This window comes from Fistularia commersonii, chromosome 26 (assembly GCF_037954325.1).
Source record: "Fistularia commersonii isolate RoL2024-O1a breed Wild chromosome 26, RoL_Fcom_v1.0, whole genome shotgun sequence".
Lineage (NCBI taxonomy): Eukaryota > Metazoa > Chordata > Actinopteri > Syngnathiformes > Fistulariidae > Fistularia > Fistularia commersonii.
The window spans coordinates 13,757,299-13,888,884 of NC_141309.1; the positions used below are offsets into that span (position 1 = coordinate 13,757,299).

General features: G+C 39.9%; 7 protein-coding genes and 1 non-coding gene across 12 annotated transcripts; 2 read left to right on the plus strand and 6 right to left on the minus strand.

The window, feature by feature from the left end:
- The first annotated feature begins 8,940 nt into the window (after window positions 1-8,940).
- ccdc92 (coiled-coil domain containing 92) lies at window positions 8,941-16,113 on the plus strand. Its single transcript, XM_086173775.1, has 4 exons — window positions 8,941-9,145; window positions 11,698-11,860; window positions 12,395-12,436; window positions 14,267-16,113. Exons 2-4 carry the CDS (start codon window positions 11,725-11,727, stop codon window positions 15,073-15,075), a joined length of 987 nt encoding a protein of 328 aa, XP_086029901.1. The 5' UTR covers window positions 8,941-9,145; window positions 11,698-11,724; the 3' UTR covers window positions 15,076-16,113.
- Window positions 16,114-18,616: 2,503 nt separating this feature from the next.
- On the minus strand, window positions 18,617-23,375 carry chmp7 (charged multivesicular body protein 7). 2 transcript variants are annotated; one of them, XM_086173773.1, is made up of 10 exons: window positions 22,841-23,375; window positions 22,600-22,771; window positions 22,173-22,358; window positions 21,953-22,086; window positions 21,289-21,337; window positions 21,091-21,210; window positions 20,905-21,003; window positions 19,660-19,717; window positions 19,368-19,586; window positions 18,617-19,288 (listed from the first exon to the last, which is right to left on the minus strand). In XM_086173773.1, exons 1-10 carry the CDS (start codon window positions 23,101-23,103, stop codon window positions 19,233-19,235), a joined length of 1,356 nt encoding a protein of 451 aa, XP_086029899.1. In that variant the 5' UTR covers window positions 23,104-23,375; the 3' UTR covers window positions 18,617-19,232. The 2 variants fall into 2 exon arrangements, with proteins under 2 accessions (XP_086029899.1, XP_086029900.1); XM_086173774.1 differs by having other exon boundaries at window positions 19,473-19,586; window positions 22,841-23,360.
- A 369-nt stretch (window positions 23,376-23,744) lies between these two features.
- Window positions 23,745-31,616, minus strand: lgi3 (leucine-rich repeat LGI family, member 3). Its single transcript, XM_086173638.1, has 9 exons — window positions 31,345-31,616; window positions 30,608-30,679; window positions 30,052-30,123; window positions 27,451-27,522; window positions 27,146-27,217; window positions 26,472-26,641; window positions 26,215-26,379; window positions 26,036-26,126; window positions 23,745-25,662 (listed from the first exon to the last, which is right to left on the minus strand). The coding sequence occupies exons 1-9, from the start codon at window positions 31,545-31,547 to the stop codon at window positions 24,933-24,935; spliced, it is 1,647 nt and encodes a 548-aa protein (XP_086029764.1). The 5' UTR covers window positions 31,548-31,616; the 3' UTR covers window positions 23,745-24,932.
- Window positions 31,617-45,195: 13,579 nt separating this feature from the next.
- On the minus strand, window positions 45,196-71,291 carry fgfr1a (fibroblast growth factor receptor 1a). Of its 3 annotated transcripts, none has more exons than XM_086173765.1 (18): window positions 70,669-71,291; window positions 66,912-67,091; window positions 60,392-60,634; window positions 60,144-60,233; window positions 59,333-59,505; window positions 57,074-57,197; window positions 54,831-55,021; window positions 53,563-53,707; window positions 50,456-50,646; window positions 50,000-50,145; window positions 49,741-49,862; window positions 49,273-49,383; window positions 48,529-48,719; window positions 47,967-48,089; window positions 47,809-47,879; window positions 47,581-47,718; window positions 46,699-46,804; window positions 45,196-46,613 (listed from the first exon to the last, which is right to left on the minus strand). In XM_086173765.1, the coding sequence occupies exons 2-18, from the start codon at window positions 66,997-66,999 to the stop codon at window positions 46,437-46,439; spliced, it is 2,430 nt and encodes an 809-aa protein (XP_086029891.1). In that variant the 5' UTR covers window positions 67,000-67,091; window positions 70,669-71,291; the 3' UTR covers window positions 45,196-46,436. The 3 variants fall into 3 exon arrangements, with proteins under 3 accessions (XP_086029891.1, XP_086029889.1, XP_086029890.1); XM_086173763.1 differs by having other exon boundaries at window positions 50,000-50,144; window positions 50,449-50,646; XM_086173764.1 differs by lacking the exon at window positions 53,563-53,707 and adding an exon at window positions 54,503-54,653.
- A 6,846-nt stretch (window positions 71,292-78,137) lies between these two features.
- On the minus strand, window positions 78,138-78,322 carry LOC147218690 (U2 spliceosomal RNA). Its single transcript, XR_015108842.1, has one exon. It is a non-coding gene; the product is annotated as a U2 spliceosomal RNA (small nuclear RNA).
- Window positions 78,323-87,018: 8,696 nt separating this feature from the next.
- ankrd39 (ankyrin repeat domain 39) lies at window positions 87,019-90,121 on the minus strand. 2 transcript variants are annotated; one of them, XM_086173789.1, is made up of 4 exons: window positions 89,777-90,121; window positions 88,772-88,875; window positions 88,489-88,672; window positions 87,019-87,722 (listed from the first exon to the last, which is right to left on the minus strand). In XM_086173789.1, the coding sequence occupies exons 1-4, from the start codon at window positions 89,868-89,870 to the stop codon at window positions 87,703-87,705; spliced, it is 402 nt and encodes a 133-aa protein (XP_086029915.1). In that variant the 5' UTR covers window positions 89,871-90,121; the 3' UTR covers window positions 87,019-87,702. The 2 variants fall into 2 exon arrangements, with proteins under 2 accessions (XP_086029915.1, XP_086029914.1); XM_086173788.1 differs by having other exon boundaries at window positions 88,469-88,672.
- A 322-nt stretch (window positions 90,122-90,443) lies between these two features.
- kctd9a (potassium channel tetramerization domain containing 9a) lies at window positions 90,444-99,430 on the plus strand. The gene is made up of 12 exons (XM_086174310.1): window positions 90,444-90,583; window positions 90,871-90,992; window positions 91,076-91,119; window positions 91,212-91,308; window positions 91,441-91,499; window positions 91,606-91,734; window positions 91,833-91,900; window positions 91,985-92,080; window positions 96,489-96,638; window positions 96,936-97,041; window positions 97,124-97,257; window positions 97,926-99,430. The coding sequence occupies exons 1-12, from the start codon at window positions 90,536-90,538 to the stop codon at window positions 98,040-98,042; spliced, it is 1,170 nt and encodes a 389-aa protein (XP_086030436.1). The 5' UTR covers window positions 90,444-90,535; the 3' UTR covers window positions 98,043-99,430.
- A 13,770-nt stretch (window positions 99,431-113,200) lies between these two features.
- On the minus strand, window positions 113,201-118,200 carry npy8br (neuropeptide Y receptor Y8b). Its single transcript, XM_086173770.1, has 2 exons — window positions 118,064-118,200; window positions 113,201-115,975 (listed from the first exon to the last, which is right to left on the minus strand). The coding sequence occupies exon 2, from the start codon at window positions 115,838-115,840 to the stop codon at window positions 114,737-114,739; it is 1,104 nt and encodes a 367-aa protein (XP_086029896.1). The 5' UTR covers window positions 115,841-115,975; window positions 118,064-118,200; the 3' UTR covers window positions 113,201-114,736.
- Window positions 118,201-131,586: the final 13,386 nt, after the last annotated feature.

Consider the following 131,586-nt stretch of genomic DNA (forward strand, 5'->3'; position numbering starts at 1 on the left):
ATCCCTGTTTTATTTGGGGTTCGGCACCAAAGGATGAGTAGCCCAGCTTGACTGAAGCAGGCTCAAGACCTTTGGAGATTGCACAGGCACTAAAATCCATATGTGAGCTAGATAAACAGTAGCCAGTGTTATTTACAGCTTTTAATCCTTTAGCATGTGTTGTGGGCTATCTGAACCTTTATCAGACTACAACGCAATGAAAAAATAAAACAGCCCCAAAAAAATATTTTTTCATGTTTTTTTCATTTTTGTTAATTATAGACTATAGAGCATCCACTGTTTGCAAATGATTGTTCACAATCACAACCTCTGGGGAAGAAACAAAACAAGATTCTTAATAAGTAATAGTACCAATACACATCTAGAATAAGTCTTGTAACATCAGTACATTGTAACTTCAGTATAAGCTAAAAAGAAAAAAAAAGTTGATAGATGAAAATTTTTACACACACACACACACACACACACACACACACACACACACACACAAAATCTTGTTAATACCAAAAAACAATTGTCACTGAAGTTAAAGTAGAGAGAGCAGAATGTCATGTGCAAAGATATTGTATCAGTGGACGAAGGAAATTGCAAAGACTTATATAAAGAAGACAATACATTTCTGATGCCATTTTCTGTACCTCTTTTAATTATTTGATGCCATTGTTCATCTATGAATTTTGCTGCTCAGGAAAGGCTGATGACATTTTCTACTGAGAGCCATGACTTTCAGCTGTCCCAGAGCAAATTACTGCCCAATCTGTTTTTGGATAGTTTTCTCTTTTGTTTTGACTTTTGGTAATACATTTGGGAGATTTGGGAAAATTCAAAAGAAACACCTGCAATGATATAAGGTTAAGAAAAGTAAAACACTATTTAGTTGGTGCAATTAAAATAATTTACTTTTCAAGTGTGACATTCTCTACTTTTGATGTTTGTAAGACCCCAGAAAACAAAAGATTGATAAACACTGATTAATCCTTTAACATTGCACTTCATTTAAAACTTTGTTTTTCTATCAGTCCTGTTGATTACTTTTAAATTTAACCAGTGTTTACAAAAGTTGTCTCGTAAATCTAGCTGAGTATCGGGAATTGAAATTAGAAATGTTGAAAGAAACAATCAGGTGAAGTTAAAGTACAAATTGTCCTGAAGTACTCGATTTAGTAACAGTAATCTATCGCTTGGACATTGTTAGTTTAGCACAATGCAACAAAAGGAGGAAAAGGGATATATTGTGGTTTGACAACCTCTTTCCTTGCAAGGAACTTACAACGTAAAACTTTACTTTTGCATTATTTGTTAAAGTTTAGGTTTCAATTTGTCTTTTTGCAATTTGAATGCTGCCTTTTTTAAGCAAAGTTATGGTAGGAAAACGTGGTCCTTGCTGTAGCTCTACAAGGGTATTACTGTGTTACCAATGATTGCGATATTATTTATGATTTATCATTTGGCAACACAAGAGAGAAAACAATTTCCCAAACTCTCAAAAATATCCAATAGTAGGTAGGGAATGGTCAATTGGACCTAAAAACCATGATCCCTGGCAGAGAGAAGTCCTGCAATCAAATGTGTTTTGACAATTTTATAGTGGCTAAGTTCTTTAAGACACCCACCATGGAATTTTTGATGTTTCTCCATCAGAGCCACAGATCTGCCAGCCATATCACACAAATCTCTCATACTAGTGCAGATTTTTCTTTGCAATGATGCAAGTAGCCACATGCATTTTTCTAGTTGACCAGCAAGGGATCTAAAGTCCTTTTTAATATCTGTCCAGGACCTTTACATGGACGCTAAATGGTTTATACTATATTATTTGGCAGTCGCAGCTGCGCCATGCATTGTACTTCACTGACATTCTCTGTAGTTTAACATCCAGTGTTCTTAGATCCCTTCTTTGTGTATTCCAACAGTGGTTGGCGTATGAATAAACGTGGGCATATGAAATAGACAAATCAGCAGAATACTCATTCTTATTGTGACTAGACAAGAATGAAAATATTTCAATTGAAAACAGGGGAAATCTAAAACTAGTCTCTTATTTCTCTGGAAAAATAGAGGATCTCTGAACTGTATCTAGCAGCGCTGATTATTGTGGTGCAAAGTAGAAGGCTAAGGTGGTTGAAATAAGAACCTGATGGATTTTAATGACTGCTCCGAATCCAGGGAAGCATATGGTTTACTTTTTCTCTCAGTTTTACCAAACTACAATAATGTGTACACCAAAAACAAAGAGTTTAAGGAAGCTGACTTCAAACACATATCGTTGCAGATCACAGAAACTCCACTTATCATAGTGTAAATTATTTTGCTTGGTTCAGAGTCATTATAATTATTCATTTCATTATATGTTTTTGTTTTAAGACATGTATTTATCTCTCCTAACCATGCAGTTATTTGATAATTCCCCCATACTTATTATTAACTATATTGTAAAAAGTTGATACATTACCTCCTGTAAAAAGTATTGAAAGGGATTTATTTGAATTTTCCAAAAATATATAACTTCATTCTAGATTTTAATCCTTTCTAGGCACTTCTGAAGCTCATCTGCAAGCCACAATGTTGGGCTCACCACTGTCCATTTCACTTATGTATTATCACAGCTTGTGTACCCCTGAATCAGGAGGGACTATATCTTTGCACACATTTTTCTAGCATCTTAAATCAATGTCTAATGAAAGTTTAGTGTCAGAGGTTGATTAACCACCTGAAATTAAAGTGTCACTTTAATTGGCAGTGTTCTCCTTGGACTGAAATTTGTAAAAAAAAAAACCTTTTCATAGAGAAACATGGTTTCCTCTTATGTACCCATATTACAAGAATACAGCCAGAGCCACTTTGCATTGGCGAAGGAATGATTCCATAGCTGCATTTTCCACAAGGGCCCAAAGAAACACGTTGGCTGTGATTCCCCTTCAGCGTTCACCTATGTTTTGTCAGCTTGTAAATATGTCATGAATTAATTGGAGTTAAAAATTATTTTAGAGAATTTGATTGCTGTTGAAATAACCTCTACTCTAAGCCCAATTTCACATATTCCTGTTTTCAAATGGTGACATTATAAAGTCTGTATGCTGATGATAATCATCCTGTTCCAAAAGTTGAACAGACAAATCCTTTCCATACCAGATAGTCACAGAGCAAATGAAATTACCCGTAATTTCCAGACAATTGACTGCACTCGAATATAAGCCGCACCGGGTAAAAATAAATAAATATATGTGTACATATATCGGCCGCACTCGTCTGTAAGCTGCAGGTGTCTAAGTTAAATAATAAGATATTCACACACAAAGATGTTACACGGAAACTTTTTTTTTTTAATGTCTAATGAAATACATTCCGGTTACATCCACGAATGCTGTACGGGAAATGTTTTTTTTTTTTCCTTTTTCGAACAGTGCCTGTAACACAGCTGATGACAAAAATTAATAGTAATTTAAGGAAATACACAAGGAAAAGTCCACCCATTGATTTTCTATACCCACTTTTTCCTGCTCCAGCTGATCGATATCTTCGTCTTAAAACCCTACTAAAACCATTTAAGTCATCTTCTTCAGCATCGTAATTCAGAAGCCTCAGAATTTCACGGTAATTTTAAGTGATCCGATGTGACGAGGCTAAATGTTTTGGCGGTATGAAGCTCTTTAGCCCCAAAATATCCATAAATTAGACAGATCACTGTTTAAGCAGCAATGTTCAAAGCGTGTGGAAAAAAAAGTTGCAGTTAATAATCCGGATATTATGATAAAAAAGTCTCCATTTCAAAGAGTGGGGATTCAAAAGTCTGCTATTGGTTCAACATTTTGTTTTGTGTGAAAGATAGACTTATTTATCTAGCTCTGTTCGCCAACGCACACACACACACACACACACAAACAAACACACACACACTGATGCCATGCAGGGATGGAAAAGTCCTGGAAAAATTAACCATTATTCAAGATGGCGATGATGATGATGATGATGATGATGATGATGATGATGATCTATATGTGCATATCTAATTTTTTTTTTACTGTCTATCATGTTTTAAAAAAACATCTTAAAATAGTTCTGAAGGTAAAAGTACAACAGGAAAGTCTGAAACACAATGACAAAATAAAAATCAAGATGAGTATAAAAATACACGCCAAGAACAATTACAGCAAAAAATTTGGAATATCTGTCCACATAAATCACACCCCCGGTGCAATTCTGACAGGGGACATTTCTGTTCAGAGTTTGCATGTTCTCCCCATGTCTGCATGGGTTTCCACTGGGTTCTCCGGTTTCTTCCCATAGTCCAAAAACATGCAGCAGGTTAATTGGAAAAAATTTGGAAAATTAGCCAGATGTGTGAATGAGAGAGTGAATGGTTGTCTCTCTCGACATGAGGCCTTGCAACATGGTGTAGCCCGCTTCTTGCCAAATGACAGCTTAGATGCTCAAGCATCCCCGCGATCCTGAGTAGGATAAAGCGGTAGATAAAAGATGGATGGATTGATGGATTGATGGATAAATTAAACCATATAATAAAAAACAAGAAATTAAATATCATGACACCAAGTAAAGTACAATGTTGAAAAGTAAAATATGACTAAAACAAAGTAATTACTATCTTTTACAAAACACAATGACAAAATACAGTATGTCAGCAAGAATTTATTACAATTCTTTCACTCATTATCTATACTGTTCATCTTGCACTTCACGTTGCAGGGAGACTTGAACCTATCTCTGTTGTCATTGGACAAGAGGTGGAGTACACCCTGTGAGTACAATCACTGAGCCACACATTTAGCAACATACGACCAGTCAGTCTCTCACTGAAATGTCTCAGACATTTTATGTCTCTCATTAACCAACTTTGGTTTTTTGGACTGTGGGAGGTAACCGGAGAACCCAGAGGAAAACCATGCAAACTTCACACAGAAAGGCCTGTCAGAGAAGAACAAGGGACCTTGTTGAAATCTTCTTGTCGAGAGGCTTCTTCAGTTCATCTGATGTGAAGAAGCCTCTTGGATGAGGGGTGAAGCATCTTCAAGTGAAGAAATTCAAGTCTCGTTGTCATGACAAGAAGATTTTGACAAGAATTCACAATCACAATGGATGACTGAGAACCTCCAAAGAAAACCAGGGACATTCTTGCCTTTGGGCATAAGTGCAAGCCACTGTGCCACGGTTAATAAGATTGCACATTGCCATGTTTTAGTTTTAGTTCTCATGTGATCCTATATATTGTGTTGTGTTTCACTGTTTCCCCTTGTGTTTTTGACCTTTGGGGCTGCCATATGTGTGGTAGTTTAAGATGACAAATTACAGAAAATAATTCACCATGGTTATAAAGCCTGGATGCTTTTATGTAATTAAATGTGGCACTGTAAAGTTGAAATAAGTTAATGCCATCACTATGTCAATGACTTACTCTGAAGTTTTTTTTTTGCATAAATGACACCCACTTAAACAGTCAAGTGATTCTGACTTTTTTTGGACAGGCAAGTACTGTACAAAAATGTCTTGGAAAATGACATTAGTTTTTCATTGGCATTTTACCTTGCCAACCTCAATATAATAACTGTAAAACTATTACAATCTGAGAAGTGTTGTTGTTGGCTCCTTGTCAGAGCAGAAGCAGTCAACCAGGTCAATTTGAGACCAGCTCCTATATGCTTAGATTTCATTTATAATTCCATGAATTTGACAAGAACCTGTAACAGCTTCTACCAATGTTGTTAATCCGAGAAACACAAAAAATGTTCAGCAGTTTTTGTCAAATACCTAGTTGTAAAAAGAAAAAGAGCAGTTCACTCTTAATACTTTTTCCAGTAGTATATCATCTGACGTCTTTTCGGCTCAGGTCCAACACCCTCACCACCTCACGGTTGACATGTCTGGATTTGCCAGTATTTAGATGAATGTATTTCTTTATCTTGGACATAATAAAGGGCATTTCTTTCTGCAGACACACTTGGCAGTCAATTGGACTTTTATGAGGATTGCCATCTTATCACAGAAACTCCACTGTTGATACTTGAGGTGGAAAACTGTTTCTCTACTTGGTGAATGTCATTACAGGACTGGATACACATCAAGTCAACCACACCAAAAGACAAAAGATTAACAAGAGGAGCTAACAGTGAACCCTGCTTGCCTTTTTTTGTTTTGGATTACCTCTTTTTTTAATGCTAACTATAATTTATGAAGATGAGTGTAGTCTGTAAGTAAAACAAACCAAAGGCTGAGGTCTCTGCTGAGGAATTATTTTCACCTCTGCTAAGTAGCGGAAAGGATCATTTACATTCCCCTCACCTGGTTGGCTGGTTCATTCCTGCAGCTGGGATGCATGCCAGAAACACTAAAAATAAAGAAAGGAGAAGAATTTAATCCCCATCACAAACATGCCAAAGCCAAGGAGAGATTAAAGACTTTTTTTCAAAAAACAACATTTCTGGACATAGACAATAATTCCATTTGTTCAGTAAGTTGTTTTCTTTTTCGATCGTGAGTCTTTTTCTGGGGTCCAGAAGGGAAATTAATTTTTTTGTTTATGGTTTGTCTCATTTTACCTAGTAACCATGACACATAGGAATTCCTCTTGCCAACATAATTAAAAGTAATATTTTGGAATACAACAAAATGGCTACTGTTTTCTGGGTTTTGACATCTCAGACGTTGAAAGTAAAGGTTTACAGTTCAACTGCAACTGCAAGTGTATTTGAATCAGCCAAACATCAATGAATGAAGAAGTGAACAGTAAGTAGCTAATATAAGGTCATAAACAAAGATAAATGAATATCTATGTTGTGTGTAGAATAATGTTTACAAATACTTAATTTACAGTGCAAGGACAAGATACCCTTACAAATTCACAAACATGCCAACGAGTGTATGTATATGTCTTGTAATGTGGGAATAAAAATGTTCTTTATTTGTAATGCTGCCTAGAAACAGAAGTATACAGGAACAGGAGGGTTTGGGGGAAAAGGAAAGAGAGAGAGAAAGAATTCTGAATTTCAGTTTTCTGATGTAGTGCTTCTAAACACCACTGAGTGACACCACTCCTCTCTACTACCAGTTCATTGTCTGTCAGCTGTTCCTCAAACAGCAGTAGTCTTGATATCCATTGTCACTGATTCCTTTCCCTTCCATAGCTTGATCGCTGGGAAATCCGAAAGCCAAATATGTTATTACATATTTGGGTTATTGCAGTGTTATATGCATTAACGCAGCCTCAGGGCAGCACGGGCCAAGCCCAGATAAATGCAGAGGGTTTCGTCAGAAAGGGATTTTGAATATCTGGACTCTGACAGGAAAAGATAGAGTTGTTCGACATGCTGCAGAGAAGGTAAGTGGATGTACTGTGTGTCCAGGAGACCAGGTGGAAATGTAGTAAGGCTAGAAGCTTAGGAGCAGGCTTTAAGTTCTACTGTCGTGGTACTGACAATGACAAGATGAGAAATGGAGTAGGAGTTATCTTGAAAAGAGGAGTTTGTTAAGAACGTTCTGAAGGTGAAAAGAATGTCAAATGGACATGTGAGTCTGAAACTGGAAATTTAAGGTGTGATGCTCAATGTTGCAAGTGGCTATGGCCCGCAGATGGGATGTGAGTTAGAGGAGAAAGAGAAGTTCTGGAATGGGTTGGATGAAGTGATGCAGAATATCCCCAGAGATGAGAGTGGTAATTGGTGCAGACTTCAATGGACATGTTGATGAAGGCAATAGAGGGGATGAAGAAGTGATGGGCAGATTTGTTATACAGGATCAGGGCGCAGAGGGACAGATGGTTGTCGATTTTGCAAAGAGGATGGGAATGGCAGTAGTGACCACTTCTTTCCAGAAAAGACAGGAACACAGGGTAACTTATAAGAGTGGAGGTCGGGGCATGCAGGTAGACTACATCTTGTATAGACAAGATAACCTGAAAGAGATCGGTGACTGCAAAGTAGTTGTAGAGAAAAGTATCAGGGGCACTATGTGATAGAAGACTATCGTCCAGAATGAAAGGAAAGGTGTACAAGACAGTGGTGAGACCAGCGATGCTGTATGGCCTAGAAACTGTTACAATGAGGAAGAGACAGGAAAAGGCAGACTAGATGTCGCAGAGATGAAGATGCCAAAGTTCTCTTTGGGAGTGACCAGGATGGATAGGATCATGAATGAGTCCATCAGAGGAACAGCAAATGTTAGATGTTGCGGAGAGAAGGTCAGAGAAGCCAGACTGAGATGGTTTGGTCATGTACAGAGGAGGGATAGTGAATATATTGGTAGATGTATAATGGAATTGGAGCTACCAGACAGGAGGTCTAGAGGAAGACCAAGGAGAAGATTTACGGACGTAGTGAGAGAGGATATGAAGGTAGTTGGTGTGAGAGCGGAGGATACAGAGAATAGGGTTAGATGGAGAAAGTTGATTCGCTGTGACAACCCCTGAAGGGAAAAGCCGAAAGTAGAAGAAGAAGAACCATAATGGTATCTCACTCTGTCATGACTTCAGACTTCACTCGGTCATACACACGCTACCAGTGGCCCTTGGTGTAAGCCTAAACACATTTAGTTTTTCTTGTTAACTGAGAATAGGGTTAGATGGAGAAGGTGATTCGCTGTGGCGACCCCTTAAGGGAAAAGCCAAAAGGAGGAGATTAATTTGGAGACAAATTTGCGTTAAATAGCGGACCCTATGCCTGTGATAGAATCTGATGTCACTAGATGGCGCAAATGCATCACTACTGACCAGGCAATTGACACTGTTGCTATGGTGATGACGCCGTTCACTGAAAACAAGAACAGGACCCCGTCAACGGCTCCTCGATTTTTTGTTTTTTCGTTTTGTTTTGTTTTCGATGAGATCGAGTTATTAGCTCGGTTTTGGTTGCAACTGGTGAATGAGTGAGAAGAAAACCTTTAAATGAATCGCATTTAGTGAGATGACTTACCCTGGTTTCCCATGATGCATCGCTTTATTTTGTCTGGTAGCTCAGGGAGATGAGAGGAATCTGACACAGCCGCCCTCCACTCACCAGAGCAAGTTACGTTTCTGACAGCATCGTCGACATGATCAGCAAGGCAGAACGCACTTAGGTCAGCCGGTGTGGCTCGTCTACCCAACTACAATTTACAGTCATTTTATTTATCTTCGACAGCTGGGTGTTTTAGCCTCAAGGTAAGCCCGCCGCGAGATAACGGGGCGTGATATCGTCGTTAGCAGCTCAGCTAGGTTAGCATAATTAAAGCTCTGACTAATTTCTCAGTCAGAGAGAGATTGATCCATTTACCTAAGCACATGATGGTATGCCACGGATTATGACCCCGTGATATACATAAATGTGGTTTTATTATCTGTTGTTAATGTCCCCACACAGGTTTATATCTGTGATATGTGTTTCTCGTTGTGTTTGTCGGTCCTTTCTGTCGGGAGCATCTTTAATCATTGAAAACTCGTTACATGCGCTCAGTGGTCCTAAAATCTTTAGAACCTTTGTTGATATCGAGAGGCGTTTGGCTAATTTAACGTTAGTGGGATATTCCAGAAACCCCCCACAATATATATATATAATCTGCCATCTCTCACAAATCTAGGTGTTTGCGTTTAGAAAGCATGTAGATGTCAACATTTCGTGGGATTGGGCGTGACGGTTGGCAGCAGCTTTTGTTGTATGTACAAAATACTGTGACGATGCCCAACAACAAGCCGGGATCCGCTGTAAACAAGCACTATGCAGTCAGACGCCGCAGGCCGCGGTTGAGCGTTAGCCGATGGGTTTGGGAATAAAGAAGGTCGAGCCACCGAAGGTAATTCTATCAGGAACGTCTGGTGGAGGCAGCGATCCCGATGTTGCTGTTATGAAGAGTAGCTTCGAGTTAACGTCAGTCAGATGTGGGTCCGGCTGCTGTCCGCAATGCAGGTGCTGAAACTGAAAGTGCGGTGGAACTCATCCAGTGTCTATGCCGTCAAATTAGCGTTCTGTCGTGCTGTAGCTTATTTCATTCGAGGAATTCATCGCCTCGCCAAGAGTGTCGGACGGTTTGATGCTGGTGATTGCTAACAAGTGTGATGAGATAGACGTGTAACCAGCAAAGTAAAGAGGAGGTCCATGCAGCTGATTTATGGACGTCAGTGTGCAAAGAAAACGCTTTGTTCCTGGAGGAGCTTTGAAGGCTTGGGTCTAATGGTGGCTGAGGGTGGAGGTTACAGACTAATATTTCCTGCTACTGTATGTCATTGATTGTTCATATTGACTTTACGGGTAAATGCTGCTGTTGGTTCAAGGGAATAATACAGGACATGGTTGTATTGAAAAGTGACATATGCGCATTTAATTTTTTTTTCATATTTAATTCAGTCCTCATGCGGTTCTGAGCAGACTTTGTTCTCAGCTGTTCCACAGTGACCCCCATGTTACTGCATCAGACAAGTTATGAAGTTGGCTGAAGTCATGCCTTTGTAAATGGAAAGCTCTTCTAGGAAAGGGCTGGGATAAGATATGCATGCACTGCAGGGTTTACTGGAAAGAGTCCGCATTACTCATCAATAATAGACTATCCAGATCTCCACAGCCTTTTTTACACACCAGTAGCAGTATTTGCAATTTATCAGAATTAGTTTCCATGTCCTTTATTTTTTAACCAAAGAAGGGGGGAGATCACACAGAAATCCATCAGTGATTTCCGGCTGGGAGTCTTTACAAGATGAAATATTAATGTTCGTAAGCTGATGATGTAAGAATGAGGGGGAGTGTTTGGGATATTTTATTGAAGCAGACTCATGGATGAAGGGAGAGGCTCCCTTTGCTCTCAGGGGTCTGTTACAGGGATCAATGTGCTCTCAACTCTTAGCATAGTTCAGATATCTAGCAGTGCATGAACATGCTGTGACTGAGTGACTGTGTGTCCCTAGACACAAGGACATCCAGTGAAGGGGGTTTGGGGGTCATTCTACTAGTAGTGTTGTTTTCACTCTCCTCAAGTTTTGTTCAGTTTTACTAGTAGCAGTCAGAGGTATGGAACATAGAAAGAGGCATGTCACTCATATCTGATATTTCCATTTTCTTTATTTATTAGTTACACAATGCTCATTTCTCAATTTTTAGACTTTTAGAATGTTATTAAAGGACAGAGTAAATTATTCTGTTTTCTTATCTAAAATCATCAGGAGGATTGTTTTCAATGCAAATCAATTACAATTTATGGTTATTGGATGTGTCTCTGTATGGTCTCTGGCATATCTCAGGCGTGGCTCACTCTCATCCTAAATCAATAAATACACATCAGTTATTGCTAGCTCAACAAAGTCTCCAAATAATAACAATTGTTTTCAGGAGAGCTGTCAGGGGTTAAGACCTCAACAGCACTTCAACAGACAACGAGGAGCTGGGAATCGAACCAGAAATGTTCGGTTCCAAGGACGATTGCTCTGCGTCCTGTGCTACGCTGCTCCCTTGAATTGAAATTCAGCATCTTTGCAGAAACGGTTTTAAAAAATATAAGCTTAACTGTCATTTCAGATAGATTGATTGCGATTACTTTGATGCATCCTCTTATAAGTTGCAATTTGCAGATGGATTAAAGTTGGCGCACATGCCAAAAACTGGTAAGGCGTAGCTGAAGGATAGTCTTGTGGCTTATTTGGCAAGCAAGTTTGTTTTGTTTTTTTTTGTTGTTTTTTTTTTTATAGTAATCTTCACCTTTTTTCTGTCACTTTCTGGTGATGTGAAGGCTGGTGTGTGGAAACCTTAATCAGCCATGGCATCAGCCAATGTCACATTGGAGAATCAGTTGCACAGTGCGCAGAAAAACCTGCTCTTCCTCCAGCAGGACCACGCCAACACACTAAAGGGGCTTCATGCAGAGATCCGCAGGTTACAACAGCAATGCACAGGTGAGCTCTCCACAAGCAGCTTATTTCTTATCATGCTGATCAAGTAAACTGGCGCATAAACAACATGATGAATTTTTTTCTTATCTGACAACTGCAGAAACAACTAAAAGTATTAATAATATTAATTTATTGATAGATGTATAATGGATCCGACCAAAACTCAATAGGAATAGGTTGCTTTCTGCCTTTTTAAAGTCAATCTTTAATGGGAATACATCCCACGGCCAGCGAGTTGATTCTGTTATGGAATGATGCAATAGCAGAACTTGTTCATATCATCCACCTCTTCAGTTATAAAGGGGGGACCTAATGATGGTTGAAAACAAATCCTATAGTTTTCTTTATACATAATGCTGCATACCTCTGGTGCACTGGTTTGTATAGCTACCACTGACGTCTTACTAGTCTATAAAAATAAATATCCATCTTGGGATGGGCTGAGTGTCTGCAAGCAAAAATTATAGTTGTGTGATGAGTGTGTTGCTCGATAACTGACCTGTTGTAATGTTAGTTACCCTCTCCCTTTTTTCACAGACCTGACCTATGAGCTCACTGTGAGAAGCTCTGATCCTTCAGGTGAGCTTCAATTATGCTGCACACACATCTGCATGCTTGACATGAAGTTGATACCATAATTCAGTGATAGATATTTTTTTTCCTCCTGTCATGTTTCTGAAAGACCAACATAACTATGAAGCAAATGGTAGGTAAATATACAGAATGCAACATTAATGTAGGTTGTTTCAGTATCATTGGACATTTCAAATACAGTTACATTGGATACGGTGTCTGTAACAAAATACAGTATGTCCTCAGCAAATTGAAGAACAGCTTAATTCATCATGGAAAAAGAATTCAGTCCATCATTGCATAAATTATGTTAAAATAATGTCAATGTGTATTTTTTTGTCCCTTGTTCAAAATATTATGATTATATTGTGGTGTTTATATCATAGCTCACAACTTCTAGCTGATTCTTATGCACCTTTAACAGTGATTTTCAAGGTGACTATTGGTGACTAGTTTTCTAATGGCCTCTCCTTTGATTTCGAAACTAGATGAGCCATTTTAAATCAGATCTTTTTGCCTGACAATACCTTTACCGGAAAACCCGTGTTTCTTAGTAATACTGTTCCACCCAGAATGCATTGCATTCTGGGACTGCATGTTGTTCATTATAGGTCCCTGTCCGCAATGCCACCTGCCCCTCCCCCGTGTTACCACAGCCATGACACTGCGTGACATGAGGCACTACACTGGCCCTTTCCAGCCTGATCTCCTGTGTCTGCTGGCAGGCGCCACTGTCCACTGCAGTCATGGGGACCCCTGACAGGCTGCCTGCAGCTCCTCAATAATCTAGTTACAGATTTATAATGACACCCAGCTCTAGACTCAGTGATCAATAAGCATGTTGTGCCTCACCAGGGTCATAGTGTGTTGTGTGCTTTCTAACATGGCTGACTTACACTGTGCAGTGTTAAGAGTCTCCAGCAATCGGCCTATCATGCTGGTGTGGAGAATTTGAGAGATTGGAGTGGTGGAAATGAGATTATCTGTCACAGCACTAATGCATAGCCTGCAACCTGCTTAGCACAGCAGGGCTGAGCTGCTCTCACCGAGGTGACAATTTACCAGGCAAAACATTGAAGTCTCGATCGTCATCCCTGTATGTTTATTTTACACTAAATGTGTTGTATGGAAATGTGAAGCTCACTTTCTTTTCAGAATAAATCATCATACTGCACATATGCACAAGGAGAGATGGCTGTATTATAGTCTGTGGAAAAAAGGGTGAGGCAAGACAGGGTGGGGCTGCAGTGATGAAGGTCGACAGAGAGCACTGTCCTCCATCTCTTCCTCAGATGAAATGTGAGACTGGGGCTCTCTGTCCACTGCAGTTGGTGTAAATGTGATCATCCTGTCTCTCTTTTCCCCCTGACCATTTGTATCTGCACTTAAACCACTGTGCACAAGGGCTTGGTTCTTGAAAAACATGTCAAATAGGCCCTTTTATCTTTTTTATTGATTTATTTATTTATTTTGTTAAATAATATATATGCTTTTTTTTTTTTACTTTTACGTTGTATATTGCTGGTTATAAGGTAATATGTTTGTTATATTCAAGCAGTTTATTGCTCATTATCGATTAACTAAAGGTGTTGATTGATACATAGCATTTTCCCCTGATTTCAAAAATGACATGATTTAAACAAGTAAATTTAGGGCAAAAATATGAAAGCAAATTCACTAAAAGTGAAAATGAATTAGTTAAAAGTAAATTTATTTATTACAAAAGACAGAACCATTTACCATTCAGTAATTGCTGTTTAGTCTCTGACAGCAATATTGTGTATCTGACTATGCAATGCTTTTGTACTAAATATCATTACTGTGTCGTGTCTACAGACAGCGGTGAGGCCCGATGCAGGGAGCTTCAGAGGAGGTGTGAGGAGTTGGAGGCTCAACTGAAAAAGAAAGAGGAGGAGAACACAGAGCTGCTCAGGGACCTGGAACAGAAGAATGCCATGATCTTTGTATTGGAAAATACCATAAAAGAGAGGGAGAAAAAGTACCTTGAGGAGCTGAAGATAAAGAGCCACAAACTAGCCGTTTTGTCCGGAGAACTGGAGCAGAGAGCGAGTACGATTGCCTACCTGACCTCACAGCTTCATGCCACCAAGAAAAAACTCTTGGCGGGCAGTTCATCTGAGGCCAGCCCTAATGTCAGCCCCGTCACCTCCTACAAGCCTTCACCACCGTCAGCAAAGGACAGGCAGCCTGAAACCCCACGGCGCCGCATGAAGAAGAGCCTGTCCCAGCCCCTTCACCCAGAGCTGACAGAGGTGTACCGCCTCAGCCCAGATGGTAGACGGCTTGTGCTGCAGGAGACTGTGGATGCTATGCCTGACCCAACACCCTTCCTGCAGGCTGGTAGAGAGTCTCCTGAGCTGCATGTAGTCAGAGAAAGGCCTCCTATTATCCCCTCTATAGCCTCTGAACGCTCACCAGTTCCTCCCCTGGGTACCACTGCCAGTCCTCGGCACAGCCCCGCTCGGGATCGCCAGCACAGGGCTCATGTAGGTGTGGCTCACCGCATCCCCCATGGCACCGTTCCACTTGCCCCACCTCAGGCAGAGCTGGAGACACTGGCTGTAGACCAGGTGAATGAAGAGAAAGTAGTCCGAAAGCGTTCTGGAGCCGACAGGACCGTGTAGAACTGCAAACCTGCACATAAATGCATAAATGCACACTCATATCTGCTGAATACATCAATATACACAACACTGCAAGAGCAGGAATCCACTGTGTACCCTGCTTTGTACGCAACACTGCAATGTAAAGAAGAAAAGAAAAGACAAATGATCATTTTGTTCGTGTTATTCCATAAAGATTGTTTTTTTTCTTAATGTACAGTTGAAACTATAAAGCATGCCAAATATTTCTAATGTACAACCTGATGAAATCTTGTACTATACATTATGCTTAGACTCTCGCATCATATTGTTCAATTTGGTGCATCAACAAATCCTCAGCCAAATGTCTGCATCAGTGCCTGCTCAGTTCAACCATACACAATCTGTGAAGTGCAGTCCTAGCTAAAAGTAAACTCACTGTCTGCTCTATCTCTTCAACAACCATTTGGGCATTACAACTTGATATATAACAAGATGTTTGCAGCTGCATAGGCTAGAACTCAGATGATTAAACTATTACTCCTTGGATGTCTTTCACCTTTTCGCAATATCAGCAAAGTAATGTTACTATCAGCTATGTAACAAAGGGCGTAGGAGTTGCAATTTATCCTTTTTTTTTCTCAAATGGCTCAAACAACACATTTATTTTTGAAAAGTAGGTTGAAACGATGGTAAATAGAGCTGTGTGTGTGTGCGTGCGTGCGTGCGTGCGTGCGTGCGTGCGTGCGTGCGTGCGTGCGTGCAAAGAAACTGTATAGGTGGACCAAGTGAGTAGTCAAGTTTTGGTTTAAACATTCCCAATGATGCTATTTGTGATACAAGGGAATTTTTTAAAAGCACTGCTGAAATAGGGTTTTGTGATATAATTAACTATACTTTATAAAGCCTGCACCTTTATAAGAAATTGTTTTTCATTTATTTATTTATTATTTATTAGAGGAGACAACAATGGCTGGAACACTGAAAGTAGATAGCGTACCACTGACCACTTTATACCCTGCTTTCACATGATCACTTGTCTATAGATCAACAAAATAAAGTAACACTCTTTTGTTTGGCTTCTTGCGTTCTATAATTTCAGACAGTTGAAAAATATATGGGGATGACAGGAATGTATGTTATCAAGGCATTTGGTCAACAATACATTTAAGAAGGACAAACATTCTTTATTTTAAATCACACTTGACTGCAGAGATGAACACTTGGCTCTTCTCAATAGGGGTTTCAATGATAAAACACATTGTTTCAAAACTTGCCCATTTGTTGGAATGAGTGCTGCCTGTAAAGGTCATGTCTCTGGTTCATAATATTCCTAAACACTGAATGTTTATTTGTCTGTGGAGGTTCTCAGTCATCCAGGTCATGGGGAGCTCTTGTTGAAATCATCATGTTGTGGCAACTGGACTTGAATTTCTTCACTTGAAGACATTTTCACCCCTCATCCAAGAGGCTTTGTTAGTTCTAACGATCTGTGGGGAGGTACCGAATATAACTGCCAGGGTTTTGGGCGGGTCTAGATTATTGTGGCTTGTCATGTTAATGTTAGAGTTGTTCGGTCTAAGGGAGTTGTTGTGCCAATGCTGGTGTCATTCGTTGGGAGAAAAGAGCAACTTTTGTGGGTTTACTTGGATTGGAATGTGAAAAGGTAATGCTAAACAAAGGGGTGAAACGTGTTGGATCACATGAACTGAGGCTCATGTGGAAGTTTCCAGTAGCTGGTTCTGGTGGTGAATCTTTCCTGATTGTTTGAAGGGTGCAGATGAGCCCGGTCTGTGTGTGCAAATCCATTTTGGTATTGATCCCAGTACAGCATTATAAGTTTAAGAAAGGCTGTGTCTGAGGCCCCCTCCAATGTTCAGAGATGGCTTTTTCAGTTTTGACGAAGATGGTTTCTTTGACTCCTTTCTCAAACCATCTGTCTTCACTGGCCAGAATATGGGCATTTGGTTCTTCAAAAGAATGGCCCTTGTCCTTCAGGTGTAGATGGACCGCGGAGTCTTGTCTTAAAGTGGTGTCTCTCCTGTGTTGCATCCGTTTGTTCAGAGGTTGTTCCATCTCTCCACTGTAGACGTTGACATAATCCTCAGTGCAAGTGACAGCACACACCATATTCTCTATCTTATACCTGAGTGTTTTGTCCTTGGAGTGCACCAGTTTTTGTCTCATGGTGTTGGGGGGTTTGAAATGTACCAGTATATCATGTTTTTTGAACACCCTTTCAGAGTTTCTCCGAAACAGAGCAACATCGTATGATAATGTTCTTGCATTTGTTGTTGTTTTCCTCCTGTTCTATGTTCCTATGTCTGGTGGTTTCTGGTTTGGCTTTCCTAATGTGTTGTACGTCGGTCTTGCTGCCTTCTGCAGTTGATAGGATGTTCTTAACCCCAGTTTGTACTCAAGGGGGTGGTATGAGTCAAAAAATAAATATTAGCCAGTGTGTTTTGGTTTCCTGTTAATCTTGATGTCCAGGCTTCTGTCCTGTTGGATGTAAATGCAACAGCCCAAGAAGGGGAGTTGATCACCAGTGATGTCCTCCCTTGTAAATTTGATGTGTGCATCGATTATGTTGAGGTGTGTGGTGAACGCTTCTACCTCATTCTTCTTGATCTTGACCCATATGTTGTCTACATACCTGAACCAGTGGCTTGGTGGTGTTCCCCTGAAGGACGCAAGAGCTTTGCTCTCAACCTCCTCCATATATAAGTTCGCCACTATGGGGGATGCGGGCGAACCCATGGCGTATCCATGTTTTTGAGTTGTGTCATGTAATAGATTATACAAAATGGTTATTTATCCCAGGGTAAACAAATACAATCAATCAAAACCACATGCTAAGTCGGTGCATGGAACAGCCGCCGTTGGCGGGCCCCAGTAAGTCAGTAGACAGGAGGTGTTTTTGCTGGATTAAGTGCTGATCATAAAAAATGAAAAGCGATGACGCGAGCAATTGAGGGTTTAAAACATTTTCTTCAAATTTCATCTATTTGGACAAAAAAAGTTCTGTTTTGATGCTTAGTCACACTTTGGTAATTGAGAGACAAAGAAATCAATAGCAGTGGATAATTTAGTGCCTGCAAATCCATTTCTACCCACAAAATGCAAAATATTAGAAAAATGGAGCACTATTTAAGAATCTGACTTTTAAAAGTAACATTAGGGTACCTCTGTTGAACAATGAGTGTCACTTTCAGTAAACTGAAACTGTTAGAAACTGCTTCTTATGGGGTACTTTTGGATGTGTTAAATATATTTACTTGAGCTAAAATTAATGACTTTTATTAATCCTGTGTTTGGTATATTTAAAGCCACATATTAAACAATCCTTTCGGAAATATCACCATCATTGACATTGGAAGTAAGAAGTCCATTTTACATTCTAAGATCAATGTGTGGTGAGTTTTAGAGGAGCAAACACCCAAACCTGAGTTTCCAAAGTTCTCTTCCGATCTTTCCATTTTGTCCTTTTTTTTCTATAAATACATGAGAAAGTAAAAATATATAGAAAGGTATGCAATACCATTATTCTTCAGTTCTCCCAAAGACAAATAAATACCACAACAAAAATGATTAAAATAAAATTTATTCTGCAAAATATTTGGTTGAATCCATTTAAAGTGAACTGCTTTTCCTCACAGGCATGTTTTCATGAGACAAGGCATACTCATGTTTGTAATAAAACATTTGGCAAACTAAAGTCGGTTCCATATAAGACGGCTAGTGAACACATCCCACAGGACTGCCAACCATGGACATTTACATACACCCATTAATTGGACAAACAGATGATCATGTTACCCTTGTCAAAAGAATGATCACATAAAAAGCATTCCAAGTGGTGGCATACCAAAGAGAATATTCTAGACACACAAACTTCTCATCTTTGATGTGAAAACTTCAGACCAGAAGGAGTAGATCTGAAAGCTTAAAGTCAAAAAGTAATTTATGGAAAAGGCAACTTCACAAATCCTTTTTGGCATGCATCCACTCCAAAGGCATTCTTTACTTTTATAACATACTTAAAGTGTCTTTTTTTCATCCTGATGTTTATTGTTACAACACCTGCAATTACTGGTTTGTATTGACTTCTAAAACATTTAATTCTAGCTAAGAGAAAGCTTGGCAAAACACTTTATGTCAACGCGGCAGCATTTCAGACTTGCTGTGCTTTTTCTGTGTCTTCACTGTGCAGGCGCTAATCTCTTGGCTGGAGAAGTCATTTCCTTGGGTTGAACACCTGAACGACAAAGTAAAGCTGTTACAGTGGGACGAACAAACAAGTCATTACTTTCAGACAGGGCAGAAATCAAGCAAACCTGAGTCTCTGAGAGTTAATTCATTCAGTTCCTTCTCCAGCTCATCAGTGCTAACACTGAGCTGGCCTTGTGGCACAGCAGGCATGGAATCAAGCCAGTCATTACCTGGGAGACTTGGCTCCCAGGTGGGCCGAAGAGGGTTAACTGGAGTTTCAGGTTTTGGTTCGGATTCATCCAGTAATGATTTGAGTTCTTCCTCCAACTCGTCCATGTCTTCATCTATAAAACAATGACAGAGTTTAGTCGTTAGGTTTAAACACATGATGTGTGAACGATTGTTCCAATGGCATACCTGGACCAGTCACTCCACCAGATATAGTTTGGTTCACCTCGTCCTGAGCATCACACAGCTGATACAACAAATGAGGAGAAAAAAAATATTTAGACGGCAGCTGCAAAGTCATGATGTATACCTCAAAGACAAACCAACATCTTTGGAAACTTCTATTTTTTGCAATAATGTCAAAGGAAAGATGTGAAGAGAAGAGCCCGTCTCTTTTCCGTCTGTGCATTAGTTAGCATTACACCCTTATTCATTAAATAAACATTCCCGCATTCCAAAATACTATTATATACATGCTGTGGCTTCTACACTTACCACATTATACAGTAATGCTGTTGAATTACGATGAACTAAGATGCTGTAACTTTATAAACAAAATCATCTGGACTCATTCCTATAATATCTGCCAGAAATCACATAACACCTTCGCGAGGAAAGGGGTTCTTTGTCATAAAAAAAAAAAAATGAGCCAAATTGGGAATTTAATGACAATAAATGAATGAAAATGCTGCTGAAGCAAGAACGCCATGACACCAATTTTGAATAAATTATGTGATTCCTAGTTTTTAACATCAAGCAGGTTGGAATGGGTGGAGAAAAGTGTCAGGGGTACTATGCGATAGAAGACTATCAACCAGAATGAAAGGAAACGTGTACAAGATAGTGGTGAGACCAGTGATGCTGTATGATCTGGAAAAAGTTACAATGACGAAAAGACACGAGGCAGAGCTTGAGGACAGTGATGAAGATCCTAAGGTTCTCTTTGGGAGTGACCAGGATGGATAGGATCAGGAATGAGTCTATTAGAGGAACAGCACATGTCAGATGTTTTGGAGGGAAGGTCAGGGAAGCCAGACTGCGATGGTTAGGTAATGTACAGAGAAGGGATCGTGAATATATTGGTAGACGGATGCTGGAATAGGTGCTGCCAGGCAGGAGATCTCGAGGAAGACCAAAGAAAAAATAATGGGCGGAGTGAGAGAGGATATGAAGGTAGTTGGTGTGAGAGAAGTAGATACAGAGAATACGAATAGATGGAGAAGGTTGATTCGCTGTGGCGACCCCTGAGGGGAAAAGCCGAAAGGAGAAGAGCACACAATGAGAAGCAAACAACATTTACATTTTTGAGTTTGTTTTCTGAAAAACATACTACTTTTTGGGCCTTAACATCGTAGTTTGTTGCTTTTTCAGGGCAGCTACCTCGACATGCTCCATCAAAATACACAAAATTACAAATTTTACGTAAATGATGACCTCTTGGATTTGGTCAACGAGACTTTCGGCTCGTTCCACAGTCACATCCTTGAGGGAGAGTCTTAGGGCAGCAACCCCAGCCTGATACGCCTGCATTACCTACAGGACACACACGTATAGTCAAGACAATCTGTAATACAGATAAATACTTTTACTGCTGCGGCGAGACAGAGGATCTAATCCCACCATTTTTTCAGTCTGCGACAAGGCTATTCTGTCCAGGATTCCTCTGATGGATTCCAGCTGGGTGAACAAGTTGTCTGCTCTCTTTTCTACCCTCTTCCGCCCTCTCAAACACCTTAGAGCCTAATGAGAAAATCCACGGATAAGAGTTCTGTGGTTATGCTCATTGAAAATGTGGTCAGTTAAAGCATCAGCGATCACCTGAGATTTCTTCCCTTCACGAAGTAGTGCCTTCACTTCCTCTCTGCACCTGACAATTGAATAATCAAAGCAACTTCATCAACAGCAGAGCATAACATTTTGAACATTGAAATATGGCAATATGGGAAAAAATAACTCGTGAAATATTCATCAGCATATTTCTCCCTGTTGATCTATGTTATATCTGTCTTGGAATAGAAAATTCAATCTGAGGACACAGACCAAATGGAATGAACCCCTAATTATTTCTTAATCTTTTTCTCCTGCTTTTGAACATAAGAAAGTGAACTAACTGTGAGAAACACAGATACAAGCAAATGATCAAAAATATCTGTTTACTCAATCAACGAGGGACTAAAACCTGATAACAAAAGCCAACGTTGATATGACACAGTTTATATCTGACAAAAATTTGTGTAACACCATTTTGATGCTGAAAAAAAATGATTTGATATCACAATTGGATGACTTTAGATATACTTGCATATGGTATCAAGCCCTAAAGTATCAGTAAAGAATTAACCAGGCTGATGCTTTAAGCTTAAATGGATGCAACCACTGGACTACCTGTTTCACATTAAAAAGATTCTGACAATTTTCAGAACCCAAACTGATGACACATCTGCCTGTGTTTGACATTGAGTTCTGAGTAGAAATGATGTACTTGTCAGCCTCAAGGCCCAGTTTTTCCACCCGCTCGCCCAGCAGTTTCTCACTGCGCTGCAACTGGTAAATGCCGATGTCCACGTCGCTGATGGGAGAGACACGATCCTGTCCAGGCTGACAAAATTTGACAATCTGTGAGGGAAAACATGATGACCGTGAGACAAATTGTAAAGAAATTACTCGAAGGACTACAGATAAGAGACTGGCTTCTCTTTAACCTTCTCGCCTTCGTGCAAAGAGACCATGACTTGTTTGTCTCTCTGCAGCTGCAGCAGAGCCAGGCAAAGGGTGCTCTCATCGGCACACACTTTGGGGGAGAGGGCACACAGCTCCGGAAATGACAGGACAGAGCGGCTAGCAAATTCACTGTTCCGGTAGGCGCTCAGTAGCTCTGCTGCTTTCTCCTGAAATAAATAAAAGAAGCTCTGATTCAATCAAAAACAACTCAGCACCCGAGCCAGATGTGACAGCACCGTTAGTGCAAACAATATGTTTAAACTATATTTCTTTTGTTCAGTTCCATCTTACATTAAGTTGGCTGTAACACTCAAACAGGATCGAAAGAATCGAAATATATGAAAGATGATGCCCAGAGAAATGTCTTAAAAGTGGGAACTTCTGAGTATCATTTTGTCATTGACAAACCTTTACTAGTTCAATTACGACAAAAGACTCCTCCAGAGGGACACGGCTGCTTCCCAGGAGGGTGGAGAAGGTCCACTTCAGGGGCTTCACCAACAGCAGGCCGACACCCCATGACAGCCACCCGCAGTCCACATTGGCAGCAAACTCCGACTCCCTCTGGATCTTCCCACATCTGACAAGGAAACACAAGGTCGAGTAAGCCAGGCGGGGTCAGTACCGGGGCCGGGGCACGTTCTGTTACCTGGCCATAGACTGAAGAACCGTCGCCAGGCCCAGGGGAGTTTTTTCTTTCCTAAGGAAAATCCTGTTAAGATCCTGCAGGTTGACACACACTGTGCCGCGCTCCCTGCTGCTGCGTGCTATCAGAGCCGTCCAGAAGTCCATCTTACTGTCCCAGTCCGTCGTGTTGACATCTCGGTTCTCTTTAAAGTCAGAGAACATAAAATCCATCCGCTCATCGTCTTCCCACTCGGATGGCAGAGTCATTGTAGACCACTTTAACATTTGTTTACAATACAGCTTCACTGTAAACCTGTTCAGCGGCGTGTTGCCCCTAGAAGTTAGCTCCCGCAAGCTAACGGTAGCTCAGACGTTCATGGCGAACTGGCGACATCAAATACCGATTGTCTCCTCAACTGGATTCAACAGCGACGACTCTATGTCGTTTACGTTTAAGAACGACACTTGTTACACACGACTGGGGTTTAAAATGGAAACAACGGTAGCTGCCATGTCAGCTGACTGGAGCCGCTTCAGCTTCCAGGGTATTCATTGACGTTGGCTAACAGCTACTGGAGATTCTATTATCAACAAGGACATGACATCTTACGATGCGGAGCTAACCGTCCAAGCGCCAGAAACCTAAGCGCCACCCGCGCAGACACGCTGAAGAATAAAGCAAGCGCCACCGCTACTCAACTTTCAAAACTCCCTTATTGCGTTGATTGTACGCATATATTTCCACTTGTGTGTTTTTTTTTATGCGCATTAAAAAACTCAGATAACAACATATTTCTGGTATTACATAAAGTAGAATGTTCGCCTGGACATGTTTAAACACACACAGCAAAAACTAAATATAGATAGTAAATGCAGAGGGAGGATTAGACTATAACATTTGCCAATAACTCAGACAACAAATGACCCCTTAGTCCCCAAGCGGTTTATTTGTCGTCATTTTAAAATGCTGCTTTAGTGCTTTGCTGTTTGCAACAGTAAAAATACTGTGAAGCATGGAAACAATCTTAAATGTGGATGTGTATACCAAAAATGAGAGAGTATACTTGTGAATCTCATATTTTCATTCTTCTTTAAGACACCTAAATAGCTCCAATTCCATGTAGTTTTGTTGAAAATGTATCCCCAAACATGCATAGCAGTATTTCATATAGACATGATTAGAATATCTGATCTGGGATGTTAATTCTAACGCCATTCCGAATTGTTTGTTTTGCTCTTGATCATGCTAAGTGCAGCACACATTACTTAGTGTAATTTGAAATTATCCATGATGAACATGCATGTGATCTAAATATTATTAATGGCTAACAAATGTGTCATATGCTTATCAGAAGCAGTTGGTTATGACTTTAATTTATGAATGGAGTCAGTCATTAGAGGATACTTCATAAAACACATTAACAAACATTTACGAGACATCTTGCTTGCAAAATCAGGCACAATAGAATACCCTCAGTTGAAAAAAAAATCTTTTGATAGGATGAGATGAGATGAGATGAGATGAGATGAGATGAGATGAGATGAGATGAGATGAGATGAGATGAGAGAGCCACTTCTCACCTCTGTGTGCATTATGAAGGTAGAACTCCAGCCCTTCTGGTTAGTGCACCAAAATGCTTACCTTCATCTGAAATGTATTCTAAAACATGCACATGCCCACACATTCAACCTGTCAAGGCATAATATTGTAAATACTGAAAAAAAACAAATACACAGCCAGCACTATTTTTCCAGGACTGATGCGATAGAGACAGAATTCCCATTTTGCAAAAGTCCCCATGATTATATCAAAACCTTTCCTGAGCCATATTTTACACGCAAAGCCTTAGCCGACTGAAATATTGCATTTGAAATATTGCAGATTTTTGTATTTTAATAACTTGACAGGGGTTGAATAAATACATTGCGGGACACTCACTGTGCTGAGTTAACTGGTTAGAGGAGAATTTTGAAGTTACTACCACAGAGAAGAGAAGGACCCCTCTCTTCTCAATTTACGTGAAGGTAGATCACTAAAAGGCCGATATCTTGAACAGTTGGCATATTGCATGTAATTGGCACTTGTCACCTCCTGCCCTCTCCCTCTCCCATGTCTATGAGGCGCTGAGATCAACTAGCAAATGCTGATAGGCCAGGGTGCTGCCCTTAAAGCTGGCAACCATCAGAAAGTCCTTTTGGTCGACAGAGACCATGCTGAAAGCCCTTGGTGCTCTCATGTTGAGCTCTTGGAAGGGCTGGAAACGCTGAGTGAGATCATCCCACAAGTAAACTCTGGAGAAAGAGAAATCACTTCCAAGAATAAGATACTGGCGAAGACCCACTGTGAAAAAATATACTGCCATTGTACCGCGGGAGGGAAGTGTCTGGATCTCTACAAAACGTTGCCCTTCCCAACGGAGAATCTTGGAGTCACCTATGAACCGTGTGAGGCAAAGGTAAAGAACTTTCCTCACCCAAAAGTGCTTAACCATCTGCACATCTGCCAGTTCTGTGATTTGTTCATAGAACACAAATTGCTTCTGGCTTCGGTCCCACTGGTAAACCACTGGAGACTGTGAGGCACTGGAGAGAATGAGGTGAGGCTTTCCCCCAACATCGAGGAACTCAACATGGGTGTCACGATGCCATGGGTGGAGGGACTGGTGGAAGTAAAAACCATTGCTGTTCCACCGATAGATGCTGGTTGAGCCGGCCTTGGAACTGTCTGCTACCACAAAGTACCAGTCTCCATCCAGCTGGAAGGTCGCTACAAAGTTGGGCTTCCTCACCCGGGTCGTGTCAATGTCTTGGATCTTTATAAAGCGCAGTGGATCCTCTTCCCACCTGGGATTACAAAAATGTGGGAAAATTTCAAGAGTAAGTGAAATAAGCAGAGAGCACAGTTCAATTTGCATGTTGAATTGTTTGACAATAAACCCCAGAACCAAGATGAGACACTCAAGAGTAAAAATCTCACAAATGTACATATCCAAAAAGAGCATTTGTGCAATTACTTTTGCTTCACACAAAGGGATACAACACAGGAAGGAATTAGCTCGTGATGTGTGTATTAATCCCAGACTTTTTTCTTTTGGGTAGAGCAAGACAAGCAGTTTGGCCCTTTTTCCAGGTCATTATGCTATGCCAAGACAGTTACCTATTGACATCAGCTATATATGATCCATTTTAATATGACATATAGTTATTCAAGTCTTACTTGTAGATATGGGATCCACCAAAAAGCTGAGCCACAACCATGTACAGTGTATTGTTTATCACCACAGGTTTACAGTAAACAGCGGAACGAGCTGCAAGGACACACACCAGCCCAAAGGTCATTTTTCCCCACTGAAGTAAGGTTGTATAGTTTATGTGCCCTTCAAGGCAGTAACTTACAGGTAATATTGTGAAATTTCCTGAAGGTCATCTCTACGTGATCCCAGACGTACAACATGCAGTAACCCGAATCTGGCTGAGCGAAGGCCACAAACTGATCTTCACTGAACTCATAAGACTCCACTGACACTGAGTGGAAAGGGAAGGTTTCATAAACAGCAAAATCTGCAGTGAAAAATACAGAATGACAGTGTTTAGAAACCCAGACATACAGTGATTGTTTGCTGGATGGTGAAAAAAGAGGGAAAAGGTGGAACCTGCAGTTATACAATTGAAGTCTCGCGTTACAAGATCATGGATTCTGCGTCCCTGGAATTCAAATGGACTGGCACAGTAGATGGCGGGCACCGATGTGTTTGTTGTTCCTATCCAGTCAACCAGCCATTTGATTTTACAGTCACAGCGGAGTGAGTTCCCTCTTAGGTCTCTGACCAGGCAGGGAGAAGACAAATATAACTTAAAAACATTAAATCCAGCTGACTCAATGTGGTATTCAGTAGAATTGATCAGAGTCTCAAGCAATCCTCAGGTTATGTTCTTTCAAGTCAGACTACCTAATATTTACATGTTAACGTTTAGATTTGATGGAGCAACAGCAGGACATGAACTAACATCCACGTGACCCTGTAATCTGGATTTTAGTGCAGGCACAGACTTTTAGGGGAAAAATTGAAAGGAAGGACTCCTTTCTTCCTGCTACTGGTCAGTGTACCATCAAAATGATTCAGAAGCAGTGATTTTAAGGATAAAATAGTGAGGAAGGGAGAGAACATTTAGATACAACAGGATGGTTTGAATTAGAAAGAAACACTATTCAAGTCAGTCCCCTGAGCCCACTCAGAATCAAGCAAACAAGGATTCTGTTCCACACTGCAGGATCAAATGCTGCACAATGTCAAGATGTGTGTCATTCGGCTGCAGGGAAACTCACAAATCAGTGAGGATGTCGAGGTGTTTGAAGAGACCTATTGGCAGCTGCTGTAGATTGTTGTTTGAGAGAGACCTGAAAAAGGGCAAAACTGTCATCCAAGTCTAAAACATACACCTTTGATTTCCAAGTCTAGACTGATCATCAAACTCAAAGGTGGGAAAAATATCACAAATACCACAAATGCCTAACTCTATGATAAGTTACTGATTCAAAGTGACCACTTTAAACCAGGATTATATTTTTATTATTCACTTACACATTCACAAGATGAGTCTCCATTGATATTACTTCAACAAAATACTCACAGATGAGTCAAGGATTTGAGTCCTCGGAAGGTATTTTTTGACAGAGCCTGAATATCGTTGTTCTCAATAAACCTGTAAAAGAGTGAATAACTCAAACAACTTCTAATATTACAGAATCTATATTTGATACAATAAAAGCCTGACAAAAATTGCACGGATGAGAGCCTTCAGAGACACTAATCCCTCGACACACACACATACACACACAACGCCCCCTCTCTTTTCCAAATTTTCAAGTAATATTTTTTCAAGAAAATGTCTTCCATTTGTCAGATTATTTGAATTCTTGCCTAAAATGTCGATGAAATTATATAAGTTTAGGTTAGCCAGAACAGAGGATGTCAGATCAATCTTTTGATTATTCAAATTGTTCATTAGCAGCAAAGAAAAGTATCGATAATAATGATATTGTTTGTCTCAGCATAATTTGACCCTGTTCTTATTTGTATTGAAGACATGCACCCTGTGCAGAATCATTAGATTTGTATTGTAAACATATGACTTGATTAGCATTCATTGCCAGGTCCTAACCACAGCTACAGACAAGAGAAAAGTTTCGAGCCATCAGCTGAAAACTTTCTAAAGCCCATTAATTCACAAACTGGCAGATTCAGTTTTATCAGCTTCAAGTAGTCTACCTCTCTGTCATAACATGATATATGTTCCTTTTCAGTTTTGGCAAACATTGGCAAAGTACATTTGACAGCCCTGAAGTTTCATACTGTGACTTTAAGTGTCTGTAATATAATCAGATTTGATCAATTAATAAAACCATCACTGAAAAAAACAAGACTGCAAATGGCCAATTCTTTTAAAGCAAGATGGTTTTGGATTTTGAATACAAAATCATAATTAAAAAACTTGTCTACACCCAGGCATGAGGTAATGTCTATTTGAAATGCTGCCTTTTTCTGCAAAGTGAGTTCCTTTTTTTTTTTTTTAGAGATTGCCTGAAAATCAGCTTAACATGCATACAGGTCTTTCTCAAAAATATAGCATATTGTGATAAAGTTCATTATTTTCCATAATGTAATAATAAAAATTTAACTTTCATATATTTTAGATTCCTTACACGCAACTGAAATAGTTCAAGCCTTTTATTGTTTTAATATTGATGATTTTGGCAAAAAAGCAAAGAAAAAACAAAAATCCCTATCTCAAAAAATTAGCATATGCCATCCAACCAATAAAAAAAAAGTGTTTGTAATACAAAAAAAGTCAACATTCAAATAATTATGTTCAGTTATGCGCTCAATACTTGGTCTTGAATCCTTCTGCAGAAATGACTGCTTCAATGCGGCGCGGCATGGAGGCAATCTGCTGGTGGCACTGCTGAGGTGTTATGGAGGCCCAGGATGCTTCGATAGCGGCCTTAAGCTCTTCCACAGTATTGGGTCTGGTGTCTCTCAACTTCCTCTTCCCGATATCCCACAGATTCACGATGGGGTTCAGGTCAGGAGAGTTGGCAAGCCAGTTGAGCACAGGAATACCATGGTCAGTAAACCATTTACCAGAGGTTTTGGCACTGTGAGCAGGTGCCAGGTCGTGCAAAATTTGCTTTCATCTGAAAAAAGTATTTAGGACCACTGAGCAACAGTCCAGTGCTGCTTCTCTGTAGCCCAGGTCAGGCGCTTCTGCCGGTGTTCCTGATTCAAAAGTAGCTTGACCTGGGGAGTGCGGCACCTGTAGCCCATTTCCTGCACACACCTGTGCACAGTGGCTCTGGATTTTTCAAAACCAGATTCGGTCCATTGCTTCCGCAGCTCCCCCAAGGTCTGAAATCAGCCCTCCTCCACAATCTTCCACAGGGTCCGGTCACCTCTCCTAGTTGTGCAGCGTTTTCTGCTACCCTTTTTCCTTCCCACAGACGTCCCACTGAGGCGCCTTGATACAGCACTCTGGGAACAGCTTATTCGATCAGAGATTTCTTTCTGAGTCTTACCCTCTTGCTTGAGGGTGTCAATGATGGCCCTCTGGACAGCAGTCAGGTTGGCAGTCTTACCCATGATTGCGGTTTTGAGTAATGAACCAGATGGAATTTTTAAAAGCCTCAGGAATCTTTTGCAGGTGTTTAGAGTTAATTCGTTGATTCAGATGATTAGGTTAATCGCTCGTTTGGAGTACTTTATCATGATATGCTAATTTTTTGAGATAGGAATTTGGGGTTTTCACGAGCTGTATGCCAAAATCATCAGTATTAAAACAATAAAAGGCCTGAAATATTTAAGTTGGTGTGCAATGAATCTAAAATATATGAAAGTTTAATTTTTACCATTACATTATGGAAAATAATTAACTTTAGCACAATATGCTAATTTTTTGAATGGGACCTGAATGTATATGTGTGTATATATGTTTGTATATACTCAATCAATGAAGAAATACTGAAATGACACATCATTTTGAAATTCTACCCTACTTTTACTTGTAGAGATTCATCAATTGGAATGTATGCTGCTATATACACCAATAACTTACATCAGTTAATATTAACTTGTATAACAGCGGTCTCCTTGACACAAAAAGGCTTTGTCAGAAAAAACAGCCCATAATAATTTTTAGTTTAGCTATAATCCATGTCGAGGTACAAAGTTCACTTACAGGTACTGCAGATGAGATAGACCGGCAAAGGCATCATCGGAAACCATGGTGAATGTGTTGGAGTTCAAGAGCCTGCCAAGAGACAAAAGACACAGTTTAGTATACCGTGACAATAATGGAAATCATCTGAAGAATTATTTCTGTCAAAAAAAAATCAGCAAGTGTCAGTCAAAACATGAAAACAGCATAAGCATATATATATTTTTAATGCAGTATGTATGAATAGATATATGTGGCCCTGCATTCTAAAGTCCAGCCCACACTAGTGATTTCATCTGAGAGGAAAAATAGCCCTTTGTGTTGCCAAGCAGAGATGAAGGGGGACAGTCTTTGACGATGACACTGATACAGAGACACTTGTATTACTGCTATGTCACCACTGTTTTCAATAACCATTCATTTCTAGTGGCTGAACTCCTTTCATTGTCACAGTAACACAAACAATGTCTGCATGTGCTGTCATACAAAGCTGTTAAAAACAGTGTTGTGACTTGACAGGACAAACAGTATATTGGACAGATCCCGTGATTTACGATGTTTTAAAATGAGCACTCACAGGAACTGCAGTAGGTGAAGGTGTGAGAAGGCTCCCTCAGGGATCGTAGTAAAGGCCGCGTTCACCATCGTCCTGTCCAAACAAACACGCACATCTGTTAAAATCACGTCAAAAAGCTTGAAAGTTGAAAAGCTTGTGATTTTTTTGTTTTGTGGCAGAAAGTGTTTAGTTAAAATAATATTTATCTATCAACGTATTTTGGTTCCTTCATTCATTGAGTATAAAGGAGGGTGAATAGTTTAGGAAATGGGACACAGAACTTCCTTCTATTTTCACTATTTCCTTGCTGTAAAATTAGGGCACCTCCGCTTGAAGTCCATGGTTCTCCATAAAGGATTCACCTGTACACTTTTTTACATGAAGTAAAAATCAGTACGCTCCTCCAGACTGAATCTCTCAGAGGAGAAACGGGTCTTTAGGTGAGATAGGAAACCTATTGTTAGGATTCCTCCCTGAGCTCTAAATTTGATTGCCATGTCCCTCTGCTAGGTTCAGCATATGGCTAAGGGATATTATAATCATACCACTCTTCGCCATATGTCTCTACTGATGCATGAAGAAAGCAGAAGTTGAAAAAAAATACCTGCATGCCTCTATTTACATTATATGGGCTAAAACACAAAAAGGGATTTCAGTCATTATTATGTAATAAGAGGCGAGATCAGTCATCTGCAACAGCCTGTATCCTGCTTGTCACGGGTGCTTGCCGTGCAGACAAAAATGGAAGTTAGACTCACAGAGAAATGATTCCAGGTGGGAAGCTTTTGGGTATTGCCTTGGTATCCACGCAGAAAGCACTGTCTTTGGTGCAGGAGCAGGTCGCAGGGCAACGGGTAGTCTTCGGGGCTCTCCTTGCATGTGATTCTCTTGGCAGGCAGAAAGACAGACACACAACCAGCATGCAGATCAGAATCGGCCATCTGTATCTGAGCCGCATCATCCTAGGACAGGGAGATGCCTGAAGTTTCAGTCAGTGAGGAAGGGATGCTCTCTGACTACCGCTGCAGCAGTTTGATAATGCTGAGTGCAGAGTTGAGACCGAGGGTTGGGGGGCTGGGGGATGGGGGGGGGGGGGGGGGGGGTATATCGTGTGTGTGTGTGTGTGTGTGTGTGTGTGTGTGTGTGTGTGTGTGTTTGTTTTGCAGCTTCACTGGATCTCTGCTATCTGTGGCCATATCTTGAAGACAGCTCACTGCAGGAATGGTGATCTTTCTCGCACAAAGACCAGGACAAAGCATCACACACACTGAATTATTTACCATCATAAACACACAGAACACCTTACAGCTCTCATAAGTGCTGATGGAAGATAAGTCTAACCGAGTGAATACTGGTAGATGTTGTTAGATTGCGAAGATTCAAACCTATTAAATCAGTTTGTCGATGACAATGTGTAATTTAAATTAAGTTTTAATTTGAAACAATTGTCTTGACCACACAATCACCGGCTTTTAATTTTCTAGTATAACTGATTGATATGTTTTTATGTCAAACAGTAAAATACAGAACAGTCAAAACCAGAAGATATCATGTTTGATATGTCAAAAGAAAGAAGATACTGTAGATTAACTATCTATTATGCACATTGATTAGGGTTCACCTCTAATGTAACAGAAACAGAAAAAAGAAAACACATGTGTGTAGGTTAACCATGAGAGGAACAGCAATCTTGAAAATTGTTTTGGGTTTTTATCAAAAATAAAGACCACTGATCAAATCAAAATTATGATGCATTTTCTGGTTTCAGAACTATTTGAAGGTATTTCTTAACTTAGATTTCTTTTGGCCAGTGAAATTCAGAAACACTAAAAGTAGGTGATTACATTATCTGACATCCTGACCTTGTATATGTTTGAAACAAACTACATTCCATCAAACAGTAAATATATGTTTTTCATGAAATGCTAAATATATCCATTAATGCAGCCTCAGTGCAGCACTGGCCAGTGTCTCCCTGAGCCAGCCTCGGGGGGGGGGCATGGGCCAGTGTCTCCCTGAGCCAGTCCCAAGCACGGATAAATGCAGAGGGTTGCGTCAGGAATGGCATCTGGCGTCAAACTTTTGCCAAAACCAAGCATATGAATCGAACATAATAACCAGATCATACCAGATCAGTCCAGGCCCGGGTTAACAACAACTGCCATTGGTACCAATGACTGACAGGGTACCAGTGGAAATTGGAGTACTGTGGTCAAAGAAGGAGAGGAGAAAGGCATGTTCGGAAGCAGAGAAAAAAGAGGATCGTCAACAGTCTGGGACTGAGAGTAGAGACTTTGAATATTGGGACTATGACAGGAAAAGGTAGAGAGTTGGTCGGCATGAAGCAGAGAAGGAAAGTAGATAGACTGTGTGTCCAGGAAACCAGGTAGAAAGGCAGTAAGGCTAGAAGCTTAGGAGCAGGCTTTAAGTTGTACTATCATTGTACTGACAAGAAGAGAAATGGAGTAGGAGTTATCTAGAAGGAGGACTTTGTTAGGAATGTTCTGGAGGTGAAAGAATGTAAGACAGACTTATGAATGTACAAATTGAAGGTGTGATGCTCAATGTTGTCAGTGGCTATGTAGTGAGCACTTTTTTCCAGACAAGACAGGAACATAGGGTAACCTGTAAGAGCGGAGGTAGGAGCTCGTCGGTAAACTACATCTTGTAAAGACGAGGCAACCTGAAAGAGATCAGTGACTGCAAAGTAGTTGTAGGTGAGAGTGTAGTCGGACAGCATAATATGGTGGTTCGTAGGATGACTGGGGACAAGGAAGATCAAGAGGACAAAGGCAGAGCAGAGCAGAGGAAAGTGGAGAAAGGGTCTGGGTGGTCAGGGAGAGCCTCCACATAATTGGACAACAACAGCTAATGTTATCAGGGAGACAGGTAGGAGAGTATTTGGTGTATCATCTGGAAGGAAAGTAGATAAGGAGACTTGGTGGTGGAATGAGGAAGTGCAGGAGTATATACAGAGAAAGTGGTTAGCAAAGAAGAAGTGGGACACTGAGAGGACTGAAGAGAACAGACAGGAGTACAGAGAGATACAACAAAAGGTAAAAATAGGTGTACCAAAGGCAAAACAAAAGACATACAATGAACTGTAAGCTCGCCTGGACAGTAAGGAGGGAGAGAATGATCATTACAGGTTGGCGAAACAGAGAGATAAAGATGGAAAGGATGGTCCGGGTGATTAAGGATAGAGAGGGAAATGTATTGACATATGCTAGAAGAGTGATGGGAAGATGGAAAGAGTACTTTGAAGAGCTGTGAATTTGGAAAATGAAAGAGAGACAAAGGTAGAAGAGGTGACTATTGTAGACCACAAAGTAGCAGACATTAGTAAAAGTGAAGTGAGCAAGGCATTGAGGAGGATGAAGAGTGGAAAGGCAGTTGGTCCTGATTATATATCTGTGGAGATGTGGAAGTGTTTAGGAGAGGCAGCGGTAGAGTTTCGACTCCATTATTCAACAGGATCTTAGAGAGTGATACGATGCCTGAAGAATGGAGACAAAGTGTAATGGTGCCTATTTTTAAGAATAAGGGGTATGTGCAGAATTGCGGCAACTATAAGGGATAAAGTTGATGAGCCACACAATGAAGTTATGGGAAAGAGTAGTGGAAACTAGACTGAGAGCAGAAGTCAGCATTTGTGAACAGCAGTATAGCTTCATGCCTAGAAAGAGTACTACAGATGTTGTATTTGCTTTGAGAATGCTAATAGAGAAGTACAGAGAAGGCCACAGGGAGCTGCATTGTGTTTTTGTAGACCTAGAAAAAGCATTTGACAGAGTGCCAGGAGAGGAGCTCTGGTATTGTATGAGGAAATTTGGAGTGGCAGAGAAATATGTTAGACTGGTTCAGGACATGTATGCTAGCCTTGAGACAGTGGTGCGGTTCGCAGTAGGGGTAACAGAGAAGTTCATGGTGGATGTGGGACTCTCTCAGGGATGAACTCTGAGCCCCTTCTTGTTTGCAGTGGTGATGGATAGGCTGACAGATGAGGTTAGACAGGAATCCCCATGGACCATGATGTTTGCGGATGACCTTGTGATCTGTAGTGAGAGCAGACAACAGGTAGAGGAAAATCTAAAGAGGTGGAGGTGTGCGCTGGAAAGGAGAGGATTGAAAGTTTGTTACAGCAAGACAGATTATATTTGTGTGAATGAGAGGAACTCAGGTGGAACATTGAGGCTACAGGGAGCGGAGATCAAGAAGCTGGAGGATTTCAGGTACTTGGGGTCAACAGTCCAGAGCAACGGAGAGCGTGGAAAAGAGGTGAAGAGACGGGTTCAAGCAGGTTGAATGGGTGGAGAAAAGCGTCAGGGGTACTATGAATGAAAAGGAAAGGTGTACAAGACAATGGTGAGACCAGTGATGCTGTATGACCTAGAAACAGTTACAATGACGAAAAGACAGGGGGCAGAGCTGGAGGTTGCAGAGATGAAGATGTCTCTTTTTCTCTGACAGATGTCTCTCTGTCTATGATGAAGATGTCTCTCTCCTGGAGTGACCAGGATGGATAGGATCAGGAATGAGTCTATCAGAGAAACGGCACAGGGTAGATGTTTTCAAGAAAAGGTCAGAGAAGCCAGACTGAGATGGTTCGGTCCTGTACAAAGGAGGGATAGTGAGTATATTGGTAGACGGATGCTGGAATTGGAGCTGCCGGCAGGAGGTCTCAAAGAAGAGCAAAGAGAAGACGTATGGGCGTAGTGAGAGAGGATATGTAGTTGGTGTGAGAGAGGAGGATACAGAGAATGGGGTTGGGTGGAGAGGGTTGATTCGTTGTGGTGACCCCTGGAGGGAAAAGCCAAAAAGAGGAGAAGAAGAAGAAGAAGAAGAAAAAGAAGAAGAAGAAGAAGAAGCTAAATATATCCATTCTGTTATATCCGTTTTTGGCTTATATTGTATACAAACAGGGCTTAATTTGAGAAATCATGCCAACATAAAAAGAAACATTGCTTTTAATTTTCTCACTCACTCACTCACTCACTCACTCACTCACTCACTCACTCACTCACTCACTCACTCACTCACTCACTCACTCACTCACTCACTCTCTTGTTTTCATTCCAGTGTTTTGGAAAAAATATCGATCAAAACTTGCTACAAAATAGTGTATTTACTGAATATCATAATATCTTTTAAACAGAGGTTCTAGTGTGAATTCTCGTCATCAGCTTAAAATATCACGAGGCTGAAGGGCCCATATTTAAACAAATCATTTCACATCTTACCACCCATTTTAACATAATCACTATGAAGTGTCCTGTATTTTTCCAATTTTTTAAATAATTTATGTGGAAAAAAAAGTTGAGTATATACGATGAAAAAAATAATTTTAAAAGTTTTGATCTTAGATACACCAGCATTGCTTTGTGCGTTTCTCTGTTTACCTAACTTTCCAAAAAAAAAAAAAAAAAAAACAACATCATTGAAATCCATAGGATTTTCTGAATCAGTCATTTAAGGTTAATTTCTACTTGCTGATAGGAAAAAAATGTTTTCCTGATCAAAGTCAAGATCAGGTCAACAAAAAAAAAAATTGTGTTCTTAGTTAGCTCTCACAGCAAAATGCCCCTCTGAGGCTGCATTAAACACCAGACACTAGAGGTCACTGCTCTCCTTACAATCCGCTCCATCAGAGCAGGCAGCTGTGCAGAGGCTTAATGAGGGCTTCTCAGTGCCAGGCATTTGCAGCCGCCCTTCAAAACAACTCTGTTGTTCCAGAACTATTGCAACACACCGTCAACACCCCAATACGAGCACAGACACAACTACTGAAATAAAACACGCAGAACTTAGCTGACGCAAGAGGCACTGTTTTATTATCCCCAATAAATGTGCTTTCAATAAATGTATCAATTAAATGCTTGAGTTGTTCTTTCTCATTGTGTCATGTTGCATATTCTCTTGTCTGTGTCTACTGTGTGCTATGATATAGAAGCCATTATCTTGATGAAGGAATGGAGAAGCTATTAGTGTCTGCTGAGGCCCCATTTGAAAATAGTTTTCTCTGCTTTTGGCTACTTTGATGCTTATCAAAGAACTGATTGCAAAGTCTCCTAGTAATTATCCCTCAGCTCTGTGATGCCACATACATTTACACAGACAGTCAAGTCAAATGTATATCAGTTAAGAAATTTTGGGTGGTGCCGCTTTGCACTTTCTCCAATTATGGAAAGCCATTTCCTGTCCAACAGCTATTTTTATGGATTATTTTCTTCCGTGCATTCATGCAATGTGTTTGCTTGTTGCACAAGTATGTTCAGGGAGAAGTTAATGCCTCAGCTTATTCCAAGTATAGCCCCACCCAACCCCAGCCTTCAGTGGGATGTGGCATAATTGCATGTCATGGAGAAGTAGCATGAACTAGCAGCTTGAAAGTCTAACTTTTTCTTCAGCTAGGCATAGGTATCTTAAGGACTTCCAAACCAGAAAAACGTTTCTCTCTCAGTGATGTTTAAAATTCCTCACATTTCACCCAAAAAATGCCAGCCTCATACCGTGAAAGTAATGGAGTCCATTTCTATTTTTTTTCAGTCGTTATACATCCTCTAGAAATGTCTGACCATTTTGATTCTACTGGATGTATCACAAGACGCTGGGAGGGTTACAACTTTGGGGACATAATGATAGACAGCAAGAAAACAGAGAATAGGGTTAGATGGAGAAGGTTGATTTGCTGTGGTGACCCCTGAAGGGAAAAGCCGAAAAGAGAAGAAGAAGAAGAAGAAGAAGAATGGGAACAACAACAACAACAACAACAACAACAACAACAACAACAATAATGATAATAATAATAATAATAATAATAATAATAGTTGGGTGGGACAGTGGCACAGAGGTACCTCAAAGCAAGACAGTACCCAGGTTTGATCCAGCTGGGGGGCTTTCAGTATTGGGTTTTCAGTATTGGGTTTGCATGTCTTCCTCATGTGTGTTTGAGTTTTCCTCTTACACTTCAAAAATATGCAGTTGGTTCATTGGAGACGCTGACTTTCCTAGACATGTGAATAAGAGATTGAATGGTTGTATGATGATTTGTGGCCCTGTGATTGACCCCAGTCTAGGGTGAACCTCACCCATTGCACAGTGACATCAGGAATATTAATATTGATATGTCAGTTTTTTCTGTTTTGGTTTATATTTGACCGAGGACCTCCATTATGACCTGGATGTGTGATCAGAGCTAACACTCAGGAGTGAGACTGCAGCCTCAGCACATATATAGCATTAACAGCTGTAAACTGGTTCCAGATCAATTTTTCTAGCAAGAAAGGAACGGTTCAGCCAAGTAACCCCTCTCTCCAAAAGCCCAGTATTAGAAGTAGCACTTGGCTTTGCAAGGTTTGGCAAAAATTAGTCATCAAACATCATTAAGTTTTCCTGACTCTTGTGCCATAATCACATTTGTCTGTCAAGTACATATTCTATAATCAGCTCAGATGGGAATCAACCGTATTTGGATAACTGTAACTCTGCGTCACAGCCTTGTACAACACTGACACTGTGCTCGCTTTAGTTTCAAACCCACATCCCATTCTGATTATGGGCCAAGAAGCCTTAAAAAGGCCTCTCTGTCTGATTCCATTCCTGTTTCTGTTTCATAGTTTGGCTCCCTTGCTCCACAAGAAACATGGAAAACTAAACAGGAAAGAAAAAATGTTTAGCTCCAGTTCCTTTTTTTAACCGTACCAGCTGCTCCAGACAGGCACTGCATTTCCAACAGGAGCCACAAAGGTGCTGAGACTTGGGACATATACACAGACATGAAAATAATGTCAGGCAACAACAAAACGTGATACAAAATGAATAAACAAGGTGGATAAACACACAAAAAAGGGATGATTCTAAGGTATTGACTCATCTACTAAGTCTTTATGTGCTCAGCGGCAACTGGCTCATAGATACCAGTAACTTTTGCCAGGATCAACACAAGGCTGATGTCTGATGTCACCTCGGGTGAGTAAGGAGGGAGTGATGCATTCACACGTGACTGAGAAATTCAATCAGGTAAGTGTTTGTCAGGACAGCCATCACCAAGCACCAATCTGTCAGGTATTTGACAAATTTGTACCAGGAGTGTGAGACACTAGTAAGTAAAACTCCCAATTATTAGATTCTTGGTGATAAATGTTCAAACCTTGAATCACTCTGTTAACATCACTGCAATCTGGGAATGGGACGCTGCAAAACAAAGCTACAAGGCAACAACAAGCTACAGGCAACTGTAGGTTAAAAAGAAAGAAGAAATCATAATTTTCCTGTTCTTTGCTCCAAGAGCAGTCCAGTCATTGGAAGGTATGTCTCTCAATCTCATCCCAAGCTCAATTCAATTAAAGAGAGTACAAAGACATATGGCTGGGGGGTAAGTGATATGATTAGAGTTCCGTGCACAACAGAACTGCTGCTGTGATTCATAACTACTCTGATCTGGTCACTCGCACTACAAGGAGTTTGGAGCTGAAACACTTGAAGAAAGTGGGCTCCCTGATGTAAGCCACGGGACCAAATCTGCCCCTGCGGACTCATCTGTCACAGCCAACTATGCAGACCTGCATCATCTTTGCGGAGAAAGAAATGGCAGTCACATAAGTGATAGAAAGTATTTCGCCTTTTTACATGGTTAGATGATACTTAGACATCAGCTGTAAAAGACAGACGGCTAAAAGTGGTTGGTGTTGCTGGCAAAATTATAAAGAAATTAAAAAAGCAAAAAAGTGATAGGTATGAACACTTCTGACATTATTGGGGATCTTTGCCCTCAGGAAGATGCTTCAGACAGCCACCTACCAGAGAAACAATCACACAATATTATGTCCCCGGTAAAGTGTGAATGATTGGTTTCTGAAAATGAGCTAAGAATGACTGTACTGTCCCTGCGATTGACTGGCGACCAGTCCAGGGTGAACCCCACCTCTCGCCCTATGACAGCTGGGATAGACTCCAGCATCCCCTGCGACCCTGAGGGCAGAATAAGCGTCAGACAATGGATGGATGGATGGATGGATGGATGGATGGATGGATGGATGGATGATTGTACTGTACTGCAGGAAACGTTATCCTGCTTTATCATAACCCTGCTGTCAATTTGTGAAATTTTTTTGTTTGTGCAATTTTTTTGGTCTTTTTCTAATTTAACTGTGGTACATCCATTGCATACATTGCTTTCAATATTTAATGACATTTATAATAGTAACGGATTTTTATTCTTAATATGTGTATTGTAGGGAAGCCAAAGACACTCTGCCAATTTGTGGTTGATAAAGTTTTTTCACAGTACTAGTAAATTTGAAACAACTTTGAAAATCATCTCCCAGTTAAAGGCAAGGATATTCTGATGATCGGCATTCAGATATTCATTGCAGAGAACGAATTTCCCCGTGAGGATTAATTATTACATTTTCTAAGGTCTAAGCAAAAATGCTACAAAGTGAAGATTATACTGCTAGTTTTCATCAGGTGAATGCAAGAGAGTTTAGTCTTCTCCTCCCCCACCCTCAAGCTACCATAAAAGACAGGTGATATGCCTCTTGGGACGGGGATGTGTCAGTGGAATGTGTGTGCAGGTACCCTGCAGCCTGTGGGGACTCTGGAGAAAGACGCTGCACACCAGTGGATCCTGTTTGATAAAGGCCCTGACAGCCAAAGATTATATGTCTCAGCCTGGAGGAGGTGTCTGCGGCTCATTCCTGCAATGAAGAAAGTCGATCCACTGGGAAATAGGCGGGGTCATGCCCCGAGGGTGTGAATTTTTCTAAAGATACCAACACACACCTTACCGGACAGACATCCACATCTCCACCCACCCCCACTCAAAACCAAACAAACAACCTCAGCCGCCTCATTCACCTGACCACACCTGTGCCGCCGCAGGCAAGCAACACAATTTCCATAAATAGTAATATATTTGTTATTTGATTTTAGAGAGTTTTCTTGAATTTTCTTCAAAGATGCAGGAATTGAAAACAAAGTCCAAAGAAACAAATACTGTTTTTTTGTTTTTTTAATATAAGGGTAAAAACAGAAAGCCAGGGAGAATACACAATGCAGACACTAAGTAAAAAAAATCTGAAATTATAACAACATACAGAAGTAGACCATCTTTGACAATAGCCATGATTTGGCTCCATTTCCAGGCTTGTTTTCAAGTAATCTTATACAGAACAGCTTCCATACTTATTATGTAATTACCTTGAAAAGGGGTGAACATGATCCGTACCCTAAACCTATAATTATTATGGAAAGGGAAGTAATAACAGAGCACTTTCTTCTAACATCCACCCTATAATTGTACATGTTTAATACTGGGCTAGATCTCTTATGTGCTTCTTTTAGTTAAGAGTGTCTTATTATTGTAACAAATCAAGAATCAAAACAAAACTGAACAAAAAAACCTTCCCTTGAATTTATAACACTTCACCCCAGCCAGAATTAAACATTCCTGTTTTGGAGGGCAAACATGAAATGTGCACAAGTCAGGTGAAATAAATAAGGTTAGAGTTTCATGAGGGTTATATATCCTCAACTTAAGATTTGTCAACATCGATCTCTATAAATAACCCTAGGCTAACATTGACTGCTTTGACTAAACCGTCTTTATATATTTCCAAATGATTTCCAAATAAGATCAGAATCAGAATCAGAATCTGAAATACTTGGTTGAGCCCAGAGGAAAATGAGTAGAGAACACAAAACGTGTCTGGTCGTGTTGCCAATATCAGAGAAATATTTTTTTGTTTTTGTAGATCTAAAGAAAGGGAATTCATTCTTCCAGTGCCTCCTCCACAAGAGCAAAAGACTCTTCTCCCCTGGTGATCTTGACTGTCATTTTCAGAAGAGGTCCCATTTTCTTTATACAGTATAATGTTATCTTTCCCACCATTTACACATGCTTTTATGTTTTGAGATACTTTATGATACATGTTCTGATTTGTTGCCTGCCCTGGACTGTAACTACTTCCCTGTGCATTAGTTCCGTGTTCCATATTCTTATTTTGGTATCGAACTGAAGTATTTTATCAGTATTAGTTTTGTTTGTTTTCGTCAAAGCATTATTTGTTTCAATTGCGATGTCAGTAAAACTTATTTTACATTGGGCTTTTGTGATGTAGAGGAAAACTGGAAGGGAGCAGTGAGTCAGTAGAACAAAGAGGCATGCAGTGAGTGACAGGTCGCGCCCCGGGCTCACCCCTCATGTCACAGCGGTCGCAAAGAGCCGGCGGGCCACAGGGTGCCTGTCATAAAGACAGCCGTCTCACATACAGGAGACCAGGCCCTCAATGGAGACGGACTCATCGACAAGTAAAGAGGAGACCAAGACACCCACTGGCTTTATCTGTGCGACTCACCTTGGGAGGTCAGTTGAGTTCATTGTCAAGATTTCCCCATCTTCAAACTAAATATGACGTCAGTGAACTGCTGTTTCAGCTGCACAACATAGTCTAAATACTGACCAACACCCAAAAGTAGACACAAAATAACAGCTCATCATTGTTCACCACAATTGAGTCTGAAATCCCTCTTTTGTTTTGAAATGAAGGATCTGTGGCGCACAACAGCTGAGCCTGTCTGCTGCAGTTACCCCACGTCTAGCCGAGATCTCTTTGAATGTTCTCATGTCAGCTGAAGAGACGTATCTCCTTCACCTTGTACATGGACGCGGGCCAGTATATTCATGAATCCTGTGCCACTTTACTGTCTTTGTGTCCCCTTGTGCATTTGCAGCTCCTTGCTGCTGAGCTCTCTGATCTTCATCAAATAAATACCGTAACTGGTTCTTGTGAGGTGGCAAATCTTTATCACAGTCTGGAGGCTCAAATGAGTGGTAACACACACACACACACACACACACTATCATTACTAGCGCCCTCTGAAAAAACATTCTTAGACTGCAATTAAGAAAAAAATTATTGGCATGTAGTGTTTCTCCAGTGGGTGGCAGAGGGTTGAAGGAGAGGTCTGCCATAACTGCAAAGGGTTGGGACTCTCTCCAATCCTATAGATGATAATCCCAAATTTAAATAGATCAAGTCACTCTTGATTATCAAGAAGACAAAGTCATTTATCGTACACGGGCCCAAGGTAACATCAGCCTAAATTTGTGTCTAACGTTCTGAAAAACACACGAGGAAATTATAAAGCATGCAATTTAGTACACTCATCACCAAAGTACCACTGAAATTAAATACCCAATGGTGGGAAAACTTGCTGTCATTCCCCTGGTAGGACATGATGGTTAATGCTTTAAGACTGTCTGTATTTACGGAGCTGAGCTGAAAATCTCAGTGCAGACAAAGGTAACTTGTTGCAACAAAGGCCTGCATCTGTCAGTCTGATTTCCATAGAAATCCTGGCAAATGGGCAAAATTCCCCAAACCCAGCGTTTGACTACCTTAGTCAAAGAGGGAAAGGGAAGAGAGAATGTTTCAATTTTGGACAGAGGTATTGATTCCCCAATCACAAGAGCTCACAGCTGAATTCTCATCTCACTTGGGACAAGGGCAGCTTTTATGGATCTGGACAGAAGGTTTCGATGTAAAGTACTTTCAGGGTTGTGATGTAATTTCTAGTTAAACTGAGTTTGTTAGATTCACTTCTTCAGCTTAAAATAGAAAGTGCATATATGTCCTACAACAAGTCAAGCCACTAACCACAAGAAGTTAGAAACACATCCAGAATTATTCGGTATCCTGAAACTTCCAACCATACTGATTTTGAGGTTTCTGAGAGTTTTTCATTTTCTTTCCATTAATTTGCTCCAGGCAGAACAAGTACAGCACCTCTCCAAATTGAATTCTATTCCATTTAACCCTTTCCTTGAAATAAAATGTTAAGAACTTTTCTCTGTATGCCATCGACTGTAACAAAAGATGATCATTATCTGAAAAAAAATGTTCTTGGGAACAATTGATGATCAATATTTTACACACGTAAAACCATAAAAACATCCCTATATTCTTGGTCAGTGTAACAGTTGTATGACACCCAGTCTGCTTTCTTCTTGGAATGAGCAGTATGGCTGAACAATTTCGTAAAAATACTGATTTAGACCTCCTATTACACACAAACTACCACATTACAGTTCGTAAAACCTTGTATAATACCATTCAAAGACAGTCAAGTGAAATGGATGAATAAGTTAGACTAAGAACTCAGAAGCTGCAATGAATGCTACAAGGCTCAAGGAGGCTGAATAGTCAATATGCAGGGTGTGGTGTCTCTTTTAATCTGAACATTGTAATAATCTCATTATTCATATGTACAAAGGCATGGTTGGGTAAGAAGATTCGGAAACATATTAAATGAAAAATCAAAATATTCTACATTAGGCCTGCCAATGTATAAGGAGCTGATAAATGGGTCTGCAGTACCATTAGCTGACAAAAAGGCACATGATGGTTTCTGAGAAAAAAAAGTCAAAGTTGTACAATTCTTGGATGATTGAAATTCCATTCTATTATCAATTCATTTTGCAGAGTCAGACATTAGTAGTTTTTTTTCTGAGAAGCTCTGAGGAGCGACAAACAGGACTCCTCTTCTCCTTTTGTGTTTGTGATTAGAAGTCATTTAATGGGATACTGTGACATTTGGTGATTATTGCTGCTGCAAACAACATATATGCAGTGACAACTGCCCTGCAATTCCACATGGAGTAAAATGAAGACACACCTTTGGCTCCAGAGATGTTATCATCTGAGCTGACAATTGTTTCTATACCGGATGATACAGGATAAACCAAATCCTGTGCCATCTGTCATAAGTGATAATACCCTCCACCTAATGGCACCTCTGCCATTCCACCTGCACCATTAACAGGTTGTAAATCCAAGCATCTTCTGTCCTCTCTACACAGAAATAGAGCTCTTCATCATCACCTCAACCACAGCATGCAGAAAAGACTTTTATTGCTCCCAGTTTCCAGGTGTAGATGACATCTCTCCCAAAAACAACAAGGTCATGTTTGTTTGACTTTGGGGAGTTTTGTGGTACTTGGGAGGAAGGGGGTTAGTTGAACCAATGTAACCTTGTTGTCCTTGACATGGGATGTAGACCGTATTGTTATAATAGTGTTACCTCACAAATCCCAGTGTTCTCAATTTAACAGCACTCAGACTTACAGCTCTCCTTGCCGACTGAAATACTGCAGGCACTAAGAGCCAACTGTTCGACCTAAATGGTAAGAGCCAGTATTTGTAAGGGGTTGAGAGCCAGTCACACAGTATTAGCCCACTGCATGTAGAGCACAATATAGGTGATGTATCAGCTAGTGGCAGGAAGCCAGAGGCAGAGCCAAATACGGTCATCAAGGTTGGTGGGGCTGATGGATGGGAGTGTAGCACCAGTACTTGCTAACCCATTCAAACGGCCATAAATTACATGTTTACTGCCGGCTGCGGCTCTTCGTGCTGGCCAACATTTCTTATGATGTCAGCAACACATTATCATAGCCAATCAGTCCCCAGCAACCTATGTCAAATGGTCAGGAGATTGAAGTGGCTGTCACTATGTAAAAATGATTTACAGTACATCACAAACATGAATTTCTTGTTATTTACAGACCTAATTATGTAGTTCAGTGCAAACTCTGAAAGCTTCAGTGGTTTGTTTTTCAATAGCATTTTATTTAATGGAATCCTTTTTATGATGACAAACATATTCTGTAAGTCTTCCTTAGAAGTTTAACTCTTGTTAAAGCATTTACAGTCAAAGGTAAGATCATCATAAGGATGGCATGCACAGTGAAGTGCATGACGTTGAATGAAGCTAATTACTCTGGGTTTAATAAAAATGGTTTGGGCCATTCTTGGATGAGACAAGATAAAGTGCACACACACACGCACGCACACATGCGGCCGCACGCACGCGCACGCAGGGCACGCACGCACGCGCGCACGCACGCACGCACGCACGCACGCACGCACACACACACACACACACACACACACACACACACACACACACACACACACACACACACACACACACACACACACACACACACACACACACACACACACACACACACACACACAAAGTCTAGCATTGGTTAACTACTGCTGGAGAGGATCCCCAAACATTGAGGTACACTGTATTGCAGGTTGTGTTGTGAAAAGCACTTAAAACATAGAAAACTCAATATACATTTACGTTGATGATTATACAATACATTTAGGGGAATCAAAGCTGGCAGACGGAAAAAATAAACTGGCCATGTAATCCTTGGCAATTAAAAATATTTTCATGTAACAACTGTCCCTACAGACTATTTTTATAAATTGATCAAACAAATGCATTCTTGTACAAAAGAACAACAATCATTTATGGTAATAAAAATAAAAAGTACAGTGTAAATATATATTCATATTTATAATTTTCTAACTGTATTTACAAGAAGATATTGAATGATGAAGTGGACAAAAGTGTTGTGTGTCTCTCGATTCTCCTTATTTCGTCTGTAAAGTAGAACTGGGTGCTTGAGACGTCCACAGATGAGAGGGAAAAAAACACAAGGCAAGGAAAAAGGTTGACATGATCAGTCAACTGTTTTGAGTCTCCTGTCCCGAAGAATGAAAAGGATGGGAGTCTACTCTTTTCTGACAAGATAAACTGCCACTCCTGATTATACAGTGCCCCATAAAAAGTCATCACTAAGAACTGGGAAATGGCTGGGTGCTTCAGTCCATGTGATCCGACAAGTTCGGCAAGGTGTCTCTGAATTCATTTTTTAACAGAGCAGCACTGTGTTATTAGCTTCATCTCTGGGAAGGTGGGGGAAATGTCTATCCCTAAGACACAGGGAGCTGTGGAAATGTCATCGTTGGTTATGAATGGAGATGAGGTATCAGCGTTTCTTGATGGCTGCCCCATTAGAGTGGGGTGGGAGCTTTGGCAGGCAGGGCTCCTCGGCTCCAGCATCATGGGAGAAGACGGAGTCCTCACCGGAAGAACAAGTGGAGCTGCGAGTGTCAGGATAGCTTGGCGAATATTGGTCCAGGGGCACGGAGAGCTCCAAATATTCCTAGGTGCATAGATGCAGACTTGATTTTTTCCACTTCCTAAACATACGTATCTGATCTTTTTTAGTGAGGAAAAAAAGGACGAACCTGGTTGGATGTCATAGCCAGGCAGCGGTCGAGGTCCTCTACCAACTGTTTAAAAGTGGGTCTTTGAGAGGGTACAGCATGCCAGCAGTCCCTCATCATCATGTATCTGTAGGAGGGGAAAAAAATAATAATAAAACAAAAAAAAAATCACAGAATGATACCCATGTCTCTTGTCACATGGCTAAATCTTGCTTTTGAATCATGGAGTCATTAGATGACTGCTGGTAGGACCACCCAGAGTACTAGCCAGGCAATTTTATTGGTTGTCCGGCAAGCAGTTAGGGGACATTATTGGGTTTCTCAGCAACTAAATGTCTCATTTACATACACATTAATAACAAACTTGGTTGTTGAAATAAAGCACTAGATCATAATAGATCTTTCTACTGATTTGAAAACCAATCAAATCATGGCAAATTTAGTCCTATTACAAAATCCTAAATAGTCACCATCTTTCTTCGACGCCATCTCCTTTCTAAATAGGATATTTAGATATACAGGAATTGTAAGATTAGAATGACAGAGAGGGCTTGTAGCTTTAAGTGGCAATGTTGGTACCAGAATAAGAAATTGAACTTTCTAATGGAAATTATTAAAATACAAAAACCTCTATGTTTAAAAACTTAATGAATGCAAATATGATTCAGAGCATTACATTTTTCCATCAAATTGCAATGATATCCATTTAGTGTTGATATGGTAAGAGAACATTTGGATTTTTGCACTTTCCTACACCTGTCTGTGGAGGTTCTCTTGTCACCTTTTAAGTGAAGAAATTTAAGTCCAGCTGCCATGACAAGAAGATTTTGACAAGAATTCACTTTCCTGCACATTTGTTATTTTGTTGTGCTTAATATTTTAATAAGAGGAATATTTCCTTACAGTTCATGAGTACAAGTGGAGGGCTTGTCCATACGGTGGCCTTCCTTCAGCAGCTTGAACAACTCTTCCACGGGGACTCCCGGGTATGGAGATCCTCCAAGAGTGAAGATCTCCCAAAGTAGAACGCCAAATGACCATCTACAGACACCAACGGAGAACCATGTATACATTTTTGTCAGTTAAATATTTCCCTCAGTTGGGCAAAAAGGAATGGCAGATGATACTCACACATCGCTTTGGTGAGTGTATATCCGGTCAAACAAGGCCTCAGGAGCCATCCATTTCACTGGTAAACGTCCCTTTGGAAAGGAGAGTTAACGTTACTCACAATAGGTTGACAGCCACCAAACATCTAAAGGAACCTGCAAATATTTTTCATGGCTTACATTGGTTGTCTTCTTATAGTAATCAATATGGTGGATATCTCTTGCCAGGCCGAAGTCAGCTATTTTCATCACATTGTCATCTGTTACCAAAACGTTACGAGCAGCAAGATCTCTGTGGATGCACTGTAGAAATGAAAACTATGTTCAATCATTTATTTGTTAGACATTTCAATTCTAGCCCGGGTTGGATTTCCCTGATTTGGCTTTTCTGGTTGAAATGGTGATCACATATCATGAACAAGCATGAGTTGATTGAGTGATTATTAAATATTAACATTCTTGCTGAAGTGATATGGTTTTTAAATCAACTGTTATATCTACATCACATTACTTCAAATACATGTGTGTAAATGTATACACACATTTCAATAAGGTCATGTAAATGTCCTTCTTTCTGCATGATAACAGGAACTGTGCTTATATAGAGTATAGTGGTTCAAAGTGGGAATCTATGCCAAGGTTGTCAAGCAATTTTTGAACAGATTCATCATCTGTAAATGCCAGATTTGATTCTGTAAATTTGATAAGAAAGGATTAGGATGGGTGTTTGTCCCCTTATTACCTTCTTGGAAGCCAGATACTCCATGCCTCGGGCCACCTGGTAAGCACAGGACACCAGATCTTTGGGGGACATGTTCTCTACAGGAACTTGGTCAGGGTTATAGCAGTACTCCATGCCAGGGGGGCGCCTGGCCCGCAAGTACTCCCTCAAATTACCCTTGGATGCATATTCAACAATCACATAGAGAGGACCTAGAAACAAAGGAGAAGTACAGACAGAAATACATAATATTAATCCACTATATTTAAGGTGCATTATTCGACTGTATACATACATACATACATACATACATATATTTATATATATATGGACATGCTATTTAGTGTTAGTAAGGGTTTGCAGCCAATTGTGAAGCAAGAAAACATAACCTGCACGGGTCAGTGAACCGTGCTTTGATAAACATTGGTATTTGAAAGCTATTTATTCACTGTATATTTCAATGTAAAATAGAGGGTAAATATCAGTGAAACAAATGCAGAACTGAGTCATGAAAAGTCAGTTTTCCCCTTTTCCCTAATTTTCCTGTTAGGATGATTAAAAGGGAAAAGGCAGCTATGTTATTCTGTTAAAACTGTGTGCTGGCAAATTGACGTTAGTCATTAATCCTGCAGTTCTACACAGACCTAACTGTACAGGTCATTGTATCGCTACAGTCTGGAAACAGCACAGTATATTTGGATTGATATATGTGTGGTCATGTGTGGTAAACTGAGTGGTTCAGCAATGGGCTGTGTCTGACTCTACCATCTTGAGTACAGGCTCCCAGCAGATTGATGATGTTCTTGTGTTTCCCAATGATCTTCATCATCTCCATTTCTGAAATCAGGTCCGATAGATCTTTCTCTGTGGCATCGGCTAGAGGGTATCAGAAATAAATAACAGTTAAAGCAATTAGCCAATGTTCTATCAATAAAAACCCCCGTAACCAAGTGTTTACTGCTGCTGACAGTTTTTGCAAATGCTCCCTAGGAAAGTGATAAATATTTCCCTTATAACCTAACTGCTTGGCTGTTTGACCAGTTTGGACCTTATATAGTTGACTAACTCTCGGCCTCCATTTACACAATGGCAGGCCTCGATAGCAGTTCTGCTCATCACAGGTTTGGTGTCAGATATTCTTGCTTCCCCTGAAGATAAGGCTTCAGTTACCCCCACACTTCCCTCTTTTATGTCTACAGTATGAACGCACAAACAAATTTGTTTGGAACTCACATTTTAACATCTTGACAGCAACCTTGGTCACACGGTTTGGCTTCTCTTTGTCTAGACCCAGCGCCTCACCCATCATCACCTGACCAAAGCAGCCCTCACCAAGTGGTTTTCCAAGAACAAGCCTGTATGCAATGAAGATAATTTGAAAAGGACTTCCTCCAAGAATGTTTAGCATTTCAAAAAGAAGTTTCTAGTTACACGATCACATTTTGAAAGAAACATAAAGAAAGGCCTCCCTGAGGGTTTTTCTGGGACGTACCGATCTCTGGGAAGCTCCCAGCGAGGATCTTGTGGTAGTTCTAACTCTGATACACCTGACAGCATTGGGGAGCCGCTGGAGGACAGGCGGGAGGGTCGAACAAGCATCACTCCTGAGTGGATGGAGGAGCTTGAGTCCACGGACACCTAAGGAAAAGAAGAGTGACGTTAATCCCCTCATAGTGAGAGATACACCTATAGCAGAAAGTCTTGCAGAAAATTGTGAGCAAGAAACGACTAGAACACTGCTGAAGAGACTGTGTCAAAGCAACACACACCCCTCATGAGACCATGCTCTTGGAGAAAAACATCTTGAATATTGTACCTACTTGATGAATTGTGATGCATGATTTAGCAAGATCCAGGTCTTAAATATAGTTCAAAAATATTTCAAATGAGTAACATTATTATGAGAAAAGGTAAATATATTCCAAACCCCCTATCTACTTTCTGTTACCTGTCTGCGCAGCGGGATGCTTTTGGCTAGCTTGTGGACAGCTAGCTGACTGTTGAAGTCACTCTTCTTGGAGGAAGTGCGAATCTTGACGATTATTGCTATTGCAATCATGACAGCAATGAAGAAGAAGCCTACACAGTAGATGACCACCTCCAGGTAGGTGTGATTAGCTGGTGGATAGTGAGAAACAGCTATATGGGGGAGTGCAGAGTGACAGGGTCAGAAAGGGGCAGTGTCAGCTACCATGAATGAATTGACTATACATAGTAAAGCATGCCATAAAATTCTCATGCTTTTAAGGGGAAAAAAATGAGATAAATAATTGGGCCAGCCAAACACAAAACTGTCATGTCTAAAAACCAGAGCCTTTGAACCATTATGTTTTTGAAGTACAGGTGCTCAATTCTGCAGTTTTGCTCGTGTAAGAAGTGGTCATAGTATCTTAAACCACAGAGATTGGTTTTAATGTCCTGAACATCCAATAGTCTATGTAACACAAACAAACCAATCAATTGATTTGAGTAAGGCCTGAGCAGTTTAAATTTTTCATTGGTTTATAGCTTCCTAAAATTTCACTAAACTACACGCACGCGCGCGCACACACACACACACACACACACACACACACACACACACACACACACACACACACACACACACACACACACACACACACACACACACACACACACACACACACACACACACACACACACACACACACACACACACACACACACACACACACACACACACACACACACACACACACACACACACACACACACACACACACACACACACATCACCAATTCTGCCATTAGAATAAATACTAAGTAGTAATCTAGTTATCAAGCAGTGTCTTTTATAGATACTTGGTAAGGGGGGAACAAAATCAAATTGACATTGAAATTCAATACTGGACTTAAAACCAACATCAATGTTACATTACTTTGAACAAAGATGATACACCTTTGGCCTCAGGTGCAGGTAAATCTGCAAATATATTCATAATAAATACCTTGAGATTTTGCATATGTTAGCTAAATGGTGAAAATAGTCAATGTCAGGACAATGTTTTCCCATTTTACATACTTCCCAATAATTTTTCAGTTGGTCAGGTTCTCTCAGTAAATTAACTAGAATTTATATAAAATGGTTGAAATGGGACCATCCTCATTAAATATGGAAGGGGATTTTTTTTTGTATCTCTAGATACACTTGTAAATCACACTACCCAGGCATGTCCAGAGTTTTACAAAAAATTATATGTTTCATATTAACTTCAAATTGTGAATGGTATGTATGCAAAGGATCTGACTTTCAGACACAACACTGACACTTCAAAAACAAATACAGCACATTTTTTGACTTCACTGCACTAGTTCATATGTCATCTCTATTGGTAGACATGAACGAGCATGCCACAGAACATACGTTCAATCCATTTGTGTATCTGTAATGTTTAAGTAAATTTCAAATTAATTTGTCAAATGCTTGGTGTTGTTGGTGAAGCTACTACTATAAACAATATATTTGTAAAGCTACAAATGAATTTGGATTATGTTTTTATCCTCCCATTCTGTTAAAAAAAGAAGTCACCAACTACCATACTATTAGTTAGATGTAATTAAGTCCACATTTAAGGAAAAGATAAAGTAACATGCAACCTTTGCTTGGGATGGGTGGTTTGTGTTTCTATGTTCAAAACCAAATAAAAACTGTTAAAACCAATTTTTTCCCCTTGACCATTCAGAAGAATTTTTCCAGCTCCTATCAAGCTGGTATACTAGCAATCAATGTTACTATTTTGACTCTTCTTTCTTTCCCCAGCCTTATTCCTGCTAATATTATAAAGCTACTGATTCATAATTTCCTCACAATTTATTTTAGTGATTCTCAGCTATTTTCTTGATAATCTGCAAGAAGTCAAAGTGTAGTTCAAAAGTCCAAGTAGTTCCAATGGTTATCATTTATTGGATATTCTATTAATTTCTGAATGACATTTTTACATTTTAACCACATTTGACAAGTTGCTTACTTATTTCCACTGCAATTTCTTTCTTTTTCTTTCTTCTTCATTTTTTTTCTTTAAATAAAGATTTCTATTATCAAGGACATTTCCCTATGTTGTTTTCCATGATTTGAAAATATAGTGTTCCAAATCAGAATTTTCTGTGTTTACCGTATGGATGAGAAACCTGTTGATGTAATTATTTGTCAAATCATATTTTTCAGGGCCATTCTGTATTTTTGAATTGATTAGGTCATACATGAAACAAGATTTGTTAAGTACAACCTTTTTGCTTATGATTTCATAGTAGTGACTACAGAAATGTAGTCACTACTATGTAATAATTTCTGTCTGATGTACTGCTAAGTACTCTGTTCAGACATGTGACCTGTGGTGCATCCCAAACAAAGAGTGCCAATCCAACTAAAAAAGGTATACTATCAATCCCCAGACAAACACCATCAACACAAGTGAGTTGCACTTGTGTGAAGAGGCTGACTGACAAGCAGCTTGATAATTGGACAAATGTCCATTCCAACCCTCAGGAATGACAAATATCCAGAGCGGTGGGCCAATTATCAATGCCAGCTGCTGTGCTCACAGCAGGATATGCTGCTCAGAGACACATGTCATTTGTAGCGCTTGTCAAAGAAAATCATATAAATGCCAAACCTAATGCAAATGGCAATTACAGAATAGAATAGTATAGATAGCTCAAAGTGAAATCTGGTCAGAGCTGCCAAACAACCTTTCTATGGATGTCAAGATCTGTCTGGCTGAGAATTCCTGTATGTTAATTTGTGTTTTTATAGTACTGTCCTATTGATTTCATGTCTTGGTAGAAAACACACTGTTTGGCATTCTTTGATTTCATTTTAGAGACAACACAGCATGACCCACATTCTTCCATCTACAGAGTGTAGATTGAGCCAGGGTCATGCCTGAAACGTATTAGTAACTTTCTCTGGCTTCTGTCACATTTTTACAACAGAATTTTAAGTCCAAGGACCTCATATTGACAAATTTGAGTGTAGACAGCCAGACTTACATATAAGTAATGAAATGTAGGAGCAAGAGACAGAACCTCTGATACCTTCAAAAACATTCAACCATGCAGAGTGATGAGAGAACCCGATAGAATTGCCCGCCAAGCAGGTATACTCCCCAGCGTCATCAAGAGACACATTTCTCAGTTGCAGGACTTCCATTTCCTTGTCTGTGGTGTTAAGGCCAGCGGTCTAGAAAATAAAGGAAGTAGACCCAACAAGAGGCCCAATTGGGAGAAGGAAACCATGAGTAAAGAATTCTGAGATAAAAGGGACAGAGGAGCATTCTCCTCCGTGATCCAACACCAAAAAGTACCACAGAGAGCCCCTGCAAAGGGGCTCTGTCAGGGAGACCCTCTGTTAGTGGAGGAGATGGTTAGGTTGAATCTGCACTGCTGAATGCCACAGTGGGCCATCCCATCACCGCATTGAATTCCTCAGTCTCATCTCAACATGCAAGAGATGGGCAACATGGAAAACTCCACAGCAGAACAGGACACAGGCTCACTCTGACACATTTCTCACTCTCACCTCTCTCAAGTGCCAGCATTACATAAACAACAGGGGCTCTGTCAAAGAGTAAAGAGAGCAAAACCTGAGCAGGGCAAAAAAGGACAGACAGAAAGAGTCGGAGCATAAACAATTTGATGGGCACAGAAGCAAGATTAATGAAGAAAATGGCAAAGAGGCCCATATTAGGAGGTTAGAGCTGGGGCAAAGGGTAGAAGGGAGAATGGGCCTAACAAAAACCTGAGACTAAATACTTTCAACTGTTCTGCTGGGAATTTTCCATAGTGTCATATACAGTCAGGAGCACTGAGGCAGGAGAGATGGAGGTAGAAAATGGAGGGAGGGAGGGAGGGAGGGAAGAAGGGAGGGAGGGAGGAGAGAAACAGCTGAGCTCGACTCAAGTTATTCAGCCCTAGATTTTCCAGGTCATCTTAGAAGCGCCTCCTGTGATGCCTTGTAGTGCTCCGTGATGGTTACCTGTGGGCTCATATTTGATGACAGTCAGCCAGGCTGACTGATTGGCCTCTCCTATATAATTGGACACTTTACATATATACTCTCCGCTCTCCTCCTCAGTCACATTGTAGAGTGTCAGCACCTGAGCATCCGAACTATTGACCCCAGAATGCTGGAAGTAAAAAAATTTCATGGGCAGTACATACAACAATTAAACAGACACGAAGAAGGAATTTTTAGGCAAAAAAAAACATAAATCCCATTAAAGCTCAACAGCACATCCAGTTTCACTTATTAGATGAATGTAATATTTTGTAAACAAGTATAAATAACTTAAGTCAGCACCTACCTTAAGAACACGGACATAGGGTAAGTCATTTGCATCCCAGCGGCTCCCATTGACTTCAATGTGTTTCAGCCACTGGATATGAGGCTGAGGGTCACTAAACACCTTACACTCAAACTCAACATCACTTCCCACCACAACAGTGCGGTTTGCAGGTAAGCCAGCCTGAAGAATTGGTCTATGGGGAGACCGCTCTGCAACACAAGCAAAACAGCCATGAATGCTAGCTTAGAGGTTTGGTTTGTAGTGAAAAAAAAGCGGTGCAATCATTCAAAAGTAGTCTGTCCCAGGGTTGTCAAACTCATTTCTCATCGCGGGCCACATACGGCCTAGGTAGATGTCAAGTGGGCCGGACCATTAAAATCATAGCATATTCAGCAATAAATAACCAAAATATCATGACTTTCCTCAGTTTTGGTGTAAAGAAGTACAAGGACATTAGGAAAATCTTGGAATTTAAATGAACAATCCTTTTATAATACATTTCAGAAGTATTTCATATTTCCTTAGACAAACGTGTAATTTACTTTTATCATTCACATGTATACATTGCAACTGATCCCACTGATCATACAAAGGCACAAAACTTTAACATTGGCAATTGGTGTTGAAAAATATAGTAATGCACTTTACTTATAACAAAAGGGACTTTTAAACCATTTACACATGTGCACATAAAGTCTAAATTGAATCCCTACCTACACCTTACAAATTAAAGAGAGTGCTATTAAATGTGTGAGGAAGAAAGTATTCACCTGTCCTGTAAATGTATAAACTTCATCCATGAAACATGCATACGCATACAATACGTACGGAGAATGTATGGAGTTGCATGAACAGTAGAATTCAACCATACTCTTTTGTAGTGAAGCTGGTGACTAACATTAAATTGCACATTTTCACTTGAAACAAGGTAGCTGGCTTTTACCGCTGCTTCACTGATTTCTCGGCTATCAGTGAAAGTGGACTGCTGTTTCCTCAGACCCACCAGCAATTCGTTGATCTTATCTTTTCTCAGTTGTCCTTGCAAGCTGTCATATTTTTCGCTGTGATAAGTCTCGAAGTGGTGCACAATATTATATTCCTTAAATAACGAAACTTGTTGCAAACACACCAAGCACAAAGGTTTCCCATGCGTCTCCGTAAATAAATAGGATGTAGTCCATTTTTCTTTGAAAACTACACTCTTTATCTACTTTTCTCTGTTTTGATAACGACATTTTGGCTAATGAGGTAGTAGCGGGGAGGTAGAAAACAGTTGAAACAAAGTTGTTACAAGCAGCAGATGGCGCATTGATAAAGTCTGCTGATTGATCCGTCTCAATGATGCGGCTTGTCTTCTACTCTGACCAAAATAGTGCCCCCCTAGCAGAAAGTATTTAATTGCATTTAATTAAAAAAAATAAATCCTTGTCTTTTATGCATTTTTTCACTTTCAACTGATCCTGCGGGCCTGATCGAACTTCCGTGCGGGACGCTTCCGGCTGTATGTTTGACACCCCTGGTCTATGCCCTATTGATATTCAATGCAAGTGAATATTAACTCCCTCTGTTGATGGAGGTAATAAAGGTTGACAACAAACAATGTCAACATCCTAATTAAAAAAAAAATTCTGCAATTTTGAAATTAAAAAAATAGTTGAGCTATTTTCACAGCAATTATGAGCTTGATTAATTGCTATGTGCCAGGAAACCCACACAGACATGAGGAGAAACATGCAAACTCCACAGGTGGGGAATCAATCAGGGTCCTTCATGCTGTGAGGTGGAACTGTTTCACTAAAATAGAACATTATTGAGGCACAATGTTTTAGTGAATTTCTCCAAAAAGGAAACTCACAATCAATAATCAGACAGTGTCAACTGCCAGGGCTTTTTCTGAAGGACATATAAGAATAGCACATGAAAAAAAAAAAACCTCACTAAAACAATATCACGCAGCTACATATCAGGTTGTGCAGTACATAAAATATCACAAGCAGAGAGACTGATTCATCGATCCCAGAGAGACAGAGTACATCAAGAGAGCCAAGTCCTTTACATGGATCAATCACTCAAGCCACAAGCAATTTATTACGAGACAAAAATCCTCAACCTCACTCACTCCTCACTAAAACTAGTCACACTTTAACAAACTAGTAAGACAATGCAGTTAATTCAAATTATAAGCTGTACGCCATAAACATTAAAAGAGTGTAAAGGTGATATAATGGCACTGACAAATGTGACAGACAGTTTATACTTACCAACAACATCTAGCTGGTAGGTGTGATTGATGCTGCCATGCTGGTTTTCCACCACACAGGTGTAGTTTCCCTTGTCAGAGGGCACCACAGATTCCATAATGATGGTCCATACATGGTCACGCACCTAAGTACAAAATTCATAATCTTATTCCATGACAGCAATCAGTTGTGTCAAAGCAGGTCGAGGTTTTGATGACAAATTTTATTGGTAGTAATGGTTTTGGTTTTAATATGTCAATGTTCTACATGGTTGGAAAAATCATGCGAAGGGTGTGTGTTATGTAACGCCACAACACAATCCAAATTTATGACAATACATAAAAGTGGAAAAAGTGCTCTGTCTTGAAATCGAGATCAGAAAATGCAAGATTGCAAAGTAGATCCCTTAGTTTTGCACAACAAACTTGCTGCTGACAAATACATATGAACATACCTACCATTTCAACAAGAACATGTGGAAATGTAAAAATCTTTTTCTGGATTGTTGTTCAACTTCCATATAACTCAGGAACTATGCTGCTAATTATGACATTGATAAAAAAAAAGAAAACTAATACAACAAAAATTCAACTTCCATATAACTCAGGAACTATGCTGCTAATTATGACATTAATTAGAAAAAAAATTAAAACTAATACAAAAAAAAGAAATGCTGAAAACAAACAACCATTAATAGGGCTAGTGGGCATAATCATGGCCACAGACCTTGACAGAACTATGCATTTGAGTATTCAACAGAAAAAAAAACTGACAGAAAAATCTTCAAAGAGCCCAGGTGCATTTTTTTGACCCAATATATGTTTTTCTTAACAACATTTAGGAATGGGGAACATGGTCAAAGATGTGCAGTTTATGTACTACCCAAAAGGACAAAACAAAGGAAAATTGGGTACATGTTTTAAACACATCTGCCCAAACCTGCCTTATTAGCCCCAACGGATGACTTGCTCTTTTTTCCATGACATGTTATAATTTTCTTTCGTAAATCTGCCAAGACCAGCAGTGTGTGATTAATGAACCATCCTCAAAGGTAATGGCAACATCAAACATGCATATACAGACTGAGCCATACAGTTTCCCCCATTTAGCCAAAACGTGACGAGGAATTCCAGCTGCCTGTTGCCAGATGTGTTGTGGTTGGCTTCATACATGTGGTTTACATTATTTCATTCTTCCTGCACATCTATATACAGCAGATTTATATATGAACAATAGAGCTCTGGTGATAAAACCAAGAGTGTGGGAGGGACAAGAGACATCCCTTGCCACTGATGCAGACCTTTGCACCTTAACTGAAAAAACAGCAGCCAGATGGTTAAGTGTGGAGGCTGGCTCAGACAGGCAGGAGGGGGAGATGGGAGCATGCAGCTGAGAGGAAACACCAAAATTTGTCCCAGCTGGGAAGGAGAAGGACGGGGGAAGCAAAAAACGAGGCTGAACTAGCCTGAAGAGCAGATGTGGAGAAGGAAAAGAGTTTCTAGGGGCCTATTGGCATGTGCATGCATTCTACACCTGTGCAACATGGATGGTAATACATTCATAAGAACATGAAATGACACTCCAAAATTATTGATATTAATAGCCTTCTAGGACAAAATGAGCACAGGGTTGTCATGGGTTAATAAAATGGTTCATAACCCCCTGCTGTAATTCAAAAGAAGCTGACTGATGGAATGATAGGTCTAAGAATTACTTTGAAAAAGAATATTACAACATTACTATATCCCCAGCAGTCAAAGACACCATTTTTATGATTAAGTGCAATATATGAGAAATACTTTTAATATCCATTAACCATTTGCTGAGCAAACTTGGCTATAACAAGGCAGCAGGTGCAGTCACATTTGAATTCAGACAGCTGGTTAACATGAAGACTTTGAAATAAATGAGGGATGAGAATATAGAAGTAATTGTTGCATTTAGGTAAATATAGAAAAGATTATCCTGTGTGGACAAATTGGGAACAGCCAGTGTTTTGTGCCATTAACCTGGATGGCTAGGATTTCCCTCCTTGAGGCATAATTACTCTCACAAAGTTCCTTTTTGTGGCATAGCATTTCATCTTGCATTGTTTTGCATCTACTTCTCCCTTGCTGAAAGTATAACTTACTGCAGAGGAGGAATCTGTTATCTAATGGAGAGATGGGACCACGGATCCATCAGAAGTGTGAATCAACAAAATGCTAAAGATTGCATAGGGTCACCAAAGAGATACGTGAATAGACTTAACCCATATTTTCGACCTCAGTTTATACTAACCTTGAAGCCTCCAATACGTTGGTCTCTCTTGAATTCTTTGCCATTCTTGTACCATTTTAGTGTTGGTGTTGGGTTGCCGCTGGCCTGGCAGCGAAACTTCACAGTCTTGCTGGCTGGAACAGCATGAAGCTTCTTCTCCATTTTTTCTGGGTGAGCCCATTGTGGAGCCATTGCTAGAGAAAATTGAAGAATAGTAATGTTGGTGAATATTCTATAGGGAAAACACTCTATATATATATATATATATATATATATATAGAGTGTTTATATATATATATATATATATATATATATATATATATATATATATGTGTGTGTGAGTGTATGTGTGTGTGTGTGTATACATATATTGCGCGCACACACAAACACACCAATTTCATCAGCAGATACAGCTCTGGGACTCAGACCTCAAACTGAAGGTCAGCCTGCCATACTTGACAGCTGGTGAATTCTTTGTGGGCAGAGCTCTTGCCAGTACTGGCAAGAGGAGGCGGCAAGGGTGACTTAATAGCCTTATACACAAACTGTGCTACATCTAAGGTTATCCACTTTCAGTCACCACATGGGTATTCCTGAAATTTGTAACTGAGGTAGTGAAAACCCTATGATTCAGAGTGAAATCATGTACCCAACAGTGGCCCATCCACCACATATATACAGAAATGCACTCGTGGTGGTTCCCACACTGAGTCGTAAATATATTGAATCCTTAACAATTGACAGCAATTATTCATAGCTCTACAACTTAGCATGAGTAAGTAGACTATTGTATGTGGCAACATTAGTAACACAAAGGCCTCAGCACACTTACGCAGCAGTTTTTGACTGCCTAACAGTTTAGCCTCCTCTGATGAAGATTCGTCATCCTCATCTTCATCCTCTGACGAGGCCAGGGTTTCAACTGTTGAAAGACAATTTTTTTTAATCTATTTTGATTCAATCACTTACAAAAAAACACAAGCCCAAGTTTTGCAAAATGCTCGATATTTGTCATTGGCTTTACAATCAATTTTTTTGTGGTGACAATGCCATGATTTATATTTTACAACTAGATCTCACCTGTGACATTGAAGTAGACACTGTGGTTACCAACAGTGGTGCAGGCGTAGAGACCGGAGTCTGTTATCTCCACAGTTTCAATCTCCAATTGGCTACTACGGATGCGTGTGTGTTCTCCATCCATTACTGAAACATGGTCTTTGGTCCAGTTGACAGGATGAAGGGGGTCCTTGTCAGGGCAACTAAGATCCAAGCGATCCCCAAGATAGAGGGTGAACAGGTCCACTTGTGTTTCAACAGAGACTGAAATGCAACATTGAAAATGGAAAAATGTTGCATTAATAGAAAAATTTCCATCTACAATTACATTTACACACTTACAAAAGAGAGGAATGGCCTTGTGAACACTAAAGGAGAGCATGGCATAGGAGGCAGAACAGTCATCTCTGGAACTGAACATTTCTGGTTCGATTCCCGCCTCCTCCCAGTGTGTCGAAGTGTTACTGAGCAAGATACTGAGCTGACACTGGCTGATGGCAGCCTACTGAGAATTAATTTTCCCATGGGTATTTAATTGGAAATTATTATTATTATTATTATTATTGTTGTTATTATTGTTGTTAGAGTTAATCACTGACTGCAAATATCTCAGACTGTTATACAAAAGTCATTTATCAGGAATAATGATAAAATACAAACTATCTCATATTAAATGAATAGTGACTGTAAGGGACACAATGTCTTAAATGTTAGGGAGGCTTAAGGTTGTATCAACATAAAGAGTTACTTTAAACATTGCCAATGAACCAAAAGACAGGAAAAAGGCCTTCTTCAACTTCCTCCTGGCAGACCGCCTGCCTAACCTCTTCCTCAAATGAAATTGTATCACAAATGAGTCAAGGCCCTATCATCAGGCAAGGAGCTACTTGGGAAAGGAGGGTGAAATTCAATTAAAGGAATGAAGAGAGGGGTGGCGTCACAGAGCAGGACACCTGAGACCCCTGTTCAAAGTGACTACATAGTCTGCAGGGGGGAGGGGTAACCCAATTATGCTGACACATTGTCCATCAGAATGGTGTTGCTTGTCTGGTTACAAAAAGGTAAAGATGGAGACTGGCCAACTTGCTTGATATCCTCATTCTGTGATCACCATTCTAAACTATGAGGACAAGCTGGGTGCTTGCTTTTCAATGCACTGAAATTATTTTGTGAGCATAATGTTAAAAGTCTAGATATATGTGAGAAAATATATCTGATTCTAAGAAGAAACGTAAAAATATATTTCGCTTTACTTATCACCAAAAACAAGGCTTTGATGAAAAGCAGATTGGAAGCAAACTGTAGCTAAAAAGGTTTCAAGCACCGTATTTTCCGCACCATAAGGTGGACTGGATTATAAGGCGCACCTTCGATGGCCTTTTTAAAAAAAAAAAATCGTATATAGGGCGCACCGCACTATAAAGCGCATACAGTAGTGGCTGGAGTTGCCTTATGCATCCACTAAATGGAGCTGCACTAAAGGGAATGTCAACAAAACAGTCAGGTAAGTCAATCAAACTTTATTAATAGAATACAAACCAACGTTCTGACAACTACGTTCACTCCCAAAACAAGTTAGTGCATTCACAATGCGGTACCATACGTACCTGTAGCTCTTACCAGTATTTTCGCTGCCTTCGTTGAAAACAATATATTTCTAACTCAATATGTCACAGTTCAAAGGGCTTTATAAAACGAAAGCACCGAGAAGGACCACCTCTAAATTCATTGCTGTTCATGTCGCTAGCTAGGGCTGTTGCCTTCATTCGAATAGTGACTGTAGAGACGCTTCTTCTTGCTGCTCTCTGTTCAACAACGCACTGTTCAAGTTTGTCCTCTTACTGTAGCCATCTCGCATTGTTCCCTCGGAAACTCTGTTTCGTCTTCTTTACTTAGCATAGGTCATCTTGTCGCTTCCTCCACTTCTGTGCCATTGATTCGTCAATATTGAATTCTCTCACCGCTGCTCTATTCTCATTTTCTACTGCGTGACTGATTGCCTTGAGTTTAAACTCTGCATTGTAAGTGTGTCTCTTGAAAGGTGCCATTCGGAGTCTTTATGCACACACAAGTGATGTGGGACTGGAATTCCCCTTACCGTTTTTACTGCTGTGCGCGCACACACATGCACAAATGGAAATGAAAATGCACGGTTGGCGCAGTCATATAACCCAGCATGCACCACACGCTACTTCTTCTATGGGAGAAAATAGAATCGGGGGCTGCTTCCCGTAGTTGCGAGACCTATTGCGGCTCAATATTGATCCACATATGAGGCGCACTGGATTAAAAGGCGCACTGTCAGATTTTGAGAAGATTAAAGGCTTTTAGGTGTGCCTTTTAGTGTGGAAAATACAATAGGTTTACATGCCAGTCACTTGTTCACCTAAAAACTGGCTGTTACAGCTAAAACTGCAAATTGTATGAGGTTTTCACCAAATAAAAATCCCCAAGGAAATACTTTTGTGGTCAAATTATTATGTAGATTAAAAAATTCCCTTCTTCATTTACCTTGCACTGGCAACACATTTACTCAGGACAGGAAGCACATCTGTCTAACATGACCTAAGTACAATGTCAGCCAACTTGACTAATCCCCCCCATCACAACAAAAGCCTCTCAAACGATAAAAAGGGAGGAGTGGGCAAGTGAGTATGTGTACAGGCGCAAGCAAGTGGGGGCCTGCAGCGGCAGGTTCTAGTGCCAGTTGCTATGGTGACCCCACTAGGGCCTAGTAAAGGTATTTCCTGGATCACATATGTCTGACAGGCTCTTAATCCCCGCAGGAAAAGGGGCCATAGGGTAAGATCGACTTTCTCCTAAGGAAAAAACGGCAAATGGGTGAAATAGAAGAGACTTTCAGTGATGGGCAATAACTATTCAATCTCAATTCAGCTTTAAAACTCAATCTTCTACATTTTTGTGTGGGGGGCTTTCCAGTATGATTCTGTTCAACCCTCCAAATTGAGATACTGCTGATAAAGCTGTGTCAACATCCCATTTGTTAATCAGGCTGCAAACATCATAAGTAAAAGCTATCATATTTGCCTGTATCTTTATTGTTGGCCACAGTCAGAAACATTTGTGTTTCTGTGACAACCTGCCTGAAACTGGAATATCATGACAATGTATAGTCAAAGCAAAAACTTATCTACAGGAAATACCTCCTCCATTTGAATGATAATACTTAATATCACAATTGTTTTCAATAAGCAAAGTAAAATGTTTAACATTTCCTTTGAATTTCAGGATGTCTCATTTTAGCTAATCCTCCTGATAGTGCGATTGGATTAAAATGGATTGGGGACCATACTTTTAGAAAGTAGTCTATCTGGAAAGTGCCGTCTTGTGGTCTACCAACTATTTGGGGGGAAAAAATTATTGACATTATTTAAAATCAGCCTAATAACATACATTTTGAAAGTGCTGAGAGGTTTGAAGTAGGGATAAGAGGCCTGTAGTCTGTAAATTTAAGATCAACTAAAAGTAAGAGCTGGCATAAGTGAACAGAACCTTCTCTGGCAACATGATAGGAAGCAATAGGCTGCATGAATAACTTCTGGGATTTCCTGTCCTCACGGAAGTGATGGCTGACTGCAGTAAAGTCAGGATGGTCGAGACCGTAGTGGTGCAGACAAAAATGGCAAGTTTCCTGTGCGGACATGACCAGAACCAAGTGCGTGTGTGTGTGTGTGTGTGGGGGGGGGGGGTTACAGATGGAAGGCAGGGCTGTCAGGAAGCAAAAGAATAGGATAATGCCCATTAGCAGCCCCACACAGACCAAGAAAACAAAAAAATGACCAAGTGTCCTCCCTGCAAGCACTCTCGTTAAGGACCTTTTACTCCTGAACGAATAGCAAGCATTCAACATGGATGAATGTCAAAGTTGGTAATTACGGACATTTCTATGTGGGCTGAAGTAAACCTTGATCCGGTTCCAGTGTCTTCCAAATGAGTGAACGACAAGACACATGACACTTTGTCTATAGCTATCACTACTGCCACTCTTCTATTTGAGGTTTGTCTCATCAATGATCAAGTCACAGACACAGTTCATGTACACAAAAACAAAATAAAAAATAATTAGCATGACATTTCAATTAAGAATGTATCTTTGCCAGTTTACAGTGACATCAACATTTTCCTGATTCAAATTTAAAATCCCATGAAGTGCGTTCAGAACGCTGTAATAGAATGTGCTTTTCCAAGAACTCTAACAGATCGACCAAATCTGATCAGATCCAACAGATACATCATTTCTATAGAAATGTGCACAAACCAGAGGGTAGAAACGAATAAGGGGAAGTTAACAATAACGCGCAATTGTATGATTATTAAACATAGTTCACCATAGTAAGGATTCCTTTAAGTATTGGGTGTGAAAACTAAAGTACAACTGAAAGAAGATTAAAATCTCCACTGATGATAAGGATCTGGGTCAGTCACAACACCGAGCTGTAACCATGAAAATGGTAATGTAGCTAAATGCACTCACAAATGCTTATTGAACTAGTAGATAGTGTTTGCACCAACCTGGTAGGACAATATCACTGCATGTACTCACAACTTTCTGAAAAATGTATTTCAGCCCAGTCAATGCAATTCTTCAACTGATCAAATCACAAAGAGAAAAAGAAGCTGTTCCGGTGATAAGCTTTCATGAATTGAAGAGATTTGAACACCAAAAAATACTGCGATAGATGAGGCTCATAGATCATTTGTTGTCAAGACCCTTTTAAAGAATGAGCATCATCTTTGCGTATTTGTATTGACAAATATCGGTCAAATTGTGTTTGTAAATGCCACTCAAAATGAGCCGATGGACCCAAAAGTGGTTTACCATGATAAGGTACATCTAACTCTACTGTAGGGTAAAGAACACGGTCAGTTAATCTGTAGCTCTGAATGGAATTGTATAAATGATCATTATATGGGACATGTTTTGTCTAAACCTAGAATTCTGTGAACAAATTCCGATCTGAAAAGTCAGAGCTCTTCTAAACTGACATACAGCAGGGCATTGATGAAAAAACCCATGAGGCACAAAAGATCAATCGCTTTGGACATGTCCCCTTTATCAAGCAAAAATAAAAATAAAAATAAATAAATTACAAAAGGAAAACACAAGTCATTTTAGAACTGAAAAACAACATTATGTCTTTGAATACGAACATGGGAAACATTTCTCAGAGGCAGGAGTCTATGTAGCCCTTGAAGGAATACAATGAATTTAATTTGTTTAGGGAAAAATTCTTTTCTTATGAGAACGTCACACAACAAAAAGCCCCAAGACAAACCACGAAACATGCATAAAACATGACCATTTCCATATAACTATTTTGTTTCTACACTTAAGACAAAAGGAATGCAACCAAATGCTTCTGCTGGGATTGTTTTAAGACAGCTGAAGCCATCCATCACCCAGCAGGGAAGTGAGGGGCGGGGTGGGGGGCATTCAACCAAAAGTTGGTGGGGGAGCAAGACGAAAAGAACAGAAGTGCATATGTAGTACCTGGCCATTTGGTGATTAAGACCTGGGTTGAGTGAAGACATATCAGACTCCCGCAAACCGAATTTATGTCTCACCTTAGAAAACTAACATTCTCCTCTGAAACCAGATCCTTAAAGACAAAGGGAGGGCTAGGAGAAGGGTTTTCTTTCCTTTTTCAAGAGACGCGCTAATTTATAGTTTCCCTGGTACTTAACTTCTCTCAGTGACAACAGATACCTTCTCATTACAAAGGAGGAGAGGAGCAGGGACTCCTCTAGGTAGTGGGGCTGCCCTCAAGCTACAGATGGGAGTCATTTACTCTTCACTGTCCCACTGCTGGTTTAAACACAGATGCAGCAAGTATATTTTAGGGTTTGCAGCCAAAAAGAGCCACACATGCTTAATTATTCTAATTATAATAGTGAGGTTTATCATATTCTATTGCTGCTCTCTACTTCCGACTATGGAGTGTAAACATCCAAAGCCATCTACCCACAAGTCCAGGCAGCTATTACACTGTTGGACTGCATCCAAGAGACACATTTTTCAGGATTTGATTTCAGTTTGTTCCCTCTTTTCAGAGCAACTATTAGACAAGTGTGAATTCTTCACAGAAACTCATTTTTAAGAGACTAAAAGCTAAGAACGATATGTAAGGACTCCAAAGTCAAATTCTTTAAATAAATCTCATTTCTAAATATGTTTTTTTTTTTTTTTTAAGCAAGATGTAACCGGTGGTCAGAAACACAGTTGTGTTACATATTAAGCACAAAGCTACGTACACTGAAACAACATCAGACTCAAGCATATGAGAGTGGGAAGCTTACTACAAAGGATAGACATCTGTAAAGTCTGGAGTGTGTTTAGAATGTTCAGAACAAAGCTTGGTCTATCAAGTTACTGTTTTTTGATGGACAGAGTCACAACATTACAGGCATAACAAGTTTATAACTCAACCAGTTGCATACTGCTAAACAACAATGTAAATGCAATGAGAAAAGGAGTCAACACTGACAGCCTTGCAAGCTTCACAAAATCAAGCCATCTTACCATCATCTGTGTTGGCAGGCCGGCACTGGGTTCTTAGAGCCTGGGCAAATAAAGCCAGAAAAAGAAGTATACTTGGCCTCATCAGCATCCTGATCAGGAAGCTACAACCTTTGGCTCTTTTGTGACTGGAAATCCATTAAGGCCTTTTGAGCATCAGCAGCAAGTCATTCACAGATTTAACTGAAAAACAAAAGCATACGTGTCAAAATTACTTCAGTGTTTCAGCTGAAACAAGAAATTAATTTGTAACAAATGTCAGTGGTAATTTCAAAGTGTAGCAACTACATTCAGTTTTTCTGTATGGGTCAAAGATAGCTACTTCAGCATTTGGGCCCTCTTGTACAAAATAAAAGTCAGGTTTACCTTGTAAGTCAGGAAAAGAGTGGACAGATGTTGCACAGTTCTTAAGAATCAAATGTTTTATTTTTAATACAGCTGAGGATTTAACTCATGTCATTCTGTCAGGAAAATGCTGAGTGAAGTCCCCCCCCCCCTTCCTGATCTACCTAGTGATGTAGCTGAAAGATGTTGAGTGCCCTCTGAAACAGGACATGGTGCAAAGGCTGACCTACACGCCAACATCTGCTTTCATGTAGCATCTGGCTAGAGAGATTATCGCTTGCCCCCAGACTCCAGAGACCCCCTTCAGGGACATGTTAAAGACCAAAAACTACAGGCTGTTATGTGACACCCTTGTAGAAAGAGTGCCAGGCCATCATTTCCACACTCAAGGGATCTATCACCTAACACTTGGTTTTAGTCCCAAGACCAAAATGACTTGCTACAGCCATTTGTTTCCATGGATTGCCAAGAAATTCAAGGCAAAGTATTTTTCATACTTTTTCTAATTTAGTTATATCTGGCCTGAGTCTGTATCTACATTTTTGAAGTCAGTTGCAAGTAATTGATTTCAGTTGTATACCAACATTAGTGTTACATTAGATAAAAGAAAAACAACTTGCTTGAACACAAAGCCACATTCAGAGGCATCTGTGGATGCCTTTAAGAGTTAATCATTCATGTGAGTGTGTTCAGTGTCTCTGAAACAGTCATCGTGTGCCCCTCAAAACCAATTCAATTTCACTTTCAAAGAATGGTCCACTATTCTGGCAGCTGAGGAGGGTCAGAGGGATCCTGGGGGGATAAAGAAGCCTGGTCATTGCAGCTCTTTAAGCAGTGAGTCACTGTTTGGGAAGACTCCAAGAAAGTGGTTCTGCTGCCAGACAGAAGAAACCGCAGAGAGCAGCCGACCACGTTCCCCGGTCCCTCGTCACTACGGCCGTCCGTAAATCAAAGAGGAGGAAGTAGCTTCTTCAAAGTTTGACACACAGCTTTTCCATCCCCAACTCCCATGAGTGCAACAGTTAAAAATATTGTATGTCTTACTATCTACAGACTCAGGGTGAACTCATGTTGAACTTGAGTGGAGTTCTGTATAGATACTGATTTTTTTAAGGAAATTATTGATAGAGGAAAAATGTTCTTTCCTCTTTTCCTGTTTTTTACTCGTATTTTTCTTTAAGTCTTTTATCATGTATTTATTGTCGAACTTAAAATCTGGAGCCAAAGGATGTATTTTTTCCAAACCAAAACAAATTGAAATTTAAGAAATTCAAGCTACTCATGGGCAAATTTATCATGAATTGCTGGACAACAAACACCAGCAAAATACCCAGCAAAATACTGGTATCTGTTAAGATTACAACATTAAACTCAATTGAAGGAGGATTAAAAGAACATTATGTGGCATTCAATGCTTTTCCAGGCTCTCAAGAGATATCATCACACATCCAAAAGAAAACATTAACATGCCCACCATTTTCTATTTCAGACACATCTTAAGTATCTGAGCTTTTTACCAATCATGTTTCAACAAGCATTGAACCTTTATCCCTTCATATACCAACCTTCAACCATTGCACAAAATCCTTTGAAACTATACATATGCAGTCAATATGGCCCTATCTGGATTCGTAATGATTTGATAAATTGTGAAGTAATGTTCAGTTCCCTTTCATTCATTTCACAGTCTGAATCATGGGTTCATCAGCAGCCTGCTGTGGAAAGAGCTGCGGTGTCATGAGATTACACTAAAATGCAGAGACCATTAATGTCAAGCAAGCTGACACTTTGCCATCTGCTTCACACTTAAATCCAAAATGCTTTTCAGAGTTCACTACATCCTGGGTGTCAATGTTTTTTAAGGGAAGATAAGTCTGGATACTGGTCATATCTATTAAGCACACAGAAAATGTACTCAGAATCCTAAATTGGTGATGTATAGAAACTGAGACTCTAAAGGTTGAAAATCCTTGAGTAGCTTGGAACTAGATATGGCTTGCAAAGGCATGTTAAAATCTACAACTTTTTCAGATATTACTTTATTATATTAAATATAATAATAGATCCACCTCGATGACATTTTGGGCCTAAACATTTTATATGGTATTCTTCTTCTATTTGTGAGTAAATCAAACAAGCTTTAAATGAGCCTTCCTCAGCAACACTGGCAGACCGACCTTTTCAACTGGGCAAATCACAGACGATAAAGTGAGAATTTTCTGAATTGAATCAAGGAAACAATCAACAAAAATATGTGCAAGAAGAGTAACCAGGCAAACTGAGGAACAGGACTACTCTGCCATGATTGGTCTCAGAAGATAAGTTTGTTCTTGCTGGAAAACTCACATCAGACATTATGCAAATTTTCTTGAACATCCACCTCTTCTTCTCTGCAACCTCACATGTACAGCTTTACATGACATTGGGCTGCCCTACAGACATCAGGACAAATGAAAAAAGGATGGCTGCCCTAATAGAACTTTGAGGTTCAACTGCTTTTTCTGAATAAGTTGCCTGTCCAATGATCCAAGCGAAAGATATACAGTGGGTAGGGTTTCATAGGAAAGCTTTGAGACTTCAACTGAGGCTCCAAATAATAACATTACATTACATTACAGTCATTTGGCAGACACTTTTATCCAAAGCGACTAACAAATAGTGCAATTCGGTCACCGAAGATCCAAAGTACCAGTAGTCGGAAGTCAGAAGTGACCACTCAACCAAATAGCTATCTAAAAACCATATACATACATACATTCATTTCTTCGTTTTTTTGTTTTTCTTTAAACAAAAATAATGAACACAAGAGAGCATCTGCAAAAATTGAAATATATGTAGCTGCAAATCAAATGATCACGGTGGAAAAAAAGAGTTCAAAGAAGTACAGCACAACTTATCCTCAAGTTGAGTTTGAAATTATCCTTAATTTCCCATTGACAAAGTGATGTAAATTGAAATATCGCAACTGTGGGACGATTGAATGCACATTCTCTGCTATTCTATACTATACAACTCAACTCAATTGACCCTCCCAAATCTCAGTGAACGAAAAGAATCAGTTTTATTTGCATTCTCTTAAGAATCCAGGCCTTGCTGTTCGTATTTTCCCTCAAGCAGGGAAGACGACCATTGTATTCCCTTCAAGCTCACAAGTAGGTCTGTTGGGAAAAAAAAACTAAATAATTCACGTTTTGAATGAATCGGGGTGAGAGTTTTCCAGATGTCGTAAAAACTTGTGAAAAGGAGACGATAACAAACAAGTAGGAGTAGATCAAAAAGAAACGAAGAAATACGTCTATATACATCTTGGGGAACACGATTTCGTTAGCAATTCAACATACGACGAATTTCACAGTGAAACAAAAGCAAGGCTTAGGGGGAAAGAAAAAGTGGTGATAATAAAATTCAAACTCACCTTACTACCGAGGAGCGTTGAGAAAACCAGACTGGGTCTTGGAAGACTTTCTGGCAGAGTTTGAGAGGCAGCGGGGGAACTTTTCGAAAACAGTAAATCCACTTTCCGTACTTCAGCGGGGATCGACGTGCTCCTTGATCCAGGCTTTCAGCGGTAACGTTAGCTAACAAGTTCGCGCATATTTTATTTGCCAAACCTGAGCGACAGAGAAAAGCGTGTGTCCAGCCAACTTAAAATGGGGATGGGGGGGGGGGGGGTGTTACGAGCTTTAAACTAGTAACATTTCGATATTTAACGTCGAATTATTTTCACGCCAGTGTTACTTCGTGACTTGGCTTCAACAAAACGAGGATAATACGTGTGTGAAGCCTGGAACTTCGAGCTCAGCTCCTTTCTATCCCGTATCGTTTCGTCCTCTCATCTCCAAAAAATGCCCGAAAAGTTGTTCAACTCTCTATAATGGAAACAGATGGAAACACATGCAAAGAGCCGAGTTTGTTTTTCAGTCGGTTGGATATAACTACGCGTTAAAACATATCCTTTCAGTGAATTTGACCATTCCTGGCGGAATTTTTTGTTCATCGACGAGAATCCGGGCAGCTCCAAACCTCCCCCTTGAATCCGAGAATATGCGCATCATTCGTACCAAAGTCAAGACTGCAGTGAGAAGCATCAACAACATCCGGTCTTGGCTTTTAGAATTAAAAGCACAGTCTGGCCCACCTAAGGAGGCACTGAAGTGCGTCGAAAGCAGCTGCTTACGGTTTAAAAAACACTTTTCATAGAGTTCGAAAAGAGTTGGGATACTTTTATGACATGCACTGAATATCTTCTGAATCTCAAATTAAAATTAGAATGAAAACACAATCATATATGACAATATTCATTTCACCATAAAACCATGCTCATGTTTGACATACCTTACCCTATGCATTAACAGCACAATTGAAATTGTTTTGTTTCCTCAGCATAACCTTTGCCAATAAATCCTTAATAATATATCATTCATAATCGCTTCATACCGATTATAATACGGGAGCGACGAGTCGGCTTTATTTTTGAGGGTCAAGTCCCATTTTCCGGTATTTGTTTGGCCTTCTATTTTCGAGCTTTTTGGATGTCTGATCGGGCTGGGAGAAACCTGGCTCCCCCTCCCATCCAAATTCACCTCTCCAGCGGATCTCCAGCACTCCCCACCAGCACACTTTGCATTGTGGGAATGGAGAACGACGCAAAGCTTTTAATGTGATTTTAATAATATATCCTTCTCTTGCGACTCTGGAAGGAATTAAAAAAACTCAGGATAAACTAAATACTCAGCTAACTTTAGATAAAAATATTATAACAAGGAAATGCTCCAAATAACATATGGTTTGATTTGAATATCCTTGCAAATTGGAAACTTAAATACAGAATTACATTTTGCATTCCATACACATGTTTATAAATCTGAGAATTTTTTAAACAAATTAAGGATTAAAAAAAAGGGTGGCTAATTCATATCGTGGACCAGATCAAATCAGTAAAATGAAAAAAAGAGATGGAACATCATCAGCTGTATCCTCCAGCAACTCCAAACTCTTAAACTGAACCACATAAATCCATATTAATTATGAAGGGGGGGGGTTATTGCACTAAGTTTGCTTTATACTTCAAATTTTCAGATTAATTTTAATAAAAGTTCACTGACTGTAGAAAGGCATAGTCTAAATATTTGTGTAATGTTCTGCAAACACTTTGTTTCCAGACATTACATATAGGAACAGTAATCCATTCACAGGAAATAAATACTTTGATCAACATCCTGCTTAAAGCAGTTGTGAAATAGCTCAATATGCTGGCTTTAAGATCATATACTTCTGGAAGCATTTCAAAGGATATGAGAATTTCAAACGTTTACAGCTACTCAGTGCAAACACAAATCTGTTCTGGTTGATCAAACACAGACGGTTTCTGGAGACCTCTTTTGGTCTTTTATTTCTTTTCAAAATTGACAAATGATTGATACCTAAAGCTGCAAAGACACATGAATCCTGAGTTTGTGGTTGAAATAAGGAAGAGGATGAGAAATAAAACCGATGTGTTTGCCTTTCATCAAGCATGCATCATTAAACCCTTTTTGAGGCTCATTAATAGAGAATGTGATTGTACTGCTCGGGTTTGAGTTTTCAACAGTAACAGTACCTGCATCAGGTTATGCCAAAGGCTGAGCATGGACAAAATATAATTGCATTCTTGATCTTTTGAATATCAAAATATCAATATCAATCCAAGAGCTTTTGGCATTAATCTGTGTTTTATTGTCACTTTCACACTTTTTTTTTGTAAATACAGTAAATCCATTTCAGAACACTGAAAACACCTCAGCTTTCAATTTAAAATACCAGATATGAAGTCATCTCTGGGGCTGAAGAGAAAAGAATTTGATACAATTTGACGAAACACAAACCACATATTTCGCCAATGTTTTCAATTCCCATGATCAGTTGTAGAAAAATATGCGATTTTTGTCTTGCTGTTTTGTGCTGTTAAGGAGCCTATCACCAAAAGGCCTCCGACCTCTATATAGAGGTAAAGATTTGGAGCATTTCAGTTTTAGATTCCTGCTCTCTGCATTTCGAACCACTGTTGTTTTTGTAATCTTTGTTACAAACACATTACATGTGAATGAGCTTCAGAGCTGTTACAACTGGCATCCACATACCACCCAGAGAAAACCCAAGCATGTCTATTGGGTTATTGGGTAATATATAGTGAGAGTGAAAAGGACATGTGCTGCAAGCAGCCACATCTTAACTTTTAAGGGCATCAAAATATGTTCAGGAAGCTCTTTGATTAGGCCATGGTTTGAAACCAGACTTTTTAATAGACATTTGTTGTGTCACTGGTGCTTTTTGTTTCACCGATAAAGTGTCTTGAGGTCTCACTCAAAAATGTTGTAAGACTCAATGTAATCACTCTTTCAAGATGTAATATCTTACTTTTACTTACTACATTTACACTACTCTGCGATTGTCTTTTTTAAAGAAATTAGCACCTTTTTATGACATTTGTCAACCTCATGAAGAAAAAAAACAAGATGTATTTTTCTATTTTAATAAAATAACACTGGACATATGATGAAAAAGCTGAATACACTTCTATGAAGAATTAAAAATACAAAAAACAAGCCTAAACTGCCATTAGTTCATCCAAAATTAGCCACCAACTCTAGTTTCAATAGGAATTGGGCCATTGGTGGGCTCAATAACAGTTAACAGTTGACTTGAAAACTGAAAGGACATCCATCCATCCACTGTCTACTGCTTGTGTTACTCGAGACAGGGTGAGAGGGGGTACACCCTGGACGGGTCGTCAGTCAATTGCAGGGCCTCATATAGAGAAAGACAACTGTTAACTCTCTCATTCACGCATCTGAGCCATTTTCCCCAATTAACCTGTTGCATGTTTTTGGATTGTGGGGGTTACCAGAGCACCCGGAGGAAATCCACGCAGACATCAGGAGAACGCGCAAATTCCACACAGAAAAGTCCCCTGTCTCAATCAAACCAGGGTCATTCATGCTGGGAAGCAGAAGCACTAACTGCTGTGCCATCTCTATATATACAATATGTACATATATACATACTGTGTATATATAAACACACACACACACACACACACACACATGCATATGTATGCGTGTGTGTGTATGCAAATGTTTGTTTATATACATATGTATATATATACATATATGTAAACATATGTATAATCTTGTGAAAAATTATAAAGGTTCATGACAAGGAATAACTTGGTTTGATTATCAGCTTAACTTAAGATAATATGATACCAATTGTGAATTAGTTTAAATACGAAAGATAAAGATCAAGAGTTCTCTTTGGCGCAAGTTATAAAGACAATAAGAGCAATTCCACATTAAACCACATGAAAGGCATGAAAAAATAAAGAACACATGATACCATTTACAAAAATTTATCCCGTCTGTTGCTTATTGTTTTACTTTATCGAGAGACAGTGAGTGATATTATCTGCTATACTGGAAGCCTCCAGCTTGTCTGGCTGACAACAAGCAGATGAACTGTAGACTTGTGAATGTAATTGCCCATTAATAGGACTGTCTTGTTTATTGTTTTGTTTTTTATATTACTACAAAGAAACACTGATGATGTGTTCTGCAGTATATCTGGTCACTTCTGGGATGAAACAGAATGGAAGTAGAGCTTGAGTCATGCAGGTCTCCTTCAATCTTCCTCTGAAATGTCCCCATTGTGGGGTGATTCTATTCTATTCTATTCTATTCTATTCTATTCTATTTCAAGACTTATCGGGAAGTGTATGATTTATATTGATAAGTACACAGAACAGTAGTGAAATGATAAAACCATAGTTTACATAAGGGTCAAGAATAAAAGGGAGGAGCAGAACTGTATGGAACCTAATTTCAGTTGAATTTGCTTGAAATCAGATGACATCTGAGCTGGTGCCATATATAAGACAAGGAGAGGCAATTCTGATCACTCCACATTTCTTTCTTCATCTTCTTCTTTTCCTTTCAGCTTGTCCCTTCAGGGGTTGCCACAGTGGAGCAATTTTCTCCATCTAAACCTATTCTCTCTATCTTCCTCTCACACCAACTACCTTCATATCCTCTCTCACCACCTCCATAAATCTTCTCTTTGGTCTTCCTCGAGACCTCCTGCCTGGCAGCTCCAATTCCAGCATCCGTGTACCAATATATTCACTATCCCTCCTCTGTACATGACTGAACCATCTCAGTCTGGCTTCTCTAACCTTCTCTCCAAAATATCTAACATGTGCCGTTCCTCTGATAGACTCATTCCTGATCCTATCCATCCTGGTAACTCCCAAAGAGAACCTCAACATCTTCATCTCTGCGACCTCCAGCTCTGCCTCCTGTTTTTTTTTTTTAGTCACTGAAACTGTTTCAAGGCCATACAGCATCATTGGTCTCACCACTGTCTTCACACATTTCCTTTCTTTCTGGCTGTCTTCTATCGCATAGTACCCCTGATACTTTTCTCCACCCATTCCAACCTGCATGAATCAGTTTCTTTACCTATTATCCACACTCTCCATTGCTCTGGAATTTTTACCCAAAGTACTTGAAATTCTCCAACTTCTTGATCTCCACTCCATGTAGCCTCAACGTTCCACCCGGGTTCCTCTCATTCACACACATATATTGTCTTGCTGCAACTAACCTTCATTCCTCTCCTTTCCAAGTCAACCCTCCACCTCTCAAGATTTTAAGATAAGATAAACTTTATTGATCCCCATAGGAGAAATGCCTTTGTCACAGCAGTACAACAGCTACAATGTCAAAAAACAAAAAAATTAAATACATATGAATATGAATATAAATAGAGAGACAGAAGACGGCAAGAACTCCACAAATAAACAGACGGCAGCAGCAACAACAGCAATAGCAACAACAACAACAACAACAACAACATCAGAAATAACAATGGACAACATAAAGGAACAGTCAGGGTGAAAGTGTAAGAATTTCACTGTACAGGGAAACTAGTTTCTACACTGTTCATGTGAGAATAAACGCTTTGAGTCTTGAAAAGCACACAGCCAGAACTAAATGACAACACAAATGGACAATAGCAATGATAAATAAACAAAAATAGGAAGATTGTGTACGGGCTAGGACCAACAAGGACAAGAAAGACAGCAGAGCCAGGGCATGACATGTGATTGGGCAAAGTAGTGAATGGGGTAAGGTAGTGAGATGCACCTTGGACCAAGTTGAGTTGTGTGCCACCCAGACTGCTGTTGTACATTTGGATGGCTGTGGGCACAAAGAAGCATTCAGTTCTGCACCGGGGTGGAAATTAAAGTCAACCCCATTTTTCTCAACCTGTTCCCTGCTCTCACTGCAGATCACAATGTCATCTGCAAACATCATGGTCCATGAAGATTCCTATGAGCTTCCTTTCTAAGCTCATCTGCCAGCCTGTCCATTACCACTGCAAACTCAGAGCCTGTATGCCCTGATGAAGTCTCACCTCCATCTTGAACTTCTCTGTTATACTTACAGTACACCTCATCACTGTCTCACAGCTAGCTATACATGTCTTGCACCAGCCTAACATACTTATCTGCCACTCCAGTCATCCTCATACCATACCAGAGTTCCTCTCAGCACCTTGTCATATGCTTTTTCTAGGTTTACAAAAGTGCAATGTAGCTCCCTCTGACCTTCTCTGTACTTCTCTATTAGCATTCTCAAAGCAAATACTGCATCTGTAGTACTCTTTCTAGGGATGAAGCCATACTGCTGCTCACAAATACTGACTTCTGCTCTCAGTCTAGTTTCCACTACTCTTTCCCATAACTTCATTGTATGACTCATCAACTTTATCCCTCTACAATTACCGCAATTCTGCACATGTCATCTGCTCTGCCTTTGTCCTCTTGATGTTCCTTGTCACCAGTCATCTTACAAACTACTATCCTATGCTATCTGGCTACACTCTCACCGACAACTCCTTTGTAGTCACCGATCTCCTTCAGATGACCTCGTCTATACAAGATGTAGTCTACTTGTATGCTCCTACCTCCACTCTTATAAGTTACCCTATGTTCCTATCTTTTCTGAAAAAAGTATTCATTACAGCCATTTTTGCATAGTCTACCACCATCTGTCCCTCTGCATGCCTATCCTGGATACCAGACCTGCCCATCACTTCTTCATCACTTCTTTTGCCTGCACCAACATGTCCATTGAAGTCTGCACCAATTAGCATTTTCATCTTTGGGGATATTCGGCATCATTCTCTTCTAACTCACATCCCACCTGCACGACAATGAGCATCACACCTTCAATTTTAAGTTTCAGACTCATAACTCTATCTTACATTCTTTTCACCTCCAGACCATTCCTAACAAACTCCTCCTTCAAGATAACTCATCCTCCATCCCCTTCCTGTCAATACCATGATAGTACAACTTAAAACCTGCTCTGCCTCTAATCTTCTAGCCTTACTACCTTTCCAACTGGTCTCCTGAACACGCAGTATATCCACTTTTCTTCTCTGCATCATGTCAACCAACTCCTTTTCCTGTCAGTGTCCCAATATTCAAAGTCCCTACTCTCAGTCCTAAATTCTTGCCTTTTCTTTTCTCTCTCTACTTCCGAACACACCTTCCTCCTCTCTTTCTTTATCCTCAGTACTCCAATTTCCACTGGTACCCTGTAGGTTATTAGCACCAATGGCGGTCGTTGTTAAGAAGAAGAAATGCTTTTATGGTCACATACAGTTATACATAGAGCACAACAGTGCACCACAATGCATCATAATGCACCATGAGCAGAAGGTAGCTAAGGAACAGCATCAGGGTGGGAGTGTGTTGCCCAACAATACCAATAGGCAAGGAGAAAATGGGAATCGAACCAGGAGTGTTTGACTCCACGGACGACTGCTCTGACTCCCTGCGCCATGCCACCCTCACACCCAAGCGTAATGCAATACCTGGTCGGGCAGAGTGGACAAGGAAAGCCCCAATTCCATCTCGCTGTTCCAAAAATCAATTCAATATAAAGTCCCCACTCAGGGGACGTATCAAATATTAAACTGATAAGAACAGATACTACACCTGGACCTCTACTGATGCGGTATGAGATTCTTTTGTTTTGGCACAAGTTTTATGCCAGATGCCCTGCATTTATCCGGGCTTGGGCCCAGCTCAGGGAGACACTGGGCTGTGCCCCCATAAGGCTGCATTACTCCTCATTTCTTTCATTGTAAGGAAAAGTGCCCAGTATTGTTGAAAACATGGGTAGCTTATGCAAAAGCAAACTGATGACTGGTTAAGCCACACATAAGCATGAGAAACAAGAGTCATGCAATTCCCAGAGTGAACAATATCAGGTGTGTGTGTGTGTGGGGGGGGGGGGGGGTCGTGATTTGCATCATGATATTCCTGGTAGATACTTCATTGCATTAAAGTGCTTTCTACTTCCCTTTGCTTCTCTTGTTTGAATTCCATTGTTCTGGCCAAGTACAAATATCCTTCCTTTATGCAAGTAAACCCCTGACAGGTCAGCAGTCTGTGCTCAATCCCTGCCTCATCCATCCATCAGCAGCACCCCTGTCCTACATGGGCCCCACAAGCTCTGCTCACCACCCCCACCCTGCTCTTTGACATAATGCTGTTGAGGCTTTCCGGGCCATTATGCTGGCTGTTGTCTGAGGCAGATTGAAGACCCTTTGTGTTCATCAGCTTCTGTCTTGAGTGGCCAGGAGGAACCAGCTGGGGTGCGAGGGGAGAGACAGGAATGCGCATATGAATGGACCAGTGTGTGCCAGGCACCTGCTGATAGAGCGATGGTGTTCCCTCTATGACTTTTAGTTCATCAGCGTAACCATCTTGGTCAATTACACGTGCACTACGGTTTTGTGTTCCCTGGTCGTTTACACTGACAGGGAGTGTTGTCATTAGAGTGTATATCTGGCTATGGTAGCAGCAGCTTTGTTTTAGGTAGTTGATGATAAACACTAGGTTTATTCATTTTGTCCCACCCTTCTATTGTTCTCTAATAATAGTCACATTGATATCTGAAAGACTATAAAGGATTTGATTATTCAGATCTGATTCAGATGAAAAAGATGAGTTTTCGGGATAGCATGAAATATCCTACAAATTAGTCAGTAAATAGCTAAAAAAAATCATAAAAGAATTAGTTTAAAATGAAAAAAAAAATTACCGAAGAAATACAAGTAGATTGATAAATCATAATTCAAATTTTGTCCATGTCAATTTCTAAAGCATCAACCGATGAACCTGAAGACTTATAGTATTAAAAAAAATAAATGTTTATCCTGGCTCATTATTGAGCAGATGCACATCAAACAGCATTTATCCAACTTGAAGATTTAGATGGTCATATATTTACCTTTTTACCTCATATGTACACATATGTACACACCTTTGTTGATATTCGAATCATTTGTATGGAGAAATTTGCAATTTCTTGAAAAAAAAAGTGTCAGAAAATTGTTTTTAGCTTCAGATGTAACATGATTTGAGGAGGTCTTTCAAGTATAAACAGTTGTACTTTTCACAGACCAAAAATGGCAGGGTGAGACTGTCTTGCTACTTGACATGATGACATTGAAATAATGTCAAAGACAAGATGGTTAATGTCTAAGTAGTATTTTAATTGTTTTTGTGGGTAGTGGCAGAGTTAAATTTCAGTATCTTTACATAATGTCATGAAATTAGGTAACTGCATCACTATGACTGTCAGGTGAATGCAGGGGAATAAATGCATAAATGGCTTTTGTTTGCTTTCGCTTAATGTACTTCCCTAATAATGAACACAGGACCAAACAACAACATTGTGCTTGAGTTAACGTTCAACCACTGAGAAGTAGTGTCTCATCATGCCAAGAATTTCGTTAAAAAATTAAGTGATTTCTTGCATATTTTGGTAAAATTTACTGTAACTAATTTTGATTTTATTTTCTTGTGAAATTCAAAATATTTTCCCTGCTAAATTTCAGATACTTCTATAGACTTTAAAGTACTACATTTCTAACTGATCTTTCATGGTAATTTAAAGTGAAGTGTATAAATATTTTGGATATTTTTAGGTATTTATTCAGACATTTTTGGGTAATTTATTGATGACTTCCTGCCATTTTCTGTTGATTTTTTTCTGTCCTGATTTATCAGGTAAAACAATCTGCTAAATGACCTTCAAATTATTTATGTCTGTATGTATTTATGCATGTGTGTGTGTTTATTTATATGTTTTTATTGTCTTTGACTATTGGCCTTTATGTAATTAATCTGTCTTTTCAAGTTTAACTTAAAATGTGTTTGTATATTTTCTGTTAAAGCTGAATAGAAAAGAATGTCAGTGCTTTGAAAAGCTTCATCATTTTCTTTATCACTGGGTACACCTTGGTACTCACCCATGAGCCTTGAAAAGATAATCCTCTCACGGTCACACTGTAACATTATAACATTATAAAGATGCCACACACAGGATGGAAAACCTCTGCAGTCATTTGCTCAGTTGCATGGATTTGCAAGGCAGCTGAAGCTGAAATCAAATATTTCATGTAAATCTTCTTCTTTTCGTTTCGGCTTGTCCCTTCAGGGGTCGCCACAGCAATTCAACCTTCTCCATCTAACCCTATCATCTATCCTCATCTCTCACTCCAACTAACTTCTTATCCTCTCTCACCGCGTCCATAACTCTTTTTGGTCTTCCTCGAGACCTCCTGCCTGGCAGCTCCAATTCATGCATCTGTCTACCAATAAATTTACTATCCCTCCTCTGTACATGACCCAACCATCTCAGTGTGGCTTCTCTGACCTTTTCTCCAAAATATCTAACATGTTGTTCCTCTGATAGACTAATCCCTGATCCTTTCCATCCTGGTCACTCCCAAAGAGAACCTCAACATCTTCATCTCCGCGACCTCCAGCTCTGCCTCCTGTCTTTCTGTCATTGTAACTGTTTCTTGACCATACAGCATAACCTCATCTGTCAGCCTGTCAAGTACCATTGCAAACGAGAATGGGCTCAGAGCCCTGATGCCCTGATGAAGTCCCACCAACACCTGGAACTTCTCTGTTACACCTACATCACACCTCACCACTGTCTCACAGCTTGCTATACATGTCTTGCACTAGTTAAACATACTTCTCCGCCACTCTAGTCTTCCTCATCCAATATCGGAGTTCCACTCGGCACCCTGTCAAATGCTTTTTCTAGCGCAACAAAAGTGCAGAGCAGTTCCCTCTGACCTTCTCTGTACTTCTCTATCCGCATTCTCAAAGCAAATACTGCATCTGTTGTACTCTATCTAGGCATGAAGCCATACTGCTGCTCACAAATGCTGACTTCTGCTCTCAGTGTAGTTTCCACTACTCTTTCCCATAACTTCATTGTATGATTAATCAACTTCATCCCTCTATAATTACTGCAATTCTGCACATCCTCCTTTTTCTCAAAAATGGTCATCATCATACTTCTTCTCCATTCCTCAGGCATCTTCTCACTCTCTCAGATCTCGTTCAATAATCTAGCCAGAAACTACTCCTGCCTCTCCTAGACACTTCCATACCTCCACAGGTACTGTATATCAGGACCAACTGCCTTTCCACTCTTCATCCTCTTCAATGTTCCTTTTTGATCTATAATAGTCCCCTTCTTCAACCCTTCCCTCTCTTTCAATTACCTCATTCATTAATCAAAGTACTATTTACATTAGTTTTTCCATTTCCCATCACTCTTCTAGTATCTGTCAATACATTTCTCTCTTTATCCTTGATCACCTGTACATGCTTTCCATGTCTATCTCAGTTTTGTCAGCTGTTCTAGATCATTCTCTCCCTCCTCACTGTCCAACTGATTATACAAGTCATCGTACGTCCTTTGTTTTGCTGTTGCTACCTCGATGTTTACCTTATGTTGTATCTCCCTGTACTCCTGTCTATTCTCTTCAGTCCCCCCAGTATCCTACTTCTACTTTGCTAACTGCTTTCTCTGTATACACTCCTGCAGTTTCTTATTCCACCACCAAGTCTCCGTATCTACTTTCCTTCCAGACAACATATCAAGTACTCTCCTACCTGTCTCCCTGCTCACATTAGCTGTAGCTATCCAATCATCTGTAAGCTCTCCCTGACCACCCAGACCCTTTCTCAACTCCTCCCTGAAAACCATGCAACACTCCTCCCTTTTCAGCTTCCACCACTTTGTCCTCTGCTCTGCCTCTGTCCTCTTGATCTTCCTTGTCACCAGTCATTTCACAAACCACCATCCTATGCTGTCTGGTTACACTCTCACCTACAACTACTTTGCAGTCACTGATCTCTTTCAGGTTGCCTCGTCTACACAAGATGGAGTCTACCTATGTGCTCATACCTCCGCTCTTACAAGTTACTCTATGTTCCTGTCTTGTCTGGAGAAAAGTATTCACTACACCCATTTCCATCTTTTTTGCAAAGTCTACCACCATCAATCCCTGTGCATTCCTATCCTGGATACCAAACCTGCCCATCACTTCTTCATCACTTCTTTTGCCTGCACCAACATGTTCATTGAAGTCTGCTCCAATTAGCATTCTCTCATTTCCGGGGATATTCTGCATCACTTCATCTTACACATTCCAGAACTTCTCCTTCTCCTCTAACTCACATCCTACCTGCAGGGCATAGCCACCAACAAGATTGAGCATCACACCTTCAATTTCCAGTTTCAGACTTATAAGTCTATCTGACATTCTTTTCACCTCCAGAACATTTCTAACAAACTCCTCCTTGAAGACAACACCTATTCCATTTCTGTTCCTCAGTCCTAAATTCTTGCCTTTCCTCTTCTCTCTCTGCTTCTGAACTAGCCTCCCTCCTCTCCTTCTCTGACCCACAGTACCCCAATTTCCACTGGCACCCTTTAGGTTATCAGCCTCGACCAATCCGGTATGAGATTCTTAGGTTAGACTCCTATGTTGGGTTTTGGCACAAGTTTTATGCCAGATGAGATAGTGGCCTGTGCCCCTCGAGGCTGCATTAACATGTAAATAACAAAAGAATTTCTTTTAGTATCCAAGTGAAAAAATGAATAATGCAAAATTCCAGAGTGACTGAACTGCAACCTGATGAAAAGGCCCTTTTCATGAATCCAAAGTTTTAAGGCACACTGAAAATAAAACTCCATATGAGGAGGAGGAAACATAGTATACTGAGAAGAGAACCCCATTGATTTGCCATGTTATTCTGGAGATTTGCCACTTGATACACAGATTTTTTTTTTTCAAACAACTGACTGATGGGACTGAGATGTAAGATCCCAAAAGGCTCATTAATAGACGTCTGACTCATATGGTATAGCTTATGGGTTGTTTTTCTGGCCATGCTTTTGCAGAGATTACATCTCCATAATCAATATAAAGAAACTTTGCCATAGAGTTCAGGAAAAAACATCTGGGAAAATTACCCCCCACCCCCCAACACAAAAATCTGTGCATGTTTACTGCACACAATTTCCTGAGGAAACTTTTTCTTTATAATAGCTGCAACCAAGAACATTCTGACATAGTCCAGATGCACTGGAGTATTTTGGTCCAAGTGAAGCTGCAGGATGTCTACAAACATGGCATTGACATCCAGAGGGCTGGAAGTGCGAGAAAACATTCAAAGTTATCTGTTCTATTTGAATTTACAACACTTCAGTCAATCACAGCCACACTTCAAAGTTGTCTATCACATGATACTGTGATTGGAAGCCGGTTATATCATGTGCTCAAAGACCTGGCCGGCAGCCTTTAACTTGTGGCTTGTAACACCTGCTGAACTAGAGAGTGAGAGCAAAAGATCTGCAACAACACTTCAAACAGCACACAACATGCTGCTTTGAAGAGGGAGTGGACCTAAATTGGATTATACAGCATCTCCAAGGAGCAGCTCCCGAATATTTGATTACATACACCCCCTTGCTCACCCTACACTCACAACCCTGCCTTGCCAATGCAGATGAGACAATGTGGGCTGATCCTCCATGCCAGACTCTGATACTGCACTCTTAATATGTGCCCATCTGCCAGCCATTTACCTGATTACTTCGGGCTAACTCTGACAGGTCCGGCTCTGCTGGGGCAGATGGGAGTCTAGAAAACGGCATTAGCTTCGCGCAGATTGACAAATAAAAGATAAGGACCAGGTGACTCCTTTATAGAATAAAACAAGGACACATGGAGGAAATTACTGGTGAAAATTTTAGCTGCAAAAACTACTGATATCACATCTTGAAGAAAAGCCTCATACAAAAGAAACATGATCAAAAATATATAACAAGTATGTGGTTCTCATCATCTGCTGTTCTTAAACTTCTTGTAAATGCTGTTTAAAGTCCCAGGCAGTGAGTTCAAACCCTCTGCGCAAGACAGACCACCTTCTATTTTCTGATGAAAATAACATCCCGTCCTGGTTTAACGTGGGCTCATTATGGTGGAAGTGGGTTCCTGGGCCAGGAAGTTTCATTGGTTTCCAAATAAATCTCACTAAACAGAGCTGTAATCCAAATTCCTCATCTTGTGGAGTCCTCCCTAAGTCCTTACATTACATGAAAGCTTGGCATAAAAATCACACCTTATTTTTATCTACCCACATATCCTTCACTGATGACATTGAGTAAGCAGTTGTTCAAATGAGTCCAGAAAGTTGTTTTTCTTCTCCTGATTCAAACCTGTTTATTTCCACATAAAGAAGCTCTAAAATTCAAACCAGTTTCACAAAAAATATTTTAAAAAAAGTATGAGGCCCTTTAGCACTTCTTCATTTTTACCATATGACATAGGGTTTTGATTACTTTGCTCGCTTCTAGCAAATCTCAGGCATCAGCTTTGATTATTTTACATTGAACCTGGCAAGCAATCGTTCATCAAGAGAGCTGAGGGCTGGCCTGTGTCACTCAAAATTATGCTGCAAATTTAAAAAGCAGAGTGTGCTCGGTTTTACTTTCCATGGAGACAGCAAATACACATAGTTCAAGACCGAGATCTTTAGTGGCAGAAAGCCTACAAAACTCTTGCTATCACTGACATGTGGCATTCAAGATACTCAGCTGTGTATGAGCAGGAACATGTCACAAAAAGTAAACAGAGGTTTTGGCTTAGTACTCAAGTTGAAATACCCCCATCCCACCCCATTTACCCCCTAACACCCCATCTTGTTGTACTATGTGGCGTCAGCTGCAATGAGCTCCAGATGTGGCCTGGCACCATACCAGTCCCTGCACTGGATGTGGTTTGAAGGTAGTTTGGAAACACCACCCACCAGCGGACCCAATGAAAGTTCCTTAGACTGCAAAAAGGTTTCTGTTGGAGGCTTGTGTTTGCATGGACTGTAAGAGTGAAGAAGAAATGCAGGTCCCTGGAGAGAAAAGGTATCTGTCTCTAATGTGTGCATGTGTTACTTATTCCAAGCACATTGAATAAGTATGTGAAACAAGGTTTCCCAACGCTCTCAGAAATACTAATGTACTTTACTCACAAAAAGGCTTCAATTCTTTGAAGAGTTATTCTGCTCAAGAAGGCACTCATTTTTGTGCCCAACTTAAAGACAATGGCTGAAATAACACTTGAAACAGTGTGAGTATTGAACAGATCCTCTAAAAAATGTATATAATTCATTACAAACTAAAATGACGCAATGTGAGGCACGGAACCAAACTTACTGATGTTGCCCAACTTTCTAGGCTGATGGCCAATTAAGTAGTTGAAGGTGGTTGTGAACACATGTTGTATTTGTTTAAATTGATAAAGTTGCCTCATGATTATGGTCTTTGGCAGCAAAAAATGCATTTTTGGCGGGAGGGATAACAGGCCGATTTGAAATGACTAACAATACGAATATGATAAAATAAATTTGAGTTATTATCTTTTATAAAATCTACCTATCTCTAATAATGACATGCCACCTGACTTCAGGGACATTTGTGATGTTACATCAACTTCATTGGGTTTCACTTTCTAACAGCTTCCATATTCAAATTTACAGAAGAACTGAATGAGGTCAGCTCTCTGCATGCTGTGAGCTAATTCATATGGTCAACATTGAAAAAATATGCAGCTTCTAGGCCTTTAGCGCCTCCTGCTGGCTGATATCAGCAGTGCACAACAAGTGTGCTGGTCTCATTTCCATTGGTCTGATCTCTTGCCAGACAGTGAAGATATGCGGCAAACTTCACATGGATTGATTGGACACAGCTGATTTTCTGATTTAAGCAACTTGTCTTTATTAATTTTTCATTATTTAATTAAATCTAACTGATTATTTTTTATCTTGTTTTAAATGAGCAATGCTGCAGATCATGTGCCACACTCACCTTTTTAAGTGCAGTTATTATGTGTACCTTAACAGGACTAAAGGGCATGGGGAAAAAAACAACTCCTTATTGATAAATATCACAGTAAATGGTGTAGTAAATCCCATGTAGGGAGCACTCCAGTGATTGTGTACTTTTGGTCCATGTTTATTTGATGACATGGATAGTACATGGTCTCCACTGTACAGTGATTTCTTCACCTTGCCTTTTCAAAGTGCTTTACACTAAAAATTTCACATTCACCCATTCTCTCATGCACTCATACATCACTGAAGGCAGATCTTCCAAACAAGGCCCTAACCAGACCATCAGGGGCAGTTGGGTGTTCTTTGTCTTGCTCAACGACACTTTGGGTTGCAGTCAAGCAGAGCCAGGGATTGAACTGCCAACCTTACATTTGGAGGTGCGTCCGCTCTGCCAACTAAGCCACAACCACCCATCTTACGCAGTCGAACACTTCAAGAACTATAGAACTATACGGTCTCATATTAATTTAATTTATAAAGAGCATTGTCTAGACTTTTGCACGTATTTCTGATCTTGTACACATCTGTACACAAATCTTGCACACAAATGCTGTATATATTCATGGGTTTACATCTTGGGCTCTTTGCAACCCTTTTGTAATGCTGACATACAGAAGATTGCAAACTAATTCTCATTGTTTCTTAAACAGTGACAATATATTCTATTCAATATAAAAGGCAAATCTACTTTCATTTTTTCTTGTCCTGGGCATTGATAAGTAAAGACTGGACACAGCTCAAGTCAGCGATACATTCAATTAAATCAGTATTCTTTTATAGCTAGTGGGAGAGCTGATTGCTCCAACTGATTTCAGAATTCTCAGGAAATCTAACAAAACGGGACTGATGCAAATTGTGGGCACATCATATGAAGTTCATTTTGGATATTCATTGTTTGTTGACAATTGGATGACCGAGGTCAAAGCAGATGACACACTTTGTTTAATCTCTGTCTTTTATTCTGTCCCAATTATCAGCAATGTTGCTTGCTGCAAATATGCCCGCTGTCATCCCGGAGGTTCTAAGAGCTCCCGCAAACTTCCTGATGAGGTCAGCTGGTATGGTAGCAGTAGTCTCTTGTTCTGCTGGGTGCAAAGTGATGGATAGTGGTCCAAAAGCAGCCGACAAACATCTTCATGGCCTTGTTCTGCAGACTGTTCATGCATTTGACAAAGCAGAACACAAACATGGTCCCGTTAGGTCATGACTAATCTACTTCACTGCACAGATTGCACTTGCCAAGGTAGTTCTGTAAAACCCCCAGTTGCCATTGCCAGAAATGTACAGGTGCTGTATATCGACGAGACAAAAATAGTTATATTAACATCTTAAAATGATATTAGTGAGGGGGAAAAAGATAATACATTTAACAAAGCCATTTAAAGTTATACATAAAGTACATACAGTATACGTGTAGCTTTTCTTACGCTGTTTCACCGTGGTTCTAGTGCAATTTCTAGATGTAAAATAGTATTTGTAGTAAGATAATGCTGATCTGCAACAGATGATTCTATGAAACTCTCAATGATTTTTTTTTTTTAGTTATTGAATTTTTTTTTGTTAAAGGCTCTTACTGAAACGTTGTTACTATCCATTTATGCATAATGTTATGTTCCAACAAGTAAATCTAAATTCCATAACAGATTACTATTGCAGTCTTTAAAACACTAAACCGCTGTGCTCTGTGTTTTGACCTGGTGAGCTTCATCACCTCCTTTCGCACTTGTTTTCCTTAGCAGTGTGATTTAAATTTAAAGGCAGTGCAAAACTATTCAACTCAATATAGCCTACTTTCTGAAATTAAAAATTAATGTCTTTTTTAAGAGGGATCTACGATAATGAATACAAAAATGATAAAACTCTTTGCAGTGGTGCATCATAGTTGTATGTGCATGCCTACCTTATGTAAAGGAGACGCACCATCATCATCAAGTAGCTTTGGATCTGCTCTGTGATGCAATAGGAGTCTAACCACATCCAGATGGCCACAGTAAGCTGCCCGATGAAGAGGTGTGGTGCCACCTGGTGTCTGAGGAGATGCACACGCACCATTCTCAAGAAGAAACTCACAAACAGCAAGGTGACCATTTCGGCTAGCGTAGTGCTACGAGAAAACACAGGAGAATAAAGCTGACGTTTAAGTCCTTGGGAAGTGAGAAGATACACTTGTACTTGAAGCCAAAATTGTTCTGTGTGAACTTACCAGTGCTGTGTATCCAGCTGAGTCTCTCAGGTTAGGATGTGAGCCTCTATGCATCAAGTACTTAATCCTCTCTAAATCCCCATCCATAGCAGCAGACCATATACCTGCATATCAAAGTCATACTAAGGCTGGGTAATAGGTTATCATCGAACTGTAACCTAACCGCTTTTTTTTGGGGGGGGGAGGGGGGGGGTCTTTGTGGTAAATTATTTAACTGCCATACTTGAGACAAAAATAATTTCTAGTTACATTTTTTTTCCATATAATGATTTAAGCTTGATTTGATTGAATGCCAGCACAACGGGTGGGAGACTCTGTACAACCCCATCGAGGCTGGATGCTGAGGATTTGGAGGCCAGTCACCCTGCAGGGCTGTCAGGGAATTGGGAATGAGGGGACTGAACAGCACGACAGTCATCAAAATCTGGTGTGTATAAAGAGGGGTTGTCCATGGGCCACACAAGCTATTTAGACACGATAAGCTGAGAACTGATCACAACCAGCTGGGTCACCTGGGTGAGGGTGTCTGATGTTGAAAAATCCATCACCCAATGACTACAGGTTCACTGGACACCGAGGATGTGTCTAGGTTGCACCAGTAGGTGTGTCTTAAACCTGATTAATGAAATGAATTGTTTTCACTGAAATATTATTTCAATGATCAAACTAATTTGTTTTCAAATCACAAAAGGCTTTTAATCATCTACAAACAAAACAAGACAAAAATATATTATCTATCTGAAATCTCCAAGGGGAGGGGAGAGGAGGGGCATTCACAAGCATTTACTGTATTTGAAATTAAATTGAACATTGGATTTGCGTCATGTATCTGACATGTGATTTCCTACATTTTGATGTATGTAAACAAACTAGAAATAGTGAAGTGATTGTGGAATATCAAGTGCGCCCGCACCAAGCAAGGTACACGTTTGAATAATTGGGTTCTATAACCCAAGTGGTACCATTTTGTGACCACTCGTTCTTTGGTTATTTTTTTTAACATACCTCGTTCAAAATCCATTTCATCCAAAGTCTGGTGAGCACTGGGTGTGGAGGTTAGCTGGGAGCAGCAGTCACATTGTCGCCCTGCAGACGTCATTCTGTAAACTGGCACAAACGACGTGAAAATCTTCAAAGCCAGTCAGGACGCAAGCTAGGCATTGGCTGTTACTTCAACTGATTTCTGGTCTGCAACATTGTACTTTGTGGCTGCCTTTCACAAAAGTGCTTAATAAAGAAGGCAGGAGAGCGTTTTCTAACCACCACAACGTTAAAATGTGTATCATGTAAACACGTCTGAAAAACGGCAATGGACCACGGACAGGTCACACAACAAAAATGTGGCTTACGTGAGACGGAGACGTAAAATCATCATACATACGTTTCCAAGCTTGGACCAATCACAAAGCTGCATTCAGACGGCATATTCAATGACCCTCCGATTCTGTATGTTTATTGTAAAATATATAATTTAGAAACATATTTACAACATACCATGAATGTAAATCGTTTTCTGGTTGACCAAAATGAAGTTATGATAAAATAGACAAAGGGTGACAACCAAACAGCTCCGCCTTTCGGTTCCGATTTATTACCAGGGACACTCAAACTTTGCTCTTTCCGATTGTTCTTAAAGGCACCCTTTGTCTCGTATTATTGTCTGATCCTTCGAGCTAACCAGCTTGATTCGGGGAGCGTTAGCTGGTAGGTTCCTGATAATTGTCAAAATTTCAACAAAGCGGTTGCAACCACAGAGCTCAAAGAATGAGAAGAGTGACATTATTTGTTAACGGAACATCCAAAAATGGCAAGGTAAATAATAACCAGTCTATAACGTGGCAATAGTTTCGGCCCGCAGAATGATTGGCCTTTAAAGAACATTTAATCACAGCCACACAGTCAACGTTACTGCTAAAGCCATTCATTGAGCTTTGCTCGTACTAATAAGTGCATTTTCTGGAGTAATAGATCAATCTTTGCCACCTCATTTAATGATAAATGCGACTCTTCTTGTTGCACTAGACCATCGGATCATCGTTCTGTCAGACTACTCGTATATTAATTGAGCCCGTTTTAAAGTCAGTGATGTTCCCTCCTAGGTTGTAGCAGTGTACGGAACCTTTTCTGACTTACTGTCAGTAGCAAGTAACAAGTTAGGAATCAAAGCCTCCTGTTTGTACAATGGAAAAGGGGGTCTCATAGATGACATTTCCCTAATTAGGTAAGATCCTAAGCCAACCAGCAATATGTTGAGTGGATTATAAATCTGTCAATTAACTTGAGTTCATTTTCTACCTCTGTTAGAGACGATGATGTGCTGTATGTCTCTGAAGGAGATCCATTCAATGGTGAGTTGTCACCAGTGTGTCCGCTGTTTCAGTGTGTGTCTGAACAGGGACTGGGGTTTGATTGAGTCTTTTTTGTCTCTGTCGAACTTCAGACCCTCAGAATGAGGTTAAAGCTGCATCTGATAGGCTTGGAACTCACACCGATTGGTTGACCCTTAATATTGGTGGTCGTCTCTTTACTACAACCAGGTATTGTGTAGTTCTTAAAGCTGCTTTTAGTGCACTTAAAATAATTTAATCATCCCAAATTTCAGTATATATGATTGTCTTTTGTTTATATACTTTTTTAATGGAGTTCTTCTCTGCATTGTTTGTGTGCAGGAGCACGTTGGTCAGCAAAGAGCCAGAGAGTATGCTTGCACACATGTTTCGAGAGAAAGGTTGGTTACGGCTGCTTGCCCAAACAGCCGCGTAAGAGCTATTTTCTATTAATTTAATTGTGAGTGGTTCTCTGTAATTGATTTTGTGAATCTTTGTTGACCCCAGATGTGTGGGGCAACAAGAAAGACAAGCATGGAGCATTTCTTATTGACCGAAGTCCAGAATACTTTGAGCCTATCCTCAACTACCTGAGACACGGTCAGCTAATTATCAATGAAGGCACAAATATAAGAGGTAGGCATTGAGTTTTGGAATTTGATTAACTTCGTAAGATGTCTAAAAAGCCTTTAGTGAAATGTTTAAAAAAGCAAAGCTAACCATGTATTGTCTAGGTGTCCTGGAGGAGGCTCGTTTCTTTGGAATTGAACAACTTGCCGAACAACTGGAAGCAGCTATCAAGGTACTAGCACGGCGGGTTATATACATTTAATGTTATGGAGGTCTCTTTTTCCATTAAGCTGCAATATTTCTGGTTTCACACTAGAACTCACAGCCCCCTGAGGACCACTCTCCCATTTCCCGTAAGGAGTTTGTACGTTTTCTGCTGGCAACACCCACCAAGTCTGAGCTACGGTGCCAGGTACAATGTGGCAAAAAAATACAATGAATCAGTATATCATGTCAGTATCAATTCCCAATATTAACCTTATTATCAGGTATGAAGTATCTACCTGATAATAAGGTACATAGTTATTCGGGGAGTATCTATAATTTACCTGAAGTATGTACCTTTCCTCCTCCCCTTCTTTGAAGGAGAAGGAGGGGGGGGGTGTTTGGAAGCAGCGAGAGAAGAGGAAAGGAAAGAGCCTGGGACTGAGAGTAGGGACTTTGAATATCGGGACTATGACAGGAAAAGGTAGAGAGTTAGTCAACATGATGCAGAGAAGGAACGTGGATATACTGTGTGTCCAGGAGACCAGGTGGAAAGGTAGTAAGGCTAGAAGCTTAGGAGCCGGCTTTAAGTTGTACTATCATGATACTGACAAGAAGACAAGAGAAATGGAGTCGGAGATATCTTGAAGGAGGAGCTTTTTAGAAATGTTCTGGAGGTGAAAAGAATGTCAGATAGACTTATGAGTCTGAAACTGGAAATTGAAGGTGTGATGCTCAATGTTGTTAGTGGCTATGCCCCACAGGTGGGATGTGAATTTGAAGAGAAGGAGAAGTTCTGGAATGAGTTAGATGAAGTGATGCAGAATATCCCCAATTGGTACAGACTTCAATGGACATGTTGGTGCAGGTAAAAGAAGTGATGAAGAAGTGATGGGCAGGTTTGTTATCCAGGAGAGGAATGCACAGGGACAGATGGTGGTAGGTTTTGCAAAAAGGATGGAAATGGTTGTAGTGAACACTTTTTTCCAGAAAAGACTGGAATATAGGGTAACTTATAAGGGCGGAGGTAGGAGCATGCAGGTAGACTACATCTTGTATAAACAAGGTAACCTGAAAGAGATCAGTGACTGCAAAGTAGTGGTAGGTGAGAGTGTAGTCAGACAGCTTAGGATGGTGGTCTGTAGGATGACTGGTGACAAGGGAGATCAAGAGGACAAAGGCAGAGCAGAGGACAAAGTGGTGGAAGCTGAAAAGGGAGGAGTGTTGTATGGTTTTCAGGGAGGATTTGAGAAAGGTCTGGGTGGTCAGTGAGAGCTTCCAGATGATTGGACAGCAACAGCTATTGTTATCAGGGAGACAGGTAGAAGAGTACTTGGTGTGTCTTCTGGAAGGAAAGTGGATGAGGGGACTTGATGGTGGAATGAGGAAGTGCAGGAGTATATACAGAGACAGTGGTTAGCAAAGAAGAAGTGGGATACTGACAGGACGAAAGAGACCAGACAGGAGTACAGGGAGATACAACGTAAGGTAAAGATAGAGGTAGCAAAGGCAAAACAATGGGCGTACGATGACCTGTGTGCTCGGTTGTGTAGTAACGAGGGTGAGAATGATCTGCACAGGTTGGCGAAACAGAGATAATGATGGAAAGGATGTACAACAGGTCCAGGTGATTAAGGATAGAGAGGGAAATGTATTGACAGATGCTGGAAGAGTCAAGGGAAGTACTTTGAAGAGCTGATGAATGTGGAAAATGAAAGAGAGACAAGGGTAAAAGAGGTGACTGTTGTAGACCACAAAGTAGCACAGATTAGTAAAAGTGAAGTGAGGAAGGCATTGAAGAGGATGAAGAGTGGAAAAGCAGTTGGTCCAGATGATATACCTGTGGAGGTGTGGAAGTGTCTCGGAGAGGCAGTGGTAGAGTTTCTGACTTGATTATTCAACAGGATCTTAGAGAGTGAGAAGATGCCTGAAGAATGGAGATTAACTGAGATGGTGCCTATTTTTAAGAATAAGAATAAGAATAAGAATAAGAATAAGAATAAGAATAAGAACAACTCTATTTATCCCGAAGGAAATTGTTGAATAAGGGGGAAGTGCAGAATTGCAGCAACTATAGAGGGATAAAGTTATGAGCCATACAATGAAGATATGGTAAAGAATAGTGGAAACTAGACTGAGAGCAGAAGTCAGCATTTGTGAACAGCAGTATGGCTTCATGCCTAGAAAGAGTACTACAGATGCAGTATTTGCTTTGAGAATGCTAATAGAGAAGTACAGAGAAGGCCAGAGGGAGCTGCATTGTGTTTTTGTAGACCTAGAAAAAGCATTTGACAGGGTGCCAAGAGAGGAGCTCTGGTATTGTATAAGGAAGTCTGGAGTGGCAGAGAAGTATGTTAAACTGGTGCAAGACATGTATAGCTAGCTGTGAGACAGTGGTGAGGTGTGATGTAGGTGTAACAGAGAAGTTCAAGGTGTTGGTGGGACTTCATCAGGGCATCAGGGCATCAGGGCTCTGAGCCCCTTCTTGTTTGCCGTGGTAATGGACAGGCTGGCAGATTAGCTTAGACAGGAAACTTCATGGACCATGATGTTTGCAGATGACATTGTGATCTGCAGGGAGAGCAGGGAACTGGTTGAGGGAAATCTAGAGAGGTGGAGGTATGTTCTGCCAAGTAGAGGAATGAAAGTTAGTCACAGCAAGACAGAATATATGTGTGAATGACGGGAACTCGAGTGGAACAGTGAGGGTACAGGGAGTGGAGATCAAGAAGTTGGAGGATTTAAGGTACTTGGGGTCAACAATCCAGAGCAACGGAGAATGTGGAAAAGAGGTGAAGAGATGGGTTCAAGCAGGTTGGAATGGATAGAGAAAAGTGTCAGGGGTACTATGTGATAGAAGACTATTGGCCAGAATGAAAGGAAAGGTGTACAAGACAGTGGTGAGATCAGCAATGCTGTATGGCCTAGAAACAGTTCCAATGACGAAAAGACAGGAGGCAGAACTAGAGGTTGCAGAGATGAAGATGTTGAGGTTCTCTTTGGGAATGACCAGAATGGATAGGATCAGGAATGAGTCTATCAGAGGAACAGCACATGTTAGATGTTTCGGAGAGAAGATCAGAGAAGCCAGACTGAGATGGTTTGGTTATGTACAAAGGAGGGATAGTGAGTATATATTGGTAGACAGATGCTGGAATTGGAGCTGCGAGGCAAGAGGTCTCGAGGAAGACCAAAGAGAAGATTTATGGACGTGGTGAGAGAGGATATGAAGGTAGTTAGTGTGAGAGAGGAGGATAGAGAGAATAGGGTTCGATGGAGAAGGTTGATTCGCTGTGGCAACCCCTGAAGGGAAAGCTGAAAGAGGTAGAAGATCAGGTACATATGAAGACTGAAAGATGTCGTATTTCCTGAAGCCCCTTCAATGGAAGGTCCATCCATCCATCCATTAGGTGCCACGTATCCTACTTAGAGTCATGGGGGATGCTGTAGCCTGTCCAGGTGCCATTGGGCTTGAGGCGAGGTACACCCTGGACTGGTCACCAGTAAATCGCAAGGCCACATATGGAGACAGACAACCATTAGCTCTCTCACTTACACATCTGGGTAATTTTCCCAATTTTTCCATTTAACCTGTTGCATGTTTTTGGAGGAAACCAGAGAACCCGAGGGAAACCCACGCAAACACTGGGAGAACATGTAAACTCCTCAAAGAAAGGTCCCCTGTCGGAGTCAAACTGGGGTTCATTCTGAAGACAGAGGACAAATTTCACAGCCATTGTTCATTTTCATTTTCAAGTTGCCGTAGAACCTATAATGGACAAATAAGCTTGACATCATCCTGAACTTCAATAAAGCTGGGGAATTTATTTATCTATCTGAAATGCCATCAAACTCAGTTTTTTTCAATATTGCATATTGATAATTTTGTGCCATATTTACTGAATTTGATGTAACAGAAAGTAAGATGAATTGCTGATTACAGGGACCAATGTTTATCTCCTGCATTTCAGCAATGTTGCTTGGGCATATTGTTTCATTTGGAATTTGTAGAATCTGAAAATAAACCATATTGGTTTGGCTCAATTGGAGTTTGTTTTAATGGTAAATTGAACTGTCAATGTAGGAGTAACGATCTTTTCAATCTATAGTTGGTAAGACTTGTTCCTAATGTATGCCATGAGAAAGAACCTCAAGAAAGGATGTTATTCTTAACACCCATCAGCAAGTGTTGTTTTTTGGGGGAAGGAGGTGCAAAGCAGTATGTATCGCTGACACAACATTTTAGAAATTTTGGATAATGTTTTTTATTTCTATATCCGGTCATTAAATGTGTTTTTGTTGAAATGGTTATGGAAAACACATAAAACAGCAAATAGTGAATAATTTCACATAGTAGACATTATTATCATTACACATTTATGTACTCACTTTCTATCCCACAGCAAACTTTGAATACATCTATGATGTCGTCATCTTCTTAAAATCATTGCCCATGTAATTTTTTGACAAAAATGATTTTTTCGACTAAATTAATACCTTATTCAACATATGGATCAGTTATTTGTGTTTTCTGAACAACTTGAAAGAATGACTGGGGTGATTATTTTAAGAACGCTATGAAATGTAGTTCATAAATGTCTTCATTATAATTTCAGGGTCTTAATTTCAGTGGAGCTGACTTGTCCCGCCTGGATTTGCGCTACATTAATTTCAAGATGGCTAATCTCAGCCGCTGTAACCTGACACATGCCAACCTGTGCTGTTCCAACCTGGAGCGGGCTGATCTGTCTGGAGCCAACCTGGATGTAAGTCACAAAGGTGTTTTTTTTACCAAAGTTAAGGGATTCATGTGAATATGAAGTTGTTATCAGTTTTGTGTTATTTTCAGTTGTTTACCTTCCTGCTAGTGAACAATAGGCTGAGGGTTTAGGTAGCTTCTTCACACTTTATGCCCTCTGTAATCTGTTCTTTAATTTGTTTGCTTACATTAACACAGTTGAGAAAATAGCAATATGACTAAACATGATTTTTTTTATCGCAAGAACTGAATATATACATATCCTGTAATGTGTAAAAGTGCTGTTGGTGTTATTTGTTCATAGGGTGCTAACTTACAAGGTGTGAAAATGCTCTGCTCCAATGCTGAAGGAGCTTCTCTAAAAGGGTGCAATTTTGAAGATCCATCTGGACTGAAGGCCAACCTTGAAGGTAATTTATCACAAATTTTGTCAAAGCAGTTGGTGCTGCTCCCTTGTATTTTATTTACACCAAGGTTTTTTTTTATGATTAGGTGCCAACCTGAAAGGAGTTGACATGGAAGGAAGCCAAATGACTGGCATTAACCTGCGTGTGGCCACTCTGAAAAATGCAAAGCTTAAGAACTGTAACCTGCGGGGAGCCACTTTAGCCGGGACTGATCTTGAGGTAATTCTAGGCCAGGATAAGATTATTTCTAAAAAGGCCCACTGAAACAGATGTGTTGACATAAATTATGAGCCCCACTAATGCTGTAGCAGAAAAGGTTGATACAAAACAGATCTAAATTAATCGCTGGGTTTGTCTTAAAGAAAAATGTGTGCATCATTGATGGATTATATAGATTGGTGCTTCTTGTCCTTAACATTTCCCAGCATTGTTGACTGTGTGTCAACTGGCATATGACAAATTAACCTTTGAAACTTGGACTGAAGAATAATGTGATTAGAATTTGATGGATTAAGTTTGTTATGATCTCCAAAAGCTCAATTCACCACAGCTCAAAAGTCAAAAAGTAGATTGAGGAAAGAGGAAAAACATACCTGTGTTAAAAGTCGCTTCTCATTGACAAAATGTTAAGACACACAACCGGAATGGACTACTGCTCAACAATTTCCTTCGGGATAAATAAAGTTGTTCTTATTCTTACTCAGGAAATTGATATTTGACAATAAATATTTAAGTTCAAAGCCACACCTGAAAATTAACAAAAAGCTCCTGGAGTCAATTGACAATACACCAATAGCATATTATACTACATCTAGGCTTACACTAGCTGGTTACACCTTTGTTTTCTGATGTTTAATCCAGTTGTTGAACCTGTCACATCCTTGCAGAATTGTGACCTGTCTGGCTGTGACCTGCAAGAAGCCAATCTGAGGGGCTCCAATGTGAAAGGAGCCATTTTTGAAGAGATGCTGACACCGCTGCACATGTCTCAAAGTGTCAGATAACTCTACACACACACTAACAAAGACACACCTACAGTCCCGGTCTCCTACAGTGTACGTTCCCACTAGCAATGTTCTTACACCTGTTAACAAAGCAGGTTATGGTATGCACATCCTTGGTGTTCCACCTATGTTATGTTAGCTTTAAATATCTTGCACTACAGTGTTTATCCAGGGTTGTCTGTATGTTTGAAGGGTAGGAGAAGTGTCATTTATTCAGCTGCATATATTCCACCAAATATCTCCAGTGTATGTAAAGGTGTCTATTTGCAACTATACCCACTAGAGATATATATCACATTATTTATATTGATATTACTTGATGTTAATGGGAGATAAAACTAGACTGCTTGCAGTGAAGTTCAGCACTTCATTGATTGCTGCTATAGCAGAAAATGAAGGAGTCACTTTCCAATAATCTTGTCTCTGTATATCACTCTTAAAGTATGTAACTTACTTTTGCTGGATGCAATCCACTATAAAGGAAGCAATGCAAGCCAAAGCCATACAATCACATCATCCCAAACCTGCTGTGAAACTATGCCGACGGTTAAATTTCAACACAGCCTGGGTATGCAATACATGATCTACAGCTGTGAGGTTTCTCTTTTTCATACTTTGAATATTGTTTTCATAAAAGAAAAAAGATTTCTCTTGCTTTGCTGTTTCCATGAATCTACCTCTTTTATCTGGCTTGTTAGTGATCCATCTGCATGCATTCAACTTTGGGACTGCGTATAGTAATGTGTCATTATTTTTCAAATCCCATCAACAGTCAACACTTTCAAAATAGTGTGTATTAATCTGCAAATCATGTTCTAATATGTAGTGGTCATTTTGGGGGTTTGCCTGGAACATGTTCTATGTAAGGACCTATATCACTTATTCATACTTATTTGCACAAGTATATGTTTGTTTTGTAACATGTATCTATTCACCAAAAAAATTAATGTTGTATACTTAGGTAAATCAAATATGTAACTTAAAAAAACAACAAATGATTGAACCAGTGTTGTCAGCTGTTTCCACTTCAAATGTTACAGGAAAGCGTTGATTTGCATGTGTGACGATCTGTATTCGTCTTTGACTGGTGAAGTTCCTTTAGCTGTATTTCAGAGCGACTCAGATGCAATACTATTCACTCAGTTTAATAGTAGGTACCCAGCCTGTGAGAATGAATGATGAAGGCCAATATTGCCATCCGATTGAAAATCAATGGAAATACTTAATTGCTATTTATTTTAATACATCTCTTTGAATGCAATATGGGACAATGGCTGTTTGGGGGTTTTTGTAGACAAGGGAGGGTTGTAGTTCTCTCTGTCTATGACTATTGCACTTGACCATGGAAATATATTTCCATTAATGACTGTTATAAATAAACAGCTATGAAAAAAATGTTTTTGTCCCCAATTTTCTTTTTATGCTTCAACTAACTAGAAGTGTAGCTTATAGTTGGGTTGTCTGTTTGTCTATCTCTTACCTGGGAATCCAATGTCTCTCAGATGCATGCCCTGAGAGTTTTCCTTTAAATTTGTCCCACTCTTTCATATGCTCTCAAGAAAAGAATAATTCGATTTTGGTGGTCAGGGTCACATCAATCTCACATCCAGCCCATTGTCATTACAGCATATATCAGATATGCTTGGGGGAATTTCATTCTATTTGACAAATATAGCCACTTAAAATCAAGGAGGAACTTGTTGAAATATGGTGGTCAAATTCCAAAGTTAGTATGACCTATTTGTCATACAAATAACATTCTATCTCACAATAAAAGGATGCCCCTATCCAAAGGGGTCAAAGACCAATTTGCAAGTGTTACATGTTTGAATTAAACTCAACAATGTTTTTCTGACCAATATTAAATTTGAGAGTGCATAGGCATGGGTGTAGACTGCTACTGGGAGTCTGCAAGTCACAATTGTATGCCTGTCATGCTCTCTATCATCTAAAATCTTCTTGGTCAAAAATCTAGCTCACCACAAAGTTTCACAAAGCTTATCAATTGAAATAAACACATAGGAAAAACTCTAAAGCCTCTGGATTTCTGTTAGTGTTACTTAATCCCACTTTGCCCCTCCCCTGCTGTGAAGTGTGGGACTTTTGACAGGAAAGGACCCTATTTAAGTCTTTGAAAATTTGATAGCAGCATCATTCAAGGAAGACAGCAGATAAGAACACAGTGAACCTGCTTACTTTTCGCTCAGAGGGTAAATTTCAAACATTGGGTTGAATTAATCAGAGAACCTGAAAATTAAGAGCATATCAGTGTTTGTAATGTTAACTGAGGGGCATGATTGGGCAAAATGATGTTGTTTTTTTCCTCAGAAAAGGGATGAAAGGCTTTCCAATGTTGCTGCTGCTTTTTGGGGCATTAGTGCCTCTGGGCAGCTTTCAGCACTGGTCATATGGACTGAACCCAGGGGGAAAGAGGGCGTTAGACAGACGCTCAGATATGTGGGGCAGTGTAAGTATCTAACAGTATCATGGTTATGGCAGTTGGTTTTTAGCAATTCCTTCCAAGTCCCTGATTTATTATTATTATGCTTTCTTCACAGATGGCGGAGGGATTTCCACAATTTGACAAGTCCTGTAGTATCTGTAGCTGTGCATATGTCCTGCCTTTTGCGAAAATGTTGAGAATAAAAGAGATTCTTGTAAGTCACTTTCTTTTCTAATTTTTGTTTAGTTTTCTGCATCTCATTGTAAGCTGAGAAGAGTTTACTTGTGCATGTGTGTGTGGCTGACATAGGAAGAGGGGGTTCACCAGTCAATATGTCACACAGCAAGTGTCACCCATCTCACCCCCAATGGGCACTTATACTTATAGAGCTCTTGTAGGAGACAAGGTGGGACAAATAGATGAGTGAGTTGTATGTTTGAGAGGGTTTACGCAGATGACATCGCTAAAACGGGGGGGGAAACTAATATATAGACCAGCGTTTTTCTACCTTTTGTGAAGCATGGCACATTTTTTGATGAAAAAAATCCTGTGGCACACACAAAAGAAAAATGTTACAAAATTAGTGGATTGAAAGACTTTTTAATTGCTCTGGCTGTCGCTCTATTGCAGAAACAGACACTTAACAATAACGAATCATTTGTGTTTGTGTAGATCATGGATATAGACTTAATGTGATGTCTCTGAAAGTCTTAAAAAAGGAGTCCTCATGTGTGAGTTTGGGTTTTAGCCATTCTTGATGCCTGCTCATCAATAGCTGCTCTTCAATAGCTGCGTTACCTGACCTATGTGACCGTAAGGGTCAGAATACTGGTCCACACCATATAAATGTACTATTATCAATAATGCCACTTCTTCTGTTTTTTTCTAAACATTATTTTATCCCGTGTACTTACAGGGCTGTGTTACAGACACTGACGATGGATGCAGAATCTTTAAAAAATAATGTCATTGTACAAATAAATCATATTTTGACAATGCTGATTGCTTTCTTTTGTGTTCCAAACACAAACACAAGCAGGTAGGTTTTTTTTGTAATGTAGATTACTTTGTTCTATCTTTGACCTTTGCAATATTTGACAAATACATTTAAATACAATAATTTAATTAAAAGTTAGTATTTATATGTGCAATGATCAATTTGATAAAATTACCAGTCATTGACAGATCTTATCATGGCAAAAGGACTTGGTTTTTCTCCTTGAACAAGTTTCATCTATCATCTGAGAGGCTTCCTCAGTTCCAACAGACTGGGGAGGTTTCTAGTATGTAATTTCTTGAGTGTTGGACTTGGTTGACAGGGTTTGTTATCTGAATGAGTAAGTTGTTGCATAGCAATATGGTCGAATAGGGTTGTTATGTTAATCTATGCGTCATTATGTGGGTGTCGTTTGTGGAGCAACGGTAAGAATCAGGGGGACTCATCTGAGTTGAAACCCTAATACCTAATTGTAAGGCTAATGTGTAGACTGTGTAAAACAAAAGAAGTCTACAAACAGTAGTCACTGGGTCCTGGTTTGAGTTGCTGACCTCTTTGGGTGAGTAGCAGGGTGCAGACAGATCTGTGGATATCTGTGTGTTGAGCTGTCCTGGGATGGATATCAGCATGGCATTACTCTATAAAGGTCTATCCACGTTGAGAAAAATGTCTTCTTTAGAATTAGCGGTACTCTGTTTTCATGACTCACCACCCTAAAACCAGTTGATTTATAACTTGCAAAATACAGATTCCTTTTCATATCATGTAAATGTAGAAAAATTAAGACGTGTGGTTTGCATGTGTCAGTCTATGCAAATAAAACTCAAATGGCAGTGTAAGTGCATTGCATTGCAACCTGCGGATATTTAATGTACCATGCAAATGAAGGACACATGTCAACATTGACCAAAGGTCACAGTCATGCCACAAGACAGATAGACCAAGGCAGGCACCCAGAACAAGTCAGACAGGGGTTGTAGACAAAGGCAGGGGCTGGCTTTCAGTTCTGTTAGTTTTCCTTCTGCTTCTTTTTTCTGTTTTATGTGCAGAACAAATTCAACATAATCTAGAGTGATGGATTAGTACGTCTGTGAGTGATGCCTGTGACAGTCTGATCAATAGACAATTTGAGTGACAGGCAACAGGATCGATCTAAAATCTTCCTGCTGTGCAGTGGCTAATGTAAGCGCAGGACTGGCTTTATCACACAATTTCAGGTTGGAGGCAGTTGGTTAGTACAGGTCTTGTGCAATGAACTAAAGATCAAGAAATGATAACTATGATCAAGAAGATCCTGTGGAATCTACAAGTATCTACAAAAATAGTGCAATTTAACTCTACAAACAAAATATGAGGTTGCATTTGTTCCAAATTTGTATTGTGATGGATTGAAAATGGCATAGTATTATTCTTTGTTTTTTAACCCAGCCTGTCAGTTTGCAATACATATTGAGAACATTGACAGGTGCAAGTAAAGCATAAAGTACCAGGAGTTCAGTGTTCTCAAAGACTCAGTTGTTGCCAGTACCACATACAGTGCCGAGAACAATTTGATATTTGGTACACTGCTGAACTTTCACCTTTTCCACTTGCAAAGCAAATAGAGGTCTGTCATTTTTATAATAGGTACTCTTCAACTTTGAGTGACAGAATCAAAAACAAAAATACAGAAATCACATTGTATGATTATTAAATAATCAATTTGCTTTTTATTGCATGGCATAAGTATTTCATCCCCAACCAAGCAGTAAGAATTGTGTCTTGCACAGACTTATTACTTCTTCATTAAGAAGCCCATGAGGGGTTCTCCAACTGCATAAACTGCACCAGAATAAACTTGTTACCTGTATAAAAGACATATGTCCACACACTCAATCAAACAAACTCCGACCTCTTCACAATGGCCATGACCAGAGAGCTGTGTAAGGACATCAGGGATAAAATTATAGACCTGCACAACGCTGGGATGGGCTACAGTACAATAGGCAAACAGCTTGGTGGGAAGGCAACAACTGTTGGTACAATGACTAGGAAATGAAAGAAGTTCAAGATGATGGTCAATCTTCCTCAGTCTGGGGCTCCATGCTAGATCTCCCCTTGCGGGGCATTAGTGATCATGAGGAAGGTAAGGCATCAGTCCAGAACTGCATGGCTGGACCTGGTCAATGACCTGAAGAGAGCTGGGACCACAGTTTCAAAGAAAACCATTAGTAATACGACGTCTGAAGTTTACCACAGACCATCTGGATGATCCAGAGGAGGAATGGAAGAAGGTCATGTGGTCGGATGAGACAAAAATAGAGCTTTTTGGTCTAAACTCCACTTTCTGTTTTTGAAGGAAGAAGAAGGATGGGTACAACCCCAAGAACTCCATCCCAAACGTGAAGCATGGAGGTGGAAAGGTCATTCTTTGGGGATGATTTTCTGCCAAGGGGCCAGAATGACTGTAACGTAACGAGGGGAGGATGGATGGAGCCATGTATCCCAAAACCTTGGACAACAACCTCCTTCCCTCAGTGAGAGCCTTGAAGATTGGTCATAGCTGGGTCTTCCAGCATGACAACGAACCGAAACACACAGTCAGGGAAACTAAGGAGTTGCGCCATAAGAAGCATTTTAAGGTCGTGGAGTGGCCCAGCCAGTCTTCAGACCTGAACCCAATAGAAAATCTTTGGAGGGAGCTGAAAGTCCATATTGCCCAGCGACTGTACTGAAATGTGAAAGATCTGGAGAAGATCTGTATGGAGGAGAGGGCCAAAATCCCTGCTGGAGTGTGTGTGTGCAAACCTGGTGAAGAACTACAGGAAACATCTGATCTCTGTAATTGTCAACAAAGGTTTCTGTACCAAATATGAAGTTCTGCTTTTCTGATGTACAAGATACTTATGTCACGCAATAAAAAGCAAATAAATTACTTAATCATACAATGTGTTTTCCTGGATTTTTGTTATAGATTCTGTCACTCACAGTTGAATAGTACCTATGATAAAAATTGCAGACCTCTACATGCTTTGCCAATGGGAGAAGCTGAAAATCATTGTATCAAATACTTGTTCTTCCCACTGTATACACTAAGGTATTACTTTATGTTACTATTTAGACAGATAAACCAACACCCTTGCTAAGTTATCCACAAAATGTTGCTTGAGTTACAATGTCTGTCAAAACTTATTTTAGTTATTTATAAGGATGATAGTAGATTTAAGTTCTTGCAGATACAATTACTATTAATGCATTTTCAAAAAGTAAGGTCAAAACTCAAACAAACATTTCAATATTTTACTGTAGGCCGAAAGAGTAGGCAAAAAATAAAAACACTTGACAATATGTAAACTATTTATTCCAATTGAAATATTAATAAGGGCGGCGTGGCGCAGGAGGCAGAACATTCCTGGTTCAATTCCCGCCTGTGTCGAGCTGTTGTTGAGCAAGACACAGAACCCCTAACTGGTGCTGGTGGACGGCAGCCTACTGCTCATGGTTCTTCCATGATGGGTTTTCCCCTGGAGGGATTAATAAAGAATACATCATCTGAAGAACAGGGGAACGTCCTCTCATCAAAACACATCACCTAAAAGATTCTCCACAGTGGCCTAAAATTGTTATCCTCCTCTGAGTGGTGGCGAGCCATGCCACTTGTGTGAGCTGCTCTTCTTCCTTTGATCAGCCAGGTCTTCACATGCTTCACTTCTCTTCACTTCACTTCACTTAACTTCACTTCACTTCTTCACTTCCCACTGCATGCATAGTGGTCCAACTGAGCTGACAAAGGGGGAGTTTGCAGCATTCTTTGCAGTCAGTTTGCTTCTGTAATTTGATTTGGAAGCATATTGTTATTCTCTTTTCTGTTGGTTGTGACACTGGGCTGTGCTTTGTTTGCTGTGATTGTGAAGAGTCCAAGTTCATAAATTGTAAATATAAATGTGTAAATTGTGAGCACACTGGCTTAGCTGCTGCATGTTTTTTGGCAACTGGCTATACAATGATTATAGGTTGTGAAGGAAGGCCTGGAAGTCTTTTGTTCCCCCCGCCAGTGCCTGATCCACAGCCAGCTCCAGTCTTTGATTAAGACAGGGCCACAGTACCCCTTTTGGCCTTTCTCTTCAGGGGTTGCCACAGCAAATCAACCTTTTCCATCTAACCCTATTCTCTGTATCCTCTTCTCTCACACCAACTACTTTCATATCCTCTCTCACTACACCCATAAATCTTCTCTTTAGTCTTCCTCTGGCTTCAATTCCATCATCTGTCTACCAATAAATTCACTATCCCTCCTCTGTACATGACCGAACCATCTCAGTCTGGCTTCTCTGACCTTCTCTCCAAAGCATCTAACATGTGCTGGTCCTCTGATAGACTCATTCCTGATCCTATCCATCCTGGTCACTCCCAAAGAGAACTTCAACATCTTCATCTCCGTGACCTCCAGGTCTGCCTCCTGTTCTTTTTTTTTTGTCCCTGTAACTGTTTCCAGGCCATACAGCATACACCACTGTCTTCACACCTTTCCTTTCTTTCTGGCTGTCTTCTATCACACAGTACCTCTGACACTTTTCTCCACCCATTCCAACCTCCTTGAACCCGTCTCTTTACCTCTTTTCCACACTCTCCACTACTTCGGACTATTGATCCCAAGTACCTGAAATCCTCCAACTTCTTGATCTCCTCTCCACTCCCCTGTAGCTTACCTTTCCACCTGGGTTCCTCTCATTCACACACATATACTCTATCTTGCTGTGACTAACCTTCATTCCTCTCCTTTCCTGCGCATACCTCCACCATCCTTTCCACCACTCTGGATAGATCATTCTATCCCTCCCTACTGTCCAACCGACCATACAAGTCATCGTACGCCCTTTGTTTTGCCTTTTCCTTCTATCTTTACCTTACCCCGTATCTCCCTGTCTGGTCTCTTCAGCCCCCTCAATGTCCCACTTCTTCTTTGCTAACCACTGTCTCTATATATACTCCTGCACTTCCTCATTCCACTACCAAGTGTCCTTACCCACTTTCCTTCCAGACCACACACCAAGTACTCTCCTACCTGTCTCCCTGATAACACTAGCTGTTGCTGTCCAATCATCTGGAAGCTCACCCTTACCACCCAGACCCTTTCTCAAATCCTCCCTGAAAACCATACAGCACTCCTCCCTTTTTCAGCTTCCACCACTTTGTCCTCTGTTCTGCCTTTGTCCTCTTGATCTTCCTTGTTCGGTTTGATTCGCATATTTGGTTTTGGCAAAAGTTTTATGCCGGGTGCCCTTCCTGCCGCAGCCCTCTGAATTTATCCAGGCTTGGGACCGACTCAGGGAGACACTGGCCTGTGCCACCCTGAGGCTGAGTTTCCCAACACCTGAGTTCACCCCCAGCATCACACTGGCCCCATCACTGCAAAATCCTATGCTACGTTCCTGCAGCGACTCAGTGGTGAAGCCACTCATGAACAAGCAGTTCATAAGCTGCTCTTTAATATGAGCAGCAGACAGGCTATCCAGTTCAATAAGGTCCAATGGAAAAACAAATGGGCTCCATCTCGCCATCAACGCCGGCTTTCAAAAATACAATTGATGTTGACTTGTGCCCCACACTGGTTGACTCACCAGCTAGTGCTGTGATAATATATCTATTTTCTATAATGATCCTCAGGAGTTCCTTCTTCACTGTGATGACACATAACTAATGATATCCACACAGTTTTGCTGTGTGAAACATGGCCTAAATCAGCAGAATTAGCTTGCTGATGTTCAATCAGACTCAAGATCAGCGAATGGCTTCTTCTTTTTGGCCACATAATATGTTGTCCTGAATACCCTGACAGTTGACTTGAATGCAGACTCCTGAGTGCTGGCATTCATGTTCAGAAGAATGTCTTTCTCTGCTGTCTAAAGAACCTTAATTTCTTCATTGTGCTTAGGAGTTTCGGTGCTCATGTTTTTCTGCCCAGTGATAAAAGCCTGATATCTCTTGAATTACCAAATGGATTTTTTTTTTCTCCACAGACCACGAGCCCTCAGACCATTGATACTACAGGATGACATGAGACCTAGATTCTTAATATCGTGACATTTAGTGCATTCGATTTTCCTATGCTGGGTATACAACCATTCTTATTTGCGTTTTAGTCAGGGAAACACCCGGGTGACGGTAGAACGTCTGTTCAATGAGCAATAGCTGTTGTTGGCCACTACCATGCCACACAAGCCTGCAATATAACTAACTATTCCCACTCAATTCCAGGTAATAAAAACAACAGAATTCATTACACCCCAAACCACACCCACAAAATTCTCAGCAACCCCAAAATCACAAAAAAAACAGGCACCAATGTAAACCCCAACATTCGTGACTCACTACAATATTGACCCTTTGTCCAAATGGAAGGATAAGCCGGAGGTGTTGCATCATCATCACCTTCTTTTTCTTGACACGGTGCCTCCTCACCCTGACTCTCAGCTTTCTCAACTGTTTTTTTTCTGATTTTCTGCGGTAACATATCTTCAGTGTTCCTGTTTTTTCCTTTTGAACAGAGGTCATTTTTCTATGGATCGTTACTCAGACAAAAACGAACTGTTTTGTAGTGTTTCTCTCCTTTTTTATTTAAAATGCCTGTAGATGATAACTGCAAGATATTTAAATCATGTTGAAATTGTGGGAGTTCGTTGGTGTAATTTATTGTTGTGGAAAATGGCCCAGTGCATCAAATAAACCGCACTGATCCCCATCAGGAGAGAGAGAAGTGCATGCGCAATGACATACCGCTGAGTGAAATCTATCTTTGGCTCATAAACAGTTGAGTTAATGCTGCTTTTCATTGTTAAAATGAAACAAAACACAACTGTTTAATCTTCTTTAATGGGGACATTTTGCAATGACCGCAAAGACATTAAATGTGTGGTACACGTTTAGCGGGCTAGGCGCAGGAGAAACCACTCAAGGAGGGCGAGAGCCTTGAGGAAGAGAGGGAGATCATGTACAGCCTAAAACACTGTTCAAAAACAATTCAGAAAGAGTTAAAGTAAGACTGCATAATGTTAGACCCAGAGTGCAGCCGCGACTGGTTCTGAATGGGGGCTTTATAGCACCCAGTCGCTCTCCGATCTTCCTGGTTCTGCATGCCGCCACCGAATCCTTCAGTCTGTTTTAGGCTGCTCGGCTACCCCTTGTGCCCTCCAACTGCCCCCTGGGGACAGATTAAGTTTTTCTAATTCTTATTCCGATTCAAAACATCAAAATGTTAAATAAATGATAACATATTTGATAGATGAGATATATGTTCCACAAACTTAAAAGTGAAATTGTAATTGTTTGTCAATCAAAAAAGGTAAACATGATGGTAATGTGAATGGGATTTCATGCTCGACCATCAGATGGCGCTTGACAACAAGATTACATGCTCTTGTAACTGTAGCCCTAAGCACCTGCATGACTCACAACACAATCTGACACAAAGTCTCTGTTTTTTTCAATATACTGCTGAGATTTCATCTACAATATTTCCTCCGATGCTGGATCAGATCATAGTTTTACAGCAACTTATTATGACAGACTTATTTGTTCACCATGATGACATATGCCAATTGATTGTATTATAATACCTCATTGCTCTCTTTACTTGTTAAACCCACACTTGGGCTAGTCTTATTTGCATTATAAAAGTACTTATATAGGTGGATAAGCAACATGAGCATTATTTGCTTGGTTGATGTGATGTGTTAACCATGACTGCATGTGACTTAAACAAACTCAATTGATGAATCAGAGGGTATTCATCATAGTGATTTGACATTGATTCAACAACCTCTAATATCCTGCTGGGAAGCATACAGTATATGGCGGACACAGTCTTATCTGTCATGGAAACTGTTTTTTTCCCAAGTGTCTCAGTCTCTCTGTCAATCTGCTGTTACTCAACAAACACAAAGCAGACTTTGAGTGGGCTTCATCTTGTTGAAGAGATTGCAGCTACTTTCATTGAAAATACACCTGACTCCATATGGGTGAAGTATTGTCTTTTTATTGAAGGTGATATGATAAGGGATAATATGTGAGAGGCAATTGCTCAGCGGGACAAAAAATATTTGCTCAGAATCAATACAGTTTCAACAATAATTTTCTGAACCATCTGAGGACTTCTAATCATATATGGGGACTTGATTTAATCAAGATCCAAACAGTTTCAACTTGAGTCGGAATAAACCAAGACAATGACAATGGTTTATTTTAATAGCTTTAAGTTATGACATACCTGTTGGGGAAGAAGGTCTTTCTGGGCCTGCACATCTACACCTACCAGTTCTGCTCGGTTACATCTAGTTGGTTTCCCTGATATCTATTTGAGATGGTTGAGAAGTTGATAAAGACAGTAAGTTGTTCTGATATGGACCAACTGGAGTCTTATTACAATAGATGTGGACAAAAAACACTCGGATAAAAAATCAATGGTCATCATTATGACATCTTTTTTTTAATTACACCTGTGAGCAGTGGTTAGCTTAGCACGGAGACTGGCGGCGAAGAGACATAACATCCGGTTTTATAAACAAAAGTAAAAATGTTCACTTCATAACAGCTCTGCTAATTTGCAAAGAAGTAATCCATTTCCTCTTTGCAATGATCCTTCACTTCCTTGAGTATCTACTGGTTGCCTAGCAACCAATAGCTATCATGACACAGTCTGGCGCATAACCCAGATGGCAAAGTGTCACTTTTAGTCTTCAGGTTTTGGAAGAACTAAACAAATGTGATAAAACGGGTTAGCTGATGAGTCCTTGCCTGCTGTTGGTTGAGCTGAGGTTGGAACTGGGACATGCTCTAAGCTCAGCTAAGGCTGTCATGCAACAAGGACAGCGTCTATTTCGTCAGAAGAGTGATGTTGCTCATGTAACTTTTGAGTAGATACTGTCCGAGAATGTTTCTTAAATTGTAATAAGTTTATCAGTGGGCTTACCCAGGTAGCATAAACTACCTAAAATTTGACATTTCAATCCTCCCAAACCAATTTTTAATAATTGCATTATAGCTGCTTTGTTACTTCATGTAACTTACATGTCATAATACTGTTGCATATACCAGACAAAATCATGTACAAAATATTTCTCCAGTGAAAGGAAGATAAGAGTTTGTGTGTTTCAATAAAACTATTGCGCTGATGCGTATAAATGAGGTAGGTGTAAATGTATAATGCAAATGTCAACACTTAGCTGGCAATAAAGTGATATTCGTGCAGCTCATTGCAACAGAATATCCAACAGCAGTGTGTTTGAATTACATGTTTTATGACATTCATTTTGTTTACATCAAGATATGCAAATTTATCAGTGTCTTTTTTACTTGACTCTGGTATCAGTTTGAAAAAAAAAAACTCTGCAAAGATTTTCCTTGTCTTTCAAATTTTTCCTGACTTTAGGAATCTCAGACCTCAAAGGTCACCTTCACCACAGGGACTAATTATCAACCATATGTTTTGGCTTAGATTATCCAGACCATGAATCTGGGTTATTGTGTATGTTGAGTTTGATAAGAGGACTGTGGACCCTTGCTGAGCGTATGTGTGCAAATTACTGTGTGATTAATTGCATTTTACCTGCTAAGGAATGGGTGGTTCACTAGATAAAGATGGGCAAAATGATCCATATTTGGCTTAAGGTGAGAGTCTGGGGACACCAGCCTGGAGAATTATCACATATTTTAGACAGGGGTACAGCTTTCAGACATTTGCTGTTTCTCCCCCCAAAATCAGCAAGAATTACAGTAGGTTTTTGAATGTTCAGCAGCGAAAATGCCCGAGAAACAGCAATCAATCAAAAAATGTCAAAAAATGCGCAAGACACTCAACATAGTTTGTTAAAATAGTACGATTTGTACTTTTCAGGGTTGCTCATCAGTGAATGAAGGCCCCTCTAAATGGATCCAATTAGGGTTGAGAGGCTATATTCTAATAGAATCTGAGACAGGAAATATTTAAAAACATCTTAGTAAGCTAGTGCATGACATTATATGCACCAGTGCAAAATGGTATGTGCCACTTTGTTTCTTTCCATTTTCTCCTGTCGGAACCATCCAACTGAGCTGATTCCACTACAGCTGCTTCAGCCTCAAGAAAACTTTGGCGTCACTCTTGAAGTGCCTTTAATAGCTTGGTTGTCTGAGTCAGTTAAAAGTAAACCTGATGAAACACACAAGCAAGCTGTAACCAGGCAACAAAAGCGGCCAGTGTTGATGGAGAGATGTAGCCCATTTCATTCTCACTCTATCTATCAGTCTGTCTGACTGTCTATCTATCTCTCTATCTACCAACCTATAATGTGATATCCGCCTTTGACTCAGGAAGAGAGATAGGGAACACATGAGGGGGACAATCCATTTCTTTGACCCTAACATGAACTTCCTGTCAGCTCTAATGTGTTTTACAGATGTTGGTAGAAGTATTACCATCAAGATTCCAGAGGCAGCAGCCTGACTCTGGGTGACCTTTTCATCAGCTAAAAGTTCTCTTTCATAAGGGATCAAAAGAGCACAGTACCAATGACTTTTGTCTGACAGTATCCTATACCAGATTTATTAATGAAGAATACGTAGGTATTGAGTGTTCAACAATAACTGCTATTTTCAGAATGTCCTACCTAAATGCACAGTTTTGTGATTCCTGTGGTTGCCAAGGATTTATGTTGGGTTGTATTAAGTGGCTGAGATACACAGAATATAGTATGCATATATTTGGCAGCCCCCATGTCAGTAGTGAGCATAATTCACGTTAAGGGAATGTACCTTAGCATGCAAATGAACAAGGTGAAAGAGGATAATGCCTCTTTTCTTGAGATGGCAAGGCAGGCAAATATCTGTGAAGAGAATGCAATTTGCAAAACAACAGCTTGAGGAAATCTCCTGCCAACTATGTAGCTCATGTTGTTCCTGTGATCTGGAGAGATTGCTTTTAGGAGAGACGCTCAAAATTTAAATGCAGGGAGCCAAAATGTTAATCTTTCCTGAATGGCTCCCTTAACAAGGAGTGCACAGTCCTGTGGACTCATTAAGTGTTGGTCTCCCGCTGAGATTTCATAGCAAGTACTGTGTCTGGAGCCACTCCACAGTAACTAGAGTTATGATGTACAACAGAATGATTTAAGTTGTACTCATTGCCATTTTTGAGTGTTCCAGAGGTGTAGTTTCTTCTTTTCAAATGGAGTGAACAATGCTACTTCACTTTGACTTTATTCTAATCACAGATGCAGGTGAGTGAGGAAAAAACACAGAAAATGGGCAAGCAAATGATTGGCAGTACGGGAAAAGTCAGCTCAGGCCAAGGAACCGGATGAAGAGTCAATTATTCCTACAAGCACATTCAAGTGCTTGCTTAAGAGCTCCGCTGTGTTTGGAAGACATTGTGCGCGTGTGTTAGAAAGTGTTGGGGTTAAAAGCAGCATTGGCTTCCTCCACAGTGTGAAAAAAAAGCACAAATAATAGACGATATACTTCCCCTTTAGAAAACATATTTAATTTTTCCTGTCTTTGTGTTGAGCATTAATATTTAGCACAGTTCCCACTGATCTCTTGCAGCTTTTTCCCCCTCATTTGCTGTTAAACATCTCAGGCACCAAACACAACACTGATTTATTCAGCATCTGAAATGTGTTGTGATCTCAGACTTTCTCCTGAATAATGCACAAAGAGGAAGCACACTGGATTCGACCTTCGAAAAGTAAGAATGATTTTGATATATTGGATGTATTTTATCTAACAAGTAAATTACATAAATATACATTTCAGTCATTTTACATATCACAACATTGGCAGGAGACTTGATGGTTCATATCCTAAAAGGTACGTTCTGTAACCGAAGGGAATAATGATCCAAAAGTCTTTAGTGTTTCTTAAAGTGGAAATGGTGCAGGCTGGGCTTAATACACTGTAGTTGTAGCCTTCAGAGCAATAACTTTTCTTGTTTAAGCATTTGATGAATAAACTAACTTACAAGGTCAAAGCAAATACAAATTTAATTTGGTTAACATTAACCCTTTGATATCTCGAAGGCTTTGTTTCGTACTAAAACATTTACATATTTTCCTGTTACAAGGACAGAAGTATAAGTAAAGGAACAGTATTATGAGTCATTGAATGACTATATTACACCATAGAGTGCTACACAGTGCTCTTTATTGCCAAACCCACAATAAACTGTTACTGTGTCACATTTTTTACAGGTCATACATGAATTTAGTAAACTAATATATACAGTTATATATATAAGTATATGAACCCTGCTCTTTCGAAGTCCATCACTACCACTTTCATTAGGTTTCATGGCACTTGATATATGGTTGTTGTATAGTTCATTATGGGAAAAGAATAGTAACCCCCCTTAAGACACAAGTGCTATACATGCATACTAAACATACAGTATGTATTTTTGTGTACAAGTATGTGCGTGTGTGTGTGTGTGTGTGTGTGTGTGTGTGTGTGTGTGTGTGTGTGTGTGTGTGTGTGTATGTGTACACATACAAACTCATGTATATATCATGTGTATGTACATGTGTCTGTGTATGTATAGCTCCTGCCAAGGTTCTCTTTAAAAGATGATTACACTGTTTATAGTATTGTGATATTATATGAAACACATTAAGAGAATACAAATTAAGTGACTTGCTTGAAAACACACGGAGCCACATTAAATGCACTAATGTTCTAACCTTGAGTTGCATTACCAGCTACTTTGTCAATAGTCATTAACACATCGTGGTTCATGATTTATTTTCATCAATTCTATCAACATCAAAGAGCAATATTGAGAGAAAAATTTGAATTGCTCAAACCTACATTCTGCTGACCAAGTAATGAAAGTTTGATATAGCTGATGGTCATATAAAAATTATCTCTGGGTGAAAAAAAATGCATCACATATGCCCAAACACTTTTCAAATGTATGTGTATACAAATTACATTAGAAGACTTTATAAACTGGAGATCGAAAAAGGGATTTATATAATATTTTCTGTCTGGCATCATTGTCCAACCTTTGCACCATCATTTGAATTATCCACTTCCTCTTATATGTGAGCTCATAACAAAATGAGGACACTCTGTGCTGGGTAAGTATCTTCAGTCTATTCCCTGTGGACAGCTGTTACGGGGTTTACCTCTTAGTAAATGTCAACCCAACTTTTGCACACAACAAAGCAAAAATGCTCCAAAGGATGACACAATGAGTGCTGGAGAGGCCCTGGTAGTTTCCTATTTTTTTTCCCGTAGGGTTAGATTTTAAGAATTGATGCTGACAGAGCCATTGCTCAAGACCGACCCCTTGGTGACCTCTATGCTGACGGTGGAGAGGGGGACACTCTCATACCTCTCTGCCACCCCCCAGCAGTGACAGCGCATCAGGTTGGACTTGAGTTGCCTCTGGAAGTTGCTGTTGAGGAAACCATAAATGATGGGATTGATACAGGTGGAGGCCATAGCTGTGAGGTGGCAGAACGAGAAGATGATGTCATGGCCGCAGGATGGAATAGCATCATGGTTCCAGTCGAACACTGTGTTGAAGATGTTGAGAGGGAGCCAAGAAAGGGCAAATGCTACCACTATAGCGATCAACATAACATTTATCCTTGTGGAACCTTTATTTTTCTTTTGTGTGGTGTTTCTTCCACGTTCCACTATATCTTTCCTCCGTCGTAGCCGCAGGTAGATGTGCAAGTAACATGCCATGATGAGGATGAAAGGAAGGAAATACTGGAAGATGAGCAGGGAGGTGGTATAAGCACGCCGTTCTTCAACTGTTGGCCACCTCTCCATGCAAACAAGACGGTCGTTGACGGGCAGGGGGATACTCAGGTTCTGGAAAGGCAAGGTGAGTACGCTGTATGAAAGGAAAGGCACTGATATCAAACAGGCTACAATCCAAGTGACCGCCACGGCTAAGTAGGATTGGTTCACCACTGGCTTCCATCCCGTTGGGTGGACAATGAGCTGGTAGCGCTCCATGGCGATGAGTACGAGGGAGAAGATGGAAACCGTGACTGATATACACTGGAAAAAAGGGGTGAGCTTGCATAGGACCTCTCCCAAGATCCAGCGGTCCATCAATGTGTAGATAATAGTGACTGGCAGGCAGACAATGCATATGAGGATGTCGGAAAAGGACAGGTTTGCGATGAGGATGTTGGTGACATTGCGCATCTCTTTGTGCCGTGTGATGACAAACACCAAACAAGAATTTCCAATGAGGCCCACCGCCATAACTGTACTGTATGCCACTATGAGGAAAGTGGTTCCACTCACTGAGAACGAGCAGTCGTCCGTGAAATCCCAAGGTATCTCTTTCCACAGGGCATGGTTGTGATTGGTGTTGTGTTGCAGCTCCATTGGCTTTCTTAAGTTTGAATGAAAAGGAAAGGTCTTGTGGTTCCAATTATCTCAAAATTACTTCATGAAGAACTTTTTCTGGCTTTCCCTCATTCTTAATCGCAAGAAGTATGTAGAGCTGTATCCCTTTGTCGCCTGAAAAAAGGGGAAGTTAAAATCGTTAAAAGTTCATCTTTATCTTTTGTGTTGCTTTTCATGCTTTATGACAAAAGCTTCTATGCGCAGCACTTCTGGGTGTAATTCAACAAGTGTCGAAGGTCCAGTTTAAAAAGTAGCACTTGATTCAAAAGTTTAAAAAAATATTTATGACGGGAATAAATAATGTGGGTTAGCGGACACTACAAGGCTGTTGGCAGAACATAGATTCCTGTCTCCAGCTGTCTATAAGACTAAATGATGTGCTGATGGGATATCAGAAAGAAAACCGCAGAGACCAAAGCCATTTTTTCACTATAATGGTATGCAATTTCCATCAGAATGACAACGATAACGGCTCCCTCTTTAGTCACAAACAGAGGGATAGTGAGGCAGTCACTATCCCTCTGTTTGTGACAGCAAGAATCACTTTTAAAAAGAACATTCACCATAGGCCAGTGTGGTGCGTATGGACTTTGACTACTTTATTTTTTTTGCTTCATTTATCAGCCAGTCAATTATGCTATAATGTCAAAACACTTTGAAAAAAATAACCATTGCCTTTTTCTTGAAAGTCATGTTTGTTTAACTTGATGTCAACAGTCCAAAATCACAGGGTGTGAAATTGTCTGTCAATCATAACAAAGGATAAACTAAAAATCCCCCAAACTGAGAATCTTGGATCACTTAACTTTTGCTTTTGAATAACCAAAACTACCACTGGCGCTTCATCATTACAGCTGTGTATTATAAGTGTATTATATTTCTTCTTTATTGGCCTTTTTTTTCTAGAAGAAATACAAGAATGTGCTGGAGAATAGAATTTCAATACCATTTGATCATTAAACCAAGACAGGGTTCCCAGTAGAAATCACAATGTGTGGATGTACCTTCACAAAAAAATGAAAAAAATGTGCATGGCAGCTCTATTTCACAAAAATCAATTTTTCCACATATAACGCTACATCAAATTCCTGAATGAACTCAGTTTACCTGAAAAAAAGCATCTTTATTTTTAAAAGTTACTGATGGTAAGCACGAGCAGGTGAACTGTTAACTGCTTGTATTGCTATTGACAATAATGATAGTTTCATCAGTGGTAAATAAAGAAAAGCAGAGTGATAATTTCTAAGTTAACACTTCAACCTGATGTTAGAATGACACACATAGTCCAGATCTGAAACCAAGCAAACACAACGTGCAGATTCTTGAGCAGCCAGGATGATACTTCAGTCTGTTACCAATCTGTTACTGATCATCTAAGGCAAGAGCTCGGTGCCTGGTGTGATGTGATTCCAAGCACGCAGAGGATTGAAGCTTATCATTGCCATTATTAAAACTTTAGATGAAAAGACTTGATTTGCACATTACCCCGATTATATGCAGAACCCAGAACTTAATGAACCAAGGACGGGAGTTGTGATGAAATGAGACAAAATGACAGTATCTACTCTGAACTGGCATAACACACACACGTACATACATATATGGAATATATATAAGCATCAACTCACTCCTGTCACCTTACTTCTATCAAGAGGGCACAAAGCACTGGTCTGGACTCGCTCATACGGAAGTGATGGAGTGGGTTAAAAGTGTGAAAGCATCTATGTATGTGTGTGTGTGTGTGTGTGTGTGTGTGTGTGTGTGCGTGTGTGTGTGTGTGTGTGTGTGTGTGCGAGCGCGTCGTGCGTGCGTGCTGGTCTCCATCACTGCAGCAGCCTCGGGTGCATCGACTGCAGCCGGCGTCTGCTCGCAACCACGCCGGACAGGTGAAGGAGACTCCCCGGTCCTCCGCTCGTCCAGCAGGGAGGAGAGGAGGTGAGAGCAGTGAGGCTGCTCTGGGCCCGGCGGCACCGATAAGCTTCTCATAAATCACTTCTAACGCACGATCAACCCATGGACCGAGTTTAAATTTTGATTCTGATTTTTTTTTTTTTTTGGATGAAACAGCCTCTGGTGGGAAGTAGCTCGACTCCGGCGAAAAAACACTTCCAGGTAAACCTGTAAACCTGCGCCCCTGGAGCAGTTCGAGATAAATCCACCTTCTTCTAATGAATGAGCCGTCAAATTAGATATCTTACTTACCGAGATCTTCTGCCTCCTCGGGACTCTCTGCATCAGGTGAGACGCGAGTGGAGTTTTCTTTTTGTTTTTTTGTTCGAGGAGGAGGAGGAGGAGGAAGGAGGTATCTGTTAAAGCGACCTTATGCCTCAGACTCAAACAGGAATGTGATTGGGAGCGTGTTACATAATAAAGTCCCTCCTTGTCACTCCCTCTCTCCCTTTCTCTATTTCTCTCTCTCTCTCTCCCTCCTTCCTGCACGCACACACTCGGAGACCAATGAGCAAATGTAATAATTTGAAATGATGCCTATGGTCTGCTTCACCCACCTGCAACAACTGCGCTGCTGCGGGTCGTCAGATGACTCCCGGAGTCCATCGTCAAAGTGCTCATGCTGAAAGCACAAAATGCAAATGTCACGTCCCAAAATGGGAAGATCACATCATTCAGACGCGTCAGGTGGATGTTTACTTTCCCCCCAAGACTTCGTGTACTTTATATCCTTAGTACACCGTTGACAATATTTAGCATTCTTTTCCACTTTTTGACACGTTTTTTTAAAACATGCTTCTCAGGGGTTTCTGTCAGGGAAGGGGAAGATATTACTGAAATAAGTTGGTCTTCTTAAAACAGATTTTGTTGGTCTCTCCTATCATGAGTTAGTATAAAATAATGAAAAAAGTCATTTCTCAGATTAAGAGAATATATGCATGAATTTCTAAACCGGAGGTGGAAATGAAGTCTTCAGTACCTAGAAATAATCAAAATTGATCATAACAATTTTTCTCAATTTATGGACAAAGTCAATGGAACTGGTCTTTGCTACAAAAGATATATCAAGGAATATACATATATACAGTGAAAATGTATATGGCATTTTAACGATTTCAGTCACACGATGTCAGGTTGACAAAACTTGACATTTTTCTGCGATCCCAGTGTCCTTGATTTAACCATTTGCACAAAATGAATACAAAGGTACAAAATGTCGTCCCCCCAAACAGCTGATAACACAATGATGGCAAGAATTTCTTTCTGCTGCTGCTCATCTGTCAAGGTTTTAGAAAAACATCCTGTCAAAAGCTCAATTATTTGCACCCACAGACCCCAATATATCGAAACTATGTATGTTAACACCGGGAAGGGAATCTGGCTGTAATATTTCAACTCAAGAGCTTTGATATTTAATCCTGATATCTTCTGAATCTGCCATTTGCCAGAAAACAAACATATGAACAAATAAATAGAATTAATAAAGCACAAAAAATCTGAATATTTTTTCCCCCTTTAGGTTGATAGATGATATAATAGATAATACTACAATGGAGATGCTTGGCTCAGATCAGACCTGTGAGTGTAGAGAGGAGCCTCACAGCTTACAAATACACCAATTTTGAGACAGCGAAGTGCAGAGGAATGTAAAATAATATTCCAATTCAGCTGCCGGTAATATTTATATGCCATGATTTCAACACTTTTGGACAACATTCGGGGGTTTTATTCAAAGTTCACTACAACTATTCATTTTTTTTACCAGAATAAGAAATTTGGTTTATCTCATTGGTACAGCATTGGGATTAATTGCTTGAACCATGCACATGTGTCTGTAGTATTGAAGATGAAATATCTTTTATGAATGTTGAGAGTATTTTCTGCGTCCATATTTCCAATGATGAATATTGATGTAGACAACATGAAACACGATGAGATTAGTATAAACTGCTATGTTTTCTTATTTTGCAAGGTATTTTTTGTCTCAATATCCCTGCTGGAATCCATATCGTCAAACCAACCATGAATGTATTTCCAGTATTTACAGATTCACATCATTTATAAAAACTTGCCGCAATGAGACATCATCGCGATCAGTGTGCAGATTCCTTATAAGCTAACACCTAGATATATTTAAAGGCCTTTTTTACACATCTTTCACTTGTCAAACAGATTGTTAACTGCTTCTTCACACTGTCCCCACACACTCCTTCTGCTGTAGGTGTTTATCTGAGAGTCAGAACAGTGAAGTTATATCACAACAGGAACAACAACGCTGTGGGGGTTTACTTAACACAGAGACACACAGGTGTCAAGTCCCTCAAGACAATTAATCTCTGTTAAATTCTTCAGAAAACAGCAGAAATGCCGTACAATCCAGGTAATGATATTGCGATATCCTCTAATGTTTCACTTCTTGCCACGTGCAGTCATCACTTCTGTCCCTCACATTTGGTTCTTTCAACTGGGGCTGATACAAAAGAAGGAGAGAGAAAAAGATCTTTCTGGGCTCTATTGTTGACAATCTTTGAACTGCATCGTTTTGACTGACAACTTGATAGTGGAAATTTGTCAACCAAAAAACTGGCTCATTCTGAATGTTTCTTTGAAGACTAATATTTTCATATAAAGAATGGATTATTTTTGCTGTGTTTAAGTTGATAAGATTGCGCAGGAAGACTTTAAATGTTCAAAATGTTTTTTCTAAACCAAGCCTGCTTTGCAATAGAATATGACTATGATCGCTGTCTTTGATCGCTGATTTATTTTGTAAACTAAGTCAAGTATCGAGGCGTCCGTCTTTTGTCTGCTGATGCAGAATACAGAAGTGGGATTCATCTATATGGCCATATTTGGCCATATTTCAAATAGAGACATACTAGGTAATACAGCAACTGTGGAGGGAGTTCTTGTTTATAGTTTTACACATCCCTGAAAATCTAAACTATTCATAAATTTAGTTATTTAAGAAGTCCCTTAAGATCAAACAATTTTCCACTGATGACCTGGATATGGCAGTACACACCGCAGCGCTGGAACACAAATATCAGAAAAACAATTGAGACACAGATACCATTACTTAAAAAGGATTTGAGGATCAGGGACTGAGGTAGGAGGAGGATTTTTTTTTTCCCCTAGTTCAGCGTGCACGCAAGTAGGAAACAAAACTGAAGTTGGCAGGACGCCTTAGCAAAGAAATGACATTATAAATGAGGAGAGTGAGTCCAACATGGCTTTGTACATAAATTTTACAGATGATCTTGTCTAGGCTACATAGAATTAGTGACGTCCAATCCATCAATTCATAATGTGTTAAAGACCATGTGAGCTGGTAACACTTTACATTGCAGCATGTACACACCCTGCAGATTCCCTGTCACAAATCACCCTGGCAGATATATTTTTCACAACTAGTGGAAGAAATTATTGCAAATATTGTGAATATTGCCAACATTGTGTTATGGATGACCATAGACGAAATTACTTAGCAGAGAAGCAAATAGAGCAATGGAACAAGACATTGAAGTGACGCAACACATAAGTAAGAGCCTCGGAAGTTTAATAAAAAGATCAATTATGTCAGCAAAAGATCTAACTGTCGTTTTTGGCAAGCTTGAAAAACAAATATGCTAAAAAAACAATTATACATATATATGTGTATATATGTATAGTATCGTAATATATATAGTAATGTATACATATATATGTATATGTATTTGTGTATGTGTGTCTAAATACTCTATATATCCTAATTTTTGACAAAGGCAGCAATTTTTTTCTGCAAAAACGTACTTCTCGGCAATCAGTTAGAAAACCCCTGAAGCATTTTAAAGCTGTCATCTTATCTAGTATTTCTTCATCATTTACTGATAGTTCATGGTCTACTGTGTCAACAGATATTCAAAGAGAAATAAATAAAGTGGCAGTGTTGCTTTTCACTCCAAGGGTAAATTGAGGCTAGTGTAGGGTGAGATCAAATATAATTTTACCCTGAATTGTTAACAGTTTGCTTTGGGTTTTAATATTTTTTGAAAAAATTAAGGCAAAAGGACTGGATTAAAGTTGTTAAGGTCACAAAGATCATGACCCATTTACAGATGAAGCAGAAGGGCTACTTTGATAACACAGAGATTGTATTGGACGGTAAACTGCAGTGAGATATTTTTTTCCAAGGGTCAGCGAAAATGTAGCATGCAATCATTTAAAGTTAGTAGCTCTGTGGTACTGTATGAGGAAGTGTGGAGTGGTAGAGAAGTGTCTCAGAGTGGTGCACAACATGTTTGAGAGCTGGAAGACATTGGTGAGGTGCGCTTTAGGCATGTCAGGTTGGGGTGGCATTACATCAGGGCTCATCTCTGAGTCCCTTGTTGTTTGCAATGGTGATGGGCAGGCTGACAGATGAGGTTAGACAGGAATCTCCATGGACCATGTTTGCAGATGACATTGAGAACTGTAATGAGAGCAGGGAGCAGGTGTAGGAAAATCTTGGGATGAAGGTATGCCCTGGAAAGGAGAGGAACAAAAGTTAGCTGCACTAAGACAGAATACGTGTTCATGGGAGGAACACAAGTGGAATTTATGAGGTTACAGAGAATAGAGATAAAGAAGGTGGAGGATTTTAAGTACTTCGGGTCAACAGTCCAGAGCAACAGACAGTGTGGAAAAGGTGAAAAAATCATTCTAGTGTGCTTGTAGAACTAGTGAAGAAAAGTGTCAGGGGTAATGCGTGACAAAAGAGTATCAGCAAGAATGAAAGGAAGGATCTAGGTCCTTGGTGGGATCAGAGATTTCAGTAAGGACGGTCTTTGAAGAGAAATAGGGGTATACTCGTTGGTGCTGGCTAACACCGCCTTCGCAGTCTTTACACTGTGTAATATCTCTAATTGTTGGGTATCACAATTGTAGAAACAGGGGTTAAATTCAATCAGCTCTTTACAGAATAATGAAAGCATGGGGTAATTAAAAGAGCCAATAAAGAACAAATACTTCATTAAGAGTCTGACTATATGATGTTTCTTTCTCCTTTTACTTAAGTGTTTGTAAGTATGGTTATGCAAGAATTAGTTCCTCACCTGCATTACTTATTGATGTTTTGGGGGCATTGTTTTCTTGTGATTTTAACAGTAATTTTTCTCATACATTTGTCTGGTCAGAACAGTCTCTCAGACATTATTTGTCCTTAAAGCCAGGCATTCAAAGCAAATAAACACTGGTAGCTTTCCAGTAAACCTTGTTTACCCTTTATAAAGGGCCAGGGTTAGGAGGTACGTGTGGACAGCAGGAGATATGGTGTGATTAATGTGTAATGTGTATTAATACTTGGGAAATGTCAACAATGGAACCATTCTCTAATATTTTTTATAGGACAGATGGATTGGAAAAATGCTGGACATCCTGAGGACTTTTATGCTTTTTGTTTGTTTTGTTCATACTTGGCTAAAATATAACAATAATTTTGTTCTTAATTGATTTGTGGGCTTAATTGTAAGCTAGCGGACACAGAATAATGCTTATTTTCCGGTTATTATAAACCAATTGATCATTAATCAATTTGAAAATACATGATTGTGATGAATATGTTTCCTCCAGTGGCCCTGTAAAAGACAAAACCTTCATGATTAGGCATTTGTGAACTTACTTAAATAATATGAATGAGAAAAATGATAATGAATAAATAAACAAGCTTTATTTACATACTTTAATTTTCTATTTTGAAGCTATCAAAATTATTCCTCTGAATAAGTTCAGTCATTATCAGGATGCTATGACTGAATTTGTTTTTAATCCAAAAAGTGAGAGTAAAGTCTAAAAAATTATAGTTAGGGATTAGAAATGTGACCCTTCATACAATGTTGAATGGCTCAATTATAATGACCTTGGGAATATTTCTTCTGCATTTCAATGTGCAAGCACTTGGTAGCTACAGAGACACTTACAGAATAAGTAGAAAAGAAAAACTAGTGAGGAAAAATTCAAAAGTTAAAAGGAAGTTTGTCTTATTTTACGTTCTCAGAGTAACTCTTTAAATTCGTATTAAAAGTAAAAGTCTGGTCAAGGATTACTGTAAGCATTTAGACTGTGTATAAAAATATCAGTGAGAAAAGCTTTAGAATTGCTCTCATTTTATATCTTGAGGACATATCTGTGCTATTGTAGCCATGTCTGATCTGTAAAAATAATCAACTATTGGGCACTCTGTGTTCATTATACAAAGAATAACAGAATTTTGTTTTTTGTGAGCATTGTCACTGATACACAAATTAATTCAAAAAGTGCACCAGTTTCTAAAAGAATGGTTTGTTTGGTAATGATTTGTGTGGATTTTTAATTGTATTTAACATGGTCAATTAAAAGTAAATTCTGAATCAGCGAACGCAAACAGAGCCCACTATTTCTTTGAAATGTTCTTTCATTTCAACCCTACAATCAATTCACATTGTGCACTTGAAGCAGCTGATTGAGTAGAAAACAATCTCTGTCTTAGTATTACAGCCTCTTCCATGAACCAAATGGCAGTGATCCTTGACACCATCAGTGCAACACGGTCTTATAAATCCCTGGAGGCTTTAAATAACCCCAGCCAAGAACAAATGCCACAATGCCTCAGGTATTTGCAGATGACAAACAACCCCCATTAGCTGCACAGATCACATGTGACACAGAGCTCACCCTGATGGTCCTGTGTTTCTCTGTGACTTTTGAGAACTGAGTACAGGAGGGAATATTAAAGAAACAGTGCTTGCTCATTCTAGAATTGGTTAGGGCGCATGAGAACAACACATCAAACAAAATACCGTCAATTACAGACAATATGGTCACAGTATATTGACATTTCCTGGCTATTGTTGTTAAAGATTTCTCATCATACGATGTATGCCAGCTCCAGGTGTCAAACGTCTAGTGGAGCGATGTTCGCGATGAAATCAAACAAAACAGAAATATAGGTCTTATTATCTAAATTGGAATTCATGTTCAGTTGATTCGTTCATTAATAACTGCAACATTTTTGAAACATTTTAAACAGGTGTTTGCCAGAGAGCCTCTTCTTTTAGCTGCAGTTAGGGACAGACTTTTACTTGGAAAAAGTTTTATTTGCACTTTTGACACGATCAATCATGTAATTGTGTCAGAAATGTTTGAGATGGTAGAAGTATCAGGGATACTTTCTTTTCAGGGTTGATTTTTCTGAGTATGACCCATAGGAGAGCTTGAAAAGCATGAGAATGATGCAGCGCTTTCCCCTGGGAACTATCCCTCACCCATTATTATTGTGTATGGACAAGTTATTATTGGAGTATATCATTGCAGATTTTGTTATGAATATGATTAAGAACAAAATTGTGAACAATGGAATCCATTGAAATGCCTAGCAATATGACATCTCTTTAGATACTTCAAGATGCCAATATAGATCAATCCGACCAGAACAAAAGACATTTTTAGTGGTATTAATCTTCTCATCACGCTCTGAGACGTAAATAGCCAATGGGAGTGTTTCCCCAAACCTTGAATTACCAAATCAGATATTATCACAGCTGCCATTTTGACACGTCAGCAAGGTCATGTATGAATGATCATTTAAATTCCAGCTCCATTTTGTGTAACAGTTATTATGTGATACCAAGGCACTGGATTTACTTCAACAGGACAATGCTATCAATTACAGTTTTGTTACTTTGCCACGACATGTCTGATTGCATGCTGTGTAATTTTCTCTCCACGTGAGTGGAACTGTCCTTAAGTTTTCAAAGCAGTGTTTGACATCCACATCTGAATTGCAGTCTTGGACTGTCTCTTGTGGCAAATTTTGGTTTGCATCAGTGAAGCACCTTAATGTTATTCACATTCTGATTGGATAAAGATTTTGTTTTGGAAAAAAAAAAGCAAAAAAAAACAATATACCTGACCAGAGGAAACAATTGAACAAAGTTTAAAAAGAATTCCCAGAGATGATTGTCACTGGACTGTTGATTTTTGAGTTAGCTACGTTACACATGGGAACTGCAGTAACTCTTAAAAGTCATCCTTTTTGTCACAAGAGAAGAGGTACAGCAATTCTTCTTAGACTCTTTTTTTTTTTCAATATACATTTCCAAATTTACCAAATTGTCTCTGGTCTCTGTTTGTGGAAGTCTCAGAAGTAGAGCAAACTCTGAGTGACAGACCGTGCACAGCACTGACTTTCACAACCATCCAAACAGAAAAAACATGTTGATCATTGCTGCGAGCAGCTGTATTGTCTTTGCTGTATCTGTACAAAAATAGTTTTAAAATGATAACAGATGCTGCAACACTTGGTTTTTAAAGTTTGTGTAAAGGCAACATGACATTTTTTTTTCACAGTATTTGTTGGTGTTGAGTTGGTCGGCGGAATGCTGGCACAGTGGTTAGCGCCTCAGCCTCACAGCACAAAGGACCCTGGTTCCTTTCTGTGTGTCTGTGTGGGTTTCCTCCCACACCCCGAAAACAGGCAACAGGTTAATTGGAAAAAAAATTGGGAAAATTGCCCCAAATGAGCGAGCGAGTGAATGAGTCTGTCTGATGTTGTGTCTCTGTGATTGACTGGCGACCAGTCCAGGGTGTACCCTGCCTCTCGCCCAATGACTGCCGGGATAGGCTCCAGTATCGCCCGTGACCCTGAGTGCAGGATAAGCAGCAGACAATGGATGGATGGATGGATGGATGGATGGATGGATGGATGGATGGATGGATGGATGGATGGATGGATGGATGGATGTTTTTTAGTTCGTATAAGGGTACAATTTACACTCTCCTCTTTGTCCCTCCCCGATCCCATGCTTTCTTCCTCCCACAGTGCTTTATCACTTAAAGCAGAGAATGTAAATCAGAAAGGGATTTACATTCTTTGTTTCAATCAACACGTTTGCCAGAAACACAGTGATGCTGGTTTGTCTGGTCTACTGTAAATGCAATGTGGCAGATTTGTGGAAGATATCAGGCCAATTATTTTGTTGACATTGGGCCCAGGCATGCCTCAAAACCCAAAACTCAAAACAGAACATCACAAGCTCTCCTGCACAGGGACCTATACATTTTGATGATTTATTTTAAGATTAATACATGTTATAGTTCAACTTCAAATGCTCTGTTTTGTGACTGTAATACGCCAAAGTAATGGTGCAACCATTTATTAATTTTCTGTTATTCCAACCATGTCGTCAGGCCATGTGAGATACAATGTGAAACTAACAATAAATTAAATCAAGAATGCTTTTAAGGAAAGTAATAAAGTAATAATATCCACTACTCTGATGAAATGCAAAGATATAGCGACAAAACAGAAAGAGGTGAAATATAAATGGAGGGACCTGAGATGGAGGTTTATAAAAGCACGATTTCAAAAGGCAGCTGTGCTTCAGATTGTATTAGACCTTCTGACCCTCTTGCTTTAAATAATACAAGCAGCCTGCAACTTCCAACAATCTCTAAAGGCACATACACATTCTACTCAGCGCCAGTCACATCTTAACATGGTATAACTATATTTTACTGCCTTGCTTTCGCCTTCTTGGTAGCAAGATATGAGTCAGAACGTAAAAATTGTCACAGAGAGTAAGACAGTGGATTTAAAACTCCAAAATAGCAAAACTCCCAATAGCAAGAGGCAAAAAGCGAACTCAGAAACTGCATAGCACAGTGACAGGTTTGCATGTGGAGTCTAACCCATTGGATTCCTGTTTAATGTATCCAAACTCTACTGACAGATAGCAGAATCAACTTCCCACTTAGGTGCTCAGTAACAATTTGAGCAAACATCAGTCCACCTGTCATTTTTAAATGTATTTCAGATGACAGCGGTTAGTGTAAATTAATCATTACATGTCATAAAGCTGGCAGTTTCGTTAAAGCTATATTCGTTGCCTGTGAATTCCACTTGCAGTATAGGCAAGCTGTAGCTCCATGACGCAGATCAAACCTCCCCTTTGAGAGCAGCTGTCAAAGCACAGTGCACACATGCAAGCTGGTGCCATCAAGTCCCTGCTTGCTATGCTGTATAATATTTTTTCCCTGGGAATAGGAACTTTTCTTTCATGTGTGAAAAAGGAATGATCATCCATCCTTCTGTCCTCCTCGAGAAGTGACTGTAAGCTGTTGTTTAGTTATCTGCTATTTGTAAATAACACCAATAACACCATCCTCTTAGCCTGTTGTAGTATTATATTCATTATTGAAATGTATTTTAACCATTAACTGCATATGATATTTTTCAATATTAATCCAGGAGCTGTCACTTTGATTGACAATTTTCGGCCAATTGCAGCGATATTCGGTGCAGAGTCAAATTGATTGCTTGCTTCTCAATCACTGAGCTGCCACAACAGTACTGAATTAACTAGGTTCACACTTTACAACCTTCTTTTCACATGAATTATGATGGAGGAAAAGCATATAATATCGACACAGGTCATTGTTAACTCCTATTTGTTTATGAACTCTGCCATTGGTATTATAAAAAACTGGCGAGAGTACTATTTCTTAATTCCAAAATGGCAATATCAAATTTTCAAGTTGGCTTGAAAACATGATGAATTGGTACCTGGTTCATTCAGATTTCACCAGCAGGTGTTTTTTGTGCCATATGTTGCTATTTAATTCTCTTGGACTACATGAAAGATAGCAGGTAGTTGGCATGGAGACCAGCGTGGATTGGGTCTGAGCAGAATAATAGCGCAACTGGAGCAGTGTTGTCCCAGGTTAATCAGTTGCATTGTCCTCTGTTCTGTCAAGTTTCCTCTCTTATCAGATACTACCTACAGGAGCCAGTGGTGGGCCATCAGGGCCTGCAAGGCCCTCTCTGCTGGCCTAAAAAATATCTGAATCACAGACTGATTCTAATTATATTTTGTCTATGAATTCTTATTAGGTAATTTATTAAATAATTCTTGTTAACAATGATCTTCCTTTCATAGTTTTTTCCCTGGTTGTGCTGCCTCCAGACATGTATTTTCATATTAAAACATTTGGCCAACCACATTTCAGCTGTTATTTGTAGTCAGGCAGATTCAAAGTTAAAGAAATCTGCCTGGAGGCCTGTTGAATCAGATTCACAGGCGCTCTAGCGAAAAGACGGGTTGATGGAATTGTAGCTTCAACCAATCAGATTTTGAGTTGCGACACCAAGACCTTCTAGAAGGATACGGTAACGTCAGCGTGTCACACACCCTTTAATTGGATAGTCAGTAAGTGTACTAACCAGAGCTAGCAGGGTGCATCTGTAGAGATCTGCACGTACACAAATAAAGTTGTGTTCATATAATACCTAATTTGTCAGCAATGATGGCTGAAGGAAGAGAAGAAATTGATGTGGTTGCAGATTTATTGTCAAAGCCGTTTTCAAGGCGGAATTTGCAAGAAAAGCTGGACATTGTTAAGAAAACTTGGGCAATTCTGAAGCTAGCAGGCCTGTTACAGCAAGGACAAGGATTTATCCATCACTAACTACGACCGGCACCTCTGGCTCACAGGCTCCGAAGAACACTGCAAATTGTATTGCTGGGAGTGCTTGTTATTTGCCACTGATTGACATGGTGTTTGGAGCCACACTGGGTTTGTCAATTTGAGTTGCCCAACCAAGGCAGCAACAAGACACCAGAGCACTGCCTGACACTTAAATGCTTTCTAAACTTTTGGAAACCACAGTGGATCTACAGCTGAGTGAGCAAGTGAGCGAGTGCGCAGCGCAGGTGTCAAGGAGCGGTTTATCAGGTTCGAAGATGTTACCAATGGGAAACGAGATGATGACATTACAGGTCTTGTTATCAATTTTTTGGTGGAAAATGAATGTCTGGGTAAAGTTGTGGCAGCAGTCATATTGTTTGGATTAAATGGACTGCGAGCTAAAGTAAAGGAGAGAGCAGCTGTACACATTCGTCTCCACTGCTTCTGTCGAGGAAACATTTTCAGTCCTAAAACGAATTAAAATTTATGCCAGAAGTACAACAGGGCAGGCTCGACTTTTAACATTGGCCTTAATGGCAATAGAAAACGACTTCTTGATGAAACTGCAGAGTGTTGATAATCTATACGACAGAGTAATTGAAATCTTTTTGAGGAAAGAAAGGAGGATGGATTTAGTGTACAAATAATCTGAATTTTTGATGAGTAAAATGTTTCTATTTTCTTCAATAATATTGAATGCTTGTTTATGTGTGTCACAGTTGTTTCTGCAGTAGAAGCAGTAGAGACTTGTGCACTCTGTGTTTGTTTCTTCAGCAACAGCATTTACTGTGGCTACGCGAGTTATGTCTGCGATGTAACAACTCTTTATACTGCATTTCTGCATAATGAGATTTTTTATAGCCGTAAAACAATTACTGAGGGGTGGATTGATAAATGGAGCACTACTGAAGGCCTACGTGTGAAGTGCACGGCCCACCACTGGCAAAAAGTTTGAAGACAAATGTCGCTGATGCTGTGTTTTGGGAATGACTGAGTGTGACAAAAATACAGGGCTTTCTTTCTTGTCTGTTCAATTGACTCACAGATGTGCTTGTGGTGCCCCTGCTGCGCATAGTTTTACCTTACAATGTGCCAAAACTAGGCTCTCTTAGACGACCAGAAACAACACACAGTGACTGATGTTATCAGTACGAACTGACAAACTTTCCAGATGTACCTTTGGTTTTGTCCCACAAATAAGGAAGGCACATGTGACAATTCCTTTATTTGATAAATTCTGATGGACATTTAGGTAATTGATTTCTGTGAGGGTAAGAGGCATTATTGTCAGACATGTCTAATCATTACAACATCATTACAACACTAAAATTAAGAATTCAAGAATTATTCAGGTCAATCATCGAAAAGATAGCTTTGTTCAATATTGATTGATTAATTTGAACATATTTGTTCAATTTTAAACATGCTCTCAATTACACATGCACACAGCTGGATTTATATCGCTTTTCGCGGATTCAAATATGTTATCATCATAATATTGGTGTGTTAAAAGTAGAAGATCATCCTGGTATCTTGGACGCAACATGTGGATGTATTTTCAATTTTTTGCAGTGATATTTGTTTTGTGTTAACCAAATACTTTCAGAAAGAATAGGATTAATTCTGAGGTTTAAGCTCTACAATTAGACTATGTGCAGTTCAATTCCCTTATGAAGTAGTTCTTTAACTTGTTGAACTGGTCATTAAAATTTTCATATGTGTCGCAAAATGCTTGTCTGGCTGATCTCTGCTCCGCAGCATCTGATCACTTTCTGAGTTTGCTCTCCATTCTGCCAATGCTTAAGTGTGCATTCAACAGCACCAGCCAACTCACTAGTTCAGTCTTGTGTGCTGGTCACCTGAAGTCAAACATGAGGAAATGCGGGAGACAGTCTAACAGTATTCTCTGTAGTTTTCAGTGTATTATGTACATTACTTTCTTCCCGACTAAGAAATTTCCGTCCAGCTATAATCCAAACATCATAGCTTTTAACTCCTTATTACAATTGAGCCGCACATCAGTAAGGAAACTTGGTCTTTAATTGTTAGCCATTTGTTCAAACAAGGTAACGCTTGACATTTATTACCTATGATGGAAAATTAAAGGAGTTTCTTATTCTAGCTTTCCAACACACAGTCTTTGGTTCTATGTAGACTGTTTTTGTAACTCAAGTTCATCTTCAAGTTTATGACAGGTCATATGAAATTCTGTTTCAGTTTTAATGTGCCCATCTTGTGTTCTAACACTATGCACCAAAGGGCTGTCAACAATTTTCCATTGCTATCTATTGTTCAGTGTTCAGTGCACAGCCAAG

Excerpts from the sequence above, each read along its gene's own strand:
- ccdc92 (XM_086173775.1), top strand. The coding sequence starts at position 11,725 with ATGGCATCAGCCAATGTCACATTGGAGAATCAGTTGCACAGTGCGCAG. Across the intron at positions 11,861-12,394 it reads GTTACAACAGCAATGCACAG|ACCTGACCTATGAGCTCACT; the intron begins GTGAGCTCTCCA and ends CTTTTTTCACAG. Across the intron at positions 12,437-14,266 it reads GAGAAGCTCTGATCCTTCAG|ACAGCGGTGAGGCCCGATGC; the intron begins GTGAGCTTCAAT and ends TCGTGTCTACAG.
- chmp7 (XM_086173773.1), bottom strand. The coding sequence starts at position 23,103 with ATGTTAAAGTGGTCTACAATGACTCTGCCATCCGAGTGGGAAGACGAT. Across the intron at positions 22,359-22,599 it reads TCGTAATTGAACTAGTAAAG|GAGAAAGCAGCAGAGCTACT; the intron begins GTTTGTCAATGA and ends TATTTATTTCAG. Across the intron at positions 19,289-19,367 it reads ATTAACTCTCAGAGACTCAG|GTGTTCAACCCAAGGAAATG; the intron begins GTTTGCTTGATT and ends TTTGTCGTTCAG.
- lgi3 (XM_086173638.1), bottom strand. The coding sequence starts at position 31,547 with ATGATGCGGCTCAGATACAGATGGCCGATTCTGATCTGCATGCTGGTT. Across the intron at positions 30,124-30,607 it reads CTTCACCTACTGCAGTTCCT|GCTCTTGAACTCCAACACAT; the intron begins GTGAGTGCTCAT and ends GTCTCTTGGCAG. Across the intron at positions 25,663-26,035 it reads GGTGGATCCCATATCTACAA|GTGGGAAGAGGATCCACTGC; the intron begins GTAAGACTTGAA and ends TTGTAATCCCAG.
- fgfr1a (XM_086173763.1), bottom strand. The coding sequence starts at position 66,999 with ATGCTGATGAGGCCAAGTATACTTCTTTTTCTGGCTTTATTTGCCCAG. Across the intron at positions 49,863-49,999 it reads TGGGAGCTTCCCAGAGATCG|GCTTGTTCTTGGAAAACCAC; the intron begins GTACGTCCCAGA and ends CATTGCATACAG. Across the intron at positions 48,720-49,272 it reads GGGAGCCTGTACTCAAGATG|GTCCTCTCTATGTGATTGTT; the intron begins GTAGAGTCAGAC and ends CTTTGTTTCTAG.
- ankrd39 (XM_086173788.1), bottom strand. The coding sequence starts at position 89,870 with ATGACGTCTGCAGGGCGACAATGTGACTGCTGCTCCCAGCTAACCTCC. Across the intron at positions 88,673-88,771 it reads CAGCTGGATACACAGCACTG|CACTACGCTAGCCGAAATGG; the intron begins GTAAGTTCACAC and ends GTTTTCTCGTAG. Across the intron at positions 87,723-88,468 it reads GTGCGTCTCCTTTACATAAG|TCTGCAGAACAAGGCCATGA; the intron begins GTAGGCATGCAC and ends ATGCATGAACAG.
- kctd9a (XM_086174310.1), top strand. The coding sequence starts at position 90,536 with ATGAGAAGAGTGACATTATTTGTTAACGGAACATCCAAAAATGGCAAG. Across the intron at positions 91,901-91,984 it reads AACTGGAAGCAGCTATCAAG|AACTCACAGCCCCCTGAGGA; the intron begins GTACTAGCACGG and ends GTTTCACACTAG. Across the intron at positions 92,081-96,488 it reads AGTCTGAGCTACGGTGCCAG|GGTCTTAATTTCAGTGGAGC; the intron begins GTACAATGTGGC and ends TTATAATTTCAG.
- npy8br (XM_086173770.1), bottom strand. The coding sequence starts at position 115,840 with ATGGAGCTGCAACACAACACCAATCACAACCATGCCCTGTGGAAAGAG.